The 144,179-nt window shown below is 47.0% G+C and overlaps 1 protein-coding gene across 3 annotated transcripts; it reads right to left on the reverse strand.

Moving 5' to 3' along the window:
• Positions 1-16,056: 16,056 nt before the first annotated feature.
• Positions 16,057-103,472, reverse strand: LOC126530563 (probable D-lactate dehydrogenase, mitochondrial). 3 transcript variants are annotated; one of them, XM_050177827.3, is made up of 7 exons: positions 103,363-103,472; positions 68,574-68,836; positions 65,659-66,000; positions 64,256-64,414; positions 43,886-44,101; positions 39,986-40,332; positions 16,057-16,433 (listed from the first exon to the last, which is right to left on the reverse strand). In XM_050177827.3, exons 2-7 carry the CDS (start codon positions 68,829-68,831, stop codon positions 16,268-16,270), a joined length of 1,488 nt encoding a protein of 495 aa, XP_050033784.1. In that variant the 5' UTR covers positions 68,832-68,836; positions 103,363-103,472; the 3' UTR covers positions 16,057-16,267. The 3 variants fall into 3 exon arrangements, with proteins under 3 accessions (XP_050033784.1, XP_072144102.1, XP_050033783.1); XM_072288001.1 differs by lacking the exon at positions 103,363-103,472 and adding an exon at positions 103,033-103,054; XM_050177826.3 differs by lacking the exon at positions 103,363-103,472 and adding an exon at positions 72,430-72,758.
• Between the last annotated feature and the right edge of the window lie 40,707 nt (positions 103,473-144,179).

Raw genomic sequence — 144,179 nt, forward strand, 5'->3', positions numbered from 1 at the left:
ACCTAAAGCACCGAGCCAGCCGAGCTGAGAAAAATGGCGCGAACGAAAAAGTAAAACACAGGCAAAACGCAAGATGCCGCGTTTCCAAGGGCAACGGCAGGGAGACCAATCGTCACGCAGAAAAACGGGGGCAAAACTGGTTGCCGCGGGGGGGACGCGAAAGGGGCGAGGAGGAGGCGACGAGGTCACGCGGCGGCGGCAGAGTTCAGAGTGGCGGTACTTTAAAATTATCGAATGATTTTATTGCTGAGCAGGCGTTAGCTCCCCCACGCGGGGCTGGATTTACGGAGTCTCCATCTGTGAGAAGTGCCTCCCTTGCGTAGTATGAGGTATAACGCGGCGCAGGCCTCATAGGCATGTCCAGGAATTCTGGACATTCTCCTTCTGAACTTCACAGCAATGTACAAATGTAACTCAATGGGAATTTTTTTTTCAATGTTATATTTCAGAATATCGGCCGAGGGTCAAAAAGTTTCATCTACAAGCGGGTAGTCCCTTCTAACAACATATGCATTTTGGCACTTAGTCGGAACATTGGTGGTGCGTTAAAGCAGTTAAAGCAGGTCAGATAGGGGCGGTGAAGTCCCACGACAGGAGGAAATCGTTTTGCACCCTCCCGGCAGAGGGCACATTGACTTGAAGAAGCGCCAAATGTAAACCACTTATTGCAGTTGGCATTGAGACCGTAGTGGTAGAGGGAGTGTTATAAAGTCTGTTAGCACGCGCAGGTTTCTCAGAGGCAGCCGAGATGGCATTAGCTGCGAGAATTTGGAGTGGCGCCCTCTCGCGAGTGACGTCACGGCCAGGACGCCGCTCGCTCCGGCTCGCTCGGCTGCCGCGCGCGCTCGTTTTCTTGGTGCATGCTTGGGGTCTTGGCGGCTTGAGCCGCACTTATAGAAGGTTATTTCGGATTATTTCTGTTGCCATGCGTGGACCGCAGTTTCTTCTTTGAAGCAGCGTGAGTAATGAAAATTTGCGACTTCGATATCGCAAGCTATGTAGCGCTGAAGGGGTCTACTCGTCTTGCAATGCCTATATGCACCCTGTCTGTTCATAAACTTTGATTAAAAAGAACGTCTGCAAGTTCAACACGCGAAGTTATTTATGATGCTCTTCTAAACACTTAACATTCCCTTATTACTTAAGTATCAGAGACATAGAATTCTACATGGAAGAAATACCTTTATATTTGGTGTCAACATTATAAATCCTTGTTGGACACTACCCAGCGAAGCTTTCATCATAATTCTTATCACTCTGGTGAGTTGTTTTAGTCAAATGTGGCAACTGTATTAATGCCTAAATGGAAGAGATAGGCGCGCATTTTGTGTGAGAAGGTTTTGTACTACTTTCACCGTTCTCTGACATAGGCACCCAGAAACGCATTGGCTGTTACGACGGCGCATCGTGTATAGTATATATATACTTCACGAACACCATAACAGCAATCACATGAAAGAAAATTTCGTGGTTAAGATCGAGAACCATGCAATCACCTGCAAGCGATGAAATGTGTCATAGTGGCCCTCACTAGCTTTTATCGACGATAGGGCACACCCCTCCCGCAACGGAAGCAACCGACTGTCGTTATGGCGAGGCGCGTTTTGTTCGCGAAACCCAGCATTTCACTAAAATTCGAATTGAAACCATGAAGTAGCTCTTTACAGCTCCAATTACAATGCCTATAGCATACTCTACAGTACACGGGCACTACAGCGCCACTTAGGCTGCGTTGAAATGGAAAATGCAAACACATCCTGCCTCAACATCTCTCGATCCTGCGTTGTTTAATTACACAGACTGAAAACTTCGTCAGTGCATAAAAAAAAACCTCGCCTCTTAAAGAAGACACCACAAGTCTCACATGAACACTTGACCTCCACTGGGGAACAATGATATCTTGAATATGTACAACACTACTTATGAATGGGCCTTAGGCTTCTTGCTGGCTGCAGCGAACCGGTTCAAAAGCATATTTCACTCAAATATTTGACCGCAGCAGCCTGTGTCAATTCTCCAAACAGATGAATCATGTCTGTCTCTCATGCAAGACGCACCAGTAAATTGCTCAAGTGAGTTGAACGTGTCGCATGGAAAGGGAACAAATATTGGTACATTCCTTTCTGTGTGCTGCAAACAGCTGTAAACTTCCATCAGCTTTGCTTCAAGTTACCGCCACTTAAATTTAACCAGTGAAGAACGGCCTAATTTTGAGAACCAGTTAAAAACGCAAGTGGTGCTGGCCGAATCTAAACTGCAGTGGTAGTTAAGTCCTCGTGTTACTACCGAGGGCTTCTGTGAAGAAATATAAAAATTCGATATTATACCGTGAACTTTTCGTCGTGAGCAAACATGTTTTAGCGGGTTGTAGAAGTCATATGGCAAACAACACTACCTTCGTTCTGTCCAGCTACGTTGCATTTACATATTTTTAATGTTTGGGTCAAGTTACGTGGGCCACCCTGTATATTCGCATAGGTATTTACGTTGTTTGACTATGGGTATGACTTGCTGTTGAATTGACACCATGTAATTGTTTGTCTTTTCATTAAAAATCATAATTTCAGATTTCTCTCTGCAAAACTGAGGCCTAGGTTTGTCGCTGCGTTTACACAAATATACAGAGTCCACATGAGAGAGAGGGTTATTACGGAGATGAAGAGCAAGTAAAGCAAGTAAAGGAATTAATTATTTAATCAGTTAATAATTAATTAATTATAATAATGGAAATGGCGTACCGATCACCGGCAGAAGCACGTCTTAGCACATTGCGAAAGGGGCGAGGGACATCCAGAGGAAAAAAAGAGAAGAGTCCTGGTGGCAGGCGAAGTCCCATTTAAGGGTCTAGAGAATACAAGAGGGCGTTGGGGAAACCAGTTGAATTCCAGTGTAGATGCGTCATGCGGCAAGCAAACGATTGCAGTCGCCACCCAACATCAGTCCTTTGCAGTGGTATAGGCGCCCGCAGTTCATGGTAATAAACGCCTCCTGAATACCATTCTTGGCAATCATTTCATCATCGGCCATACCTCGTTGCGTATTACTTAGAGGAAGGCGCTCTGAATTACAACTCCGTTGTCGTGACAACTCTCACCTTAGAGAACAAGTCACACTTTTGACTCTTGCGATTGTGGGAATACTAACAATATGGGTTCAGCGAAACGCTATTCTAAACAGACAGTTTGGAATAGCTTATCTCGACTTAGATACGTAGGATGGATACGTTAGATATGTTAAACGTATGCAACACTGCCGCATGTTACTATGCGCGTCGATTCAGAGCTGAGTTTACTGTACGGGAACTCCAGCAGAATAACACGTCAGAAGACAGGATGCTGTCCTGGGTCTCCTGACAAACTTATCCAAGTAATCAAAATGCATTAGCAAGTATCCTGTCGTTTCCAGGCCGACGCGTCTCGTTATATCTACGGAGGCTGGACGCTCGACGCCTGACGCTCCACGCTCGGCTCTAGGAGATCAGTATTAGCCGCTTGGCTGGTAAACTCCACTCAGAGGAAAGGATTTTCTACCTGGGCACGGGCGGATGCAGATCGCGTCGCAGCTGGCTCTGCTAATCCACCCTCAACCACCCGGAATTTTTCACGATCGACACAAAATCGTACAATCATCGTCACCGGCAAGTCACCAGATTTTACTTACACCAATATTTCCGGGCTGGACTCTTTTCTTAGCCCGAGACGGCCGTTTGAAATCCCTAAGCGGCGGTCGCCCCGTTAAGCCTAAATGTGCCCCCGCGACAGCGGCACGGCGGACGCGGACGCCGCGTTGGCATCCGACGCACCCTGCAACGCGGCTCCCAGGGTAGGTAAGGGCTCGAGCCGCGGAGATGTCCGCAAGCAATTCCGACCCGGCAGGCCAACTGGACTGCACGGATGCAGACGACTTGGAGTCCGAGCGCGACATCGAGTTCTGCGACTACCGCCCTGTCCGGAGCCGAGCAGGCGACATGTCCAATGATACACATCCTCATCCACCCGTACCTCACACTCCATGGTACCGGGTGGTCGACGCTCGCCGACGGAGCGTTGCCGCCGAGGAGTCCTTCAAGACTCCACCCGCCCCATTTGACTCACGTGAACGTCGACACGGACCCGGCTGGCCTCGACTGCCGCGCCTCCCCGCAGGGGACCACAAGGTGGTTCTCCGAATAAGAGGAGGTATATCACTACAACAAGAAGCGGTCTTACCGCTGCGAGACGCGATACAAACCACACTCCGAGCCCCGCTGCCTCCGGCGGCGCGCATACGAGTACGCAAGGAACAGAACATCGCACTGTTCAGCATCCCGGACCCTGACCTGGCGGAATAGCTTTGCCACATTCAGACGCTCCTGCTCGGCAACAAATCGTATCAAGACTCTGCGTATGTGGCTTCCCCGGACAACTCCTGCAAAGGGATAATCACAGGCGCCCTACCTATACCTACCGAGGAAGCCCTCATGAACGATACGGTCACCTACCCCCATGATATCAACATAATCCAAGCCAGACCCTTCGGAACGAACGGAGCATGCCTCTACACCTTCGAGGGCAGGCGAGTTCCCAGCTACGTGTACCTTCAAGGCGTAGAATTTCGATGCAGACCTTTCCGCCCAGTCACCCAAGTGTGCCACTGCTGCCTCCGAACCGGACATCGACATGATATCTGCCCTTACCCACAAGAACGGCGGTGCGGGAACTGTGGCTTGCTTAACCCAGATGAACACCACGAAGGTTGCCTTCCACGCTGTGTTACTTGTGGATCCGATGACCATCCCACCATCGACCTGAGTTGCCCGGCTCGTCAGAGGAGACTCGGGCCCCGAGCGGTGAAAGAGCCGATACGACTCCACCGAGGCGGAGTACCGAGGTATCAACGACAAACCAACAACCTGACGACATTCCTAAGAATGCCTGCAGCCAAGCACCTCACAGCACCGCGTGACCCAAGGAACCGAAAATATCATACCACGAAAAGAAAACCAAACAAGCACATGTTCAACCCCGAGTACCTCCTGCCATACGGACATTTGCGGCACCACTCACGAACCACCCGCCACGCCCTCCTGTGCAGTGCGGCATGAGAAGCGATGCCACGTGGCCGGCACTCCCGCTACGATTGCTCACCCATGCGCCTGGCTCGGCGGCAAGAGGGGGTCTGAAGATTTCATCTGGTTTGGCAACCGGGGGGCGCCTGGATCCAGACCCACAGCTGCAGCAACGGCAGAACCCCCTGGACGACACTGGTAAGTCACCCGTTGAGGAGGCCTCCCCAATACCTCCCCACCCAGCGCCGCCCCATGCACCCGTCCTCTCACAACAGACCTGTGCACAATATGTCCAAACTCCAGAATTCACACAAGGCCTCACGCAATTAGTTCTAAAATTTGTAAGCGACAGCCTCGAGGCTGTCAAAACACAAATGGTTAAGGAACAAGAGCAAGCCCTACAAACAGTGGAGACCGCATTTAATCAAGACATCGACAAAATAGAATCTGCAATTAATCACCTCTTCGATTTGCATGCCCAATCACCACCCACCCGTAAGCATAAAGAGCCCAAACCTGCCACCGCCGCTCACTCCCCTCAGCCCACGGAGGAGGTGACCAGCCCACAGTTGGGGGTCTCAACCCCCGTAACGACTCCACATGGCCAACTGCAATAAGCGACAGAATTCGGGTAGAGCGGGCTTAACTCGTCCACCCGAAAACCGAACTTTATCTGACCTAATCATATGGCAATGGAATTGTAGAAGCATCAAAAAGAAACTCGCGCAATTGACCGCATACAATCAACACTTCCCGAAGCCGCCAGATATACTGGCCCTGCAGGAAGCAGGGTCCGCGTCTCTATCCTTGCAGGGATATCACGTGGCATCTGTAACATCGCGTACCGCTATTCTTATTAAAAAAACCCTCCCCTTCATAGACCAAACCCCTACCGGGGGTCCTTCACATGGAGGAACTGAGTACACCGCTGTCGAGATTATCCCGTGCAACCCCCCATCGGAAAAAGGACAGTTGGTTGTCAACATATACAGTCCCCCTAAAGATAAGGGCACAAGGATACCGGAAATTCTTGCTAAACACGCTATACACATCGAATCATAGTGGGCGACTTTAACGCCCGCCATACGGCATGGGGTTATATAAATAACACGCCGAAGGGCAACCTTATACATAACACTATGATGCACCACGCACTTACTTTAATCACAGATCCTACTATACCTACGAGAGTGGGCACCAGTACGGCAAGAGACACCACGCCAGACCTCCCGATGACAAGCACACATGTGATAGTGAGAGCACATGAGGTCCTGCCGGATACATTAGGCAGCGACAACCAGGTGATACAAACAATCCTAACACAAAACTCCAAAATTTCTCGGCCCAAAATTCCGACCCTCGTTGACTGGGATTAACTACGCTCGTACGTCGCCGTGGACGATACCACACCGCAGACCTTGGAGTTTTGAACTCAAAAGATACAACATGCCCTCGACAGAGCTAGAAGAAAGATTAAGAATACCAAGAATGCCCCCCAAGTAGACCTCCACCTCCTCCATCTGTGGGAGGCTCTTCGAAGCCTCTCCAAACGATAGAAGCGCCAGAGATTAAACCGCAAACTTCGCCTTCGTATCGCTGCAGTCACGGAGGAGGCTGCACAATATGCTACCCAGCTTGCTCAAACAAACTGGGCCAACTTTTGCGGCACACTGAAAGGAACGCTGGACACAAAACGCACTTGGAACCTCCTGAGGGCTCTTCTTGATCCAACTTCCACCAAAACCCACGCGGACACTATTACTCAAAAGCTGATTTACTTAGAGGAGAAAAAGGGCACGAATATTATGGCACACATCAAAAATTTATATATTCCACATCCCATACCTACACATCCGAATGCAGCCCCTTTAACGCCCCCTGATCCAGACGAAAACCTGTATGCAGATGTCACAATGCCGGAGGTGAAACAGGCCCTTGGCTATATTACCAGGGACACTGCACCAGGGCCCGACCGGATAACGTACAAAGTCCTCCAAAATTTAGATGACATATCTTTGCAGGAGCTCACGGATCTCTTTAACGAACACTGGCGAAAGGGCACACTGCCTGGCGATTGGAAACACGCCCAGATTAATCTTATTTTGAAACAGAGCAAATCCTTACTGCTTCAGAATTTACAACCTGTCTCGCTCACGAGTTGTGTAGGCAAACTTTTTGAGCACGTGATTGTCCGGCGACTACAACCGCACTTAGAAGCTAAGCATTTCTTCGCCAACATCTCAGTTTGGCTTCCGCCCCAACCTATCGGCGCAGGATGTCCCCTTGGATATTAAAGAGACCTTATTAAATCCCAAACGACGTACAGCCCGCACCAGAGCCATCCTAGCATTAGACATACAAAAGGCCTTTGACAACGTAGGACACGAACATATCCTCAGGACCCTTGCCACCACAGGTTGCGGCCGTAGGATCTGGCATTATGTCAAAGCTTTCTTGGAAAATCGTACCGCCGAGATTAGATTAGGTCCACTCACATCGGCCGCTTTTGCCCTCCCAAACAGGGGCACACCCCAGGGAGCAGTCCTATCACCACTCTTATTTAACGTAGTCATGGCCCCACTCGCCAGAGAGCTCGCAGGTATCACTAAATTGCACCACGCTTTCTATGCTGATGATATGACTCTATGGGTGTCACAAGGCTCCATTGGGGAGGCCCAAGATGTCCTACAAACAGCTATCAACATTATCGAACGGCATGTTCGCATAATGGGGCTCTTCTGCTCGCCAGAAAAGTCCGAATTGCTCACTATTAAACCCCACAAAGGCGACGCAGGCATACACTTGTTCATACACGGTCAAAAAGTGCCTAAGGTACATAGAATCAGGATACTGGGTCTGCACATCCAATCTAACCTAGATGCGAGTTTTACACTGAACCTCCTACATAAGCAAATAAAACAAATCTCAGGACTGGTTCGCCGGATTGCGCCACGAAATCACGGCTTGTCTGAAAAGGACACCATGCAAATGATTGAAGCTATAGTGGTCAGTCGCCTTGCCTACCACCTCCCGTATCACCACCTCACTCAATAACAAATGGATCAGGCTAATCGTCTAATCAGGCGGGCGGTTAAAACCGCACTGAGGCTGCCGATGTGCGCTAGCACTACCCGCCTCCTACAGACTGGTCTCTATAATACCGTCCAGAAAATCATAGAGGCACAGAGGCGTAATCAGCTTCTGCGCCTCACCCGAACACCCACTGGGCGAAACCTACTCTGAACTCTGGGGTGTGAGCCAAGCGGCACGATCCCGATATAACAGCCGTGGTTCCCTATTCCTGTGAGACTCGCAGCTAACATGCGACTCAAACCGTTGCCACGAAACATGAATTCGCACCGCTATCCGGGTCGACGTAAGGCGCGGGCTGATTACTACGCCCGACGTTACCAAAATCGCGAAGACGTCCTTTATGTCGACGCCGTGGTCGGTCCGCTAAAAGGAACGGTCACGGCCGCTGCCATGACGGAGGACGGACGCATTAACATCTCTGCCTCGATTAAAACAGCGCGCACCGATGTGGCTGAGGGGGTCGCATTAGCCCTAGCAGTGGCGCATGCGGCTGCAGATTCTACCATTACAGAAATCTGCACCGATTGCCAAAGTGCATACCGTTACTTCCTTCAAGGCGTAGCACCTAAGAAGGTCACACACATTTTGAAAAACATTCCTTCGCTTCCCCACCAGGTGACTATCACGTGGGTACCTGGGCATGAATGTGTCCCCGGGAACGGGCGAGTTAATGCGCATGTCCGAGGTCTTTCCCTCCGGACCCTGGACGACCACTCACTCAACCCCATGGAAAAACCAGGAGAGGGGATCCGCGCCTACCACCAGATTACCACGTATTACAGGGATCGTAGGCGAGATTTACCTCCCCCTTACCATTCCCTTACCGCCCATCAGAGTTCAATCTGGCGCCAGATCGAGACCAAAGCATTTATTTCTCCCTGTCTGCCACATTTATATTACCCTGGTCTCCATAATCCACAATGTACCACCTGCCGAGCGCCCCGGCCAGATCTTTTCCACTGTTTGTGAAGCTGCCCCACGATGGCGGTAGAGCCTATTCCCAACCCTTCCTTTTCCTCGTGGGAGGCCGCTCTTCGGGTCACTTGCTCGGATGACCAGCTCTGGCTGGTGGACCGTGCTTGCCTAGAGATGTCGGCCAGGGGGCTCCCGGACCTCTAGGGGCCCAACCACATTTAAATAGATCCAATAAAGTTTTATCCATCCATCCATCCGGAGGAAAATGTCTCGCGAACTTGTCGTAAATACTAATAGATTCTGAAGGCCACAAAGACCAACTGTGCTTCTCGAAAACGACTGCAGACTGCATACGAACTCTTGCGACTGTTAGCGTTCATTGGTCTTGAAGCTTATCCACTCTGGCTATCCCTTCACTATTCTGGTTATCCTTTTTTTTTCTTATCTTTCCCATTCATGTTCATGCAGTTTACAAGCAGGATTAAAAAAAAAGAAAGCGGCGCCGCTTACATAAACATCTGTTTTGGGATGCACGAGGCTAATAGTGCTTTAGTTGGCTACACGCAAAGCCGTTCCGTCGCGCATGTGTAGAAAAAGCACCATTTCTGGTGCACTGCAAGGCGCGCAGAATGGCCGAAGTAATGGAAACGGGCTTGCTGGAGGGCTTCTGAACCCAGGGAAATAGGCATCAGGTGACTCGGCACATGCGGTCGAAACAAAACTGGTTTCGGCGGTGCACGCAACTATAATTTCTACGCACGTACACGTGGTCCGGGGTAGCTTGCAAAAGCACTGCGACTTCTTCGAGCAGTCGGCCATCGCCATCCCACTGTTCCACGCGACCTAACAGTGCCGGTGACAACCTTTATCGAGGAAGTCACTACACAAATGAACTCTTTTTTTTCTTTTTACCTAGGTCATCATCATCATCATCATCAGCCTAGTTACGCCCACTGCAGGGCAAAGGCCTCTCCCATACTTCTCCAACTGCCCCGGTCATGTACTAATTGTGGCCATGTTGTCCCTGCAAACGTCTTAATGTCATCTGCCCACCTAACTTTCTGCCGCCCCCTGCTACGCTTCCCTTCTCTTGGAATCCAGTCCGTAGCTCTTAGTGACCATCGGTTATCTTCCCTCCTCATTACATGTCCGGCCCATGCCCATTTCTTTTTCTTGATTTCAACTAAGATGTCGTTTACCCGCGTTTGTTGCCTCACCCAATCTGCTCTTTTCTTATCCCTTAACGTTACACCCATCATTCTTCTTTCCATAGCTCGTTGCGTCGTTCTCAATTTCAGCAGAACCCTTTTCGTAAGCCTCCAGGTTTCTGCCCCATATGTGAGTACTGGTAACACACAGCTGTTGTACACTTTCCTTTTGAGGGATAGTGGCAACCTACTGTTCATGATTTGAGAATGCCTGCCAAACGCACCCCAACCCATTCTTATTCTTCTGGTTATTTCAGTCTCATGATCCGGATCCGTGGTCACTACCTGCCCTAAGTAGATGTATTCCCTTACCACTTCCAGTGTTTCGCTACCTATCGTAAACTGCTGTTCTCTTCCGAGACTGTTAAACAGTACTTTAGTTTTCTGCAGATTAATTTTCAGACCCACCCTTCTGCTTTGTCTCTCCAGGTCAGTGAGCATGCATTGCAATTGGTCTCCTGAGTTACTAAGCAAGGCAATATCATCAGCGAATCGCAAGTTGCTAAGGTATTCTCCATCAACTTTTATCCCCAATTCTTCCCACTCCAGGCCTCTGAATACCTCCTGTAAACATGCTGTGAATAGCATTGGAGATATCGTATCTCCCTGTCTGACGCCTTTCTTTATAGGGATTTTGTTGCTTTCTTTGTGGAGGACTACGGTGGCTGTGGAGCCGCTATAGATATCTTCCAGTATTTTTACATATGGCTCATCTACACCCTGATTCCGTAATGCCTCCATGACTGCTGAGGTTTCGACTGAATCAAACGCTTTCTCGTAATCAATGAAAGCTATATATAAGGGTTGGTTATATTCTGCACATTTCTCTATCACTTGATTGATAGTGTGAATATGGTCTATTGTTGAGTAGCCTTTACGGAATCCTGCCTGGTCCTTTGGTTGACAGAAGTCTAAGGTGTTCCTGATTCTATTTGCGATTACCTTAGTAAATACTTTGTAGGCAACGGACAGTAAGCTGATCGGTCTATAATTTTTCAAGTCTTTGGCGTCCCCTTTCTTATGGATTAGGATTATGTTAGCGTTCTTCCAAGATTCCGGTACGCTCGAGGTTATGAGGCATTGCGTATACAGGGTGGCCAGTTTCTCTAGAACAATCTGACCACCATCCTTCAACAAATCTGCTGTTACCTGATCCTCCCCAGCTGCCTTCCCCCTTTGCATAGCTCCTAAGGCTTTCTTTACTTCTTCTGGCGTTACCTGTGGGATTTCGAATTCCTCTAGGCTATTCTCTCTTCCACTATCGTCGTGGGTGCCACTGGTACTGTATAAATCTCTATAGAACTCCTCAGCCACTTGAACTATCTCGTCCATATTAGTAACGATATTGCCGGCTTTGTCTCTTAACGCACACATCTGATTCTTGCCTATTCCTAGTTTCTTCTTCACTGTTTTTAGGCTTCCTCCTTTCCTGAGAGCCTGTTCAATTCTATCCATATTATAGTTCCTGATGTCCGCTGTCTTACGCTTGTTGATTAACTTAGAAAGTTCTGCCAGTTCTATTCTAGCTGTAGGATTAGAGGCTTTCATACATTGGCGTTTCTTGATCAGATCTTTCGTCTCCTGCGATAGCTTACTGGTTTCCTGCCTAACGGCGTTACCACCGACTTCTATTGCGCACTCCTTGATGATGCCCATGAGATTGTCGTTCATTGCTTCAACACTAAGGTCCTCTTCCTGAGTTAAAGCCGAATACCTGTTCTGTAGTTTGATCCGGAATTCCTCTAGTTTCCCTCTTACCGCTAACTCATTGATTGGCTTCTTGTGTACCAGTTTCTTGCGTTCCCTCCTCAAGTCTAGGCTAATTCGAGTTCTTACCATCCTGTGGTCACTGCAGCGTACCTTGCCGAGCACGTCTACATCTTGAATGATGCCAGGGTTCGCGCAGAGTATGAAGTCGATTTCATTTCTAGTCTCACCATTCGGGCTCCTCCACGTCCACTTTCGGCTAACCCGCTTGCGGAAAAAGGTATTCATTATACGCATATTATTCTGTTCTGCAAACTCTACTAATAATTCTCCTCTGCTATTCCTAGAGCCTATGCCATATTCCCCCACTGACTTGTCTCCAGCCTGCTTCTTGCCTACCCTGGCATTGAAGTCGCCCATCAGTATAGTGTATTTTGTTTTGACTTTACCCATCGCCGATTCTACGTCTTCATAAAAGCTTTCGACTTCCTGGTCATCATGACTAGATGTAGGAGCGTAGACCTGTACAACCTTCATTTTGCACCTCTTATTAAGTTTCACAACAAGACATGCCACCCTCTCGTTAATGCTATAGAATTCCTGTATGTTACCAGCTATTTCCTTATTAATCAGGAATCCGACTCCTAGTTCTCGTCTCTCCGCTAAGCCCCGGTAACACAGTACATGCCCGCTTTTTAGCACTGTATATGCTTCTTTTGTCCTCCTAACCTCACTGAGTCCTATTATATCCCATTTACTACCCTCTAATTCCTCCAATAACACTGCTAGACTCGCCTCACTAGATAGCGTTCTAACGTTAAACGTTGCCAGGTTCAGATTCCAATGGCGGCCTGTCCGGAGCCAGGTATTCTTAGCACCCTCTGCAGCGTCACAGATCTGACCGCCGCCGTGGTCAGTTGCTTCGCGGCTGCTGGGGACTGAGGGCCGGGGTTCGATTGTTGTATTCATATAGGAGGTTGTGGCCAAGTACTGCACCAGGGTGGCCAATCCTGCTCTGGTGAGAGAGTGCTTTACCGGTTCTGGTCACCGGGATCAGGCCGCACTCCAGGCCTGTTTGTGCAATTTTCTCAACACACGGTTTTTTTTTTTTGTATTTTCCGGTGGAGAATAGCGCGGCACCGGGATTTGAATCACGGTCCTCTTGCACTGGAGACGGATACTCTACCGTCCCCGTAGGAGTTAAATTAAAAATTAATTTATGGGGTTTTACGTGACAAAACCACTTTCTGATTATGCACGCCGTAGTGGAGGACTCCGAAAATTTCGACCACCTGGGGTTCTTTAACGTGCACTTAATTCTAAGTACACGGGTGTTTTCGCATTTCGCCCCCATCGAAATGCGGCCGCCGTGGTCGGGGTCCGATCCCGCGACCTCGTGCTCAGCAGTCTACTTACTTACTACTAACTTTACGCCCTCTCGTTTATCGCCACCCATCTTCCACTGCTGACTGTTGTTCATGTGTCAGCAGGCTGCGCAAGGCAGTTATTGCAGTCAGAACCAATTTCGTTCCCTTTCTCTCGCTGTGTGTGTAGGTACAGAGCTACATTTACCATTTCGAGCCTAGAACATCGCTATAGCAGGCCCGTACTTTCCAGAATGCTAAGAAAAGAAAAAGAAAGGTAGAAACTAGGAATAAAAAAATGAAACTAGTTCACGATCAACGTCAATAAAGGTTAATCCGTTCATTTCATTCGTCTGTCTTTATTATTACAAGTGTTGTGTTCCGCCGAGGTGGTGAGCACTGCAGTCTGCAAGCCACCTACGAAGACGGTTTTCAACGGAGCCGCCGGCATTCATGTGACAGCCACGTCGAAATGGACACTGGCCAACCACTACCACGCCTATAGTCACCATCAGTAGCACTGAGCATTTTACATAGAGAAAGGCTCGACTGAGCCATTGTTGAAAGTATCGGCGGGCAGAAGGCTACCACGCGCAGCGGCGAAACAATGGGGCCAGGCACAACTCGTCCTGAAAAGAAAGGGGGAGGAGAAATTTTCTTCAACTTGTTGTAATCGCACCGCTGGCACGAGTTGTTGTAACCTCAGCGCTGACGCCCGTTGTTGCAAATGGGTCGCAAGCCCCAAGGGTAGCGTTGGCCTGGCGGCCTGGGGCACAACTGGAAGCATCCGAAGGTCCCGGCAAAGCATGAGTCGACTGGTAACAGAACAACTTGTTTATTCTAACATCGCAAAAGAGCGGGCGGTCAGGTCGACCGAAGTGGAGAGACGGGAGAGCACGTAACTCGACAGAAGAAATCGGAGCCTCTCGGCGTCCGGGAGCAGCTGCTCTTATACTCTCGGAGTTGAGGGCAAGAAGGAACGTCTCGTCAGATGCGCACGTGACTGGGCACGGACACGCTGAGAGACAGGTTGAGACGAGTGTAGCGACGCATCCGCCAAGCCGGCGCCTGTCAGACCTCCTCGCTTCACACTTGGGGAGCTCCTCTCCCCGGCTGCCGCGCTTTGACAAGCGTGGGCACACACACACACACGCACACACGAAGACACGTGGCACTGAAACACGCCTGGACGCGCTTGGCGGGGAGGCTTTGCGGCAGCTTCGAACGGGCCAAAATGTCCGCCGCTTTGAACGAAGCCCCGGCGTCCGTTGCATCCGCGCCGGCTATACCGCGCGTGGTAGGCGAAACGTAACAAACTACAGCAGATCACCTGTCGCAGCGTCGCAACAGGAACAGACCGGAGCATGCTGAGACGGCGAAGAAGAATCTTTTTCCCTTTTTCCTGGATGGATGGATGGATGTTACGAGCGTCCCCTTTGGAACGGGGCGGTGGGTTGCGCCACCAAGCTCTTGCTATTGTACTGCCTAATGTCCTACTTAGGTTAAACAATAAAAAAAGAAAAAAAAACACAATGAACTCCCACAACCAAATTTCTGATCCCCTAGTGCGAACTGTGCTTTTGTACGTCTCCGTTTTTTGTCGTTTCCCTACTTTTATTCCACCAATCCTCCAATCGCCTCTTACTCTGACTCACACATGACACGACTCACATGACTGAGTGGCGTCGCCTGGTGGGAGAATCTGAACTACACGCATGATGGCGACAGTGACACCTTCAACTTAAGCTTAACGGCGGTCGGGATGTGTTTTGAAGAACGAATGCAGTGCTTGCGTGCGACTACTATGAGATAAAGCAGCTAGTGTCACGTACCGGTTGTGCGCCCCTCTAGCTGATACGTTGGGAGAGTATGTCTTATATAAAAGGCATTCTGGTATTATCTTCCAACACAGAAGGTATTGCCAATAGCTTGACTAATGTGCATAGGCAATCACCCAATATTTATATTTCTACTTTCTCATTTTGACTGTGACATTTTGGAAGAGAATACGTTGACGCCTTCTGATCAGTGCAGGATGAAGTCGTCTGCCTTGTTTCTTCTGATGTGTGCAAATGACGTAGAAGTTTCGTATTGCGATGGATAACTTCAACTTTGCGCTTATCTATACACACCTGGGACGCCGCTGCTAAGGCTGTTGTAGCATTCCTTGCTGCGTTTATGACAGCGAAGTGGCAGAGAACATCCATAGGATATCCACAAATACTTTCACTACCCCTGCCTTGAAGAGACGGACTACTGCCCTCACCTGACCTTATACGTCATGTGTTGCAGTAAACAAGTTACGCGCAGTCATGGTACAGGACGCTAAGGAATTTTGACTGGCCAACGTCCAGCGCCAGGGAAATAAAGATACTCAAGAAGCACCAATGATTGCTGTTTCAGAAACAAATAGTGAACTTCAAGAAACTGCGCAAGAATGTTTATTTTCACTATCCCTAGTTTAACTCTATAGATTCATTAATAATATACAGTTGGAAATGACAGCTGTCTAAGAGGTGGTAGAGCCTTTCTCGTTAGCAGGTCAACAGGGGTAATGAAGTTTTCTTTCTTTTACACGGCACGGAGGGCCACTACCATCGTTAAAACGCTGAAAAAAGGAGCGCTGGCATAAGAGAGGTACGATATAAATAAAATTCAATGCACGGTTTCTGTCGTGATACTTTTCCAGAAATTCTGAAAACACGAGATGCGTGACCACAGATCACCATAGCAACAATATTTTTTTGGCCAGATACACGTGTTGATTTGCTTGGACTGTCCCAGATCACAGGCTGTAGAGCCAGTCACGCAGATCGTCCAGTTTACAGATCACCGTTGTCAGGAGCAATGAACGCCGATGCTCCGTAGCGCTTATCGGCACCAACGAACATTAGCTCGAAACGAAAAACACGAAGTGGCCCGCGAACACATCGCTAGAGAAACAGCTTCCCAGGGTTCATGATGCCCTTAGGGTCAATGGCCTTCTTCAAACTGTGCATCAACTTGATGCCGTTCTCGCCGAGCTCCCGGACCAGCAGGCTGCGTTTACCGATCCCGATACCGTGTTCACCTGTCGACGTGCCATTCAGGTCCAGAGCCCTACACAGGCAGAGAAAATCTCAAAGCATAAGTATGGCACAAGATCAAACGACACACTGTAAGACGCAAATGAACAGGCATTTAGCAGGAATATAGACAGGGGTACGTGTCCGGGCCTGAGCGTTGTTCGTTCAGTGAAAAGCTTAAGCGCTTTCTAGCCTACTCTTCCAACAAATGCCGATTAAGTCAGATACAAACAAGACAGCAGCTCAACGAAGCTTGAGACACTAGTAATGCTACAATCTGTGGCAGGCGATCACGAGAACTACCATAGTGGACGACAAGTTTTTTGTTAAGGCATTACAAGCGGTATTGGACATCCATAAGTTCGACAAAGATTGACGCACAAATAGGATTTTATCAACTTTGTTACTCACCATTTTAATTGTTTTAGTACATTTTCTGCAGCTGAGCCATTGAACCTGAGTCTGCTCGACATACTTCAGCTTGATGGGAATCGCGTAACATCACTTTTGAGGCATTCGCACCGAAACTAACACAAAATAAAGGTGCGTTCCATATTGCGTTGTTCCACTATTCTATCTTCTCTTTCTCTTTTTTTTTTTTGCTGCGAAAGTGGCGTTTTTGAAAACGAATATGTGCGACGCTAACACTGTTGTCTCCAACTATTAGATTCTTGCAATGTGGGCAAGGCCTGAGCAGTGCCTGGCTACAGTTCAGTAACTGCAGATGTTAAATTCAAATATAAATTATGGGGTTTTACGTGCCAAAACCACTTTCTGATTATGATGCACGCCGTAGTGGAGGACTACGGAAATTTCGACCACCTGGGGGATCTTTAACGTGCACCTAAATCTAAGTGCACGGGTGTTTTCGCATTTCGCCCCCATCGAAATGCGGCCATCTTGGCCGGGATTTGATCCCGCGACCTCATGCAACTGGAGATGTATTATAAACGTTAAAAATAAATATTAAATATAGCTCCCTAGCGAGTGTCGCACATTCAGTAACCTTCGCAGCCACTAATTCTACGTTCTATAATAAGATCACATCGCCTATTGGCTGGTCAAATTTAAAAAAAAGTTGCTTCCGACGTTCTGGCTAATATCTGCAAATATGTATCGCAGGCATATCCGATAAACTTTTTTTTTTAAAGTGCGCGTTCCACACGTCTGGCTGGTTCGATGAATTATAAGTGAGATATAGGGACACATGCATTGAAAGTACTCCGCATAGTCAAGCTACGCTACGTTCTACGTGGGTAAAGCCGTCAGCGTAACAACTGACTTGAAACAAGTTCAAACCCACCTCGTAACGACTCAGATAACAAATCTGCTTAACAAAACATTCGCTAGCGGAAGCTTAGATATTTGTTTTGTTGCTATGTTCCATGATAACTGAAAGTGACAGTCATCCAGCAAGCATTCACGATGAAGTCAAAGAAACAGGAACTGTATTGCTGCCGTGGGCGCTCTAAATTAAATTCATTCCATTGTAACTTTACTACAATATCCTGACGTCAAATTTACGTAACGGCAGATGCAAGCAACGCCCGGTGACCAGAAGCATTCTTTGAACAGCCCAATAAAAAGCTCTTCCCATTTATAGAACGCTACTTTTGCTTGCTTTCAACGCAAATAGGACTGCTTGCCTCTACAGGCCTCTATAATTTAATTGGCCGATCTGAGGCGAGGAATGTGCAGAAGAGGCGGCGTTGCCCGAGTCAACAAAGTGAAGTAGATAATCGGATGAGGAAAGCGTCTCCGATTGCTCTGCTTCCCCTCGCTTAGCTTGCAGTAGCTCATCGACGATCGTGGCGGCGTGCAGAGGTGAGTTACAAACGCCACCAAAACGGATACCCTGTTGAGAATATTTGGCAAAGCGATGTCGTCTACTCGCCGAAAGGGCTCGAAAACGTTATGCTGCCATGAAAAACTTGTATTATAAGCAACAAAATCACGTCCCGCAGGCAGGCTCTAGTAGACAACGCCGAAGCGATCAGTCGACACTCATCTTCAATTCCTTTGAGAATGGGGCAGTCACGGGCTATTTCCGCCCCAAAAAAAGTTCAGTTTTGTTTTGCTCATCGATGGACTTGTATTGCGTATACAGGTCACATCGACGTGGCGAGTTTCCGCGGTTTTTTGACGTCACTTGTAATACAGGCGAAGTAGGCATGGACCCTAACATTTTTCACCAATCGTGGAGATCGAAGGATATGGAATAGAAACATATCTTTGCGTGACAGCGCCCTAGCAACCGCTTCTTCATTGTGCGCATCAGCTAGAGCAAACGTGTGAATGCGGCTACGACGAACTGACAACAGATCGATGCATTGCAATTTCAAGGAAAAATTATTTTTGTCGCCGGAAGATAACTAGCCCACAACTCCATTCAGTCATGAGAAAGCTCTAGCGCGGGGCGAACTCCTATTTCTCCATTCAAAAGCATGTAAAACACAGAAATGCTGCAGTAAGACAACTAGTGAACTGAGTTGACTGAAGTTGCTTGTATTTGAAAGAGAAAGGCAAGTTTAAGAACTACAGCAGCGGTACGAGTTGTTGCTTCACACTTTTTACAAAAACTCAGCGAATTCACAAAAATGAAAGCGCTATTTTTACAGATCCGTAACTCTGTGCGAAAAATAGAGATCGTTTGAGCATCGAAAGGAGGCAAAGGTGACATACGAGCTTACAATTTATGTGGAATTGTTACAGTGATTACGGTTGTTTTGCAAGTTACTCACAAATCGGTGACATATTTCGCAGCGGTGTGTAATCCATGAATTTTATGCGACTTATGTGTATAAATACGTTTTTCTGGCAGAGCTTTAGTATCGTCTTTTTTCTTGCTAAGTTACGGTTTTGTAAACTTCATAACTTTCTCTGTTTCCTTTTCCTTCTCGTTGTGCGTTCCTAAAAAAACGCTGGTGTGGACTTCTGTCCAGCCTTACGCAGTCATAGCTCCGGAAGTGTGTCCGGCCTGCAATAAGGATTGCCCAGATGAGGAGGGTTTTGCGTGTGTGGGTTGTACATACGTATATCACTTCGGAAAGTGTTCGGGAATTGCAGAATCGACGTTCAGGTCAAAAGGCGAAACATGGCGTAAAGCATGGCGCTGTCCAACATGTCGGACCGCAAGCACAAAGAGCCGCCAGAGTGGCAGGTCGAACACTGAAGAGGGCACTGATTATGCCAGCTTGATATTGAGAATAAATGACAAGCTAGCACAGCTGATGACATTACAAAGCACGGTGGAGATTGAACAGTCGGTGTAGACAATGTCTGATCAGTACGACACAATTCTTCGGCACATTACCCGGCAAGATATCACATAGCCGAGCTAAGGAAACGAGTGGACGTCGTAGAGAATAGGAAACGTTCACTTGACTGTGAGCAGATAAAGAAGGATATTGACCTGGAGTGGCAAAGCAGGCAATTAAACCTTGGATTCCATGGCATTCCGGAAAGTAAGGATGAGGACCTGCTATCGAAGCCTAATGCCGTTACGAGCACAGTGAACCTTCCCGTGCTAACTATGAACGATGTGGCCGCAGTGCATCGGCTGCCAGCGGCTAAACATAGGGTCTCAGCGATTATTGTCAGGTTTGCAGGACAGTCACAGAAAGATCTGTTCTTGAGCAAGGGAGAACTGAATCAACTGAAAACAAACCGTTTTGTGCTGGAGAATTTGACAAAGAGGAAGAAGGAGTAGCTTAAAGACGCAAAGAAGTGGGCGAAGAACAACTTTAAGTATGTGTGACACAGAAATGGGAGAATTTTTGTGAGACAGCGAGACGGAACAAACGCAGTTCACATTGCTTGCACAGCAGATTTGAATAATATAGTATAGTTTCCTTCCTTGTTCCTTGTTTGTTAGTTTTTCAAAAGTTACAACGCAAAGCGCACTTTCGTCGTTGCACATGGCGGTAAATGCTTCTTGTTGTGTAATGCCACAGGATTTTTTCGATGTTTCTGGATCCCAGACATTAGCCGCGTTTACATGAATGCGACAGTGTCGCATCGCATCGCATTTCTAGCGCATCACATTCATGTAAACAGCGGTAATGCGCTAGGAAGGCGCATCGCATTAATGCGCCAGGCGGGGGTAGATTTACGGGCGCGAGTCGACTCTCGCGGAGCATGTAAACGCAGGATCGTCGCATTAGCAATTATGGGAAGGAATTAGCCACCAACATGGCGGCGGTCCCGGCTGCCCGCTTCGAATTGAATTTGGCGTTTCTTTTGTAAAATGCGCTTCGTTCGCAGCAAATGATTGTGCAAACGGCTTTCGCTTAGTCTCAGGCCGCTTCGACGACAGAGTATTATGGATAACCTTGTCGTGTTTTCGAGATCGCTTTTCGTTTCGAACGAGTTGAAGCCTAACGAAAGAAACGTTTGAGATGTCAGCGCTACCTATCGTTAGAGTTGAGAAATAGCCCCAAAGACGGGATATGGCCTCTGAGATCCGAAGATCTCGCTGGCCAACTAAAACTAGAAAACGTGCGCTGCTTAGCGTACGTTATACTATAGTGTATAGCGCACGGTATAAGTTGCGGACGCTCAACTAAAGCTGTCTATTTCTCGGCACTCAGCCACCAACGTGCACTCGGCCCACCACCGGAAAGCAGTTACACCGGAAGTCGACTGCACTTCCCTTAAACGACACCACGTGGCGCTACGTTCTCGCGAGAGTTAATGCTCTACATGTAAACGGCGTCGCATCGCCTTTCCCAAATGCGCTTGGAAATGCGATGCGCCACTGTCGCATTCATGTAAACGGGGCTATTGTAATCTTTCAGTGTGTTTCATTTAAATGCTAGGTCTGTGGTATCTAAGACAGCCCATCCGGAGGTGCTTTTTACGCAACTGGGTTCTGCTTTTGATGTGGTAATGTTGACTGAAACTGGTATGGTGAACATAGTAGTATACTCAAGCTTCCTTTGTATGACAGATTTGTTTTAAATCGCACGAATAGTCGCGGTGGTGGCATACTATTGATGGTAAAAAAGCACTTTCATTGCGATGTGTTACCTGAATTTTCTAGCATTAACCATGATTATGAAATTCTATACCATGTTATCGAAAACAAGGTTGTGGCGGTCATTGATCGCCCCCCTTCCCCCCCCCCCCCAAACGGAAATTTGAAATCGTTCTTCGCTTTTCTTGATCTATTCTTGTCCTTCATAAGTGAAAACAAATATGTCCTTTTAAGTGGTGATTTTAATATTAACCTCCTCGCAGATAACCCCACAAAGAACAATAAGAAAATCTATCAACTCTTTCGCCCTTTTAAATGTGTTATGTGATCCTACACATCTTACATTACAGACTGAATTACTACTTTATCTACTTGCAACCAATATGCACATGCCTATTCAGAAAGCAGGCTTAATAGATACTGATATCAGTGACCACCGCGGCGTTTTCATGTGCGTTCCGAAAAGCAAATTGCGTACTACAGAAAAGATACCAAAGTTATTTCTAGATATGTCGACTAAAAACCTGAACAATTTTAAAGGGAAAGTTCGTAATCGTGACTGGAGCGATGTTTTTAAGGAAACAAGTGGCGAAAGGGCTTATGTTTTGTTTCTAACGGCTTTTTTGTGCATATACAACGAGTGCTTCCATTATAAACATGCACAGGAACGAAGGAACATTAGGAAGCCATGGATCACACCTGAATTGCTGACGGAAATTTATCAAAAGGATAGGCTATATAAGATGTTTGAAAAAACTCGAGACCCTGAGATGCTTAAAGTTTTTAAAATATTTATAAATAAACTAACGGCGGAAATACGCAGTGCACGTGATCAATATTTCTCTAACCAGTTTTTCTGCTCGATGAATATGTCGGATGAATAATGGAGGAAACTGAATGGACTTCTAAACAGATCTACAGGCCCAAGCCCAGAAAAAACAATTCAGACTCAAGATAAGGAACTCACAGGCACTGATTTAGCTAACGCGTTCAACAGCTACTTCACAGAAATAACTAGTAATTAAATTGATTCTAATACTCTTCATATAAGAAACGAGAAGTCAATGTTCTCAACGCCAATATCATAATCAGAGTTCATGTCGGCATTCATGGGGCTAAATAATAGCAAATGTGGTCACGCAGACGTCCATTGTAATAAATTCAGTGAAGTTTGTGATAGGAGACATAGCAGAGTGCTTAGCTCACATATATAACCTTGCTTATCTCAAGGAACATTCCCAGGGCGAATTCAACTCACCATAGTCAGTGTATTGCGCAAAAAAGGAAGTAAGAATGACGTTACAAATTTTAGACCAATGTCCATACCACCCGTTCTCTCAAAAGGATTTGAAAAAATGGTTCTTACTAGAATAATAAATTTTAGAGAACAATGAAATATCATTCACGGCGCGAAGTATGGCTTCCGGAAATATCAACAGCAATGGAACTGCCAGAACAAAAAGAATTTATCCTGCAATCGCTCGAAAATAAAGAAGTAGCCCTTGGAATATACGTGGATTTTACAAAAGCTTTCGATTATTTAAATCACTTCATCCTGCTAAAAAAACTGGAAATGTACGGATTCCGCGGAACGTTCTATCGCTTGTGACGTCCTACCTTAGTGACCATAAGCAGTACGTGTATTTAAATGGCTGCTCTTCTAATATATTACCACTTTTTGCCGGCGTACTTCAAGGGAGTATTCTGGGCCCACCTATGTTTAACTTATATTTGAATGACATTGTTAACGTCGATCCGATGGTGAAATTTGTCATTTACGCTGATGATGTGACATTGTTATTCTCTGCAGGAAGTACGCATGAGCTGATTCTGATAGCGAACGTTCAGGACGCTTGTGGAATTAGATACATGGGCGCAACTTCACAAATTGAAAATAAACGTTAGTAAAACGAAAGCTGTCATGTACCGTGCGAAAAACAAGACCTCAGACATTACCTCAGACATGAAGCTCCACAAGTCAAATATAGAAATGGTAATTGTATTTAAAATACTTGGAGGCTATTTCAGTGAAAATATGACCTGGGACATTCATATCGACCAAGTTGTGTCAAAACGGTCTCACATCGTCGGACTGACGTACGCCAACAGATATATTCTAGCGCCAAAGGTTAAGCTTCTATTATACAATGCACTATTCTACTCACATATGAAATATTGCCAATTAATTGGGGGGAACACAACAAAAGGTAATTTGCCAAGAACCATGGATATAGATATGACTACTAATATGGATGAGATAGTTCAAGTGGCCGAGGAGTTCTATAGAGATTTATGCAGTACCAGTGGCACCAACGGCGATAATGGAAGAGAGAATAGTCTAGAGGAATTTGAAATCCCACAAGTAACGCCGGAAGAAGTAAAGAAAGCCTTGCGAGCTATGCAAAGGGGGAAGACAGCTAGGGAGGATCAGGTAACAGCACATTTTTTGAAGGATGGTGGGCAGATTATTTTAGAAAGACTGGCCACCCTGTATACGCAATGCCTCATGACTTCGAGCGTACCGGAATCTTGGAAGAATGCTAACATAATCCTAATTCATAAGAAAGGGGACGCCAGAGACTTGAAAAATTATAGAGTAATCAGCTTACTGTCCGTTACCTACAAAGTAATTACTATGGTAATCGCAAATAGAATCAGGAACACCTTAGACTTCTGTCAACCAAAGGACCAGGCAGGATTCCGTAAAGGCTACTCAACAATAGACCATATTCACACTATCAATCAGGTGATAGAGAAATGTGCGGAATATAACCAACCTTTATATATAGCTTTCATTGATTACGAGAAAGCGTTTGATTCAGTCGAAACCTCAGCAGTCATGGAGGCATTATGGAATCAGAGTGTAGACTAACCGTATGTAAAAATACTAAAAGATATCTACAGCGGCTCCACAGCCACCGTAGTCCTCCATAAAGAAAGCAACAAATTCCCAATAAAGAAAGGCGTCAGGCAGGCAGATATGATCTCTCCAATGCTATTCACAGCGTGTGTACAGGAGGTATTCGGAGACCTGGATTGGGAAGAATTGGGGATAAGGGTTAATGGAGAATACCTTAGTAACTTGCGATTCGCTGATGATATTGCCTTGCTTAGTAACACAGGGGACCCACTGCAATGCATGCTAACTGACCTGGAGAGGCAAAGCAGAAGGGTGCGTCTAAAAATTAAAAAAAAATTAAATTATGGGGTTTAACGTGCCAAAACAACTTTCTGGTTATGAGGCACGCCGTAGTGGAGGACTCTGGAAATTTTGACCACCTGGGGTTCTTTAACGTGCACCTAAATCTAAGTACACGGGTGTTTTCGCATTTCGCCCCCATCGAAATGCGGCCGCCGTGGCCGGGATTCGATCCTGCGACCTCGTGCTCAGCAGCCCAACACCATAGCCACTGAGCAACCACGGCGGGTGGGGTCTAAAAATTAATCTGCAGAAAACTAAAGTAATGTTTAACAGTCTCGGAAGAGAACAGCAGTTTACGATAGGTAGGGAGGCACTGGAAGTGGTAAGGGAGAACATCTACTTAGGGCAGGTAGTGACCGCAGATCCCGATCATGAGACTGAAATAATCAGAAGAATAAGAATGGGCTGGGGTGCGTTTGGCAGGCATTCTCAGATCATGAACAGCAGATTGCCATTATCCCTCAAGAGAAAAGTGTTTAACAGCTGTGTCTTACCAGTACTCACGTAGGGGGCAGAAACCTGGAGGCTCACGAAAAGGGTTCTACTTAAATTGAGGACGACGCAGCGAGCTATGGGACGAAGAATGGTAGGTGTAACGTTAAGGGATAAGAAAAGAACAGATTGGGTGAGGGAACAAACGCGAGGTAATGACATCTTAGTTGAAATCAAGAAAAAGAAATGGGCATGGGCAGGACATGTAATTAGGAGGGAAGATAACCGATGGTCATTAAGGTTTACGGGCTGGATTCCAAGGAAAGGGAAGCGTAGCAGGGGGCGGCAGAAAGTTAGGTGGGCGGATGAGATTAAGAAGTTTGCAGGGACGACATGGCCACAATTAGTACATGACCGCCGTTGTTGAAGTATGGGAGAGGCCTTTGCCCTGCAGTGGGCGTAACCAGGCTGATGATGATGATGATATGGCAGAAAAAAATGTTAGAAAATATTGAAAACGTCCCCATGACTCACCCTTCCTACTATCTGTTCTTGAAGTACTGTGTAATGAAAATATACGAGCTATATCCGCATTCCTTGGGGGCACGTTACAAACTTGAAGTATAACAGCTATTTCCTATTACGGTTAGCATCGCTTTCTAAAAGGACCACACTTTATGAGAGTCGAAGCACACAGCCATGGCTAATCAAAATGCGCAGAACCGGATACGGACAAAAAATGGTATACAGAACGCTACTGCATTTGTTAAATTTCTGCGATAACATCGGATTGACTCCCGAAACAGCATCAAACCACAAACTGAAATAGTTTTCTGTGGCAAAACTCCTTTCTCATGACAGAATTTCATATGGTTTTTCATTTCTGCGCATGTACGCTACACGCACCGCAAAGGACCAATGTGCTGTTTCATACTACACAAATGTATACAATTATTTTCGCCTTTTCCTTCATTGTGTAGCGCTTTTTACTTGCACTTTTTTGTGTTTGTAATGTTTCCTTTAACATTGGTCTATCACGCAGTTAAAGAACTTTTTATTTCTAGAGTTACTTATTCTGACTGTTGTGGACAAGTTATTGCTGCATTACTATTACTTTTTGTTTGTGGTTTTTATGTTGCCATGCCAAAAGTGTTCTGTGTCTTGTATTCTGCACTCCAGGGAGCTGTGGACTAGTCAAGCTGACTTGTCAAGTTTTTTTTTTTTTGCCACACTCCCTCACTTCATGAATGAAATAAACGATTATTATTATATCTAAAGAGTTAGAAATTTTGCCATTTCGAAGAATTTATCTAGAACATGGCTAGAGCACTTTCTTCTTAATCGATCCCAGTTTGTTGCATTTAATAACCACTTCTCTACATCTAGCCCTGTTGAATCTGGCGTTCCTCAAGATTCAGTGTTAGGCCCTCTCCTTTTTTTGATTTATATTAACGACTTACGCAATGAAATTTCTTCTAACATTTATCTCTTTGCCGACGATTGCGTTATTCTTCGTGAAACTTCTGACGCCGATGATGCTAACATACTGCAAAACGACATTAACGCTGTCTGTAACTGGTGCGACTTGTGGTTAATGAAACTAAACCCATCTAAGTGCAAAATCATGCGGGTAACCCGCCGTGAACTTCCTCTTCCGACCTATCACCTTAGTAATACTGCCATGGAAGTAGCGACATCCTACAAATACCTAGGTGTCCATTTAACCTCTACTCTTTCCTGGTCTTTACACATCGACAGCGTAATCAATAAAAGTAATCGCATGTGAGGTTATATCCACCGAAACTTCTCTTCCGCTCCGCCATCATTAAAGTTAATTTTATACAAGACGCTAATTAGGAGTAAAATGGAATACGCTTCGTCAATTTGGGACCCATATGCTGAGACACTAATCCAGTCTCTCGAACGTGTTCAAAATAATGCCTCGCGTTTCATCCTAAGCAATTATAACCGCACGGCTAGCGTAACTTCTATGAAAAACATCCTCCAACTTCCATCACTTTCTGCTCGTCTCAAATGCTCTCGCCTGGCTTTGTTTCATAAAATATACTTCCATAATTCATATCTGCGCGATAATCTTATTTCATCCCCAACCTACATTTCTCCTCGCATTGATCATCATCACAAAGTTGGAGTTTTGCAGTGTCACACTAGAGCTTGTCACGAGTCTTTTCTTCCTAGGACGTGTCAAGAATGGAACCACCTTCCCGCCGAGTTGATTGCAATTGAAGACCAAGCACAATTTTGTACGGCCATAATCAACACCATCGCTTCGGACTTCACATGTGTATGACTACATCACTTGCTGCCTTCTTTGCTTTCTTTGTTATGTAACCTCTTTTTTTTTTTACCCCACTCCCCTCTGTAATACCTTGTGGTCTTGAGGGTATAATAAATGAAATGAAATGAATGAAATGAAAACAATGGCTTATCAAAATAAAAAAAGATGCTTCCAATATGCAGTAGTTGGCAACTTTCAAGTTCTTTCAAGACCTCATCAAATTCTGTACGATGGATGACGAATGAAAGGATTTCTTAGTTTCTATGTATTTAGATAGGAGCTCCCGAGGCGAAAGCTCCTCTGAACAGCACATGCACAGGTTGCGCAATGCTGCGCCTTCTGCTAATGCTTCCCACATCGGAAATTACACATACACCTGACACGATGACAATGCGAACAGAGAGCCAAGGCAAGTGCAGACTCATTCAAAATATTGACCTGCCTTTACAAATACACACATAACTCTAATGTGCATGAAAGCTCACCCCTTGTCTGCATTTACGTGCAGGTACAATGGGTCGAGACCCGCAAGGATTGCGCGGAATCTTAAGAGCACACGAGCTCACCCGGGCAGTGAATTCGGGACTTCCCACCCTTTGATCTGCCGTAAACACTTACAATCCCAGAAAAGTGTTGAAGATGCAGTCAAACAAAAGGCTACATTTCTTTTAAATCTCGCAGAACCGCAATAACGCAACATCCTACACGCATTCGATAGAGGGCACCTCATTCACACCAAAAGCACGAACACACATATTACAGGCATTGCATTAGCAGGGGACCCAGGCTTTCCCACTTGTAAAGCCTGCAATATAAACACACCTCGAGGGAATGCTTCGTCCAACTCCACCTTCAGAAAAACAATACTTTTTAAACTACCACAAAACCAGCTGCCCGGCAGCTTGGAAGAGTGGGCCGCCCAGCCACGAAAGTATGAAAAAAATTGGTGGCCTCTTCTTGTGTGGCAAGTCAAGAATGCGATATGCTAGGAGCCTCGGACTGGGGCCTTAGTTTCCTTGGAAAACTAGAATATGTTATGTCTCTCTCTTTCTGTACTCGTTGGAATGCACATGTTGCCGTGTGTCTGATTGTGCGACATTGCACATCCAGAAAAATTTGCACAATTTGGTGCTTATCTGAGCCCGCATCACTATTCGTCATAAATGTTGCGCTCTTGCCCTTTCTTGAAAGCAGCATCCTTGATGCTACTTTCAAGTCACGAACATCGTACATTTATAGGCCTCACCGGAAAGCAGCGAGCGCAGAGTGTTAAAGAAATGCACATAAGCGCCGATTATTGGGATGACGATTACTGTGTGATAGCATACTAAGCTCTAAAGTATAAAACTTCAGACAGAAGTCAATAACTATGACTATCCAAGTATGGGAGAAGCCCTGTTTAACGATGAAAGTAAAAATATAATTAAGTTTCGTTTATGTCGCTGAGGAGCGCCATGAGCGCCGTTAAGCCAACCATTTGACCGAACTACCTTCGGTATCTGGCCCCATTTTTTAGGCTGCACGATCTTCGCAATTGGCCCTAGAAAACGGTTAGATACACTCTAAAAACTAGCGAGGGTATCGCAGGAGTGAAGCGGCCGATTTACTCTTGAAAGCCTTGTTTTACTCTAGCAAAATGTCGAGTGGAGTGAAATGCATTGTTCACTCCGTCACCAAGGATGAAATGTGCTTTTCACTCTGTCCTTCAGAGAGAGAGCAGAATGCCAGTTATACTCTTGCGGCAATAGAGAACAAAACGCAGCGTAGTCTTCTGCTTCAACTGTAGGAGGCTGGTCCCGAAAATGGCGATGTATCGCTCGTGCACGCTGAGCAAAGATCACACCGTTTTGATACTAAGAGAACAGGCAGCCAAAGTTCAAAGGAACGCGCTCGCTTAGTAGCGAGCGCTCTACTTTTTCATTAGGAGTTGCCCCACCGCGCGCGCGCTCAACATCGCGGAACAGCACAGCGCCGGAGAAAGGCGATCCGTCCAGTGAGCTGCAACGAAAGCCATCCAAGGGAGATCGTGTGTCAGCCATCTCGCGTCGCCGCGAAAACACCAGAGTCGTTCGCCATTGGTTGGATATAACAACAAATTCTCCACGGTAAGTGAATTCTAACTTAGTTGCACACTCTGCGTATATGACATGCTATCGCCAGGAAGTCGTCGCGGGGCTTAGCCAACGCGATTGACAACGGACTAGGCAAGCGCGCTGTGTATCTCGATGTCAATCGAAAAAGCCAGTCATCGCGATAACTGCATGTGATTTTATCACTTGCCGCTATCCGTAAGAGCTTTGAAAACCGCAAATGCTGCCAGAACCATGGTATGTTCAATAATACGTGAGGCGAGAGGAGGCAACATCCTACACGCAAATGGTTTGTTCACCAGCCCATGATTCCGAGCCTATGGAGAGCGTGCTTAGCGTGCGTTTCGTGTGTTTGATTTTATTCAGTTTGGCAGTCTACTGTGTACGGAACGCTGTTGAAATAAGGAGTCGCATAAGAGTAGGTGTCATTTTGCTGTGCGGCCCGCTTTCGTTATAAATAAGCCGCGCGCTTGACAGTGTCTCGCCCATGGGTAATCTGCGACGACTGAAGTTACGTGCAGCACCAGTCCTAGTTATAAACTTTGCCGCAGGTATTCAGCTGCATGCTGCAAGAGGTCAATTCGACGCGTTATCTTGAACTTATTCAAAACGCATGAGGAAGCTATGTTTTATGCTGAATAAAGTATAAACCCCATATAAGCGATCTTGCGCGCGACAGCTACTAGCGATGCGATGAAGATGGCTGTCGCGTTCGCTCGTCGCCTACAAGTCGTACGCCGTGCGAGCGACGATATTGAGCGACGCCTCCCCGGTGTTGCGGTATAAGGGCTGCAAATACGCGTCGAAACTAGCGTGACGCGTGCTTTAGTAATTTAAGTTGATGTATTTTTACAGCAAAAAAGTAGCAAAAAATATTTCTGAGGGCCTTGCAGTAGGTTTTTATCCTTGCACGTATAAAAATTCAATCGTTTGCTCGTTCCGCGCGACAATCGGTAGTATTTGAGCGATGTACATACATCCAGTTCCGGTTTCGCGCTATTGGCTAGTCGCTAAAAGCACTTCCGGAACACGAGCGATGATTTCTATATTTCCAGAACCGAGTGATCTGTTTTGTCGCTCGAAGCCATCGCTCGTCGCCGTCTCGCACTAAACGCGCTTTCATTGGTTAAAGACCTAAGACTGAACTGTTTTTGCTCATGTATTGAAATGGTGTGATTATAGGTCTAATTTTATCTCTCCTGTTGCGATTTTCGAGCCCGGCGCGAATCTGAAAGGGTGCTTATGTCTAGGAACTGGGTGAATTGTCAAGCAGTGAGTTATGCATCGGCATCGAATATAACGGCTGCTGTGTGTAATTAAACTTGCAGGGGGCGCTTTGCATACGCTTGTTGTTTTGGACATGACTGTGCATTTGCTAATATGAGTTGGCGTTTCAGAGTTATGTCATATGAACAGCTAAAGCACCCTTCCTCTTGGGGGTCACAAGCGTGATGTGTGCATCTTGCTACTGCATAGCACTTAAAACTGTTTATCGCTTTAATATTTTTTAGTAGAGAAATAAAGTATCGAAATAAAATGTTGCTTTAATTCCATGTTACCAGTCGTCTGTCGTACACATAACAGAGAGTTGGTCTAATAAACTAATAACTGCGATCTAACTGCAGCTTTTACATGCCTTCAAGAATGTAAAATGCTAGATTTCAAACTGCAGCAGTAGCCGAGTCTATCAAAAAATGAACTCCACGGCGCACCTCATAAATGAAAATAAGTTCATGCCTTTTACAAGCTTAGATGCAGGCCAGAGTGAACTTTCTTGTTATTATTGAAATGTGGGTAAGATTACCATAACAAGCCTTGTTACTCTTCCTTATAGGCACATCAGGGGCGTAGCCAGGGGGGGGGGGCTTATGGGGCTCCAGCCCCCCCCCCCCCCCCCCCCCCCGAAATTTTTTCGAGCTGTGATGCACCGCCAACCAAAACAACCCACGGCGCCGGAAATCATTCTGGATTTTCTCTAGAATGTATTTTTCACGCCCGAAAAAACATTTCGGCGCGAAGATTGTGAACTCGGGCTGGAGTTCGTGGCGACGCCCATGCACCTGGAGTCACATAACGCAAAGATCCCCATCCGAGCACAAAGCTTCAAGGGTGCTTTGATGGCGAGCGGGCCTGCCGCGGCATCTCGCAGAGGCCGCAGAAACTACGGAGCGCATGGTTTTCAGTTAAGAAACTTTAGAGGTATAAAGGTCACATAATGTTTTGATACGAAAGGTGCATTGACATTTCCAAGGTCGTGCTTTACATTTTCAATTCCGGATCTTTTTGGTGTAATGTTCTTAGTAACATTTGATACCAAAGCTGCATTTACTTTCTAAAGTCGTACATCGGACCATACAATGAAACAAGCCAAATCAATACACTATCAGACAAGTTGACAAAGCACGCAGCGAGACCCGATGACACGAAGCGTTGTGATGGTTCATATTGGCCATCATGTTACAGAAAACAATATGAACATCTTTTTCACCTGCGCCAAAGCATCCATGTCAAGACACTGAATCCATCAAAGGTAACTGCGTTCTTATTTATTTTTTCTACTTTGAATTTTATTCGAGAGGACTCATTGAGCCTCTCCAATTTTTTGTTCTCGCTACCCGCGGGCTACCAGAGCCAGCCAGAGGTCATGCGTTTTTCATGTGTTGCCCTGACAACCGCGCGGCGCACTGCGGTGCGCGTTCGTTTTTCTCTGGCCGAACGGATTTTTGCATCGGAGAGTTTTGGACGCTTTCTGGCTAGCAGACGAGAAAAAGAAGCAATGGTCGCTCGTCGTCACCATTGTGGGGACTCGACAGATTGCAACGCGTTCGCTTGAGGACATCACCATTGTTTCGATGTTATAGCAACGTCTACGGAAAGTCTTATCTCGCCAGTGTAGGATAACGAGCAGCATGCATATGGTTCTCTGTGGACCAAGCGTCTCACGTTTTCTTGGATATTCCTTAGGTAGCTACATTAGGTGCCCCAAGGAGGCATTCGATTGCGGCCAAGATGCTTTCCTTTGCGTTTCTTCATATCGGTGCATCCCCCCCCCACACACACACACAAAAAGACGTTGTTGCCGCGCAGCGACTTGCCGCATGCTGAAAGTTCGATTTTGTTACTACTTTTGCGAAAAGTAATGGGCCATGGGACTTTTCACTTGCCGGATACTCTACCTATATTGTTGCGATAGCAATTAGGTGGGCACTCAAGCCGCATTCCTGTCGTCGCAGTCATGTTCGGTATGAAGTCCAAGGGCGATAACATCGTCAGCGCGCGCCGCATGCTGTATGTGCGAGTGAAAGCGTATAGAGGGGGGATGGAGAGGGGAACCGACGATGGTGGGTCAGTCTTGTGTGCGCAACGGAGAAAAGCGGGAAGGAAGCGCGCCGCCTTCCGTCGCGCGCGATGCATCGGGGGAGTGGAGGAAGGGGGAGTGCGGGCCTTAGGATTCTGTGATCTGTGAATCTGTGATTGCGCAACATGTTTATTTGCCTTGTTTGACGCATTATACAGGGTGTTTGAGCTAACTTTAGCGAGAGTTTAAAAATATGCCGGTGCACTCTAAGACGACGCGACCAAATGCATGTTGCTGACTTTTGTATGCATTGCGTGCTATTTTTGTATTTTGTTTAATTAAATAATTAGTCAAGATTGATTAACTAACTTCTGAAGCAACGAAGCTAGAAAAAAAAGTCCAATTAGAAAGTTTAAGAGTGCTTTGCAAAGCGTCCGAATAAACAGTTTCTGTCTTTCTGTCTTTCTAAGTATTAGTGTTTTTCATCTCATTGCGGATTCCCGCGAAATACCAAAAAACACAACGTGACATGCCCGCTTGCTTGTCGTGATTGCACTGCTCCTAAGCTTTCCGCGCACAAACACTTAAAAAAACACTTAACAAGCGACAGAGCAACGACGAAAGCGTTGGCTGTTTGATTTAAGCTAGCAACCGTTATCTCCTGTGCTGTGTAAAGCGACTGATGGACGTGGTTGTAGTGGTAGGTGGTAATTCCAGACAGCGATAAACAGACTATCGTGCATCGGCCGCTAAAGCGCGAGCAATTTCATGATGTCTTTTTCAAACAAGGAAAAAGCAAACATGATCCTTGCCCTAGTAGCTGCAAGCAGACAGAGACGGCAGGCTGCAAGAATACTTCGAAGCTGGCACCCGGGTACGCGAGTGAGCCCGGTGACAATATTCAACGCCTACGAGTCGCTGAAGCAAACCGGCAGCTTCACAAGAAAGTGGCAAAGAGCTTGAGTCATAAATAATGAGGTTCGCTCCAACGTTTTGTCTTTCATGGCAGCTAATCCACACGCTAGCACGCGCACAGCTCGCTGTGTCCAACTGAACTGCCTGGATGATTCTGAAAACAGCCGGACTGCACCCTTATCACCTGCAGTTGCATCAATGCCTGGAGTCAAGGGATCTCCAAAAGAGACTCAACTTTGCGAATTGGATTTTGATTCAGGAGGAGCAGGATTCTGACTTTCTCACCAAGGTATCCGGACTGACGAGATGAACTTTTCCTGAAATTGCCAAGTAAATATCCACAACGCCCACTATACAAGTGAGCAAAATCCCCACTGGCTAGGAATATCCCGCCACCAATATCAGGGGTCTTTTAACGTTTGGTGCGGAATATATGACAGCACAGTCATTGGCCCAATGTTTTTAACAACACTCTGACCGGCAAGAGGCATGTCAGTTCCTTAAAGGGCAGGTTGAAGTCTTCTGCTGCAACATGCCACTAGCCCAGCTTGACGCCATGTGGTGTCAGCACGACAGAGCCAGTCAAGCACGACAGTCAAGCACGAGCAAGCCTTGATGTTACTTTCCCAGGGCAATGGATAGGGAGAAACGGGCCTGTGCTGTGGCCGGCAATGTCATCCGAACTCAGCCCTCTTGACTTTTTTTTCTGGGGCTATATTAAGGATCACGTATATATGACGGAAACGACGACTCCGGAAGCCTTACACGCGAAGATAATTGAAGTCTGCCACAGCATTTCACCGACGGTGCTCAAGGCAGCGACAGCAAACGTTCTCAGAAGGTCCCAGTGTTGTATCGCTGCAGAAGGTGACCTCTTCGAGCGAGCGCATGAAAAATAAACGTAAATTCAATGAAAGACTGCGTCTGGTCCTTAATGATACTCTTATTCCACTATTTTCAGCCTTCTGAAAACAGTTTTTATTTAGGGATGTTCAATTTGCTTACAGCTATCGCGAAATGACGGACCTGTTGCTTCCGGCAGCACAAGCGATAACCGCTGCGTCTGCTTATCGCTATAACGAACTTTTGCGAGGGAAGCACATTTCTGGCGTAGACGGCACAGCCGATGCCTACGTGGTTGCCTTGTCACGTTTAAGTGGTAGCGCGCCTATGGCTGTTTGTGCGCGGAACGTTGGGGAGCAGTGCAATCACCACGCGCAAGCGGGCATGTCACTAGTTTTGTAGTACGCGGGCATCATCAGTAAGCTGAAATACACTAATACCTAATATATATATATATATATATATATATATATATATATATATATATATATATATAGAAAGACAGAAACTGTTTATTCGGACGCTTTTCAAACCCCTCTGCAATTTTCTAAATGGAATTTTTTTCCTAACTTCGGTACTTCAGAAGTTGGTTTATTAATCTTGACTAAAAATCTAATTAAGCAAAATACAAGATATAGCGTAACACACTACGTACAAAAGTGAGCAACATCCACTTGGTCGAGTCGTCTTAGAGTGCATCGGCATATTTTTAAACTGTGGCTAAAATTAGCTGAAACGCCCTGTATAAAGTGACTTTTGCTTAGATAAGTAGATTTATTGGTTACTTGTACGTATATTTAAATATCTTGTTGCTAGGTTTTGTGGATACATGAAGTGAACTTCGTTTCCAAAGACACTTTTTTTGCTTTTTATCAATTCTTATCTTGGCATTTGTGTATTCCATTGTACTTCGCATTTCTAATGTATATTTTGAAGAACTGCGGCTTTTTATATGTGATCTATGTTGCGACTACGATTTCGGTGCAATTACAATACGCAACCGGTGACAGCTGCTCCTGCGCAGTACATTGGAATGAAGGACAGCGTCACTGAGATTCTTCCCTGGCCGTCGCATATGTACAAAAATGCAAACAAGGCTTTCGAATGACAAAGTATCATTAACATATTTGTGCTCAACTTGTTCATTTCACGGCCTTTACATTTATCATATCAAGGCATGTACTGCTTTGCTGGTTTCGCACTGATATAGTTCTAAAGTTCGTGTGATATTCTCTTTCTTATTAAATAGACAAACAATATGGAAGCATTGATATCAGTTACCTTTAGTAGAATTTTTAGGACATACGAATATATTCTTTTATGAAAAAATACATATTTTACTTGTCTTGACAGTGCGTGGCGTTCAAGAATTTGTTTGTAGCATCTTTGGCAATTGCAATGCAGTTATTATTCATGTATTTGATCCCTCGACAAATTATGTGAGGAGGCTAAGTTCCACCGTGAGCTCCCCTCCCCCTGCCCCCCGAACGATATTTCTGGCTACGCCACTGATGCACATCCAGTCATAGCCACTGAACTGGAGCACCATATTTTCATGCCTACTGAGCATCATGTTTGCAGATATGATCTTCAAATTATGGCCTGAGCAGTGGCACAACCAGAGATGGTGCGGGGGGTACACTGGGCACGTGCTTAGGATGCGTCACAAGTGGTGTTTACGACCCACCAGACTAATGACAGATCTATGGCCTGTGACAATGACCAATATTCTATTTATTAGCAGGAGTATTTTAACATTGTGCCGAACGAGGATGAACGGTCGGTTATTTCGTTTTTGTTTAAATCTAATATTGAACTTAGTTTAGCAGTTGACTGTTGCAGTCATTTAGATGTTTCGCATGCATTTCATTAGGAAGACTAAGAGCTAAGACTTTCTTTTAGTGCCATGACCTTGACTGTCTTGATGTTGTTCTACACGATGTCCTCGTGTTGACTCTTGCACACGATATTTATCAGGCACTTGCTTTATATAACGCAAGAAGGCAGCTGCAAGGACACAAAGATGTCAAAGAGCCAGCCCAGCGCGACTTCACGTAGTGCAGAGGAGCGCGCTCCAAAGAATCGAAAGACATTGCCATGCAATTTGGACAAGAAAACTAGAATGTGGGTATATTGGGTGTACCATTTGACTAAATGTCAACAAAATCAAAATACAGTATGTCACACCAAGTTGAAAATTCTCACGTGCTCTAGGCAGTCATCTTAACATGGTATATATATGTAATGTCTCTGATGGGAAAGTCAAAATGAAGTATGCTCTCTGGAGACAAACACAAAGGAGCAAGTGTCATTGAAAAGTTAGAAATGTGTTTAAAAAAAACTGATTAGTTTTGTGAGAAGTGAATGCTTTTTGTCTTGCCTCTCAACAGATATACCCATGTGATCAAAAAATAGTGGTGCAATGAAATTGCATATTTGCTTAGTGACATGATACATACTTGCCATGAGCACGGTGCCTGTGTTCACTATAAGAAGCAGAAGCTCATGCTTGGGTAGGTGCTTACATACATTTAACACCTTTAATAGCTTACATTTAACACCACGTAAATGCAAGGGTGCAATTACAAACCACTGTGATTCTGCATTTTAAATGCTGACATGAAGCGGGCAGATTTTCATGGTTTCCTTATTATCTATCTTTTTACACCTAACTTTAGAATTATGGCTTCCTTTTAGGTTCCAGAAAGGGGAAGCATTGGGAAAAGAGAATGCAATGTTTAAGAAGTCATTATCATTTACGTGCATGCTCACGAAACCATTAGAATCGCTCGTGCCTCCCGAAGCGAAAGCAAGGATCAATCAGGGCCTTTAACTGTGTACACCGTGGTGCAAACCTTACATCTTAGAAGCTGGAGAGCCATTTGGAATTGAAAGTTATCTTAAAAATGTAAAATTGTGGTTTCTCCATCACACACCCCCTACACCTAATCTAGCTCTGGAATTCAGACCCACTACCGGGGTAGCCGAGTACCTAAGGCGCTAGAATACTAGGCTCGAAATTGCGGGCTAATCCCCGGCTCCGGAGATTGCAGTTTGAATGGAGGCACTCTGCGAAGACGCCCGTGTGCATCGTAGCGCACGTTAAAGATCCCCAGTTGGGCAAAATTCTCCGTAGACCACAGACAGTCTGTCTGTCTGTCTGTGGTTTCTCCAATCCACTTGCCAACCATGTATGCTAGTGGAGGTAGAGATGCATTCAATGAGAAGTACTAAGAGCATGTGAGTAGAACACTTGTTCATCAATCGGTGGATGTGAACATATAGCGTTAAGCAAAAACCCCTTAGTTCCATGGCTTCTGTAGACATAATTCTTCTGGACTTAAAGATAGAGTACACAGTGAGGCGATGTATTAATCTTCCTAGACACATACGTACTTGTTTTTGAGACAAATATTCTGCGAAGTGCAATAGTTTTTTTTTTTTTACTTTGGCGCATCTTAACCACTTCACCAGGAAAAACGCTTTGGTTTCAGGTAGTTGGTTCATTGGGCAAGTATATGGATAGTCGCGTGCAAGATCCACGTGCATGGAAGGGATATGTGAAACAGGATGGTGCCATTCTAAATTTTGGGTTTGCTGCTTTGTTTGTCTTTTTCGTGCGCTTCCTTGCCTGTACTTATGCTTATGTCGCCTTTGACGCGTCATATTCATCACATCTGATTTTTGGTTCACATCTGAAGCCATACTATACTTTAGTTAGATTGCATATTCAACGAGTCACAATAATTGATTATGTAATTATGCTAGCTGCTCGGAAGTATAGCATTCTTACCCTAATGGGAATGAAAAGCTACCATATATGACAAGAAATTTGACGTGCAAGATTTTAATACCAATGCTCCTTGCCGTTTTATGCTCATTTGCCACACACTACATAATATTGTAGATTAAATTTTATTTATTTGTGAGAAAGCGTAACGGATGAATCCCAACAGCACCAGGAAACTACTTTCGGGAGGAGGCTAACCGAATAGGAAATATAATACGCCTCTGTACCGGTTTGAGACCGGGCAGGATATTGCTGCAGAACCACAACAAGACACACTTAGAAACAATGGGGTGCAGCCCATACATGAATAACTTCATGTGAAATATACAAGCAAAGCTAGGTAGACCTGCGGTCTCCCATAAGACTATACAACACATTTCTAAATCCACTGTATTCTAAGTCAGGAACATCCATACGCTGTACAGGACGTTATCAAATGAGCTGCTCTCTTAGAATATACCACACAAAAAAAGTTTCTTGGACAATTTATCTACATTACCAACGCCATGCTTAGCAGCTCTACTGGTAACCTCTGCCGTATAAGTGCACGCATTTTGTGCCAGAAATTAATTTGCTGGCCAGTAATGTAGCGCATATTTCTCTTCGATCATAGTGTCAATACCTTGTGAGTTTGCACACGGTTGTTCAAGGTTTAACGTTGCATTGTACACTTTATTTTTAAGAAGGTGGAGCCAATTAAAAATAAAGGATATTTTTACACCGTAATACTGATGAAACTTGGAGAATATACTTATGTTTTATTACAAGATGTGTTTTACAGTTTATGGTCATCATTGTAATCTGATTTTATGTGTTTCTTAGTATGTGTCTCAAAGTATTATTCAGTTTGTCTTGTGACTGATCAATAAAGATTTTGACCTTTTAAGAGAGAAAATGTTTCATTTGAGTAACTCGGCGACTACAGGATACATCCCATTCACCAAGCATAAGTGCAGGAGCTGCTTATGAAGGAATCAAATATTCCCAACATGTAAGTATTGCGAATCCCTTCAAACGTGACCATGGATATACATCGCGCTTTCACTATTGGGAAGAGTACTAGCACTCTGTTCTGAAGTAGTACAAGCACTCAGTTCGGGAGAGTATAAACACTCGGCTTGGAGGAGTAGAAGTACTCGGTGTGGAGGCGTAGAAACACTCGGTCTGGGGGAGTACTATTACCCCTGTGGGGAGAGTATTAGCACTCTGCGGAAGTGTACTAGCACTCCCTTGCGGTGGAGTAACAAAACTCTGTCGGGAGTAGTCGGCCTATTTTCTCTCAAAGAGGGTCGAACTACTCTGGAAAAGAGAGTGAAATATGGGACAAGCAGATACTCCCTCCAAGAGAGTGCCCGGAACTCTCCTTGTTTTTAGTGTGTATATAGCCGGAACTGGTCTGACAATCCCAAGAATGCTATTCACATTAAAACACTCTTTGGAGTGTACTGTGGGATTGTGTTCACGCGGGCTAGCTGGTACATGACCTAAAGGAAGAAAAACGAGATCATAAAACACGCAGGACCGAAAGAAAACGCAACGGAGTGCTTATACAAACGAAGCCATCTTTTGTTGCTAAAACTTGGTATGTCTGATTGACTTCTGTGCCAAGTCTTGCGGATGTTTTTACCGAATAGGGAAGTCTTCCGTGCATGTTTCCCCTAGAGCGCGGGTAACGGTAACGAAAGAATCGAAAGAACTGATTGAGAAAGACAGTGCAGCCGTCGGCCGGATACGATACGCACCTGCTGGCCAGCTTGTGGGCCACCTCGAAGATGGTGGCCGTCTCCTGGGGGTCTTTAGGATCGAACAGCATCATGGTGTGGAAGTTGCCGTCGCCTACGTGACCCACCACGGTGGCCAAGATGCCGTGCTGCTGGATGTCCTCCATGGCGGCCGCCACCAGCGCCGGCAGCCGTGAAATGGGTACGCACACGTCGGTGACGTAGCAGCGCGTGTTTGGGCGCAGTGCGCATGTGGCGTAGAAGATGGCGTGCCGAGCCTTCCACAGCTTGCTGCGCTCCTCGGGCTCACGCGCAAACTGGAACTCTGAAGCGCCGTTTCCCTGTGCAATCTCGGTCACCATGTCCACCTGTCCAAGGCAAGGGCAGCCTCAGCACTTAGCCAATAAGGATGCACTTCACCCAGGCACTTCCTAAATCTACTATATATCACAGTTTTTTCGCTGTAAGGCTGAAGGAATGAATGCGATAGCAGCATGTTAGAATAAAACACGAAGTGTAAGACTCGTGGCTGTAGTAGTGGTATGAATTGAAGCAAACGTAAGCCCGCTAAATAAAAACGAGCTGTTGTGCTAGGAGTCCTGCGTTTGAATCCTGCCTTGGTGCCACTTCATTTACGCTTATTAATTATTGCCAACGTCTTTCTTAGCGATCTTACTACCAATTTTCTGTATCGGGTATGTTTCAAACCACTTTCCTGGGCCGATCCGGGAGTTAGTAAACAGCCGCGCCAATAAAATTAAGATATTTGAAGGTTTGGGCTCCGCTATTGTTTCGTAGTTTTAATATTTAGGTGTGAGAAGATTTAAGATAAAAGGCATGCACTGTCGGTGTCTTGTTTCATGACATTTGTTTCTGGGCTGATATTTTCAAAATTTCTAGGAATAATTTCGTCAAGAATGTAAGGCGAATTATAAGTAACATTATTGATAGAATGATGCGACCTTGTAACCCGCACATACGGCATGCCATATAATGTACACACACCTACACATACACGGAAGCGAACGGCTACGCCGACGGCAGACATTCGCTTGGAGTGTCCATGCAATTGCTATGGCAATAAAACCAGTTGTGGTCTACCGAAACAGACGAGGAAAAATTGCCGCAGAAACCATCCCACTATGAAAGCGGACGTTAACTGCACTAGCACTCAAGCAGCGCTTTGCACTGCCACCACCGAAAGGAGTCATGTGCGAGGCGTGTACTGCAGCCTATTTCGCGCTTCCCTCTGGACATGCTGCGCCCTCTAGAAGCCCCGCCGCGAAGTTCGCCGGTGGCGCATGTGCGAATGTATACTTAGACAAGATTGCCCATATATGTATGACGTGCATTCAATTCCGGCACCGGAGATATTCTAAAGGATTTCTTTGTCATTGAAAAGTGGTACATAACCAGTGACCCATGTTACTTGGACGGCTCGTTTTGAAGTCGGTTCTTTCCGCACAACACCGCAATGGTCTCTCATTAGACCACGGACTGCCCAGTAACGAAGTGTGCCATTTAAGAAGTTAGGTGCGGACAGACAGACAGTGAGACAGACAGAGACAGAGAGAGAGAAGATGAAGTTTCCAAAGAATGCTAATCGCACTTAAAAATGAACTAATCAAGGTAAACAGTTTGTTTATTTAACGAACTATTAAATAACTAATTAAATAAGCAAGCACGATGTCTAGCACGTACCGGCAAACGTGAACAGTTCTCACTGCACGAGCGCGGGCACTCGCTCTCGCAACGTGGGCGTCATGACGAGCGGCAGCAGCGGGGAGCGAATTCCCCTCAGTGTTGCCCCTCGCTTCAGCGCGAACGTGGTGCACGAGAACACAGCGCATACGAAGCCATCAGCACGAAGTCGCCTAGTCTTTGCACTTACCGTAGGGCCCGCATAGGGGTCGCGCACGGCTGTGTTCAGCCACGCCATGGGCAGAGTGGATGCGCACTTTAACGAGAATGATGATTAACCAGAAGGATAGGCAGAACCAAGGGGCTCGACTTTCGTTGGTCACAATCGTACGAAATGACAGACAACGAAGCCAGAGAAAACATCGGGGAAGTGCTATATTTATTGGGGAAATGCATAAATAATAAGATAAGGGAAATTGGAAGTGGACGAAGAGATAACTTGCTGCAGGTAGCGATCGAGTAGACATCTTCGCATCACGCGTGCGGTGTTCTGCCTGGTCAGCTTCTGCGACGCCATCCCTCCGGTCTTTTTTTTTTTGTGGCTCTTTGGGTAGAATATTAGGCCCGAAAGGGTTAGCCCGTGCCGCTCATGGCAAATGCTGCGGACCCAGAGTGCCCTTTTAACTGCAGGTGTCATGTGAGCACTGGAGCAGATCAGCTGGCTAATAAACCATCGTAAACTCTCTCAGGGCGTCGAGACTGCCAAATTCAAGGCCTTCGCTATGCAACGAGCGAGAAGAATTGAGGGAACGGGGTGGGGGGTCAGCTATTAGCTATTAGCTAGTCACGATGACACGAAATGACTGGCTATGAAGCCAGTCAGCGCTGCTTTATTGTGTGATTTCGTATGATTGGATTACAATTAGACTACCAGCGAGACCAGAACCAAAGTCGCGCTTCCTGTGCAGCTAAACTGATTCAGAACTGCACGCGCGATCACCGTAGATTATTAGTCAACGCGTCCACGACGCCAAACCGTCAAGCTCGAATTACATGTTTCACAGTAAACCCCGCGCGTCCCACTGTAAGCGGGCAAAGTTTGAGCGTTTTAGGCCTAGTAGAAAATTGGTGTATAACTTTGTTTATAACATTGTAACAGCGGTGGCCATGTCGTCGAACATTTGACTATAACTTAGTGCATATCGCAGTTGAACCATACTACAAACTAGCAATGCTGGCGGGTGAAGTGAAGAAACGAAGTGGATTCTGCGTTCTCAGAGTGCGTGGTGTACGCGTGGCTCTTGTTTTCGCATGTGCATGTCGGGCGGTCAGCCCCAGAGTTTCTGCAGAACTTCTTCATGGCTTGTGTTTTTGATCGCGCGAGCGAAATAAATGCGGGCACAGTGCGACGCCCTTGACGTGCCCTTCAGAACCAGGTAGTTTACAGTGAGGATAGTTCGATATTATTCCTCCGAGAGACCTCACGAAAAGTACGGAGTAGAACGTGGGATAAAAGGACCAGCAGGCTTCGGACTCTTCACTGTTCTGCTGCGAACACCTAGCGCCACACAGCTACACACGCCCAGTCCACGCCTTCTCGCCGAGTCTGGTTTCGACAGGAGCACTGGCTCAGCGGTGGCCATGCACTGTTTGACGCCACGCAAGACAAAATGGCAAGCACTTTCCATAGGTGACGCTTAGATGCAGCGATCTCCAATGCAAGCATCAGAACGGCAAGTTGGGCCAGTTGGTTGGCACTCATGGTAAGGTTTGCAACAGCGCACCCAAGACAAGGACAACAGAAGGAATAAAACGACTTGTCGTCGAAGCGCCGTGTCGTCGTTTTGTTCCTTCTGTTGTCCTTGTCTTGGGTGCGCTGTTACAAACCTTACCTTGAACTCCAATGCAAGTTTTGGGTTAAAGCGCGCGCCGAGGGCCTAGTCTTCTTTATATTCATATTGGACGTTTATACCTGAGGTATATGATGAACTGAGTATACTTGGACGAATGTCAGCCTGCCACAGACAACGTCGGATTTCGTTGAATGCATATTGGATTTCTTTGTACGTTTATTGGCTGGCTTTTTATGGTTGATTGTTTATGAGAACAATAAACTGATGTCTAAGTGCTAACTTTCCTCATCGGAATTGCCATTTTCTCGCAGGCTGACGTGTAAGTTTTCAGTACGGCACACAAGTATGTTGTGCGAGGGTGGAGAAGGGCGCAATATTTTCACGTTTCCTGGACCAGCAAAGTGGCTCGAAAGGTTCGTGCACCAACCTGTTCGCGAACGGCCTCGTCAGAGGAGCCGTGAAACTCTAGGAAGAGGGTGGGGGCCTCCTTGTACTCGGTCTTGCTGTACTTGTTGCAAGCCTTGATGGTGACCTCGTCGAGGAACTCGATGCGCGCCACGGGCACGTTGCACTGCAGGGTCTGCACCACGGCCTCGACGGCCGCAGTCGCCGTCGGGAAGGGACACGTGGCCGCCACGGTCACCTGCGGACCAACAGCGCGACACACTTGAAGTGGCACCAGGCGTGGTCCCGTAGCTGTTCCTAACCCCCCATGTGTGGGGGCACCGAGCGTTTGACTTCGCTATCTCGTTCTTCTGTTGATTGTTAAGCGAAAGGGGAAGAACCGGTATAGAAAAATTAATAAAAATTTGTGGGGTCTTGCGTGCAAAAAGGACGATTACGACGTAGGGGTCGGGGAGCTCAGTATACATTTCGGTCACCTGGGGATCTTTAACGTGCACACAAATCAAGTACGCGGGAATTTTCGCCCAAATCAAAATGCGGCCGCCATGCTCGGGATCGAACCAGCGACCTCGAATTCAGCAGCGCCACGCCGTGGCCACAAAGCTACCACAACGGGCAATCTTTGAAACAAGCTTGAAGGCAAATGAATTGTGCAATCTATTTTGCGCTGACACAACGTTACCACGCTGCCGTTACAAACAGCACGTGTGCCAATATATAAGATATAAAAAATGCATTCACCAGCTCTCACTCGAGGGAAGCCCAACCAATGTCTGAGGACGAGACGAATTGTAACCTTTATGGAACTACCTTCTACGCTTTCAGAGTGCATATACACAGCTTTCACTTTATGAAAAGTCCTTCGCAATATTTATTGGCCAAAGCGACGCAGCGCAATACGTCTCCATATGAGCAACACAGTAATGCCGACGCCTGCAGCAGTATACATTTCGTATATGGAAGCCGTTAACGCGAATACTGGCGTAATATTTATAGACGTATAATTTTTCTACTAGCAGGCCTGTTTACTTACTTGCCTACAATATGATTAAAATATTCTAATTGTGAAAAGATATTTATTTATTTATTTACTTATTTATTTACTTATTTATCCTATAACCAGTAAATGAAGAACGACGAGCTGAAGTAAAAAGTTAAAACATCCACAACGCACAAAGGAAGTGCGGAGATGGGTTTGCACAAGGCTCACCCTACGAGCGACGGTAAGGGAAGGGCCCGACGCCCCTCCACTCACCAACGCACAAAGGTGCTACGGCAGGGTTCGTCGACTCTCCGACTCGGCGTAGAGAAGGCTCCATAGTCAGACCGCCAAACAAACGTGGGTTTGTCTCACTGCGCTCACGGGCAAAGGCTCACCGCAAGACCGATCGAGTACGCGCGCCCGCTGCGCTAGGGCTAACCGGGAAGTGGTTCACCAAGCGCGAGAACGAGAAGCCGGGGCAGCAATGGTCCCATATAACCACCTCCTTGCGGGCCTGTGAGAATCTGCTGGCCAGGGTTGCCAAGTCTTCGAGAGAAAAAGTAGCCAGAAAATTCCGAAAAGTAGCCAAAAAGTAGCGAGGTGCGGCAAAATACGTAATTGGTTGCTAACAAAGTAGCCACGGTGCGACAAACCAACAATCTTCAATTTTTGACGCGAGAATAACGAAGAAAAAAAGCAAGAAAGAACTAGTTTCCTGCTTCATGATGGTAAACAAAATTACCAGAAGAAAACAAATGTTATCACATATTATTCTGTGATAATTTACCAAAATTACAATTACCAGCCGACGTTCCTTGATAACCTTAGCCGCCCATTTTCGTGCTTTCTTATAGCTGAAGCGGTGTCGCCAGCTTTGGTACAATAAACTGGCTGCAAGCCGTTCTTGCACTACGACAACTTCAAACGTTCCCGTGCAAGCAGTACGAGGTCGCACACTACTCTCCCTCGTAAGCAGTCGCCTAGTCACATAGACAGTGACACCGGTAATGTCATGGCTGCCATGACGCGTGTTGGGTTGTTGCAGTCGTTTCTGGCGCTAAGAACCATGGTTGTTGAAGTTCTCTATAGAGAACCATCGCTAGGGGTGATATTGGGACACCACATATTCCTTCCGTCGTACGAAGGACGCAAAAGCATTTATTTTAGGATTTGGTTAATTTCTGTTACTCAGAGGGAGCTCCTTGGGTCGGTTGAATTATCTGTTTTTGACAGTCCTTGACTGCCCGAAACGTTTTTTTTTTTCAGCCAACGAGCATTGCATATGAAGCATCTCGGGCAGTCCTGGACATCCCAGGACAAGTCGAATAGGCCCGCAGACCATATGGCGGCTAAATATATTCTCAGCTAATGAATTCTTCCGGAGCTCGCAAGACAAAAAAGCATGGCTTACAATATCTGACCTTTGGGGCTGTGGCTTCGAGGAGGCCGTCGTGGGGAGGGTGATTTTAACAGTACCTACGCCAATTACTACTGCCAAAAGTAGCCAGAAAGTAGGGAAGTCGCCAAGCGCGATTTTCGGTCGCCAGGAGCCTCTAAAAGTAGTCAATTTGGCGAGAAATCGCCAAACCTGGCAGCTCTACCACGGCGATGAAGCGCTCAGCGAAGAAAGCTCGGGTAGAGAGCGCGCCCGGGGGCCGCCTCTCAGGAGGCCAATCAGAGCGCGGCCCGGTGACACTTGCTCCCGCGGTGATACGACTCCGGGAGGGAGAAGCACGGTTTGCGCGGGAAATTAGCTCCGGTGCGCTGGCCGTGCCTGCCATGTTGCCGATATGGCGGCGGTTCCCGGAGTTTGAGTTAAGCACCACGCGCGAGCCGGGGAACGAGGCACGGGAAGGCACCTCCATCTCCACAAAAGAAAGCATGCGCAGGAACATCGCGGCAGTTGCTTATGCAGAGGGTAAAAGTGGCATGTCACCTTGTGGGGCGGCGCATTTGTAACGCTAAATATTGTTTTATGAGTAACGATCCTAGTTTGAAGCAGGAAATAAGCCTCTTGGAACAAATAGTCATCTTATCGCTGCGAAAACATTCTGGATTTCAAGCTTTGCTATCACGCTTCCAAAAATTTGCATTTAAGAAAAAGAAAAGCCCATTACAGCTAGATATGGTGCAACGTTACAAAATGAACACGCACACAGCAGAGTGTGAATGTGGGAGCACCGTTACCATATCACTGCCCTCAATGGGATATAAAGTTGGCGGAATTGTCGGGGTATGCAGAAATTCAAAAATTCGGATATATATAGAATAGCCCTTGCTATGCGATTCATATTCCATTCAAGAATTCGCTATTCGAAATTGTCGAATATTCGTTTTTGTTCGAATATTCAACGCACCGAACAACACTTGGAAATCACGAGGGAGGAAGCCAATGCAAGTGATACTGTTCCGAGTGACTTTGCTGCCGCAGAGCGGCGGTTGCTGCGCAGAGCCATCCGTTTCCGGCCGAAAGCACGATGCAAATAACTTCTGCAAGGAGTGCTTTGCTTTTTGAATGTCTCATACATGTGGATTTGTTGGCTCCATTTAAGCAAAGAAATTTATTATTTGGGCCAGTCTCACCCCGACCGAATTTCTTTTGACACATTGTGAAGTGCTGCAGCATCACCCTGTAAGCTAATTCACCGAAGGCAATTTATATATGCGTGCGCAGACCTACCGTTCCCTTGCCTGATTACAGTCATTGTCACGTTGAGTCAGGTAACCCCCATTTATGTTATTTCCTACCAGCTCCGAGCGTAAGATAGCTGCAGGTAGGGTTTGCTTAAATCTGTCTTCTGCAACACATGCTCCAGAAAATGGCTTAACATGGAACATTCTCAATTAATGTCGCGTTTGTGAAACAATGTCACATGTGGGTTAATGAGGGCGTGCAATTTCATCATTTCCTTGGCGTGCACTTTTTTTTTGGGCGATAAAACATTAAAGTGTTACTTATGTTACACTTATGTTGCGTTTATATATTTGAACCCGCACTAGCCTATAAGGCTATCAATCAAGAGTAATATTGGTAAATTTTACAAGAGTGTCAATAAATTTAAACTTCAATGCAGTTTTTTATTACCAAGCTTCTCACTTCACCGGATGTCCAACTGTGAATAGTATTACATGCAAATATCAATTTACTAAAGGAATATATTTTGAAATAAAAAAAATGATTCATTATGCGGAGGTCATTTTTCTCGAATGCTTTTATTTGATTAGACTCGGAAACTTCGATTTTCCGGAACCCTTACAGAATTGGACGGTACCAAATGTGATACCACGGGAGTTACAAAACGTAAGGTAAAAATATGCTGTGGATATCGAACAGACTGCTGTCCTTGTGTATTGGGTCTTTCTAAATCTTTATTACCAATGTAGCGTGTATTCTTTATAACGTTCAATATATGAATGAATGTGTGTTGTTTAGTGGCGCAAGGACCAGGTATCGCCAAAGAGCGCCATGACTGATAATGCTGTGTTAAGCGCTGATTGGTGAGTTGCGATGGTGAGATGTAACATGGCTGTAAAGTGGCCTAAAATCAATCACTATCGCAGAAGCGTAAAACAATATAGATTATAAAATTATGACAGTGATACGTGTAGCGATCTATGGGTATAGTACAAATGATAAGTGATCATGGGGCTAAAATGCAAGACTATGGGAATAGCACGTATGCCTCCTGAAGGCCTTTGAGCCCAAAGGCTGGGAGGCAGATGCTTTCTTTTAATGCAGCAACCGCAGCAGAAACCTCTGTTAAGATGCCGTGCTACGAATTTCCTGGGGCTATAACATGAAAACTGTGTACATCTTCTAAAAATTGGAACAAAGATTGATTTTAGATAGGTTCGATACCTAAGATCATTAGAGGATGGAGTGGAATTTGCTGCCGGTGTGGTAATGGAAAATGCTTTTTCCTATTAGGGTCTAATTCAGTGCATTGCAGCAGGATGTGAGGCACAGTGAGTGGCTCACCACATTTATCACACGTGGGTGGATCACCACCGGACAAGAGGTATGCGTGTGTACTGTATGTGTGTCCTATCCTAAGTCTGCAAAGTGTTACTTCCGTGCGGCGGTTCTTTGATACCGGCGGCCAGTTGCCAAGATACGGCTTGATAAGGTGTAGTTTATTTTCTGTTTCTTTATCGTTCGCGTGGTCGGATGTGGCTAGCTGGTCAGCCAACACGTTGCCTTCAATCTCTTGGTGTCCTGGCACCTAGCATACCATGATATGCTGCTTGGACGCATAGGTGGTGCATAATACTGAGTAAAGAAATAGAATTACAGGGTTTTGATATTTTTTTAACAGGTTCAACGCCTTTACGACGCTCGATGAGTCTGTGTATATAACTGTCTTGGGGATATTAAATTCATCAATGTGTTTAACGGCGGTCAATATCGCGTAGACCTCTGCTGTGAAAATACTTGTGTTAGGGTGCAGAACACCGGCATCCGAAAAGGATGGACCGACCGCTGCGTAAAACACACCAGAATAACACTTCGATGCGTCTGTAAAAAATTCAGCAGAGGAGTATTTGTGCTGTAATTCGAGGTAGTACATTCGGATATGTGCGACCGGCGCGCGATTTGTAACAGCTACAAAAGATGTACCACAGTGTATAGGTTGCCACTGCCACGGCGGGGGCCGTATAGCAGGGGGCATTAGGTGGTATTTAAGCAGTGGAACCCTTCTTTCTTCAGCTATGTCTGGCTGTACCAATCTGGGCCGGCTGCGAAAAAGTTGAGAACTGAACAAATCGTTTATAGTCGAATACGCGGGGTGCTCACTGTTTCGATCCACTCTCAGAAAATACATGAAAGACGAATATGTTCTCTGCAGACCATTCATCCGATTCAACGTAAAGGCTTTCCACTGGGCTTGTTCTAAAGGCGCCTGTTGATAGGCGAATTCCTAAGTGGTGGACAGGGTCTAGCATCTTCAGTGCAGTTGGAGTGGCCGACTGGTAAACTATGGCTCCATAGTCTAGTCGAGTGCGTATGAGGCTTTTATACAAGTTCATGAGACATTTTCTATCACTGCCCCAGGTTTTCCTTGACAGCACCTTTAATATATACATTGTTCTCATACATTTGTTTTTAAGTACTTTATGTGCTGTACAAAAGTTAATTTCGCGTCTATAATGATGCCTAAAAATTTATGTTCCCTGTTTACAGGCAGACGCTCACGATGCAACACAATTTCCGGACCTGGGTGCAGGCCACATTTTCTAGAGAAAACGACACAGGTGTTTTTTGTAGTTTTAGCGTGAACCTGTTGTCATCAGCCCATTTGGAGACCTTGTTAAGACCAAGCTGCACCTGTCGCTCACAGATTGCGAGAGGACTTCATTGAAATCCTATCTGCACATCGCCAACATATGTTGAATAGAAGATGTTTAGTAGTATGTGTAGACGAAGCGAATCCATTTTTACTATAAAGAGCGTGCAGCTGAGTACTGCGGCACTCCAGTGTCCAGTATGCGCCAATATCCGCCGCAACATCGCTCTTCTGTGCTTATTCCACAAAGATATCTACACTAATAAACGAACCCGGTTACAACTACAAATACCCCACACTTTTTCACGCAGATTACATAATCAGTTCAGTTTCATGCGCATATACGGTAAAACAAATGCATTTAATTCATCTGCACTACCACGTGCCATTCGTCTCTGGAATAACCTCCCTGATAACATAGCCGCCATATCTTATCCCGACACGTTCCACTCTCAGTTACTCATGCTTTTCCCAATTAATACCGTTCACGAGTGGCCAATCTAATGTATGTTATCGTGAATTTTTGCCATGTTGTATATCATTTTCATAAACGGTATTCCTTTGCTCTGTTAACAGTAACAATGTTCGTGTGCCTTCAGATATTGCTTTGTATTCCTTGTGCCTTCAATATTGTGTAACACGGTAATACTTTTATAGCACTGTTCCTGTTGGAAATTGGTACTTTTTATACCTTTACTGTTTAATATGCCCCCCCCCCCCTTACTTTATTCCCTGCCATAGTGCCTGTAAGGTTATTTTGAATAAATAAATAAATTTCCGTGGCAGAACATTGCCCACTCGAACACGGAATGCGCGATTAGACAGACATTGAACATATTACTGCGTATACTTAAGTGTGAGAGGTCTCTCAATATCCCAAACCGCCACGTAGTATCATAGGCTGTCTCCATATCAAGGAATACTGATAAGAAAAACTGCTTATGAACAAGAGCTTCACGGATACGTGCCTCGATACGTATGAGATGGTCTCTGGTGGATCGACCCTCCCGAAACCCGCACTGGTATGGGTCGAGCATTTTGTTTGATTCGAGGAAGTGGAGTAGGCGACAGTTATTCATTTTATCGATTACTTTGCAGAGGCAACTTGTTAATGCTATAGGTCTGTAACTTGATACAGAGGAAGGATCCTTTCCGTGCTTCAGAATTGAAATTATAATAGCCTCCTTCCAACAGAGGGGATCTCGCCAGAAAACCATATAACGTTGTAAAGGGAAAGGAGTTTTTTTTTGTGTTTCGGAGGGTAGTTGTTTCAAGATCTCATATTACGCGGTCTGAACCTCAGGCGGCTGTAGTATAACAGTTCAGTGCTGCCCGCAATTCTGCTATGCAGAATGGTTCTTGCATATTTTCTTTCTAACTTTTGCTGTTCTATTCGCGTTTTGTACTTTAGGAAGGTTTCGCAGTAGTGTGAGGAGCTCAATATGTGTTCAATATGTGAAGCAAGAAAGTTGACTTGATCCTCCAGGCTTTCTCTGAGGCTATTTACTAAAGGCAGGGAATACGTTTGTTGCCCATTAACTTTCTTCACTCTATTCCAGACTTTTCTCTCATCTGTGTACGAGTTAATGCTTGATATAAACTTTTCCCAACTCTCTCGTCTTTCTTGTCGGCGCGTACTCCTTGCCTGGGATTTGACGTGCTTAAAGCTTTCCAGGTTTTCTGCTGTTCGCGAATCGCGAAGCAGGGCCACGCTTTGTTCTGGTTCCTCCGTGCTTGCCTACATGCATCGTTCCACCAGGGAACACGCCGCTTGGAACCAGTGCCGCTCGCTTGAGTAATATACTTAGAGGCGGCACCAAGTATAAAAGCTATAAAATATGTAACAGCATCATCTATGGCTATACCGGACATCTCAGTCGACGTCATGTGAGTAAGATTTCGGTACCGTTCCCAATCGGCTGAGTCAATCTTCCACCGAGGGACCTGCGGGTGAAGTTGATCTTGTTTCGGCGTACTTAGGATTATTGGGACGTGGCCACTCCCACACGGGTTATTAAGCACACTCCATTTAAAATAGGGTAAAATCGTCGGCGATAAAATACTAAGATCTATGGCAGAGTATGACTTGTTGGCTAGGTTAAAATATGTGGGGTCCTTCGTATTCAAGAGACATGTTCCGGAGGAAAAAAGCACCTGTTCAATGACGCGACCTCGCGCATCACAGCGTGAATCGCCCCACAAACTACTGTGTGCATTAAAATCACCAAGAATCGGATACGGCTCTGGGAGCTCATCTATTAATGATTCTAAGACGCGTCTGTGAAGCTGATAATGTGGTGGTATATAAAAGGAGCAGATGATAATCAGTTTATTTAAAACTACGGCTAGAACGGCCACTGCCTCAAGGGCCGTTCGGGGCTTCAAATGCTGACACGCCCCACTTCTAACAGCAATGATGGCTGCACCGCCAGATGATGCGACAGCGTCCTCGCGGTCTTTCTGGAAAGTTATGTATTGTCGGAGCAAGTTGGTGTGCTTGGAAGGTAGATGGGCTTTTTGCACACACAGCACTTTAGATTTAAACTTGGACGTCATCTAGGTTTCTTAATAGTCCTCTAACATTCCACTGTATGACTTCATCCATGTTTAAAAAAGAAAGTGTGCTGTGTGTCTCAAAAGTGACATTACTTTACAGAACCTTTGTTAGGCCTTGTAATTGGTGTTTTGTCTTTTTTGGAGCGGTCGAGAGGACCTCGCCGCTCGTTCGACACTACCTGCGCCGTTTGGCTTGGACTGGTGTCCATAGCCTCTTGCAAGGCACTGGACACCCGTTCCAGAGAGCGATGTGTGCGTCGCGCAGACTTAATCTCAAGCGAAGAAGTCTTCGCCCCCACCGGGCCGGAGGTCGACAGGACCCCTGTGGCCTCTGCGGTGCCCTAGCTGCTGCCGGAGCTTGAAGAGGCCACTGGTGTGGACACTTTGAGAGATGGCAGGGCAGCGTTGGCTGCTCCCAACGTAGGGACGGGTGGCGTTAGCCGCGGCACGCTAGGCGTGGTCCGGGCTGCCGCCAGAGGCCGTTGTGGTGCCGCCCCCTGTTGTACCACTTCAGCGAAAGATGTTTTCAATATGAATAGCGAGGATACCCGCTGTCGTGCTTCACGGAATGCTACGTTGCTCAATTTTGCATTAATTATTTCCTTTTCTTTCTTCCAGGCTGGACAAGGTCTGGAGTAGGCAGGATGACTGCCGTCGCAGTTCGCACAATTAACCTCATCATTATTCCGGTCGTCAGCAGAGTGACCGGTTGTGCCGCACTTTGCGTACATAAGCTGCCCTCGGCAGCTCTGGGATGCGTGACCAGAAATCTCTGACATTTGAAGCAACGTCGCGGGTTCGGAATGTAAGGTCCAACATGAAGTTTTACATAGCCGATTTCAGAATTTCGGGTAAAGTAGTTGAGCTGAAAGTGGGTATCAAAGGCTTTGTTGGGATTTCTTTGTCATTCCGTCTGATTTTCATGCGCTGCACATGGATTACGCCTTGGTCCTTCCATCCATCCAGGAGTTCTTCATTCAATGTCGTTAGGTCTTCATCTGATACTACGCCTTTTACAATGTTCATGGTTCGATGTGCGCTCACAGAAACAGGGATGTTGCCAAAGGCTACGAGGTGTGCGAGTCTATTGTACTGTTCCTTGTCTTTTAGTTCGAGGAGTCAATCCCCACTTGCCATCTTTGTTACCTTATAACCAGTTCCGACGGTATCTTTTAGGCACTTGGCTACAAGAAATGGTGAAATTGCTCTAGCTATTGTAGATAACTGTTCACAGTGAAGGATGTGGAATTTTGGGAAGTTTCTTTGCTTTTGGATAAGAATAGCGAGGTTACGTCGGTGCGCGCGTACCCTTTTCGAGGCACGATCGGGCGAAAACAGGTTCGAGGATCCCACAGAAAAAAGTGATTTGTTCGGCAATGGCGTCTGCCACCCACCAAGGAGCTCAACAAGGGGACGTGGCAGAACATGTAAACAACTCTGGACAACGCCAGCAGTATGCCGTTAATATAACCCATTATGTTATACCCAAGGTAGGACAGCCACAGCAGGTAAACCCTTGCCGCCAGGAAAAGTCGAAGTGAATGGAAAAGATGAGAGGACAGGAAAGATTAAAAGTAGAAGCGAAAGACGACGATGAGGGTAGAGAGAGAAAGGAAAAGGCAATTGCCGGTTTCCTCCAGGTGGGTCACTCTGGAAGCGTCGTCTATGTGAAGTAGAGGCCAAAGAGGTGTGTTGCCTCTGCCGGAGGCCTTAAAGGTCCAAACACCCAGCATCGGCTCAACCCCGAGGATCCCCCTTTCCCCACACACGGCTACGCCGCGCATGGCTAGACGCGGGAGGGTCCAACCCTCGTGTGCTCGGGTACGTGGTGTCGCAACACATCAAACTCCTGCTGACGCAGACGTCCCTGCGGGGGACTTTCTATATACAGTGATATCCGTTCATGAAACGCCACACTCGCAATGACGAAATCTGGCGGCTGGTCAGCAACCTTAGGCGCTTACGGCGTACGATAAGCATGTCAAATAATTTGCAGGGATGATTTTAGACCGGAATTATGGCGTTTTACGTGCCAAGACCACACTCTGATTATGAGGCACGCTGTAGTAAGGGAATCCTGAAATTTGGAGCACCTCGTATTCATTAGCGGGGACCAAAAACTAAGTACACGGGTGTTTTCGCATTTCGTCCCCATCTAAATGCGGCCGCCGTGGCCGGGATTAGTAACCGCGACCTCATGCTCTGCAGCCTAACGCCATAGCCACTCAACAACCATGGCGGGTAGGAATGGTTTTGTTTGCTTCAATATTCCCGCGACGCCATCTGTGTCCAACCACGCTCACGACGAAGACGACGACCTGGTGCGTGCAAACGAGGTGCTAGAGAAGAAAAAGCCTGAACTTAGCGCTTGTCCTAATTGCCTCGATTCAATAGCGCTCTCCGCTCTTGTCTAAGTGAGCCGTGACACTGGTGGAGGCGCTGGGTATCGGATCATCGCCTAATGATACGGAGGACTTCTGCTAGTAGCCCTGCATCCAGCCCTTCAAGACATCATCCACGCGTCAAGACACCTGTGCACCGCGCCAGCCGCCACCTGCAAGGTCTGTGCCCGGAATTCGGCCTCTTGCAAGGAACTTTGTCAGCGACGTCACCGACTCAGGAAATGGCGCTTGCAAGTCCAACACAGGTGACTGTTCAAAATAATCTAGTCCCCACAAATTTCCGCGGTAACACGTATGAAGACGCCGAAGACTGGCTGAACCAGTACGAACGCGTAGCTAAGGTCAATCAGTGGCGTCAGGACCAGAAGCTTTCCAATGTGTACTTCGCATTGAAGGTAGCGCAAGGACGTGGTTCCCAAATCACGAGCCACATTTGACAACGTGGGACGAATTTTGCCGTCGGCTACTTGATACCTTCGGAAACACTGATCGCCGAGATAATGCACAACGCCTTCTCGAGTTGCGCATCCAGAGGCCAAACGAAAGTGTTTCGATATTTGCCGAGCACATGTCTCGCTTGTTTCACCGCGCGGATACCAACGTGCCCGATTCGAAGAAGCTGAGCCATCTCATGCGCGGCGTCAAAGAACAGCTATTCGGTGGTCTCGTGCGTAACCCACCTACAACAGTGCAAGAATTCATTAAGGAAGCCCCAGCAATCGAGCGGGCGCTGCAGCAGCGTTTCCGGCAATAGGAACGCTTGACTAACGATGCGCCTGCAGGAGCCGCAGTACCGACAGTGACAGACGAGACTTCGCTGCGTCAACTAATAAGAGACATTGTGAGCGAGGAGATTGCGAAGCAACCTGTGACGCCGAAGGTGTTTACTGTTGCTTCAGTCGCTGAAGTTGTCCGCCAAAAAATCCAGCAAGCATTTGCATCACCCGAGCCACTCCCTGAACCGTGTCCCGAGCCGCGCTTCGAGCCACGCGCATATAGCTACGCAGACGCTGTCTGTCGCCCGCTTTCTACCGTGCCAGTACAGCAGTACCACCGGCGGCCACCTATTGGTGCCTGGATACAGAGGAAGCATTTCAGGTGGCCCCAACTTCGCAGGACCGATGTATGGCGCACTGCTGATCGCCGACCATTGTTTTTCACTGTGGCGAACCAAGGCATATTTATCGTTTTTGCCCTTCTCGCCAGGGTGGCATTCAGGAAATGTCACCTGCCATTCCGCGACAGTTTCCAGAGAGACATCCACGCTTTGACAACAATGTCACTCGGGAGCAAGGCAGCTCAGCTAATCTCCGGTCGCGCTCGCCGTCTCCGTTACGTTATTCTTCGCCGAACCATCGCAGTTTCGCCGACGTGGTAAGAGGCCACTCTTTAAGCCCACAGCGGGAAAACTGAAATTAGCGACCTCCAGGGGGCAGGTTGCAAGCCGTCGAACCACCGAAAATCCCTCATTATTACTGAGAAACCAGCAGAGCAAGCCGGAGAAACGGAACGCTGACGAATTTGTGAGTGCCGACCTACTCTTAACGATTGATGGGCACGACGTGGCAGCTTTAGTTGATACTGGCGCAGACTTTTCCATAATGAGTGAGCAGTTGGCTTACCGGCTTAAGAAAGTCAAAATGCAATGGACGGGTCCTTACATTAGAAATACCGGGGGCCAGATAATGACACCTACAGTGAAATGTACTGCACGACTCCAGATAAGAAATACAGCTTTTCTTGCCGCTTTTACGATTTTAAATGAGTGCTGCAGATCACTCATTCTTGGGTTGGACTTCTTGCGGGAGTACGGCGCCGTGGTTAACATACGGGACGGCGAGATAACCTTGTCAACTAGTACAGACACGAGCCACGACGAAGAGTGCCAACGTACATCGTTACGTGTCGCCGCCGACGACGTCTGCATACCACCACTATCATGCAGTCTTGTCTCCGTTAGTTGTGGAGAACAGTTGAACAAGGACGGTGTAGCCGAACAATTAACTGCACTTCTGTTCCATCAGGGTGTTGCCATCGCTCGGGGTATCGTGAGCCTAATCGGTTGTCTCACAGGGGTACTACTGACAAATTTCACCAATGAACACCGGCACATCAGCAAAGGCACCCCTGTGGCATACTTTGACGAAATTGACTACGTTCAACACTGCTTTGCTGTAAAACAGAGTCGACCACCGATACGATGCTACGTGCACCCATCGTCGACGTTGACCCCGGTTTAGTGCCGCAACAGAAAAAGTCTCAGGGAACCACTTGAGAATTTTAAGGACTGCTTCTCTACAACGTCCCGAGTGCGCCAAACACCACTGACGAAACACCGCATCATTACGGAGGAAACAGCAACACCCATCCGACAGCACTCGTATCGCGTGGCTTAGAAAGACCGTGAAGCAATACAGCAGCAAGTCAAGAAAATGCTAGAGGATGATGCCATCCAGCCGTCAAAAAGCCCTTGGGCATCGCCCGTGGTACTCGTTAAGAAGAAGGATGGTAGCCTGCGGTTTCGTATCGATTATCGCAAGCTCAATCGGGTTACGAGAAAAGATGTGTATCCCTTACCACGCATCGACGATTCCCTCGACAGGCTACGACATGCACGTTAATTCTCGTCGATGGACTTAAAAAGTGGATACTGGCAAATAGAGGTCGATGAAGGGGATCGCGAAAAGACTGCATTTGTGACGCCTGATGGGCTTTATGAATTCACAGTTCTCCATTTTGGTTTGTGCTCCGCCCCAGCCACGCTCCAAAGGCTAATGCATACTGTTCTCTCAGAATTTAAGTGGAGGACTTGCTTAGTATACCTAGGCGATGTCACTGTTTATTCTATCACATTTGATGAACATCTCAGACGGCTACGGTCAGCTCTTCAAGCCATACGGTCCGCTGGGCTTACCTTAAAACCTGAAAAGTGCCACTTTGGCTTTGAAGAACTACAGTTTTTGGGTCACGTTGTAAGCCACACAGGTGTCAGACCTGATCCTGAGAAAATCGCTGCCGTCGCAAAGTTTTCCAGGTCTACAGACAAGAAGGCAGTCGCAGACTTCCTGGGCCTATGCGCATATTACCGGCAATTTATTGCGGGTTTTGCACGCATCGCCTCACCGCTCACCTGCCTAACCAGAGATGATGTCACGTTTGTGTGGAGCGAGGAGCAGAAGACCGCATTTCACGAGTTGCAGCACCGTCTGCAAACTCCGCCTGTTGTTGCCTACTTTGACGTGGATGCGCCGAAAAGGATCCACACCGACGCCAGCAACGTGGGTCTAGGCGCTGTCATTGTTCAGCGGCAAGACGGCGCTGAGCGAGTCATCGCTTACGCGAGTAGAACACTGTCACGTACCGAGTCCAACTAGTCCACTACAGAGAAAGAACACTCCACTTGGCTGTAGTATGGGCAGTTACCAAGTTCCGCCCGTACATATACGGCCGCCCATTTCAAGTCATAAGTGACCACCATTCTCTCTGTTGGTTGACCAACATGAAAGATCCATCTCCACGTTTGGCATGCTGGAGCCTACGGTTTCAAGAGTACGACATTACAGTGGTCTATAAATCGGGAAGGCAGCACTTAGACGCCGACTGCCTTTCCAGATCGCCGATCGAGTCGTCAGGCGGAGATGATAACAAATCCGCAGGCTTTTTAGGTGTTGTTGATGCGGCCACCATCTCTCAACAACAGCAAGAGGACCAGGAGCTGGCTTCACTAATTTTCTTAGAAGGTCGCACCGCAAACAAGCCCGGATTGTTCTCCATGCACCTATCATCATTCTGCATACGCAACAGTGTTCTTTTCAGGAGGAACTGCTATCTACTAGTTGTTCTTAAAACTTTCCGCAATGAAATCTTGCAGGCCTGTCACGATGAAGCTACCTCAGGTCACCTAGGCTACACAAGAACATTAGCACGGATCAGAGAAGTACTACTGGACACGGCTTGCAGCACAGGTGAAGCACTACGTTGGAACGTGCCTTCGCTGTCAGAGACGAAAAGTGCACCTACCTGCCGGACTATTACATCCCGCTCCAGTGCCAGAAACGCCGTCTGCAGAAATCGGGATGGACCTTTTGGGCCCATTCCCAATATCTGCTGCCGGAAATAAGTGGATCATAGTTGCGACAGATTACCTCACGCGATATGCTGAAACCAAGGCACTTCCGAGCAGCACAGCAGCCGAGGCTGCACAGCTCTTCATCGAAAACGTCGTCCTGCGGCACGGTGCTTCAGCGGTCATCGTAACCGACTGGGGAACTGCGTTCACGGCTGAACTTTTGCGAACTGTACTCACCCTCAGTGGCACGGCACACAGGTGGACGACAGCCTATCACCCGCAAAGCAATAGACTTACGGACCGTCTCAACAACACTCTCGCAGACATGCTGTGCATGTATGTCGATGTGGAACACTAGAACTGGGACCAAATATTACCCTAAGTAACGCTTGCTTATATATAATACGGCTCGGCAAGAAACAACAAGAATGACGCCATTCAGTCTCCTCCACGGTCGCGAAGTGACTACAATGCTGGATGCTATGCTTCTTCATGATTGCAGCGACTCCGAGACTCACGCCGCAGACTTTACAGAGCGCGCCGAAGAAGCAAAACAGTTCGTGCGCGTTCGCATGACTAGCCAGCAAAACCATGATGCCCGACGTTACAATGAACACCATCGATTCGTCGTCTACCAGACAGGCCAAAGAGTCTGGGTTTGGGGCTCCAGTACGCCGCCGAGGCCTCGCGTAGAAACTACTACGCCGATACTACGGACCATACAAATTTATACGACGCCTTAGCGACGCCAACTATGAAGTCGTTCTTGACAGCCCATCTTGCTCGAGGTGCCGTCAGGACCTGCCTAAGACTGTGCACGTAGTGCGCATGAAACCTTATTTTTCTGAATGACATGGACAGTCTCTGGTTCGCTGGACATCGGGTGCTACCCGCCGAACATCGGGACAATGCTCCTTTTGGAGGGGGGCAAATGCCGCGACCCTATCTGTGCTCAACCACGCTGACGACGAAGAAGAAGACCTCGTGCGTGTAAGCGAGGTGCTAGAGAAGAAGAAGAAGCCTGAACTGAGCGCATGTCTTAATTGCATCAATTAAATACCGCTCTCCGCTCTTGTCTCAAGTGAGCCGTGACAATATAGTTTGGGGGGGGGGGAGAGGCGGCGATGAATGATTATGCACGGTAAGGGGAAACCATTTACGCATTGGCTGACAACTACTAATTTGTAGAAAAGTAGCATTCTGGTCTTCGGTTCCGGTTCCATCATGCTAGATTACTTAGAGCGAAAGTGGAAGCTTGTGTTTTCGCCTTTACTTACTGAGGTGCACCTGGACAGGTACAGAGCGCAGTAACGCGCCATGTTACGCAGCCGATAGTGGCACCACCTTCGTGACACCAATTGCGCCAAGTGTGCCTCAGCTTTATTACTGCGGTAGAAGTTCTACGGACACTCGAGGTGAATTTTCGCCGTCGCCGTGGCGTTTCGTGCACAGTCCACGTACGACAACATCCCGACCGCACGCCGTGTGCTGTAGGTGCGAGAGAAAGCGTACGGGAGTGAATCGAGAAGGATGGTGGCTTGAAGCGGCGGCGTCTTCTCGCTAGTTCAAGGTCAGTGGTGAGGAGATGTACACGAGTTGGACGGGAAGGGGGTGGGCAGGGGCATAGGTTAGCGTGCATCTGCTCTTCTACTCCAGCCGCGGCTGCACATGGCATGGCTCAGCGCGGCAACGAGCGTCTTATCTTAAAGGTAATCTGCGGTAGCTTCAAAGTCTAGGCGCCCCGAGATGGCCGATGGCTTCGCGTGCGCTGCATTATTGTGCGCCTAGTTTGTATGAAAGCGAGAGGCTGCACGAAGGTGAAATGTCTGACGGCTACTCCCGCTCTTCCTCACGCCAGCGTTCCGACAGCCTGTGTCCGCGGTCATCCAGTGACATGTGTTCCTGTTTGCCTGTGCACACTTCACACCGTGCACGTTAATTTAGCAAGCAAGCCAATCTTCACGGCAGTTTATATGGCAAATAAAGATACTAACCTTACTTCATAATGCTGCGAAAAATTTGCAATTGCAATCGAAGCTTCAATTTCGGCAGAAAGTGCTTTTCTGTTCTGCCAAAGATTCTGCTAAAAGTGTATTGGAGATTCGCTTGGACGAGTAACTGTTTAAAGGAATAAAAAATGCTGGAGCAAATTTATAACCATAAGTGAAATATGGAGTAAGAAAATTTTCTAGAGGCAGCTAATGTGTCAGCTGCTATACAACAGGGACGCCGTCAACAATGCAGAACGACACCTGTGCTGTCTGAGAACGAGATAGAAGAGTTTGATGATAACAAAGGGAGATTGGTCGGCCTGAGGCAGATTTCTCTATAGCCGGTTATTCTGCGCGGGAGGAAAGGAAAGAGAAAAAGAGAGAGGAGAGATGATGGTTGACGAAGACGGCGGAAGAAGGAATATGCAAAATAAATACCGGAAATGTCTGCCTTAGGCTTCAAATGCAGACCTGCAGTCTTAAAAATGTCAAGAAAGGCCTGCATTGCCAGAAAAAAATATAGTCATGCCAAGGACACAATATATGGCATGAGCACTTTTTATGACGTATTATAGTGTAATAAAGACATCTAAATCTAAGCTAAATTTCCAAAGAACCAATACACAAGGAAAGCAGACTGTTCGACGTCCACAGCATTTTTTTACATTACACTTGGTAACTACCGTTCTACAGGGTTTGGTGCGCTCCACCTGAGGTTCAGGAACGTGCACTGAATACTCGCTGCGCCTAGTATATTTAGTTATTTACTTACTTATTTATTTATTTGTACTTCTATAGAAATGTGGCATCTGCGGCCGTTCGGATCCAGCTGGTGAGTTTTGTGCTCAGAGGCAGAACGTTATAACCATTTGAGTCACAGCGACGGCCGAGTGAAAATGTTGATGGCTTTCATGTGCTGCTATCGTTTTGCGAAGAGGCTACTGCATTTCTCTTGTTTAATCCTTATCTGGTAGCCTGCGGGGGCACCTTTCTTTTTGGGTGATAACCTACGTTGGCTTTCTCGCTACTACCAGAAAAGCATTGAAGGACCCTGGTACTATGGACTTCATTTCCGAGTAGTTTACTTCCAAAAATATCCTACTTGTCTTTGGGATCAGCTGTAGCCTCCAACATTTACATACGCTGTAGGGTTTCGAAGAAATGTGCCCCCATGGAAACTGCTGGTACAGCCAGTAACTCCGTATAGTTCAGTCGGTAAACCGGAGTTGGTCGTTAAGGAAGGGGAGCGTTTATGGACACGATTTTCTATTTCACAATCGGCGCGAAATTTTCTTCGCTCTGCTTGTAATTCTTTGGCGAAAAAATTGGAGGACGCTTAAGCTTCGCCTTCAAGAGTGGAACGCGATAGCGTTATCGCACCCCGTTCGCACCGCCTACTCAAACGATCTACGCCACCCAAACGTCGCGATCGGCACAGATAACCGGGCCGCGGCGCGCCATGAAGGCGGACGCGATCATGGTACGAGTGGCGCGCCGCGTGTCGGGGCAGCGCCGTACATTGCGAGGAGGGGGTCTTCTGTGTTTGCCGCAAGATGGCTCTGCGTCTGCGCAGAGCGCAGATGAAATGTAGCAGAAACGTATTTCGCTACTCGTGAAACTGCGACTTCTGTAAGCTACATGGTCATAATTATCGATATACAGCACAACATAACTTTCTACGGCGCGTTTCTAAGGCAACACCGCATTCACTAGAGGCGATTTTGTCGCGCTTTGAACGAACGAACTCGTGGCTGAGTGGTAGCGTCTCCGTCTCACACTCCGGAGACCCTGGTTCGATTCCCATCAGCCCATCTTACGAGGTGTTTTTATTTATGAAGTAACTTCTGGGATTTATCGCTCACGGCCAACGCCGCTGACGACACCGGCTTTTCTGCGACACGAGCTCCTTAACGCTGTCGCGTTAATATCGAGAAGAGTAGCACCGGGCAAGACTTTACGATGTCGGCAACATAGCCGAGAGTCTGTAGGATCGGATGCGGCTGTAGTACACGCTCAAAGAGGGCGACTCTGGGTCGCATGTTAGGGATTCTTGAACATATTTCATCGCTTAAGTACTTTAGGTATGCCCACAAATGGTATAATTAAGCACGTGGAACACCTTCTCGAGCGAAATTCATTGTAAACTAAGGAAGATTCCTTAATTATATTTGGAGAGGGAAAAAGGGGCGTAATACTCGTTTTATATCCTACAAACTTCCAACTTAAAATATGATGCTGGTGTTTTCAACTCCGTAACCAAGAACACCCGTCAAAGCTGCTAGAGCACAAGGGCGAAAAAACGCGAAAATTTATGTTTGGAGGTTTCTTAGGGTCTAACGCCTAATCTCATTCGCTGCAGCTTACGATGTGTGTAGTCTCGTATTATTAGCGAAGTTTCAAATTCTCGGGAAACATCCATAAGGACCACCACATCTGTAGTATAGAGGCTCATGCACGTGGCTTACCTGAACAAGAGTGAATGCACCAATACGTTCTACGAGCTCGAGAGAGCATACCCATGACTACCAAAGTGTTCCATTAGGTATCGACAGGAAGGCGCACAAGACAGACAAGACGAACGTGAAGACCGAAAGCGCCGACTATCAATTGAAACAGCACACGCAGATGGGAAAAACGAAGATACAAATCTTATCCATGACATCAGCGCAACTCAGAGTTCTTTTTTCTTTAGTCATTCTAACTGGCCCTGATTTCAAGGATACGTTATGGAACACCAACTTGCCCAAGCCATCACGCTTTTGAACACAAAACGTGTACGTGCATGCTCAAGGGTAAGGCAGCGCCAACCTATTAATCATGGACACTCGTGGGCACTCGCGAGCGATAACGGTTCAGGCACAACACTTCGATGTTCAGCATAGTGGAATGCTGATTTACGCACGTGCTACCGCTATTGTGTATACGCCACACCTCAACCGCCTCTGTCAGGAATGCGCAGGTAGAATTTGTGTCTTCTTATTTTGCTCCACTATGCGGCCTGTCAGTTGATGCATGTCTAGGAAGTTGCCCAGTTTTCTGCCGTTCTAATGACTGATGAGCGCACATGTCACGTGGCGTCCGCGCTACCTGCAGTGAATACTGCTCACCTGGGGCGCCGAGTGTAGCCGAAGGGTGGCCTGCGTGATGATGCCCAGCGTGCCTTCGGAGCCGACGAACAGGTTGGTCATGTTGTAGCCCGCAGACGTCTTGCGCGTGCGCCGCCCCTTACCCGCCGTGTTGATGACAGTGCCGTCGGGGAGCACAACCTGTAGGAGGAGCAAAAGCACGCCTCTAAACCGAGAAGAAGAGCTAACGCGAGACAAAGCATAGGATTACTTTATCACAGAAGTCCGCTGTGTTAAAGCGGGTGACGACGCCGGCTAAATGGCAGCGAGAAAGTTGCCATAATTGATCACTTCACGTAGGCCTTTCATCGTTGGCGTTGGCCGAGCACTGAGCTCACGTATTAATTGAATACACCACCTACGCTATACAATCTTCAGAAGAGAACCACGAAACTGTTGAGTAAGGTTGGTAACCTGCTGTCAAACGTACTGCAGTTCATAGTAGCAGGAATTCGTAATGGAAATGTTACTGAAAATATCGAGGTCAGCAATCCTTTTGTGTAAAGAAGGTCCCATTTCGCTACAGCTCGTACCATATGGTGTCATACAGCTTCCCGGCACACGTTGTGCCTTTTTCGCGCGTCTAGCCCCCCCCCCCCCCCCCCCTTTTTTTTTTCTTTCTCTTGCCACACCCTCTGATTTCCTAACGCATATTTTTATAGTGAATGCGAAATAATTTAAGATGACAACACTATTTCTCCCTGTCATTCGGAATTTATTGCCCTAGAAATAACAGAAAGAAAACATGGTGGCAGTTTGATATGTCATGTTTTCTGAGCGTTCTATAAATTGTGGCACTAGATATCGCTAACTCTGAGTCCACATCCGATTCGCTTCAACGGCCCATTCTGCTGCCCCATTGTGCAGACGCTTACGCTGGAGAAAACAAGGCTCGACTAGTGGCCGCAGTACACCCGCCGCTAAGCGGGCTGCGACGGAAGCGGTCTGCATTTCGTATTGAAACAGTGTCCACCACTTTACGAAAGCCCATTTTCAAGATGTAGTCTGCAAACCGCGTGCTTTACTCATGTCTTACACGGAATTCAGCCCTGGCACGTCTGAATCCAATGTTGAGAACGTGTTGAAGCAAAGCTGCGTAACACTTGGCGGTTTGCCTTCGCCGGATGCGAGGACTAACAGAGTTAATTGTGCCACGAAAAGGCACGAGAAAGTGAGCGTGCCCACTTGCAACGGTATTCAACTGGCCAGTAAAAATACGAAACAGGGAATGCGAATGCGCGATACAGACATTTACACGGCCTAGGGACACCAGGGCTAGAGGATGCTCAGACAAAAACGTTTCCTCTGAAATCAGTGGCGCCACTACAGCGCATCACACAAATTCTCAGCATATGCAACGAAGCCACCCCAAAGCTTCCGCGCACCTCCAAGTTGAGCACGTTCTCGCGCATAGTTCCGTATCGCACGGCATTCGTGCCGGAAGCGCTGGTGGAGCACATGCCGCCGAGCGAGGCGTCGGCGCCCGGGTCGATGGGGAACCAGAGGCCCGTGTCGCGGATCTGCTGGTTCAGGTTGCGCCACGTGAGGCCGGGCTCGACGACCACGTCGAAGTCGCTGGCGTTCAGCTCGACCATCTTATCCATCTGCGAGACGTCGATGCAGACGCCGCCCTCCATCGCCTGCACGCCGCCCTCGAGTCCGGAGCCGCTGCCGAACGGCGTCATGGGAATGCCCTTCTGGTAGCACAGCTTGGCCACCCGGCTGACCTGCGCGAGAAGGCGATATTGGATGTGGGGTGAGGCACGAACACGAAGCAAAGAGCACACTTGGACGCTTCTTACAAGACTGCATCAGTTGCAGTTTCTTTTTGGAGGAATGTTTTGCACCGCGGAAAGGCTTCCAGGTGGTGCTAGCATCGCAGCAGACTTCCTTACCAAGTTCACGGTCGCGCGGGTGTTAACGTGTTTTATCCTGCTACGTGCTATCCGGAGTTCTGTGGCGTGAGACAGTGGTGAAGTGCGGTGTATTTCTGTATCGCAACCATGCCAAGAAAATCCCCAGGCACAAAAGTGCCGGAGAAGCCAGCTCATTCTTGATTCCGGAGGTCTGGACGAACATGTGCGGAAAATTGATGCACTTGAGCAGTGAAATTGCAGAATACGAACAAGAGGCAAGCGATAACCGTGCGAAGTAGACCCGGCTGGTTCGCACAAGACTCAGAAACGAAAGGCATGTCTCGCTGTTGTGAGCACTGCCGCGCTAGTATACAGTTCACGTCCGGCGACATTTCTTGCTCGCTGTAACAACCGTGGTGCACCCTGTAAGGCCATTCAAAACACGATTATTTAAAATTTATTGAATGTTTGGACACGAATAAATTTTGCAAATGTAAAAATGTAAATGCAAAGGGCAGCTTAGTATTTCTCCAAAACCAAGAGAAGATTACCTAAAAGCGGAGAGATTTGCCGGCGTAGAAGTATTCGTCTACACAATACTCTGCAAGATAGAAGGAGAGGGGAGAGAGAAACCCTATAGGAGAGCTAAGCTCTTGCTCTCATCGTTTGTGCAAAGTAGAAAACGGGGACGTGGTGAAAATAAAAACTAAATTCTGGGGTTTTGGATGCCAACACCTGATCATGAGGCACGCAGTAGGGGGGAAATCAGTATTAATTTTGGCCAACTGGGGTTCGTAAACATGCACCCACTACACGGTGCAAAGGCGTTTTTGCATATCTCCCCCAGGAAATTCGGCCGCCGCAGCCGGTATTTAATCCCGCGAGCCCGTGCTTATCAGCGCAAGGCGAAAACCATGCGGTGGACCTGAACGCCCCTGTTATCATTGCAAAAAGATTGTCGCGTACCATTTTCCCTGTATGCGCGCGATTCTCAAAAACGCATTTTGCAGGTTTCCTTGCTGACATGTTGTCAATTTCTCTCGTGGACGGCTTTTGTTGACGCTCTTGGCACACAGTCGAAGAATAGGTTCATCGAAGCGCATGACTGATGTACACTAGTAGTGACCGCTACTGTCTACCAGCCCGCACTGGCACCACCGACATCATGGATTTTTGAACAAATGGCGCCACGATGGTCAATACAGATGATCTACACATAGTGCAACTCTCCACTAGCCGTATTTTTCAAGGAAGGAGTGATAAAGTCTAAATAGCAGTGTACCTGGAGGCAGCGAAGATGACAGTGTTCAACAACAGTTACGTTGAAAACAACGATACTTCTTGATTCATCCTCTTACATACTATAAAAAAGCTTCATTAGCACTTTACGCGGTAGCTACCAGAATAAAAAAATCACAATCAGTAAATGGTAACAGAATTTGTTAGCTTTTTAGCTTTCATATGTGGCTGTAACAGTCAGATGCATGGTCCATTTCAAACATCTAGATGTCGATCAGTATTTTTTCGAACACAGGTGCTTCGCGCAAGCTTTCCGACTTTGACGGAAAATTCAGCTGTGAAAGCTTGAAAAGCAGCAATGACCATGGCTACTCTATTATGCAGCTGGCGATTCCGAAATAAAATTTTGACGACACAAATTTCACGCCATAGCACCGCGCTACCGTACATTCTTCAGGTGATCGAAGCTCAAGAGGTGCGTCTGCGGGTGCTCGGATGAGACGACAGTTGATAACTGATTAGCTTTTATGATGCAAAGGCGTCGGAGGCCAAATAACGCGAAAAATCAGCGTTATCTCTAAAGGCTGAGTTCAGAAAAAGCGCTTGTAATCTTCTGCGACCTCCTCAAACACAATTCGAAGCAAGTCCTGCTGGCAGTAGAGTGTATGAAAGCATTGCGCATTTGCTGGCCCCACGCACCATCAAACGACTTCGCGTTCAACTAAATGTGCTGCACTTTTTGCATAACGGCACAATGCGCAAGACGTGTTAGTGATATTTGAGGAATAGCCACGCACAGAAGTTTTTGGGTTGACCAGTTGATTTTGCGAAGAACCTGTTTAGGCATCCATCGAAGCCGCCGTGAACGTGCAACATTTCCTTCTACCATGTTAAGTGCGGGCAGAAGAGCTTCCTGCATAGACTGACAACTTCCAAAAGAGATACCTGTAAGTACTCGCCAAATTATAAACGATACAAGAAGAATTGAACCTGTGAACTTCCATGAGTACTTCGTTAACTATGTCAAGAAGAGACCAACAAAGGCGCCAGTAGGCCAAGTACTATATCAAACATCTGTACCATATCAGATCGCAAGCACTTTATCGTGCCAGATTAAGCATCTGCTGGAGTTGTATCCCCATTGTCATGAAGAATTTCATCGCGCATTTCACTATGGCGCTCTATCGAGGCTGGCTGTAGCCCACCTGGCTGCTGTCCTGGGCGAAGACGACAACGTCTGGCGCGGCGGGCACGTGCGGCCCTTCGTCGCGGCTGTGCTGCTCGCGGGCGGCCTCAGTGGTGGTGACGTTCTTTGGGCCGAAGATCGTCTCGAGCTCCTTGACCACGTCCTGAGAGAGCCACCGCCGGCCAGTCTCTGCCGGGCCACTCGCAGCTCCAGCGGCGGCAGCACGCTGCAGCACACCCCGGCACAACGAGCACCACGGCACCCGCGACACCAGCATGGCGGCTGCGTGACGGGTGACACTGTGGCTTACAAGTTGTGCGCCGCGCGCGTCTTGCACTACAGTTTCACCACATTGCGAGTCTCGCTGGACATTTACAGCTGGCGAAGAGGACACCAGAGGGCATAGCACACAAAGTAGAACACCGCACACAGGACTTGGCAGAAGAAGGGTGTAGCACAATAACCAAGGCCAGTAAATTCCTCCCGCCTAAGGGAAGGCACAAAGACGAAAAGGTGACGCGCGGCTGACAACCACAGCTCATCATTTGGATGCGAGAAGGGGGGGGCAAAAAAAAAAGACGTTTTTCGCCCCCTGGATAGACAGAAGCGACGAGAGACCAGGGCACAAGTTTGTGGAAAACACAGACTCTAGGATATGTCGCCTTGAAGAAGTAAAGTCCACTTGTCGAAATGTTAGCTCCTACTTTCACCTTGTTCTCGTTTTGTGCACAGACTCTAGGATAGCGTGTCTTGCGCTCCAACTCGGAGCAAGACCGTCAGCCGGGGGCCAAGGGCATTGTGGACTGCAAGATCATGCAGTCGAGACATGTTGTAGAACATCTTGTTTATACAGTTTGTTCTTCAGAAGTTGATAACGTGCTTTCTTTCGTGTTGAGTAAAAGGGGCACTAAACGCAAATACTAAGCCGACGTGGACTCTTAATATACCATTCTAGAAACCTCAGAGCGCTAGTTTCGTGCCCAGAAAAGTCTTAGTTTACGAGAAAGATGCGTCAGAAGGGTCCCCATACCTTTAGCGAAATTCAAATCGCCCACCCCAGAGTGGGGAGTGGTGATGTTGCATACGCGATCGCCGCCCTTTACGGCCGTCGGCGAGTAAAACGGCGTCCGAGAGACGGCGTTACGGTTTTTTGTGCCAAACCAAAACGCGCGGCTATGGAGAAACCTAGCCAAGACAGAGTGTTGGGTTCACAGCCGCAGCTGCTCTTGATCAAGTGGCGTTGACCATTCGCGAATCGCGCGACTTCACATGGATGTGACATTCTCTGCTACTTGCAGTTTGCGTGAATTTCGCGAGCCTACAAAGCCAGCGCAGCACTTTGCGAAGCGAAACTACCGAAACATGAAAGGCTGAGAGGTGCAGAGTGGAGAAAACGAAACTTGGTAACGTAGCAATGGGCAAGTAGCATTTTCTTCCATGTCCGTGCCCCTTTTATCCTAACAATCGCCTGTCTGCGCTAGGCAATCACTTTCACGTGATAGGAGAAAGTGATACAAGACTCTTGAAACACATTCTGTGAACTCAGTTCCCACAGTGTGCGCCGGGAGTTGTGCATCAAGCTGCCTGCCACATCTGATATAGTTCAATGCAGTCGATGGTTAAACGAGGCTAGTAACAACGTCGCGAACCGCTCCGCCTCACGTTATTTTTCTACGTCTGGGTTTAGACGTGATAACCATTTAGGAGCTATACAGCGCCAGCTACGACGAGCTGCGGTACAAAGACAAATGCCTTGACAAATGCAAGCGCGCCTACAAGGAAACTCCTCACAACCCCAAATATTTTCGGAGCACGCTATGCAAGAGAACACGAAATCTTCGCAGCACGTGCGTGCAACCTTAAAAATTAAATACTTGAATTTTCCTTCCCAAAACGATGATCTCATTACAATGCACGCCACAGTGAGGGGGCTCGGGAATAGTTTCGACCGCAGGCATGGGGGTTGTTCGAAGGCGCACCTAAATCTAAGTAAGCGATGATTTTTGCATTACGCTTCCCTCCAACTACGGTCGCTGCGGCCAGGATCGAACCCGTGACATTGACGCCTGAAGTTTAATTTATTTTCAACTCGTATGAGGGAGCAGGGAAACAGGCTGCAAATCGAGCTGAACGGCGCAAAGCCATAGCCACTTTCCTGCCGCAGCCGGTAGGCATCCACCTACGTATCAAAAAGTGCAATGTGTACTTCTCCGTGCAACTCCCTCAACTGTTCCCCTTTTCTGCTTTGTGGTGAAGCCGCTTGGATATTTAGCTTGTTTGCGAATTCATTCTCGAAAAACATCTGCGCTCAGCCGTAAATACATTATATATAGAATGTTAAGTCAGCGCTTGTCCTTGTCATTACGATGCTACGAGAAGAGCATAATGCACACATGGAAACGCTGTGATAACAAAATAAGGTACTCGCAAATGCAAGCACCCTCCGAAATATGCAGAAACGCTTTCTACAAGAAAATAACATTAGTGAATGTCAACATAACTTGAGTTTAAGCACTCTCCTTTAGTTCGAAGGCTCCATATTTGCAGAATACGAAGAGAATAATATTGTGTGTGGTGAAACAAGCGGTGGGAAGCGTTAAACTGCCGAAGCGAATTCCGAATGTGCCACTGTATTTCGTGTATTGTTGCAGTATTCAAATATGTTTAAGTATTTTTCCCCATTTATCCAGAGATAAAGGGAGAGGGCAAACAAGTTGCAATGGGACACCCGTGATTCTAAAAAGAGCAGTGGTGCGACGCATTCAGAAATTTCAGGACGTTTTCGCCTCAGTATGGACTCCGCGCTTGATGGGGTGGGACATTCATTGCCGCAGTGTCCGCGAAGAATGCCCACACTGAGAGGAAGACTCTTCTGCGCGGCGCCGACACGAATACGCCTCGAACGCAATCAGGGTTGAGAGAACCCAGCTTGTATGCGGAGAAACACAGCTCTATCTCCAAGGCTACCATGGGCTGACACGTGAATTCATCGTCACTTACATCCCTGTTGCAATAACGTCGATCGCAATAGATTCACGCCACTGCACGTTGGCTGAGCTGTACGTTCGAAATTAGATAAAGGAGGCGACGAATCAGCTGGAAACGACGTGAGGACGCTTTCCAGAAAGGAGACCAATTTATCTGCACAGCGATAGACAACAGCCGCATGATAATGCCTCTGAAACACGCGGCATCTCGGGTTACCTTGCCGGGTGACGTGTGATAGCGCAAGTCCCGCGCATATTCTCATACCGTCGGTGACAAGAACGGGTAATTGTTCGCGGGCGTCTGCTATGTCACCCCGGTGGCAGCTGCGGTCTATAGCTTCAAGTCGCGGAAACAGACTACAACACCGGTGATTCAAACATTAAGGGAGCAGTTAGTGAGCAAGGCATCAAAGAACAATGTGAGTGATGTTATGGTGGCTTTCTGCCGACAACTGCTTTTGTTAAAAACACGTGATACAAGCAGTGAAAAATTAGTTGACTTCACAGAAATGTTTGTAGTAAAAACGTGAAATTTTACGGTCAGATGCCTCGCTTTACAGTATTGGATTAAAATACGTACGGTAGTAGTAAAAATACTTCTTAAATAAAAAAAGCAAGAAACTTACAAAAGAATTAACTGAAATCAGTATTACCAGCTAGGACACACAAGAGGAGAGCTTCGCTAGAATTAACTCGCACCACGCGCGGTTCGGCTACAGTAACAGAAAAAACCTAAACAAGAAATTGAAAACAACGCAACATCAAATGGAATATAGGCATATATTGCCATTCGAGGAAACCGATATATGTCAAAATCATTTTCCGCGTCCGTAATGCTACCTTTCCTTTCTCTTAAGAGATCAAAGTGCCCGTCAAGGCGAAGCTTACCGTTATGTCGCTTCCCCTGACGCAAATGAGAGCGCAAGACGAAACAGGCGGCCGTTCGTCGGGGGTATTCCCTCGCACAGAGTCAGCGATGCCTATCCGACAGACAGGTGCCCGTGAGCAAAGCCAAGACGACGTTTTTTTTTCTTTTTTTCTCTCAGACGAGAGAATGTTTGGATACGTTCCAGCTCTATAGTGACGTCATCTTTCCTGCAGGCACGAGCCACGCGGTGTCCGCCGGTTTCGCAGTCGACGTACAGAATCAGCAAAGAGCGTTCGCGTCACGCTCTTGCGGCGTCGCTCGTGTCAGGTGTAATCATGCGAGCGTCAGCATTCCGCAGCGAAAGCGGCACCGCGTTCCCGCCTGAAGCTGCACGCTGGGGACACGGAAGGACGCGGCATGCAGCCTTAACCCATTCGCCGAAGATAACAGCCACTACCTCCATCAGGCGTAGGGGCGCGCGAATAGTGATTTTTCAGACCTAATCGAATGCGAATGGAATAGTGCCAGAAGCGAATCGAATCCAATACAACTAATATAAAACGATACTCACATTCCAGTATTCTTAATGATAGCAAGTTTCTGTCATTATATGGTACGTTAAGTGATGTTTATGGAAATCACAAATAGAGCATTAAGAGCATGCGAGTTTCTTCCCATGCACAGGGCTTCTCAGAGAGTGCGAATTATCACTGTGCAGCCTGTGAAGTATGCCCAGCTAAGCGACTTAGCGTACGCCACTGCGCGTGTTCTGATGTTTTATGTACATACTAGGCCCGCTGGAGTGAAACGTTGCCGTACTTATGCTTGGATTATATATTCACTTGGGCGCAGTTCACGTTTTGAAATATTCGAAACATAATAGAAAAACATTTCCATTTACGAATAGCGACTATTAGATAGTTTCGGATATTCGCACACCCCTGTTCAGTTGCCGCCCTTTAGAGAAAAGCAGGCCGCTCGCGCGCTCTGCTAAGCGGTGGACGACACCCTACATGTGCATGTAAAGCAGCTCGCCCGGTCGGGAGTGTCAGAAGGCCGCAATGTCCTGCTCCTACGTGGCCACATACTGCTTAATGACCTCAAATTCCAGTAGAATAGAAACCCAAACTGACTGCACAAAAACTGTTACATTAAAATATTTAGGGTGCTGTCAGGCTTGACGGTATTTCTTCCGGGGCTTATAGGTACCGCACCTTCAATTAAAGCAAAATAAGAAGACTCGGAAATATCGTGTCAGTAACCCTCTAAGGCACTGACACGATTGTTGCACTTGGTGCAGGTGACGTCGCGGCAACTGGGGAAACGTGAAAGAATGCCACGAGCGCAGGACTCGCGCGAAAGTGTTTGGCAGCTCGCTAGTCGGACGGAAGGCACAATGTGCAGAGGTTTTCACCCTGGCGCGTGTTTATTTGCGCTTTGCGGCACGAGGTAACACGCTGAGCTGATACGATAAGCAGAGGTGTTGCCGTGCCTTCCATGTAGGGGAGGCTTCCTATGCCATAGCGATAATGAAATAGTTCCATCTAACAATGCGCGAACAAAAAAATCATAATTCATTCTAACAAATAATGAAACAGGAAGGACATCTTAAGTGACAACAAACAGAACGTCGACAATCTGACACCGCGAAAGTTAAACCGGATGAACTGCGTTCAGCCAGTTTAATGACAAACAATTTGTTTGAATAAAGAACTGCCCACGGAAAACAATGGACGTGAAATATTGCACAAGCACTAAGTCTGCATTTAGCAGAAAGGAATGTTGCACTATTTGCCGCGAAAGATAAGAAAATGTAGTGGCGCCATCGTGCAAGACTACCGCTGCTGCGTTAAAGATTACAGGTCGAGATTACAACGCCGTATTCCTCCATTATTTATATTCAGTTTGGCTTGTTAAAAATTATGGGGTTTTACGTGCCAAAACCACTTTGATCATGACGCACGCCGTAGTGGAGGACTCCGGAAATTTCGACCACCTGGGATTCTTTAACGTGCACCTACGCGGGTGTTTTCGCATTTTGCCCCAATCGAAATGCGGCCGCCGTGGCCGGGATTCGATCCCGCGACCTCGTGCTCAGCAGCGCAACACCATAGCCACTGAGCAACCGCGGCGGGTTTGGCTTGTTCATTACACTCAAAAGTTGAAACCTTCTTTCGAATAAAATTGCGGTTGAAGTGGTTCAGAACTCTGCAGCAAATAACTGACTTATAGCCAATCTTCCTTACACGTCTTTAATTCGTCGTAGCGCAATCATAAGGACACGAACACAACGTAGGTAGGGAATAGCACGCCAGCGCTAGCTCCGACAACCAATTTATTTTCACACGTGTACTGGTGTCCCATCTACAGCACCTAAATACGTCTAAGGATACGTGCACAATGTGTGGTAAGCACGACACAAAATTAACAAGCGCCTACCTCGAGACCACAAGTGATTGCTGGTGTTTCTTTTTCTTCTTTTTCTCATTTGAAGGGCGCTTAGATATCCCAGCCCTTTATTTGGCAACACCTACCTAGCATGTATATGGTGTCAAAAGTAGCCATGCGTCTAGGTATGATTAGCATACTAATAGTTTCACAAAATATAATAACCTTACTTACTCTTTTATTTATTTTGGTTGACAGCCGCATCAGTGACAGTGAAGGGGAAGGAAGCCATCAGACGCCACGTTGTTTATTTTATTATTTTCTTCCCGTAACTTTCCCACGTGTCGATGTGATTCCTTATTTAAGGCAGAAAGTTTGGCTAGTTGGAATATGGAGAAATACATGATTCAGCGCGAAAGGAAAAATGGAATGAGGTGCAGAAACAAAAGAATTCCTTCAGGCTTTGTCTTCTGGCGCAGGAAAGGAAAACATACGATGAACATCGTGGTTATCATGGCGCGAGCAGACGACGTGCCACTTGAGCACGCCGCCAGGCTAATTATAGTTCGAAGCTGCACAATCTGTAACCGGCGCTTTAGGTCCATGTGCTTTCCTGGCAAACAAAGTACGGTACGTATTAGTTGATTGAGGCTATATGATAAACGCCGTGCATATATATATATATATATATATATATATATATATATATCAACTAATACGTACCGTACTTTGTCTGCCAGGAAATAACATGGACCTAAAGCGCCGGTTACAGATTGTGCAGCTTCGAACTATTATTAGGCTGGCGGCGTGCTCTGCAGAACAGCACTATAGCGACTGAGCTATCGCTGCTGGTCCGTTACATAATGCATTTCAATGAGCGGAATGCAGAATACGTGCTACATTAAAAAGATACACACTAGGCGAGTAGAAGTGATTTAGTTTACTGAGAATCCCTGTAAGTGAGTAAGTCTGGCCTGTATTTTCAGCACAAACTGAAATGTGAATACAAACTGAAACAATCTTCTAAAAAGGATAGGAAACTGCGAACGGAGAAACCCTCCTAGTATCAGAAATTATTGTTTGGTTGATTGAGACCGAATTAGGTGGCCAAAACGAAAATGAACAAAATTAGTTAAGTTACTGCAGTAATTACACGCCGCGTAATCATTCAAAAGGCACTGATAGGTTGCCTGTAAAGTAACAAATGTATCTGCCCTGCGAAGCTACAAAGAGGAGGTTACGACGAACACGAGATCCAACATTTATCTGCAGCCTCAAAAACTATGATTGCGCATCGGGAAAGCTAACGGAATTCGACTGCAAGAAACATAATCAAGCGATACTTGCTTATATACGTAAAGCGCGTGCGAGCAGACGTCATTCCAGGAAACTTTGTGTCCTAAGACCAAAAAAATCCCGACATGCTCACTTGTCTCTGCTTCCGACGTCAGTAAACGGCTGTAGCAGAATCAAGAGCGTGTTGCTGAACCCTGTCGAGAAATTCCTGGTCATGCCTAAACTGACGCACCTACATGCGACCATGCAATCAAGCCCCGCTGGCAGGACGTTGTTTTGTTCATACACAATTCGAAAAAGTATGAGCACGTTTCAGCAGATGTGCCGTCTCGCGTCCTCGCACTGACTTCCATTAGGCACTTGCCTAACAAAAAGAAAAAAAAAGATGAGAAAGAAAAAAGAAGGAAGAGGAGCACGCAGACGCATATCCGCTTCAGATAATACAGTCAGGAATTCTGTGTCGTGTCAATTCAAGTAAGAATTTTAACTCTTACGTTGCAACCAGTGATGTTTTTTTTTTCTTGTAGAAGGCTCTGTGTTCTTTCTAGGGCACACAAATACCTCCTTAGTGTTTTATTTGCCTTTTCCATAATTTGATATTTTTTCAATAACTATTCGGTGCAAACGTGTTCCTAAATATACTGAAACAAATATTCCTGCTGTAAATATGTGCGTCTGCGTTTGTCTATTCCGTATTCGATACTTACTATTCGTATTTAATTCGTATTTGAAGAAGTTGATATTTGATCGTCTACCTCTAATATTTACATACTAGATTATGACAGCTTAAAATTTTCATTATCTTTAGATTGGAAGCTTACAAATACAGCATGATTCAAAAGAACACAAGCAACGTAGTTTTCATAGTATGAAAACGCATTTAGTCTGCATATTATCTCTAAATTTAATGCGCTTGTCGACATTCGTGGTAGCAGAACTAAATTATGTGGAACGCGCTTGGCCACATGTTGTTAACACGGCAATGACAATTACCCGAGGTTTGTACAGGTTAAATACCATATTTTCGCCTTTGATCTAGCTGAAAGCCTCCGTGAAGTACTGATTGATCCGGAAGGCGTGAGAAACGAAAGTGATTTGTTCAGTCGCACGTGAACGAGCTAAGCCGTTCCGATATTGACGCTTTTACGCAGTCGATATGTCTTATTCGTCCGCTGTACAGATCTGAACAGAAAATTAATTCCACTTGGCTTTGGTAAATTAGTTCTTTGACACGCTTGCCAAGCGTCTACCAATCGAATGGATGTAATGACACCGCTGAACCAGCTACGTTGGAACGCTGCGGGTTCACATAGGTTTTGTAATTGTCAATCATATGCATATTCAAGAGGTTTTGTAAATAATAAATAAACTTCAATTTTGTGACCACAATGTCAAGGCTGTGGTGACCACTGTACTGTGAAGCTCTATCAAAATGTGAAGTGAAGGCAACTGTTAGTTCATCATGAACACGAAGCCTATGCGTCGTAAAGCGAGTTTCGGCCACTTGTATGTCAGCTTTTGAATATCAAAGCGCGTTCTTGAAGGGCACATTCCAAGCAATCTTTCTAACTTATAAGTCATTACAATATCATCAACTGTTCATTCAAGATACTAAAAAAGTTACTGATTACTATATAACAAACTGTGCCCTAAGCAGACAAAAGTTCCAAAATCTAGCGTCGAAATCGCTGAAATCGCCACACTGATAAAATGCCGGTAGATTAAAAAAGCAAATTTGATCTTGCGTTTTCAAAGACGGTTAGGTTAGACGGCTCCAACAAACAGGGGATGATGCCGGTGATGGTAGATTAAACTTGTTTTGGACAGCCTAGCGATAGCTTTCTCAGCAATGCAGGCTTGCAAGGCACGTACTGCAGGCATCTCGCACCGCGAGGTAGGGAGTAACGCGTCATCTGCTACAGCACGTGGAGGCGAGTCCCGAGAGCAGGGTATACGTAATAAATAAATCGTACCGATGTGAGCCCGATTCTGAGCGAAAACTTGGCCTCAGCTGTTGTATTTGTGCAGTGTGCAGCCGACAGTGCCCACTTTCAAAAGTGTGTGTGCGTAGGGGGGCGGACAAATGGCCTACATTTCTTTTTCAGTTTTGACTGCGGGGGGAGGGGTACGCTTCCCCCAGAACCGGTAGATACACCTATGACAAGCATGGTGTCACGCACGTACAGGCAAATATAAACAGATCTCACTCGATGACCACGAGCACTCGCTGTCACAACGCTGGCGTGATGAAGACTGCCGGCAGCGAGAAGCGAACGCTTCGTGCTGCCTAAGTTTCACAGCGAGAACACCTTTTACGACCAAATAAGCAAAAGCAGTTTTGAAAGTTCTGGGGACCTCAATTGCGCTATCGAGGTTCAATTGCGCTATTGACGGACCAAGTAGCCCGAATCAATCTCTAGATCAAGACTTGAAAGAGTACTGCAGACTTGCAGTAGGGGAAATTAACGAACTGTTAGCGAGTAGATTCTGTGCGCTATATAAATACCTGTGATGAGTGCGCTGAAGAACCAATGTGGCCGAGACTCCACGTGTAGCTTGTGGAGAGGCCAGACCCCCATTATCAGTGCGTCAAGCTGCTTTCTGCAGACACGATTGCTGTTGGTTGAGACTCTAGCGCATATATTCCCGTATTTCAAAAGTGGGGAGGGGGACAAATGACCTCCCACCTCGTTCTCGTGTTCTTATCTTCTTCTTCTTCTGCGTGAGCTGTGCACTCCCATGTGATGTGGTAGAGTGTTAGTGTGCTCCCACATCACGGGCATATGTCCTTGTATACTGTTGGGTAGTATATGTGCAATTTATATAGGTTTATGTATGTGTCCGTTTGGAGCCTGCGTAACGTCGCTGAGTCCACGGCTGAAAGGTTCCTATGCGGGCCTGGGTAGAGCCTTCTGAATTCCCTGTAATGTTGCAAGATCGCTTTATAACTTGGATCGATGTGTGTCGGGTCCTCCACCATGTTGCCATGGGCAGCTCGGCAATTAGTGAAACCTCGAGCCGCCTTATCTGCATGGAGGTTCCCAGTAACACCTTCGTGTCCCGGGGTCCATGTTATCGTTTGGGTATACCTGACGTCAAGGTCTCGGTTGATTTCGGTAAGTATCCGGCGTGCCCTCGCGCCGATTCGTCCCCTCTGGTAGTTCCTACATGCGGCCTGAGAATCTGTGACTATTGTTAGCGGAGCATTGCGCTCTACGCCTTCTCTTATCGCTAAGGCGATGGCTATCTCTTCGGCTTCTAAAATGGTTGCTCGGGAAACCGAAGCACAGGCCGTGCTTTTCCCTTTACGGTTTGCGACAACTGCCCCCATGTTCTTTGCGTTGGCCCGATATGGTGAAGCATCCGTGAATCGTGCAGTGTCCAAGTATTTTGTTGTTTTGTCTATGTATTCTGCTCTAGCTTTTCTCCTTCTTGCGTGTAATGTCGGATCCATGTTTTGTGGTATTGGTGATACCCCATACAAAGCTCTGATCTGGCAGGGTAGACCTTTGGCGTTTTGGTATATTTGTATGCATTCTCCAAGGCCGACTCTTTGAAGAAGATGTCGTTTGCGCCAATCGACTCCTCTGCGCTATGAGTAGGGCCTCAGCCAGCTCACGAAATGTATTGTGGAGGCCGAGGGCTAGAAGCTTCCCATTTGAAGTGTTGCGTGGCAACCTCAGGGCTGTCTTATATGCCATCCTTATTATTGTATCAGCCTTTTCTTCTTCCTCCCTGTTCATAGTATGGTAAGGTAGGGAGTACATTAGTCTGCTAATGACCAGGCTTTTCACCAGTCTGAGGGTGTCTTGTTCCCCCATTCCTGTTCTATTATGAGCCACACGGGCTATCATCCGGTTAATTTGTTGCGTTGTTTTTCTGATCGTGTTTAAAGTGTGTAAACATCTGACATCGGAAATCGTAGTGATCTGTTTTAGCCACTCAGGCAAATCTACCCATGACTTTGGAAACGGTTCTACTATATCCTGTGGAATTATTTCGCTATACCCGAGACTTTTCTTATGCTTCATTAGATCAGACCTTTGTAGAGAAACTTGCATTGTTCCTTCAAGGTGACACACAGAAAGGAAATAGACCGCACGAACCCCCTTCCACCCCTCAGCTAAAGGTAACTTTGGTAAAAAGTTCCATACTCGGTAGCCCAAAAATGTTTGTCGATTTGTGCCCCTCCTAGCTGACATCGAATGTGGAGCTAGTGAAACATGATGTGCGAGCCAAAGGTTGCAGATTGCGGCCTTAGGATAGCCCGCTGAAAGTTGTCGCCTATTCGAGCGAGAAAATACGCACAGTAACTTTATTTGATGCCTGTTTATATTTACGTTTCGAAGAACATTCGGGACTCCGACAGAGGCTTATTTGGATGTTCTCTGATTGACAATCCATGCCGACCACACCGGAGCACGCTTCCTTCACCGCCACCGCACAATATCGTTGCGGAACTAGCCTTAAATGCTCGCCATAAATGTGCACTTCTTACATAACAGCTTCTATGAAAGGTCAAACGCATCATTAAAAAAATGACACAGTGGAATGCGCATACGTGAACACATATGAAGATTAGCTACAATGTTTGGAACAGCGCGATGAGCGGATCCAGCTTTCCGGGTAGTGCACGCAATTGCTCAAACAAAGCCGCTTGGATATGCGTGCCGCTCGCATTGCCCAATTTATCACAGAATCTGGCGGGGAGTTTGATGCTGCGAAATAAGACAGTAAGACGCCTGTCCCATGACGAAAGCGTGCCTTGCCGCCGGCCGGCTACTTGGCCATTTTCCAGCGCGCTCTGCACCGCATCGCCGAACCCAGTTGCTCAAGTTCAGCGACGGTAACCTTCACCGACTTCGCAAACCCTTCCCTGCCACGCCAAGCGCGGGCAACGAAAGGTTAGTCGGCGAGATCTGCCTGGATAAGGAAAACGCGACGATGTTGGCCTCCTTCGACGACAGTTTACAAACATTGAAAAGATGAGACAAAATTTATGGTGAGGTTACCGGAAACGTTTCCTCAAAATGGCATTCTGCCAAAAGCGATGCTAGTTGTGGGAGATGCAAAGCAGTCGCTGGGGGAAGGAAAAAGAAAGATGCGAGGGCAGCTAAACACTTCTAATAACTTGTGAATGAGAAAGTCTTAATGCCCAATTGAACGCCGCTGAGTGGTCCTTCGACTATAGGGACTCCTCGCGGGCAAGCGGGCGCGTTGAGACACTTCGCCAACACTTCCTAGATAGTACAAAGGCGGTGCAGTTTAATCCATCACGTCATCCTAGCTTGCCCGATTGCTATAGAATCTAAAGGGAACGCTCCCGAAGAAGCCGCGGTGATTTTCAGTAACACGGAAAGAAAATCTGAAACCAAGAATATAAAAATCAGTACCTTCAAGTAGGATGTCAGGTATACATTTTTTTTTATATTTAGGGGAGGGTGCTTTCCTTTGCGAGTTCGAGAATATATGGGTAGAGATTTAGTATCTGAGGAATCTTAAATGTACGCTTTGTGATGCCACAATTTGTCCTGGGTCTGCCAGGTACATAGTAGGCGTACCTAAGTAAGCGGTGTGTGTAACTAAATAATTACGCACTAATTACATTTTGTCTTTCTTAAAAAGTGATATATGACAAGCTATTACTTTTTTGTATGCTTGGTACACATCCAACCACCAATAACTTACGATTCCAAAGCTGGAACTATTACTGATAGGCAATTTTTCTATTGGCAGGACAATGCATTTTTGTCGGTTGAGAATGGTAGAATGGTTAGCAGTAAATGTGGCCCCCGTAGTAAGAACCAGAAGTGTATACGAAAGTAAAATACGGAATAATAAAGCTGCATTTTAACTATTAATGACATTGAAGTTCTGAAACAGTTTATTAAACCACCAGAGCCAGCTATCTTTTTCTGTATGCATCGTATATGCCCTGACCACACTAGATATTCGTCAAATACCATACTTAAAATTTTATGCACTGTTCTCGAAATATGACAGTGCTCTGAAATGTAAGATTTAGGCCTTGTCGGATAGTACTGCGCTTGGCACGGAATATCCTATATTTTGTCTCCACGACATTCAGCTGAAACCTACTCGATTTTATTCAAGAGCAAGCTCATTTAGGCCATCATTAGCTGTATTTTGTATTGCGAGCAAGCTGGATCCTGTAACAAAAACTTCAGTATCGTCCGTGTGAATGATGATGTCACTTGTGCGTGGTATATTAACTATATAATTATTGTAAATACAGGAGAGGACCCAAGATGGCTCCCTGGGGGACCTGTACGCGTTTGCAATCACAGAAAAAGAACACTGAAAACAGTGTTCTGACACATATTGTTAAGGCGACTGCTCATTAAATCGTGTGCTATCCCTATGATTGCATAATGTTGCATCTTTCGTAAATGAATGGTATGATTGAAAGAATTGGAAGCTTTGCGTGAATCTGAAAAGAAATAACATCTTTTTCTCTATATGGTCTAAGATTTTCCTGTGCTTGCAGTAGTCCAAACTCAGTATTTTGGTTTCTCTTAAATCAAAATTAGTTGTCTGAGGGTATATTATGAGTGTTGAGCAATCTGATTAGGCGACAGGTAATGATTTTTCCCGAAATTTCAGCAAATACAGAAAGGACCGACATAGGCGTACAGTCGTTTATGTTAGTACCTGCCCCCCCCCCCCCCTCCCACTATATATGGCACGAACGCGTGCTACAGTCGTCTAATCAGGTCCAGTGCTAAGCATATGGTAGCATCTATGAGTGAGAGGGTTAGTGATGCTGTACGCAGCTTCTTAATGACCTTAACTTAAATATTGTTAGCACCGGGGGCACTGTCATTGCCGAGCCAAGAAATCAAGCTGATTACTTCACTCTCACCACAAGGCGATAGAAAAGCAGAATTGCAGGATCTTAGATATGTTACCGGGTCCGAGCTAGGTATGCTCGGTGTAAATGTTGCGCCCGCGTTGGAAAAGTGGTTATTGAATTTATCGGCCAACTATATTCCTACACACTATGCACTATACTGTATATATGTAGTGGCGTCGTTGCTGGTCTATTTCTTGTACCGACTAGGTTGAATCGCCTTCCAAATTTTTGCCATCACTTATCATCATCATAGCCGTTATAATGACTGCCATATTCATTTTAATTATGATCGCCATCACAGGCATTCCATACCCAGTGGTCCCAGTTGCACATACCCAATGTCTGTAGTGGCACTTATATTGAAACAGCACTGTTTATGGGGTCGGTACAAGAAAGATGCTAAAAAAATGGACGTCAGAAACAACATAATCGATACAAAAATGTGGCCGCAACGTTCCAGGTAAGACATTATCTTTAATAACTGTAGTGAAGTGGCAGCTTACTTTAGTACATTAAGCACGTCAGATAATCCTGGCATACATGCGCTTCCCTGGGCATAAATATATGCACATACATATACATGCTACGTGCACATTCATATACGGGAACTTGCGCGAAGGCTTTGCGTAGGTGGCCCCACTGCAAGAGCAGCGAAGGAGAATGGCCGGTGCCTAAGGAGCATGAGCTCTCGTCGTTACTGTACTTGGCTGAGCATCTCCGAGTGCTATCCGTTCGCTCGCGTCCCGTTCCAATAAACCTCATCTCAAGTGGTGCATGTGCGGGGCCTCGTTCATTCTAGAACCCCGAAGTCGCCCGCTACCCCCACCATGACCGACGACGCAAGTTCCGCTCCTCCGACTGCCTCATCCACCCCGGTATCTGCAGGTGCCTTCCATCAGCGAGATCCCTTCACCGGCACCGACGACAAAGACGTGAAAGAGTGTATCTCTTCCTACGAGCGAGTGAGTGTCAATAATAAATGGAATGACAATACCAAGATGAGCAACGCAATTTTTTACCTATCGGACTTTGCTAAGCTATGGTTTGTTAACCCTGAAGCCGACCCTACTACATGGGCCGTCTTTAAATCCAGCTTCATCCAAGCAACACAGACACCGGCACATTGATAGGCTGTAAGAGAACCTATGACAGCGTGTAGGTTGAATTGAATCCCCGGGTTGGTTGAATCCCCGGGTGAATTGACTCACACAGCTGAGCATCCGACCACTGCGATGGCAGCACCATACAGCGCCCCCTATAGCACCTCGGAACGCCTGTTCGCCTAGCCTATACTTACCTTTACCCCATCGAAATGACAAACGCTACCGATTTAATAAATCACGGCTTGGCTTCAACATTAGTCACGTGGGCAACGACGCAGGCGCCTCGTTGAAAGAAATCGCATACGCGTACAGAATAAAGCTTAACAATAAAAAATAAAAAAGGTGCTCATAGACGACTTATTAGGGCTTGCATCTACATGTAAAAATATTCTTCAGAGGTATACAAACAGAAAAAAATTATCAGTGCGAAACAGGCAAGTAAAACTCTTCACACAAGGAAACGTCACCCGTTGCCAGCGTGTGATATTAATGTACCCTTATTCGTGCATATTTCAATGTGCTTTAACTACACGGGGCCGTTGTGGCTCAGGGCCTCTGTGAAATAATTTGTTCGATGGTGCTTTCTCATCCATTCTTTTTCGATCCTAGAGTTACAAGTGTGCTCGGGCGTTCTACAAGGCCGGATATGTTCCTTAAGAATTTCATGGCTTTTTCATACACAAAATCTTACGTGTGAACACCTTTTATGTTGATTATATTGTTTTCTTCGCTTAGCGGTTTTGTCGCATGTGAATAGCGAACATTATTTAAACAATGAATAGCTTTTCTTTTCTACGTATCATTATCACCAAGAAGGACGGTCCCTAGGGTAACAAGGGGATGGCTGCAGAAAGCTTGCAGTGCAACTACTACTCACTACAGGAAACAGCGTGGGCGCTTTGTTTAAAACAAGCCAAATGCCAAGCGATGGCGACAGCAGCTGCCGCTGATGCACTGCGCCTGCATGACCGCGGATACGCTTGTGCAGCTCTCTCCGTCGGCCCATATAGCCGGCACCGCGCAATGCACACAACGCACCTGTCCTGCTTTGTTAGCGAAAGGTCGACGTGCAGCGTGAAATAAAACAGTTTCGAACCACAAAATAAAGTCCGCCGCAGGGCTTGCGAGGGCGTAAGAGGTTGTGCATGCCAGTGAGCTCAACGGAGCTTTGAAATAAATTTTAAGGAGAGGGGGGCAGCGCAGAGCCACTTTTATCAGGGGAGAGTGGGGAAGTATTCTTTCAAGAATCGTGTTCCGTTCAATTGGCGAAGAAAATAAAATTGGTTCTACTTGTGAAAATTACGCTCACAGTTTATCGTGTTGGCCTTCGCGGTGGCCCGCGAGCATCAGTATGACGCCAAGGAGTTAAAAAATTAGCTCACCGTTTGCATCGTTTTCGTGTCTACAGACAACATATGCGCGGATGACCACAGACGGATTCTCGAATTATGGATATAAATATATATGTGCTACTTGTTAAAATTTGTCCAGAAGTATGCAAAAACAAAGAGAACGAAATATAACAAAATAAATAGGCTCGACAAATACTTCCTTAAGTTTACCGTACAGGTTTTACATGTACAAAAGGAAAAGTTAATAAGAAGACAAAGCGGTATACGCGTAGATGACTACAGAGATTCAAACAATAGAGAGTAAACGCTACCAGAAACTTTACAAATTAGCATTAAAATAAATCCTCAAGGCAAGAAGTGTCGCCACAGAAAAATTCAGTTTAGGATGTCGCAAACACTTTGACATACTGCAGATGAACAAAGTAACACAAAAGGGGAAAGTTGGCACTGATTACTGTTACAGGACTACACACAATGAATGCATTATGTAATTTTATGCGCGAAAAAGCTACATATACCATTTATTCTAATATTTATGGACAATATTTAAAGATAAAGAAGGCCACGTTTTTGAAGAGTAGCCCTTAGCCATGGTCCCAAGAGTTTCGGCAGACTCATTGGTCCATAATCAAGATTCACGAATTGTGTTACTTGAAATGTATTTCTACATTTCTCCCATGAAAAGCAGTAGCCTTAATCAATTGTTTTTGCCAACGTTTTCTTATCTTTCATGGCAATGAAAGAAGAGTTCACAGGAAGGTGGGTAGTTGAGGTGATCTACAGTGGGTGAACAAGGAGGGCGTCTAATGCGCTGCCATTTTTAATTTCTTTGAAATTTTCAGGTTTCCTACTATTCTTTTCATGAAACTTCCCTGTCAACCTATGACATTAGATTTGCCGGCGCAAGGAGGAAAAGGCGTTTATAGATTGCCAAGTCACTATGCTAGCACGTAGGGCTGAACAACTACTATCAGGAAGCAGTAGGTACTGTGATGCACCATCGTATTTAACCGAATCATTTAAATTTAGACCCATTCCAATGTAAAGTTATTCCAAACGCCCGGCCAGGCTCACATTCACAATACCAACAAAAAAAAACGTTATTTGTGCATTGCGGATGTTCAGTTGAAAACGTCTCTTCCTTCTGGTATACTACGAGGGCGCATCCGAAACCTTCGCGTTTACTTTTTTTTAGCCAAATTACGGCTGTAAATGCGAATTCAACATATTCAGTCCCAGCGGTGGACCTCTCACGGACCGGTCCGGACTCATCTGCCGGTAGCTCCGCGGCTCGGCGCTGCTGTTATTTTTGAATATGGCGGTTGTGCTTCACACATCTACGGCCTACGAGCATTGAAATGTGGTTCGTTTTCTATGGCGAACAAGCAGAACGCCCATCGAAATCCACAGGGAAATGCCGCCTACGTATGGGGTGTCTCGCTTTGAGAAGTGTGACGCGGTGGAGTTGTGAGTTCGCAAAAGGCCGTGAAGACTTACAGGCCAATGAGCGTTCGCGGAGGCCGCGTGCGTCGCTGACCGACTAGAGGGGCATCTCAAATTTAGTGCTGCGATGGGACAAATGCCTGAATCGGTGTGGAGAATATGTGGAAAATAGTGTAAGGTACGTAGGTTAGTACGTTATATTTGTAATTACCTGTATGTACCTTACATTGGCTAAGCAAAAAATTGTGTCAAAGGTTTTCTGATTTGACCTCGTACTAAGCTTCGCCATAACCACTGCAGGTACCATTTTCCCTGGTACAAATGAACTGGGGAATTTCGGCAGTGCAATTTCTCTTCGTCAGGTTCAAATAGAAATCTTGTGGTCCTGGCAAGTCTCGTCGAAACGATGACTCTACGTTGAGGTGCCCCTTGTTTGGCCACCCTTGATTACGTCTATAGGGAGCGTCATTTAGGTTCCGGGAGGTGTTTATGCATCGCCCTTTGTTTTCACTGAACCTTTGGCACAATCACAGCCCTGATGTGCACAAAGCTCCACAATTCAGAAAGCAGCCGGCAACAACCAGACAGTATCAAACACTTCATATTGTTACGTAGGAAGACGCAGACGAAAAGCTATGTACAAATATATTTACAAGGAAAATACGCTGCGCTTGGCCAAGAGGCAACAGCCCGCGCTAGCTTCTAATCGTCGTCGTCGTCTTCACACTGCTGGCCTTTCGTGATCGCGCATATTGTGCCGTAGCACTACCCCCGGCTGCAAAAGCGCCGTCCCGGAGCGACTAAAGATCGGACTCGGAAGCAGTGTAGTAGGCCTTGAGCCTACTGACGTGTACGACATCACTAGATGCCACAGGAGAGGACGAGGTTGAGGCCACAGGAGCAATTTCGTAAGTCACAGGCGTCACCTGGCGCAGCACGCGGTAGGGCCCTGTGTATCGCGAAAGGAGCTTCTCTGAAAGTCCGACGTGACGAGAGGGCGACCACAGGAGCACGAGCGCACCAGGTGAAAACTGTACGTCACGATGGCGGGCGTTGTACTGACACTGCTGAGTGGTCTGTGAGGCCGTCAGTCGAGCACGGGCAAGCTGGCGTGCATGGTCAGCGAGGGCGATGGCGTCGCGCGCATACTCGCTTGTTGAGACCGCAGCAGGAGGAAGTGCCGTGTCTAGGGGCAAGGTAGGTTCGCGACCGTACAGTAGATAAAAGGGAGAAAATCCGGCGGTGTCGTGCCGGGAAGAATTGTACGCAAATGTTACGTAAGGAAGGGCAATGTCCCAGTCGTGGTGGTCCTTGGAAACGTACTTGGCCAGCATATCGGTAAGAGTACGGTTTAACCGCTCTGTCAGGCCATTGGTTTGAGGATGGTATGAAGTAGTCAGTTTGTGTTGAATGGAGCAGGAACGCACAATGTCAGCGATAACTTTCGAGAGGAAGTTTCGACCACGGTCAGTCAGCAGCTGTCGCGGGGCGCCATGAAGCAAGATAATGTCACGCAAGAGAAAGTCCGCGACGTCAGTGGCGCAGCTGGTAGGGAGAGCCCGAGTGATAGCGTATCGGGTGGCGTAATCAGTCGCGACGGCTACCCATTTGTTTCCAGAAGATGACGTGGGAAAGGGACCGAGCAGGTCTAATCCAACACGAAAGAACGGTTCCACAGGGACGGTGATCGGCTGGAGATGACCGGCAGGTAGCACCTGAGGTGTCTTCCGACGCTGGCAGGGATCACAGGCAGCAACATAGCGTCGAACGGAGCGAGCGAGACCAGGCCAATAGAAGCGGCGGCGGACGCGGTCGTACGTGCGGGTTACCCCAAGATGTCCTGAAGTGGGTGCGTCATGCATCTCAAAGAGCACAGTCTGTCGTAGCTGTTTTGGCACGACAAGAAGAAGGTCAGAGCCGTCAGGGAGGAAGTTCCTTCGATACAGAATGCCACCCTGGAGGACATATCGGCGAACGGATGCGTCGGTAGGTGTAGAGCGCAGACGCTCGATAAGTGCTCGCAGCGATAGGTCTCGGTACTGCTCATCGGCGATGTTACCGAAGGCAGAGACAGAGAAAATGCCGTTGGCGCTACTACTGTCGGCGTCGTCAGGCTCGTCGACCGGGTAGCGAGACAGGCAGTCAGCGTCCTTGTGTAGTCGGCCAGATTTATAGGTGACAGTATACGAATATTCTTGGAGGCGTAAGGCCCAGCGACCAAGTCTTCCTGTAGGATCTTTCAGTGAGCATAACCAGCAAAGCGCGTGATGGTCTGTGACAACGGAAAAGGATCGGCCATATAAGTATGGGCGGAATTTCGCAACCGCCCAAACTAGGGCCAGACACTCACGCTCAGTGATGGAATAGTTGCGCTCCGCGGGTGAGAGGAGCCTGCTGGCGTAAGCGATAACACGGTCGTGGCCACGCTGGCGTTGTGCCAGTACTGCTCCAATTCCGTGACCGCTGGCATCAGTACGGACTTCGGTAGGCGCAGAAGGATCGAAATGGGCCAAAACGGGAGGCGTTGTGAGAATGTCGATTAGATGAGAGAATGCAGAGGCCTCGTTATCGCCCCACTGGAAAGGAGCGTCTTTTTTCAAAAGGTCGGTTAGTGGTCGTGCTATGGCGGCGAAATTTCTCACGAAACGGCGGAAGTACGAACAAAGGCCGATGAAGCTGCGCACATCCTTGACACACTTCGGAACAGGGAAGTGCGTAACAGCATGGATCTTGCCTGGGTCCGATTGCACTCCGTTCGCGTCAACGAGATGTCCAAGGACGGTAATCTGGCGACGGCCGAATTGGCACTTCGATGCGTTGAGTTGCAGACCGGCTCGCCGAAAAACGTCCAGGACTGCTGAGAGGCGCTCGAGGTGCGTAGCGAACGTTGGGGAGAATACGATAACGTCGTCCAAGTAGCACAGGCACGTGGACCATTTGAAACCGTGAAGAAGGGAGTCCATCATGCGTTCAAAAGTGGCAGGGGCGTTACATAGACCGAACGGCATCACTTTGAATTGATAAAGACCGTCGGGTGTGACAAAAGCAGTCTTCTCGCGGTCGAGATCGTCCACGGCAATCTGCCAGTAGCCGGAGCGAAGGTCAATAGAAGAGAAATAGCGAGCACCGTGGAGGCAGTCAAGGGCGTCATCAATCCGAGGTAGGGGATACACGTCCTTTTTGGTAACCCTGTTAAGGTGCCGATAATCCACGCAAAAGCGCCATGAGCCATCCTTCTTTTTGACCAGTACTACAGGTGACGCCCATGGACTATATGATGGTTCAATAATGTTCTTGGCAAGCATTTTGCGAACTTCTGCGTGAATAACTTGACGCTCAGCTGGTGACACTCGATACGGGCGGCGATGAATAGGAGGGGCATCGCCGGTATTAATGCGATGTTTGACAGCTGTAGTTTGGGCTAAAGGACGATCGTTAAAGTCAAAAATATCGTGGTAGGAAAACAGAACGCGGTAGAGTTCACGAGCGTGCTCGGAGGGCAAGTCGGGGGCAATCATTTTCCGTAAGTCAGCGATGGTACAATTTGCCGACTGCGATGGTAGAGGAGTATCGGATGAAGTGTCGTCTACTGCAATGGATGCTACTGAGTGATCCTCGAATGAACAAAGCTGGGCCAAAGACATCCCACGTGGCAGCACTTGTGTCGTCAAGCCAAAGTTGACCACTGGCAGGCAGACGCAATTCGCCGTAATAGATAAAACTGTATGGGGTACTGTGATCCCATGTGTAAGGAGGACGTCTTGCATAGGAGCCGCGATGTAGTGACCGTCGGGGACTGGTGGGGATGACACTAGGTCAACGTAGGTCAGTGCCGAAGGTGGCAAGCGAACGAAGTCGGCGGAACTGAGGCGACTGGGGTGTGGTTCAGCAGGATCCAGAACAGGCAGGTCAAGGCGGAGAGTACTGGCGGAACAATCGATGAGAGCAGAATGTGCGGAGAGGAAGTCTAAGCCGAGGATGATGTCGTGGGGACAGTGGGCGATGACTGTGAATAGCACGATTGTTGAGCGATCGGCGAAGGAGACGCGGGCGGTACACATACCAATTACGGGGGCTGTTGCGCCATCGGCGACACGGACAACAGGCGTCGTGGCGGGCGTGATAATTTTCTTGAGCCGGTTACGAAGGTCAGCGCTCATTACGGACAAATGCGCCCCAGTGTCTATGAGAGCAGACACAGAAACACCGTCGACTTGCACGTCAAGAAGGTTCAGATGAGTGGGCAAAGTCAGTAGAGGATTTGGCGGCGTAGGGAGCAATGCAGCGTCACCTCGAGGCGCTGCATCGTCTAGTTTTCCGGCTGGGAGCGGCGTCCGAAGGGAGTCGGCGAATAGGAGCGACGGGGCTGGGGAGAGCGAGATTGTCGTCGTTGGGGCGAAGGCGAACGAGAATAGGGGCGGTTCGTTGCAGGAGAATCAGTGGCGGCATTATCGGAGCGTGCGGCATAGGGACGAGAAGGGCCACCTGAGGGGCGAGAGTAGGCAGTATAAGTAGGCCGGCTCGGGGAACTCCAGCGACTACGACAGTGCCGAGAAATGTGCCCGATTCGATGGCAGTGGAAACAAATAGGCTTGTCGTCAGCAGTGCGCCATTCAGATGGTTACGTATGGTAACCATCTGAATGGTAACCAGATATGTTACGTAGGAAGACGCAGACGAAAAGCTATGTACAAATATATTTACAAGGAAAATACGCTGCGCTTGGCCAAGAGGCAACAGCCCGCGCTAGCTTCTAATCGTCGTCGTCGTCTTCACACTGCTGGCCTTTCGTGATCGCGCATATTGTGCCGTAGCAATATGATTGCAGCTAGCCGCCCAAAACACACGATTTCATGAGCTTTCATACGACCCAGTCGACAATGTGCTCAGTGACAAGGCAAGCTTAGCAAAGCATTGTTAATTTCTCCTTGTGCCAAGACGGCCGGTCGGAAAGCTCTGTTAGGCGGCTGTATTAGAATACTCGTGAGACCTGTGTTTGGGGATAAGCGCGGATCTGATTATTAGTGCTGTACGAATAGCAAAATTTTCGTATTGAACACGAACACGAACGTTGGATAAACGCGACGTTTCAATATCGAACTGAACATCGGATATTACCAATTTTTAAACAAATATACATATCATAAAGGTTGTATGAAGCCCATCGGGCAAAAAAAGGGCTCCTTTGTGATAACTTGGCATTTGCCAATGCAGTCGTGCCTGATTTTTAACATGAAGACTAACTGGTGTGAATTTCTTTTTTTTTTTTTTGTAGCGATCAATATTGTGAACGGCGCAAGACCGAACGATTGTGTTAGTTGCCTGGTAGTAGTGAGTATTTAGAGAATCTCATGTCCATAGTTCGACTTCTTTCTTTTGCGCCAAAGATGTTTCATAAATCTTGTGCCCATTTCTGCTGTCATTGTAGGGATTTCTGGCCGGTCGAGCTGCTTATAACAGCTTCTTTTTGTGGCCAGCTCTGTCCTCACATATAGGGAAAGGAATTAAAGGGTGACTAATTGATAGACATATTGGATTTTAGGCAATTTGAGAAGCTTTCAAAGAAAAATCTGTACTTTGAACAAAGGCGTGTGTGATGCAGCAGTGACACTGACAATAATAAATCGAAGGAGCAGCGCGTCACTCGAGGTATGTAACGGAGCAATGTTTAAGGAGCTAAGTGTAATATTACCGCAGCGTACGTCATTTTAAAGAATCCAAAGATGGTGAAATTGGCCAAATAATAATTCCTTTGCTTGAATCGATACAAGGAGCTCGCCTTTGGCAACAAGCTGCCAAAGGCCGGGCATGCTTATTCGGCGAATGGAAATTACTGTGCAGAGGTGATATCGTCCATGCACTTGATCTGGAATGGGTGTGTCTGCAGAGCAATCGCGGTTCTTCTGCATTAGTGTCATTGGGAACAGTGTATAATTGAATCGGTCCTTCTCCCTGTTCACTGGAACAAATGTTTATTACCGCTTACAGCACACGAGCAAATTTCACCATTGAACAATCTTCTAATGTACGTTATCAAATCGAACACTAATCGAATAGCAAGAACTACTCGATTCGTATTTAAATTTTCGGATATTTCAGTAATAATTCATGAACGATCAGAAGAGTTCTGGATTGTGTCCTTTGGTCTGGCACTGTACTTTGGAACCAGTTGACACGACAAAATTATTTCTAATGTGAACATGTGTTACAGCTGGCAGCAGGCTCGCATTGCCTGCGGCTTCCGCATAAAAAGGGAGTTTATGCGCGTAGTGACACCGCCGCGCAGGGCAATTTTCGCTTTGAGCCGAACCCGCGTCGCTGCTACAAGTTCACCGATCATGCGGGACCTAACTTCTGAACAATTCTACTTCGCGATAGCCTTGGCGCGCAACTACAAGGCAAAGTAAACGGAGCACACCATCCGCCTCCGGGCCATAAGGAAAGTAGTGGCACCGCGACTCCCTCACGACGTGTGTGCTTGGTAATGGCGGACGCATGACCAGAAGACGCGAAGTAACATCATTGCAATATAAACCAATGAATTGTACGTGGACAAGAGTTTGATGAAAACTGATTTGGCAGAGATTATACATTGTCTAGGGTTGAAAGGAGGAGGCCTATTTAAAGAAATGAAGACATGGCACGTTACGCGTGGTATTGTTTTTATTTTTCGTTTGTCATCTGTAGTTGGCGTCTTCCTTATTACCTTTGACAATAAAGTATGCACTTCACGATGTGTCCGCGTCAGTGGCGTGTCACTTCTTTGTCGGCCGCTTTCGAAGGCTCTTACGCTGTTGCAATCAGAGACGTGGAGCTAGCAAATAGCACGTCAGACCACTCTTTAGACGCTCCTTATAACTGCGCGAAAAAACGAGGACACAAGAAAGGAACACACATCACACCACGAGCGCACTGCGCTCGTAGTGTGGTGTGCGTTTCTTTCTTGTGTCCTCTATTTTCGCGCAGTTATAAGAAGCGTCTAAAGCTATGAACAAACTAGCCCGCCACAACGTCCTACTAAAGACCACTCTTGTCCGCGAAAGTTCCAGCGCGTACACAGAACTCTACGAACAACCCGGCGCTGCGCTCTTCGGCGGAGGTCGTCCGCATCTTTACGACAATGATAAGGAGCCACGCGGGGTGAAATTCCATAAAAAAGGAACTCAAGCTTCGCGCTGTAGGCGTCGGTGCTATCCTCTATCGCAGCGACGAAAAAATAAAGATAGGCGTCGTATACGCCTATGGTCGAATGAGGGCACGTGATCTAAATAACGCAGCAGTTGCACAATAAAGTTGCACCAAAGTTACACAATATTATTGTAGCCGCCTCGGACGAGCTGATTTGCGGCCCTCTTCCGCAGAATCGTCATCGAGGGCAAGGCTCTCAACGGAACACTAAATACAAACACTAAATTAATTTACAGTGATAAATCATTATTCAGAAACACGAGTTTCGTAAATGTCACCGTGATGTATGCTTATTATTACAACAGAAAACAAAGGTCAAAGTTTCAACGTTTTAACTGGCGCCGAAACTACAGTGCCGGCGCGTCAGTGTGACGTAAGGGATTTCAACATTTTTTTTTTTAAATTTGTGCTGTTGAGACGCCGTAGAAATTCTTGAAACTTCCTATATTCAGTGTTTGGTTATTTGGGAATAAAATGTGGTCCAGTTTGCCAATAAGAAATGAACTAGGAACGAGGAAACGCTGTCATAATTCATGACGCCATGAGCAGCTGTTGGGGGAACCTCAAGGCGGCGTCGGCCCCCGTCTTTCTCTATTGCGATTTTTCTCACTTTCGAAGTCGCTCCTCACTGTAACAATGCATTTTTTCAGTATTAGAGAGGGGCAATTTATGGCCTGCTACAACACACACGCTGCCGCGCAGCGTTGAACTAGTACAAAGATGCGTTATTTATGCAATCAGGAAGCCCGCTTCTAAGCTAAAATAGTACTTTGCAAATGTTAGCACTGGCGGGAAACATTGCTCTCAGACTGCAGCCCACTGTTTTATTCCTGGTTCGTTTCCTTTTTAATTCGTTTTCTTTCAGACACATTTGTGCCATATACAATACAAAGCCGCGTGGAAAAAAACAGAAAGAAAAAAAAAAACTCCCGCAACGCAATGTTGTGTTTTCTTCAGCTGCGTGATACGTGAGAAGACGGGGAATAGAAAGGATGAAACGAAGACGATGCCGTTGGACTGTGTTTAAAGCGCGCGCTGACGCGTCCGGAGAACACCGACCGCCCACTGTGGCGGTCGCAGAGAGTCCACATGGCGTTCTGCGTGCTAGACACGAGGTCTCTGGTTCGCTCTACCGCCGCCGCGGCTACATGTGATTTCGACTGCACGGTATATGCAAGAAGGCTCGTCCGCGGAGCTTTGTGTGCACGCTCGACCATCCCAGGTTGCCCATGTAACTCCGCAACGCTGGAACGCTGTGCTTCGACTTCTGCGAAGGCCGCTGCATCGTTTCGATGCGTTACAATCAATCAATCAATCAATCAATCAATCAATCAATCAATCAATCAATCAATCAATCAATCAATCAATCAATCAATCAATCAATCAATCAATCAATCAATCAATCAATCAATCAATCAGCCAGCTTCATTACACATTATGTGTACATTCGCAATATATGTAAGCAACCACATATTCCAGGAAAAGCGCGTCCTTTCGCCGCCACGTTCCTTTCTCCGCATTTCCTTCCGCATTTCCTGCCGCCTGCGACCTTGGCCGCCAAGTCTCGCAGCTCCAGACGCCATTTCGCGTGCCCCCCTTTCTCTCAGCCGCACCTCACGAAGGGCAGCGCAAGGATTCCGCCTAATCGATCGCTCTCACCGGGGATGCGCAGGAGTTGCCACGTCAGGGAAGCCAGCAGTGCAGACGCCGCTGAGAAACTACGCAACTTCCGCCGTCTGCTAAATCTGGGTGAAATGCGCTCGACATTAAAAATCAATAAAGCTCAAACGCGACTGCAAAAAAAAAAAAGAAAAAAAGGCAGACCACACTACGCCATGCCTAGCGTAACCGATGAATTGGATAATCGCTGGTATTGCGCGAACACTTGACACGGTATGCGACGTAAACAACAGCAAAACAACGCAAAAAAAAAAGTCCATACCCCACCCCCCCCTGCCCCCGACCGCCGGCCCCCGCTACGCTTGTACCGATATATTCGCCAACTATCGGTAACGTCATGCTTTTTTCTCCTCTTCCCGTTTGTATTTCATTCATTGCATGTAAGAGTACTTAAATAAAGTCAGCTCTAATTGTCGATCGCCTTCTTTTTTGAACACAACCATATTGGAAAGCGGAGGAAAGGAGGCGTCAGTGGCTCATATTTTGAAAGGTCACTGCAACATTGATTGCGATTGAGCAAAATAGAAAATTTGGTCACTTGTTATAGCGGGATCATTTTGAAAAGTGCAAAAGAAAAGGAAAGGAAAAAAAGCGAAAAACAAAGAAAGAAAGAAACAAAAACAACGCAGCACAAGAGAAAAGGAGGTTGTGTGTGTGCTTCGTCTTCCCTTGTCATCAGTTTCTTTTTCTTTTTGCTACAGTTCAAAATGGTAAACAGTGATAGTAACGCATATTGATCGCCACAACTCTCGCTTTATGCAGCGTTACGAAATATAATTGACTCAGACAACGCGCGCATTCGAGGCACTAACGATGTGTGACACAGCGAAGCAGATCTGCCCAGTGTTATCGCATGATAATCGAAGCCCCTAAAACGAGACAGCGGCGCCAGCCATGCGTTACCTGTGTAGTCTTTCCCTTAAGCAGGGATCAGCTTTGTTTTTATTTCCAGAATACTCTATAGCGCTGATTTCTTGCGAATTCCTTGATAGGAAGAATTTACGAGACGTATGGTGAACCGCAGGAAACACGGCAGCCCTGCTTATCGCCTTTACTCACTGCGCGTTCACTTGTGACATAAAAATTGTTACAGCGCAAACACATGCAACCACAACGTATCAAGGACGGGACACAAGCGCTAACTGTCAACTAAATTTTATTGACGGAAGACGGATACCTTACATAAGGGGAAAGGCAGAAATGAAGGGGGAAGGGAGTGATACAATCGTGGAAAATGACATTGCGCGTCGATGAACGAACGTGCCAGCAGTCAACGGAATCAGGCGCAGAGAAAACAAGAAAACGAGAAAGAAACTAGAAAAACACTAGAAAAAGGCGAGGGATACTAACATACAATCAAATCAGTAAGCAGTCGCTTCCAAAAAATGAAGCTCTGCAGCAAAGAGCGATACAAATGGGGTGCTTACGTACTTGCTGCCATATTTTATGTGGAACGCTTCGAAACTGACGCGCGCCGTCGCGTCGGCACTCATGCCGAGAATCTTCGTCTCTCCCAATCGAGACTCGCAACCTGTGCATAACAGAGGTAGTAGCCTAAACGCATTTTTTTATAGCCAAGACCCACAAACCAGATATTCCATTCCGGACTATCGTTAGTGAAGAAGGTTCGTGGCAAAAAAACGTTAGTCGGTTTCTGCAAAAGCATCTCAAAACGCTTGCTTCGGATGATCCGTTCCTAACAAAGAAACCTACGGATGTCGCGCTGTTTCTTGAGAGCACAGATAACATTGGCTTTGGTTTTTCCGTAGATGTACAAGACTTGTTTTATTCTCTGCCTAAAGATCAGCTTTTGTTGGCTGTTAGAGAATGCGTAGAAGCAAACGGCGAAGTGTCATTCCGGAATTCAACAGGCTTGTCAGTAGATAATTTTGTATCGTTATTGCAGTTTTACCTGAAATCTACTTTTATTGTTTATGACAACCTGCCTTTTTTGCAGCGCAACGGTATCTGCATTGGGTCCTGCATGGCTCCAATTCTTTGTGATATTTTACTAGCAAAAGTAGATAAACTTTTGGATAGGTCTTTTTTGGGGGGGTTCGTTTTAAAGGTATTTAGGTACGTAGATGACATTTTAGTGCTTTTAAAAAAGCGGACGGCCTTCACCTACCTCTATACAGTAGGTGAAGTTTTAAACGCATTTCACAAGCATGCACTTGGGCTAAATTTTACCGACGAACTACCTGACGCAGATGCCTTACAGTTTTTAGACCTGAGACTAACCTTTCATCAAAAGCACGTTTGCTGGGGCTACTTAAAAAGGATTTGTTACCATATGATTCAGCGCATTCCAAAACTGTAAAAAGAGCTATAGCGTCGCACTGTTTGGAATCCTCTCTTCAGAAGTCGTGGCCGCACCTTATGCAGAAAAGTTTTGAGAATCAGGCCAGCCGACTTTTGGCGGCGGGGATCCCCCATTCGGTCTTGATTGCGGTGTCTGAGACCCTCCTTCAGAAACCAAAACTGGAAACACGAGGGAAAGATGACCATCGGAAGACCGACAAGCCTTTGGTTGTGCCGTACCTGCACAAGACTTCGCACAGTCTCAAGAAGGTAGCCAACAGGCATGGGGTGTCCGTTGTTTTTTCGGCACCCAGCAAGCTGGCACAGTTATGCCCACGCATCTGCAACTCTAAAAAAAAAAGAGATTGTCAGCTAAAACATGCGAAGCCGTTGATCAAGTGTTCCACAGGAGTGGTCTACACGATTCCCTTGAAGTGTGGAAAGGCTTATGTCGGCCAAACCGGCCGCTGCATTAATGAACGCTTGGGGGAACATGCCCGAAATTTAGGTAACTTAAAGGGCAAGTACGCACATTTGGTTGCGCACGTAATTGCATGCACAGGTTGCGAGGCTCGACTGGGAGAGACGAAGATTCTCCGCAAGAGTGCCGACGCGACGGCGCGCGTCAGTTTGGAAGCGTTCCACATACACAAATATGGCAGCAAGTGCGTAAGCACCCCTCCTGTATCGCTCTTTGCTGCAGAGCTTCATTTTTTGGAAGCGACTGCTTACCGATTCGATTGTATGTTAGTATCCCTCGCCTTTTTCTAGTGTTTTTCAAGTTTTTTTTTCTCGTTTTCTTGTTTTTTCTGCGCCTGATTCCGTTGACTGCTGGCACGTTCGTTCATCGATGCGCAATGTCATTTTCCCCGATTGTATCACTCCCTTCCCCCTTCACTTCTGCCTTTCCCCTTATATAAGGTACCCGTCTTCCGTCAATAAAATTTAGTTGACAGTCAGCGCTTGGTGTCCCGTCCTTGATACTTTGTGGTTGCATGTGTTTGCGCTGTAACAATTTTTATGTCAAGTATGCACCAACTCGCCCAGAAAGAAGTTTTAATGATGTAGCGTTCACTTGTACTCGCAAAGTAAGTCGGTACCTTTCGCCGACTAACGCAGCGAAGGTGAAGAAGCACCCGCGTCAAGCGATAGGAGATAGTTTTTACGCATTAGCGTAGATGGCCCGCCTGTGAAGTCGACGAGGTTATGCGTGTGCATAACCCGGAGGTGGAGAAGAGCGCCGGAGCGAAGAGAATCGCCGCGTTCGCGCCCTAAGCGTTGGTGCTTCGACGCCGCGGTGCTCACACTGTGCATGGTGGCGGCCTCCCTTCTTTGCGTGTGTAGCAATGTGCGCTTCCCCTGTGGGCACCGCGATATAGACGCTCCTACTGGCTTGTTTGTTGTGAATCATGTAAATATTGTAACCATACGGGGTGATCACTTTTAAGCGTTACAGATTTCTTTAAAGATCGCCTGTAACAAAGAACGTAGTTCTATTCCATGCGCTCGAGTATTCAGAGGGGCGTACGTTAGTGGCACGAAAAATCGAAACACACATTCCATTCATTAAGAAACATTCACTAATTAACTTTCTAGTTATTTACTTTACGGCACATGTGGCCATTTACGAATTGTAGCCGGTGAGCTTGTGAGACGAATTCATTTCAAATGAATTTGCAGAATGACGCCTGTTGAAATATGTGCCTCATAGAATTCCTCGTAAAAAAGTACTGTTTTTACTAACTTATTTTTAACAAAACGCTCTCTCACGCATTGAAGCACAAAAGTAACTGGAACGCACGTGTATTTCATCCCACACTTTGGGAAATAATATCTCGAAACTGATCTCATCCTGTGCATCCATTTCAAGCGGATAAGTCTCTCACACTCACCGGCTGCAACTCGTAAATTGCAATATGTGACGTAATGTAATTGATTCGAAGTTCAAATAAGTTAATCCGTTAATCTTAAATAAGTAGTTGAATGTGTGTTTCATGTTCACATGCTAATAATAACCGCCTCTATGAATAATCCTACTCAAGGACAAGAATTGCGCTATCTGCCACAGGTGATTTTTAAAACTTTCTTGAAGCTTAATAATGATAACCCTGTATGTTGTGCATGGTCATGCAACGATCTTGTATTCACCGATCTTCTTCACAAGTTAATCAGGATGCTTAAAAAGCCGTACACACGCTTGAACTCTACTTAATGTGCGTGTTTACTTACTGTGTATGTGTGTCAAAATGTGTTTATATGTGCAATGCCTTTTTAAGAAAAAAAATTACCAAAAGTGTAGATGTGTATTTTGGGCAAACGAGATATATTTGGTGCAAAAATGGCTCATGCCTCACATTGTCGCAAATGAGCATGGAGTGAAAGCGGCTATCGATGAACATCCTTTTAGAGTGAAACGACACAACGTGCCTAGAGACGTACCGTTGACACGAGTGTTACTATCAAGTGGAGACAGGCCGGCACGCATAAATACAGAGACTGGCAGGCAAAAATAGCTGAGAACGAATGAAGTCGATGACAGTAAAACAAACAAGCAAACAAAATAAAATAAAGAGAGCATCGAAACAGTCGGCCCCCCTGCATATGTCGTCACCATGCAGGACTTCCAGAAACCAGTCGCTAAATATACGCCCAGCTTACGCAACTACGCCCCTCAGGTAACCAAAGCGCCGTCGCTAAAAGTTTAAGCTACGGTCTGCATACCCAAACTTGGTACGCTGCGCTGTCAATATATCAGATACGATACGGTAGCTTTCTTTACTAACGCACTAAGTCTTGTGTTATGCTCGGCCATTTGCACTGAGACCGTGGAAAAGCACAGCAACGCTCCCATTCCTCAATTTGGTGTAGTAATGGCCTCCTGTTGAACGCGATTACAATGTCCACGTGTACCTACGTCTTGAGGCAGATATAGGGTTGCCATCTGGCCCGTTTTTCACCAACCCAATCGGTATTCCGTTCACAGTGCCGGCTGCTGGATCGACCCCCACACCGGCACGCCATTTGCTGGATTTCGAGATCTCCCTGTACCGGCGCCATATGCTCCATGGCAAGCGCTCCTCCGGGCATATATGTATACTTGCCAACGTAATTGTCGCGTGCGAATTTACTCCTAATTCCTTAAAGCATGAATGTATCTTGTTGTCATCTAGATTTCCAGCATATTGCTGTGTTCGTCGTAGCTAGGTTACTAACGTGCCTTACGAATAATTATTTGCGCCAACACCATGAAGATATTAAAGTCGTACCAAATTTTATATAAATTCTTTCAATAAATTTCGATCACGCAATGTTTGTACTCGACGCCCCGCCATCTTACCTTGTTCTGTTTGTAATGTTAAACACGTATGGTTTACAAAAACAAAACGCTTTCTGCCCATACGTGGCCGTCGTGCCATTAAACTGCATACATCAATAATGCTTTATAGCTGATATCCGCTGAGTGCCTATGACACTTGTGTTTTCTTTGTCTGTATGGCACTTCAAAGCTGTGCGCTGTGTGCGTGTCACTCTCTCGTGTCCTTGCCTTTATTTAGCGCTGTGTCCTTTTTCTGAAATACTCCAAAGCATTCTCTTTTTGCTTTCTGAAGTGATGCATGCTCGCGAGATGCTCTAATTAACACTACGTACCCCTTGTCACCGAGAGGAGAGTCCAATACATGCATAGGCGGCTCGTGGTATGTATGTATGTATGTATGTATGTATGTATGTATGTATGTATGTATGTATGTATGTATGTATGTATGTATGTATGTATGTATGTATGTATGTATGTATGTATGTATGTATGTATGTATGTATGTATGTATGTATGTATGTATGTATGTATGTACGTACGTACGTACGTATGCATGCATGTATGTATGTATGTATGTATGTATGTATGTATGTATGTATGTATGTATGTATGTATGCATGCATGCATATATGCATGCATGTATGCATGTATGTATGGATTTCTGTAGTTAACAGTATAGGCCATTATTTTTGCACCCTTGTTGCATAGCCGATTGTTCTAAGCATATAGGTTTATTTCGCTCTCAACGTCTAATTGTTACAGTCGAGGGAATGCCGTGCTACGCCCACCCTCTTCGCCAAGCCCTTTCACAATTTAAGCTCGACTGCGCCAGTATATTTTCACTCTGCCGTGTTTTGCCACATACATTTTGTCGATGCACGCAGTAAAGATAAAAGCAAAACAATTTGGTAAAGTGTTGCACTTATTTCCTTCATTCATTGCCCACACATAACTACCGAGATATTATGCGAATTATGTGTGAAAAAACGTCGGGCCAGTATGGCCAGAGTAGTTTGTTTGGGAGCACTTAAATCGGTCAGATCATGTCTTGAAATGTAATCAGTGCCAGGAAGTATGAAATATTTTATGCTGTGGTTCGCACAGTGCGTGCTGAGAGTAGAAACGGCAGAAATTCGCGTTCTGTAAAATGCTCTCGAACATCATATTGAGGAGAATGCTGGAGATTTGCACACATACATTAGGAATTTCTAATTATGCATTGCTCATGTGATTCCAGCACACTTCGGTGGTTGTCTGTCTAAATAAAAAAATTAATTATGGGCTTTTACGTGCGAAAGCCACGATACGATTATGAGGCACGCCGTAGTGGGGGACTTAGGAAATTTGGTCCATCTGGGATTCGTTAACGTGCACCTAAATCTAAGTACACAGGTGTTTTCGCATTTCGCCGGTTGTCTGTCTACAAAAACCGAGGTCAAAATCACCTCGCGACGAAGTTGAAAGAACCTTAAAGTGTCGTAGGACATCCCACACCACAAGCACCTAAAACTATAGCTGAAGATAGCTACCATTGCCATAAATTCTAGAGAAGAAATGAACGAAAATAATTACTTATTGGATATTTGCAGATATTTACAGCGGCTTATCGGTGTCAACAGCGTCTCAGGTGAAAGACCCGGACACCTACCAATTAGTAAAAGAAAAGTTGTTGTGGCACTTACTTTAGAATTATATCCAGGTCCGTTAGGAAGATCTCGAGGTACACTGCCGTTACGATTTATAAATGCCACAGTCACCGCTGTTATCACTGTAGGGTCTTTGCCGGCTGTGTCACAAATGGCAATTTCAGAGCCCAAAGAACGCGCGCTGTTAGCAAGCAGCCCTGTGTCCACTCGATACCCGACTGCCCGTACAGCGAGCTTCGCCGTACGTCCTGGAATCGGCGACGACAGCGATCTCCGGTTGCCCGTCGCCGCGCGAATCGCGACGCTCGAGCGACCGACGTGCGATTCGCCGCGAAAGCCCAGCGGCGAAGCCCGACGGCGACGTACCTGTTATACTGCGGTGGCGTTGGCGTCGTGGGTCTCCGCGGGCCCCCGCTGCAGCCGAAAGCCGGGAGGCGGTTCTGTGCACGGCTCTGCAACGGCAGCTGTGGCGTAACACCAAGTGGGCACGTGCGGCATCGCGGCGACAAGGCGAGCTAACGCTGCTGCAAGCCGCCGCTGCTAGTGTGGCGGGGCATTCGGTTACGATTTTGAATAGTAACGGTAGTAATGTCTGTTGTCAGAGTGGCACATGCCCACCCTGGGAGATTGACCAGGGATCGGATCGCTCAAGTATGTGTAGAAATTTTAGAATTGATTTGCGGGAAACAAAAACGCAACAAAAGTTCTGTGTTGTTCTCTAATATTCTCAGTTTTGATTTGGTTGTGTTAGTAATGATTACAAGAGGACAACACCTAAACACACTTGTAACGCCAGCAGCTTCTACGCCGTTTCCCTGCAGTGGGAAGAGCCATCGTTTGGAGACGAACCAAACCAACAAAAACGAAATTACGTCAGCAACAAAAAGGGGTAACATGTAGTGTGTAGATTAAGAAATTGCAAGGATTAGGTGTGAACAGAAAATAAAATAAATGAATAAAGAAAGGAAATCAGGAAGTTCAGCTACAAAACTCCGTGGAATGTTAATGAAATTCCCAAACTTTGCTGGAAGCGTTCCAGCCACTGTGCTCATTATTAGAGGTACGAAAGGTTGGCGAAACGGGAACGGTTAAGTGGTTAAGGCGGGTCTGCAGAGAGGACGAAGGTGTTATTTCGAGAGTTAATTTCATGTACGCTTGAAAATCGTGGACGAGCATGTAAAAAATCGTCTGTGGTGTCACTTGCCCAGGCAAAAAAGAACGAAACGGCATGGCATCACACCATCGCTAGTAAGTGACACGTCAGAGATGGTGTGCTACAGTACAGTCTTGAGGAGGGCTTCGTGTGCGGCATAATTTGCTTTTTTAAGGACGGAACAGTTGTTTAAAATCTGGAGAATGGGATACAGATGTCTGATATAAATCGCGAATCATCATTAGTCTCGGAAATCTAGGCGCTAAGATGAAAGCTGAAGGGGAAAACTTGATTAGCCGAATCAAGGTAGCGACGCCTTCACCAATCAATCTGTCGTTTTGTTAAATAACGAAACGAATATGAGTTAAGTAATAAGTGACTAATCATCTGCGAGTTTGCAAAATCGGCAAGTAACCAGAAGTGCTGCAGAAATGCAGAGAATCAGTGGCGTCCAAACACTGCCGCGTCTACTGATGGGTTGAATTTATGGAAGGCTACCGAAAATCACGCTACAAAAAATTCACTGACGATTACAGTACTCCCCCTAATGCGAAATTTGAGAGAATCTCTATGCGGGCTTTCATTTCGCGATATATTGGCCGGCACGGACAATCTGTCTCGTACGGCACGTTGCAAACGAAGCAATGTGTAGCGCGACTGCCTCGCTTATCGGGAGATACCGAGAAACAGCGCGTGGGGGACGTGTGGGCACGATTTACAGCAGCCGCGGCAGACAGACCTCCGCTCATGCAGCGATTTGTTTCCATATATGGCATCGGTGGAATCATCGGTGAAAAGACGACGCGCACTACTCTGGCGCCATACGGCTGCCATCGTCTCCGCAGAGCCCTCCTTGCGCGGCACTGCGCTTTTCTTCTCACTCTTTCGCCATACCCTGCTCCGCAGCTTTCCTCTTCGCGCTCTCCTTGCTATCGCCGTCTTTCATCCCCCGCTGTGTTCCGCCTTCCCCCTTTCATGCTTCACAGTGCTCGTTTGCTCGGCTACGAGGGACCTCGCCGCCCGCCGCAGGAACGGGCGCTGTGCTCCAAAATGAGTGAAATCTGGGAAACATAAATTAAAGGACAAATCCACAGTGGAAAAGAATATTCTGATGCGACACTTTGCAAAGCATTAGTCTTAATAACATTTGTCGGCATGTTTAAAAACAAATATTGTGGATTAAAAAGCCTGTCCAACAATCGCTTTCTTTTGATTCATGACTTCGGCCATCGAGGGGCATGGTAGTATAATCGTTGGCACAAGCATTGGCAGGGCTGCACGTTCGCTAAATATCTTTTGGTTCCTTTATTGATTTTCCTTAGTCGCCACGGCATTATTGACTTATTCCTTACGCACGATTCGGAACTATCTATTTGCGTACGAATGCGTTTGGTGGCCTTCGTCGCTAAGGAAAAAAACAAAACAACCTGCAGTAACTTCTGCCCGGCTTGCAATTTATTTGTTTTGTTTATATAATGTAGCAATATAATGCTACTGATCGTCGAGGGTCTTGTTTTCTTTTCTTCATTTTTCCAATATGAACAAGTACATCTCGCAAACTTGACTGGTGTTGTCTGACGTCTGTAACGTAGCTATCGTCAGCAGGTCTCCTTATTCGAATCGACAGGCTTGTGGCACCGCGGTGAAAGAGGTTGCCGTGTTCGTACAGAGGTATCGCGAAAATGCATATTCGATCTCAAGAGATTCTGGACCGCAAGAATAGAGAATACGGAAATATATCGGCAGCCTATGAACGCTGCCGGATATGGCGATCTCAAGCCTGTGCTGTTTTGTACGGTTTTGCTTGCTGCGGTCGAATACTATCCGAAAAGTCAGTCGACATTCGCGGTCGAGCGCATATGCATCTGAACGCGATGAACATATTCGTTAAGCCAATTCATTTTAAAAGAAATATTTAGTTTCCCGACAATCCAAGGCGCAGCGTATCCACAAGGTTGACACATCCCTCCTCGCGAAAGGAAAACAAAGTAATTGCTTTACAACGCCACGGTACACGTGGTATGCACGGTGGTGCAGCGACACCCTATTTCTCCTTACGGAAGATGTCGATCTTTCGTAGGCACTGAAAACACTTAGCATAACGTGAACGAATCAAAATATACATTGTAACCGCTGTGTGTTTTAGCTCAGCAGGCTCACTGGTTAAATTCAGAATAATGTTTGCGTGTGCTCGCTGTTTGCACACAGCACAAATGGTTTGCAGCAGAACGTGCCTTTTGTTTTAAATTATGGGGTTTTACGTGCCAAAACCACGATCTCATGATGAGGCATGCCGTAGTGGGGGATTCCGAAAATTTGGACCAACTAGGGTTCTTCAACCTGCACCTAAATCTAAGTACACGGTGTTTTCACAATTGGCCCCTATCTAAATGCCGCCGCCGTGGCCGGGATTGGATCCCGCGACCTCGTGCTCAGCAGGCCAACACTATAGCCTCTAAGAAACCATGGTGGATAGCAGAACGTACTGACACGGACAAAAAGGGACAACGACACACGCTGAACTACCTCTTGCATGCTTGTTATTCGTTCGTCACACTCCTCACACATTTTTTTGTAGGACGAAACAGCCAATGCTTGTTTTTTTCCATGTCGATTATCCGTCTCTTAGGGTGAAAGATTATTATTATTTTTTGGGGCAAGTAGCCTTATTTTTCTGATAGTAGTATCGATGCATGATAGTGGTGCATTATTGCCTGCTTCTGTCAATGGCCATGGCTTCTAAAATTTTGCGCGTCAGCTTGTCCTTACTTTTTTTCCCTAAAACTTTGATGTCGTGAAATTATACGCTGCAATGTCAAGGGAGGTGATGAAAAGCGAGATGCCCAGAGGAGATCCCTTCCAAGGATACTGCATGTTCTCTTGTCCTGTCGTTCAAAACACCTCCCTGTTTGTCCTATATATCGTCGGGCACATGATAAAGGTAAATAATATTGTTACGGGGATGTTGGGAGTATAGGAGATTGTATTTACAATATATATATAAAAGATGAGTCAGAGAAGTGAAGATGGCTGACCGCCAACAACATGCAGCAGCCAACGTCCCGCGATCTTATTTTTCCTCTCTTCCTTCCTCCTTCCGTAACAGGACTCCCGGGTGGTGAAGCACCGTCTCGGCGCATGGTAGGCGAAGAATTGCGAGCGACGTATGGCTTCAGCTGCGAAACGTGGACAACGTCAACAGACGTCGGACTTGAGGATGCATGAAACTGTAGCGACGTAATCTCGTAATTTACGTCGTTGATTTCACGTAGGACTTCATAAGGCCCTGTGTAGCCAGAGAGAAGTTTCTGGGAGAGGCCAACCCGATGACATGGTGACCAAAAGAGCACCCAAGCACCTGGCACGAACTTAAGATCGCGATGGCACCGGTCATAACGCTCTTTTTGTATATGCTGGGAGGCTAATAAACGATATCGGGCGACTTGACGTGCCATGTGAGCGTCATCAATGACTTCACGAGCGTACTCAGTTGCAACACGTGGCACAGAAGGGAGCATGGTGTCAAACAGCAATGTGGGGTCGCGACCATACATAAGGTAAAAGCGCATATACCCTGTGGTGTCATGTCGGGACGAGTTATACGCGAACGTCACATAGGCCAGCATGGCGTCCCAGTCGCGGTGATTGTTGGAGACGTACATCGGCAGCATCTCTGATTGTTCAGTTGAGACGTTCCGTAAGACCGTTCGTTTGTGGGTGGTAGGCGGTGAACAGCATGTGCTCAGTGACACAAGAGCGGAGGAGATCGTCGACAACTCGAGACAAGAACGAGCGGCCGCGGTCTTTAAGTTGTAACTATTGAGGTGCACCGTGGTGGAGAATGACGTCGTGGAGGAGAAAATCAGCGACGTCTGATGTGCAACAAGTCGGCTACGCCTTTGTTATCGCGTGGCGTGTCGCGTAATCAGCAGCGACGGCGACCCACTTATTCCCTCTAGTCGTCGTCGGAAAAGGGCCAAGCAAGTCAAGGCCTACGCGAAAGAATGGTTCAGAGGGAACTTCAATTGGATATGGAGCCGTCCAACAGGTGGCCGGGGAGGTTTCTTCCGGCGCTGACATAATTCGCAAGTGGCGACATAACGACGGACGGTGCGGTGGAGACCCGGCCAGAAGAACCGGCGTCGTACGCGGTCGTAAGTACGCAAAACGCCAACATGCCCCACCGTCGGAGCATCGTGAAGTTGTTCGAGAGCGACGGATCGCAGATGACGAGGAAGGACAAGGAGCAACTCAGGGCGTCAGGGTTGAAATTGCGGCGGTAGAGGATGCCGTCGTGCAGAACGAACATGCGGCACGTGGCGTCAGTGCTGCCACATTGCACTCCGGCGATGATGAACTGTAAGGATTCGTCGCGTCGTTGTTCAGCGCGCATGTCATTCATGTGAGTAAAAGCCATCACGCAGGTCACTGGATCATGTGCAGCAGGATCAGAGGGATCCACGGGGTGACGAGAGAGTTAGTCAGCGTCCTTGTGCAGACGTCCAGCCTTATAGTTGACAGCAAACTAAAATTCCTGGAGCCGCAAAGCCCAGCGATCAAGCCGTCCTGTAGTGTCTCGGAGGGAAAACAGTCAGCACAGTGCGTGGTGGTCTGCAATGACCAGAAACGTGCGGCCGTACAAATATGGCCGGAAGTTGGCGAAAGCCCAAACTAAAGTCAAGCACTCCCGCTCGGTGATGGAGTAATTTCTCTTGGCAGAGGGCAGCAGGCGCGCGGCGTAAGCTATCACGCACTCGGCACCATTCTGCTGTTGGGCGAGAACAGCGCCGATGCCATGGCCACTTGCGTCAGTGTGTACTTCGGTCGGTGGAGACGGATCAAAGTGGGCAAGTAGGGAGGGGTGGTCAGAAATCCGATGAGAGCAGCGAACGCGTGAGCCTGCTCCGGGCCCCATGAGAATGGCGTGTTCTTAAGATCTGTCAAGGGCCGAGCAATGTCGGCGAAATTTTCGACGAAACGGCGAAAGAAAAAACACAGGTCGACGAAGCAGCGCACGTCAGAAGCAGAACGTGTCACAGGGAAACTGCGTACGGCATGAACTTTTTCCGGATATGGTTGGGCACCGAATGCGTCAACGAGGTGTCCCAACACGGTATTCTGACGGTGCCCGAATCGACACTTCGAGCAGTTCAGTTGGAGGCCGGCTTTTCGGAAGACCGCAAGATTGGCAGTGAGTCGGGTAAGGTCTGCCGAACGTGGGAGAAGAAACAATAACGTCGTCAAGGTAACAGAGACAGGTAGTGCATTTGTAGCCTCGCAAAAGAGAGTCTATCATACGTTGAAATGTCGCAGGAACATTCCATAGGCCAAAGGGCATGACTTTGAACTGATATAAACCATCCGGCATGATGAAGGCCGTTTTCTCGCGGTCGATTTCATCAACTGAAATCTGCCAGTAGCCGGATCGAAGATCGATGGATGAGAAGTATTTAGTTCCGTGCAAGTAGTACAAGTCGTCATCGATGCGTGGTAGTGGGCAGACGTCTTTTCGCGTGATCTTGTTTAAGTGGCGATCATCGACGCAAAAACGCCAGGTAGCATCTTTCTTTTCTACAAGGACGACAGGCGAAGCCCAAGGACTGGCTAATGGCTCGATGACCCCATTGTGGAGCATTTTGAACACTTCTGAATGAATGACTCGACATTCAGCATGCGATACACGATAGGGACGCCGACGAATTGGATTCGTGTCTCCGGCGTTTATACGGTGCTGAACAAGAGATGTTTGGCCTAAAGGTCTGCCCGTACAAAAATGACTGTTGATTAACCATTGATATATTGTTGGGCAATTGTTGAAACAAAGGACTTCAACAAATTTTCAAGAGCGATTGAGTTCACTCAACCCTTGCACAATATTACCGTTGAATGTTCTCAATAAGCAATTTATTGGGTAATTTGTGTTGATTTTTCTAGTTGTTTTTTTTGTTGTGTAGCAGTAGAGTCCAGTATACAATAATCAGGACTCGCATATGAAGACATTCCAAAAATTTATTGCGAAGCGTTCCAACCTCATTCCTGTCACTTTGTGGCAGGTAGGTTCTTCTTTCGCCTCGCTTTCATTAAAAGAAAATAATGTGTGACCGATGGGGTGGAATCGAACATCGGCCGTGGAGCCCGGTACTCTAACCAATAGGCCACGAGCGCGCGCATACTCCTCTCATTCGAAAGCCAGTAAACTCTGAAATGCTTGGCGCGTGCGCCGCGTGCCACTTCCTCGTGCTGTCGCTACAGCTGGCGCTTTAAAGCGCCTATCTCCGGGACCGCCCCACTTTCGTAGCCGTTTTCGCTACGTAAAAACTGTAACGTTAGACTCGATTCATGATCGCCCAAGTTCATAACAATTTATGTCTTCACCGGTGTACAAATGCCATCATCGTTTTAACATACACTAGATGACATAGCCATCGGCAAGATATAAAATGAGCATGTTTCGGGGAGCAGAAGAATGCGAAATTCACTTGCAAACACGGTGACTACGCGCATGTGGAGTTCCCCAAAAGTAGACACGGTGGCAGCGCGGTCGGCAATAAGACAGGCGCCGACACGCGATGATGTTACCTTCGAGCATCGGACGCGCTGTGGGAACCGTAGGATGCAAGCCCACACACGCTACAAACATACACGTGTGAGGTCTTCGAATTTCCTGCCACGCACCCTCTGTCCTTAAAGCAAATATAGTATTTTTATCCAATATCCATGGTACTAGAGATGAAAGAACGAACGCGCTTTGAGATCGCAGCGCGCAGCTGCTATAACCATTGACTTCAAGGAGCTTCAGATTCAGCAACAGCCGCAACAGTATCACAGCTAATCGCTGTATCTGTGGCTGCTCCCGACTCTCGCCTTGCAAGAAGCACGCGATTTATTTGAGCCTCGCCGAACTGTCGTCCTCTCATCTCCCCTATAGAATAAAGAAGAAAGAAGAAAAAAGAATAAAGAAGAAAGAGAAGGGAAACTGTACCTTCCACAGTGGTTCGAAAATAAGAAGCGGCAGCGTGTGGAACTTAGCAGGGGACCTGACAGATAGCGCTACTAAAACAGGAAGCGGAACTGCTTTTTTTTAGTGCAATATCCAATATGGCCGCTTTATACCAGTTGCGTACGCTGGGTACGCGCCGTGCTCGCCTCGCTGGTCTTGCGGCATGCCTCAGCTGCCGCGTTTTAGTCGCCAGGAGACTAAAGAGCCTCTACTGACGCCCATACAAACAAGCCACAAGTGAGTGAACAGGACGTGCGACTTTATTGGCAGAAGAAAAGCAGTGCACCTTCTCGTACAAGAGCAGAAATAAAATTTGCATGTTGAGATGCGCTGAAACCATTAACGCGAGCTCGTAAACTGCTCACTTTCGTCGTCGCACATGGCGATCTGGTAACGAGCGACAATCAGTAGCGCAAGCAAATTGGGCAGTGCACCACCTGTTTGCATCGACAGTCGCCGTAACTTGCATTGCGAAGCAATCGGGTGACGCAAGGCATCTGCTGCCGCAACCAACACAGTGACATGGACTAGTCAGCATTTTAGCGTGACCTCCTTTCCAACCTGCACGTTTCTTTTTGTTCTTTCGGTGGCCGCTAATGTGTTGCTCACACTTGGTGCCCCACCTGCTCTCAATATGGTCATGGTCTGTTTTGTGGGAATCACCGTTTTGCAGGCCTTTCCGCCCATGTGGATATCATACACTTCAAACCATGCAATCATGTATGGTAGTCTCCGTTCTCGCCAAATCACAGCCAAAGAAGGCCACAAGCACACTTTACCCACGGCTGCAGCAGGAAAGGACAAACAGAGAGCACCAATCGCAGCACATGTAAACAGGGAGTTTATGTCGCTGAGCGGACTGCAGGAGCAGGCGCTTACCTCGAGAAGCCGTTGGCCAATGCAACAGACCAGGCCGCCTCATCCGACAAATGTAACACGGCAACCATGACTAAGTGGGACAACATTGAAACAAGACTCTCAAATCAAATCACTTCAGCATACTCTAGCATAACACTCAATCTACACATTGACACTATACATTGGCTACGATCCACATGACAACAGTGAGCATACACGCACACGGGTCGCTTGCGGCACATTGAACCGTCCGACTGTAGGTATAGTGCTTGCCTTCGTCGCACATGGTTGTCTGGTAATAAGCAACAACCAGCAGCGCAAGCAGATTGGACAGTGTGTCCCACGTATTTGCACCGACAGTCGCCGTTGAAGATGAGCAACTTGCATTGCGAAGCAATCGGCTGACGCAAGCATCTGCTGCCGCAGCCAACGCAATGACATGGAGTGCCTGGCATTCTAGCGTTACCGCCTTTACAACCTGCATGTTTCTTTTTGTTCTGTCGTATGCCACTAATGTGTAACTCACACTTGGTGCCCCACATACTATAAATATGGGCATGGTCAGTTTTGTGGACATCACCATTTTGCAGCCACTTTTTCAGGCCTTTCCACACGTGGATATCAACTTCATACACTTAGAACCATGTAATCATGTATGAGAGTCTCCGTTGACGCCAAATCATGGCCGAGGAAGGCCACAAGCAAAATTTCCACACGGCAGCAGCAGGAAAGAACGGCACCGGGAGCACCAACCACGGTGCATGTAAATTCGAAGTCTATCTCACTGTGCAGATTGCAGAAGCAGGTGATTGCCTCGAGAAACTGTTTCCCAATGGAACTGATCCGGCTCCCACATATGAGAAACCTAACACGGTGACAAGTACCAAGTCGGATAGCAGCGAAACCAGATTCTGCAATCAATCACTTCAATGTAGCTTGCACAAAAACACAGGCTGTCGAGCAAGAATAGCAATCCTGAATGAGACTAGGCATTCAATATGGGAATGAGAAAGCTTGCGTTCAAGAAAGAAGCCTACCTTGCAAGCACTGAAAGCGAAAAACATTAACAAAAGTTAAATGCTACATAGCACACAGTGTAAAGGTTAATGCAAGACACACGCCAACTTTGCATCAGCTATCTCAGGATAGGAATTGCACATGGCAACATACACTAGAAAATACTGCTACAGATATGTTATGCTTCTACACAGTGACTGGCATCAAGTATGAGCAAAGAATCGGTTGACCTTTAATGTTTGGATGAGGAATAGGAATGATCTCTAACAAAAATGTGGAATGAAGAAGCTTGCATTCATGAAAATAAAATTATGCTTGGCACGAATTGGCAAGGCCAGGAAGCTCACTAAGGAAGGGCAAGCTGACGGAACACTCTTGGCCAGCGTCGTCTGTGCTTGTTCAGAGGTTGCAGGTACATCGAAGACACAGAATTTTCGTTGTTGAGGTACCTGGGTGACTCGGCTAATATCCGTGCTGGTGGAATGATGGCGGAGGCTCTTTTCACTCTTGAAACAGTCGTCCGTAGACTTGATATCTCATCCAAATAATTCTGGAATGGCTTCTTTGTTCGTGGTCTTGCGAATCCGGCTCCAGCCCCTTCCTGTTGGTGTAGATAGGGGCTTTCCTGATGACGAAGGTGTACTTGGCACAGGTTCTGTTGGGGCAGAACAATGACACATGAGATACAGCAGAGATTATCCAAACTCATGGAGTGTTTTCTTTTATGTTCGAACCAATTATGCTGAACTGTAATAATGAACAAATTTTCATATCATCTGCTACAAACAAATGGCATAGAAAAGACGGGGAATGCGGGAGATGGAAATTCAAGACGATGAGCAAAACGTGAACAAGGTGAATGCGGGAGCCAACGTTTGGACAAGTGGACTTGTCTTCTTCAAGGCGACATATGCTTTCCTCGCCACAGTATATATAGGTGGGGCCCCTCCAAAGGGGAGAGGGCGTGAGGCGGGAGGACGCGGAAATGAGGGAAAATGTGTTAGCGTGTCGAATTGAGAGTAAAGAAACGCTCTGTACAAGGTCAAAGCCAGGGCCCCCCCACCCCCCACCCCGGTCTGTCAACACACGCGCGTTAGCCGGCGTGTCAAGGGCGTCTGACACGACGGCTGACAAAAAAAAAGGAAAGGAAAGGGGAGAAAAAAAAGGAAAAAAAAGGGGGGGATACGCCAAGAAATCAAACTAAGAGTTGTTGCCTATAGCTTGCAGTTTAGCATAGCGAATAGATTCTAAAGCTCCCTTTGAAACGTTTATGCCTATTGGTTGCAATGTCTTTAACTTATGGATAAGGTATGATTCTCTGGCATGTATCTCAAGACTATCTCAAGAAATGGCATGTATCTCAAGACTAGAAAGCCAATACAGCATATATCAAGCATATTTATTTCTGAACCAAGTGTTGTTTACATTTTAGTAGCAGCTAAAGTCCACACAATGACTTTGTTGTAGCAGACAGCAGCTTCGGTTTAGTGCATGGAGTGTGTTGCTTTATACTGGTATAGTCCTGATTACTGCATGTCTGGAACAGAAATTTTGATTGCATCAGAAATTGAATAAGCACAATTTTGCAATATAAAATGCGAGAAGGTGCGACATATATATTGTAATGGTTTGACTACAGAACACATGCAAATGTACACTGTTTGTTCTAGGGTGCTTAAGCAACATGGTAAATAAATATTGTTACTCTCCGTAAAATTGACGTCTGCGTAACTACAATGCATGTCAACAGCTTAAGTATTATTAAGTTCACGAATGAGAGCATATGTGCTCTCGTTTATACACTAGAAGAGATCACACTGCTGGTTTCACAAGCAAATAGATGAAATACATGAAGCTATTCGAAATTATGCATTCTTTTTGTGCATGAACGTGATGCACCGCTTCACTACTGCAAAAATAAATGTCCTGAGGTAACCCAAACTGAACAGCAAGAACATTTGGAACCAACAGGTACGAAATATGAGTGAATTATCATGCGTGCAACTGTTTAATACATTCAATTCAGTGCGTTAGCTTCAGTTTATCAAAGGGTTATTCAGTTCTGTGAACGAAAGAAGTTGCCTGCAGACTCGAAAAAAAATATATTGATAAGGCTTCTCAGTCACCCATGGCTACGCCTACAACGAGATGAAAAATGTGACCCGCCTTCCGATATCGCTTTCTCTTTCGTGAATGTGTGTATATGATGGCCTCGCAACTGAAAGTTTATTTCGGGAACAACAACGCAGGGTCCTGACTGCCCATATGTAATGTAGCATCTGGTTCGTTAACTTACCCGCCGTGGTTGCCGTGGTTGCTCAGTGGCTATGGTGTCGGGTTGCTGAGCACGAAATCGCGGGATCGAATCCCGGCCACGGCGGCCGCATTTCGATGGGGGCGAAATGCGAAAACACCCGTGTACTTAGATTTAGGTTCACGTTAAAGAACCCCAGGAGGTCGAAATTTCCGGAGTCCTCCACTACGGCGCGCCTCATAATCAGAAAGTGGTTTTGGCACGTAAAACCCCATAATTTAATTTAATTTAGTTCGTTAACTTGCCTTCGCCTGTAAGTTAACGAGACGAATAAATTGCATAGCGATTGAAGCAGCGATGTTAAACGACTCACCGGTATTGCTGTCCCCAGTCGCAGCTGGACCCGGCTCCCATTTCGATGCAGACGTGTTCCACATGGCTCACGACTGAAACCTAGCCTTCTGGCTTACACCCCAAGTTAAAAAACGCGAGATATCGAAGCGCCATAAACTGGTTTTAGCACAATATAGCCAACCGATGTACGAACCAAAGAGTCCGTACCTGCCGTGCACGCGAACATACCGGTAAAAATTTGAAATCCAGGCCAGAGGTCACGTGGGAGGTCGATGATGCTGAACGCTATTTTGCGTTTAAAATGGCAAAAAACAAGAAAGCTCGTAATAAAGAGTACAATGCAAAATTAGGAATGATAATGTGTACTCTTTGTAATGTATTAAAAACGCTTCGTTTATTGTTAAAGAAAGTTTGTAGGTTAAAATTGCGCTTACTACGGCGCCTCTACCGGGAGATAATGTGCTCAAGGGGGAACCTTTTTAATTGGTGTACTATGCCTGCTTCTTAAGCAGCGCCGCGCGGTCGATTTTTTCGCCCTCTGTGGCCATTTGTTGAACTTGAGAGTGTTCGGGGCCTGTCTCCCCCCAAGCCTGCTGGTCTCGTATGTTCAGTGAAAGAGAAGAACACCAAAGGGAAATGAAAGAAATACAGGTAACGGACTCTTACCATACCTTACTTGTCACCTCGTCATCTGCAAAGGCGCTACAAACTATTTTAAAAGCTTTACTTTTGTAAAAATAACAAAAATGAGCAGTAATCTTTAACTTTATTTGGCGCTACAAACGTCAAGGTAGCGTTCGGGTGTGTGTGTATGTGCGCGCACGCGGTTGCAACCGTTGTAGCTTCGTTTTGCGCACTCTTTTGCAGCAGTACACATGGTTACCGCTAGTTTCGTGGTCGCATTTTTTGGTCGTAGTATTTATTGTTTACGCTACAAATGAGGTTGTTCTTAAACATTTATGAAGGTTAGTGGATGAAAAATTATTGCTAAATAATTAGCGGTGTTTTAGTGCCGTTATATTGTGTTTGAAAGGTTTTTATAACTCAATACGATAGTGAAGCTGTGAACGGCTTTCGGACTCAGTTACTTGGCTGCAGTTGTGCGGTGGTTCACGCCTCGTGCTTTTTGATGTAAGTATTTTTTTCTTTTCGGATATCATGAAGCACATTTTAGTGAAATGCTTTAACGACGATAAATGGGACGTTTATCCGGTGAAGTCGTTGGCTCACCCAGCTACTAGTCTTCGACTTATGTGCGAGCCTGGTTGTTTTGATGAGTTGCCCGGCACAGGTCATGATGCCTGTTGGAGAGAAGGCACCCCGAAAGTGGCAGCCGAACTTCTGCAGATAGGTAAGTAATCTCGTTTTCTTGAGCGCGTAGCCTTTTTTCTATTTTGACATTGACAAGCGTGAGATGTTAAGCACACCGTTCGCTTTCTTCAAGCAAACCGCATGCCCCGGAGCAAATGCGCGCGATACTAACTCTCGCTGCCGCCGTCACTTCGTTTGAAACAATCGTAGGCGAAGTGGCAGCCGGGCCCCACGTGCGTAAAATTGCATTGCTTCATTTGTTCCTGTCTAATAACTTTTTCTTAATTTGTATGAGAGAACAGGATTGGAACATAAGGATAGGCTTCTTTGTGCAGTGATAATTTTGTACAGTGGCCACGTCATCTTTCATAGGGGCTCACGTGGGCCGTCTAAGCACTTGTTATCGCGTTCCCATACGTGAGAGGCGCGCTGCCTTTCAAGGTATTTAGGCAGGCACTACGAGTTTAGGAGAACCGCGACAAATAATCGTGCAGCAGGTGTGCAGCTGTGCTACGCTTGTGCCACACTCGTACCGGAAGGCAGTGTTGCACTTCACGCTTACGCATTTCGTAACTATGGCGGCCGCCGTAGCAATTTGGGGCTCGAGGTCGTGGATACGATCCCTGCAGCGGCCGCATTCCAAAGGAGCGGAATGCAAAAACGCTCGTGCATTGTGCATTGTATGCGCGTAAAAATTTCCAGGAAGTCAAAATTATTACGGAGTCCCCAACTACGACCTGCCTCATATCAGATCGTTGGTTTGGCACGTAGGACATTAGAATTATTTTTTTTTTAATCCGTAGTGGCTCATCGTATACCATACGGTTAGTGTGATCACCTTTTGTGCCGTAGCTGTTAAGCGCGCCTCGATTTAGGTTGCGCCTAATGATGCGGCGCACCGCAAAATATATCTTGCCTCTTTGGGATTTGCGGAGAACGGCCAACCGATCAGTCGCAGCGCAAATGAACAGAGGTGTGGTGACGACGTCGGCAAAGAACACAGCCGCCGAGGGGCTCGCCTTATCGCCTATCATCGCCAAAACTACCGCAGTAAGCATCTTTATCTAGCGCGGCGGGTTGCCGTTGAAGGCGTACTGTACAATTTTAATAGGCGATAACCGAAACATGCCACCGTTCTCTGCTGCCGCTTTGAGTTGGACCGATCCGAATGTGCGTTGCTTGCAGAAACGAGAGGAGCGCCAATCGGCGCGTTGTCGCCTCGAGCTAAGCGTCGCACTCGAGCACCGTTTGCACGGCGAATGACGCGTGCATGAAGCTAGCTCACTGCGCAGACGCCACCGCACAAAACGCGCAAGGGCGTGTACGCGACGTTCTGCACACAAATCGCGTTGGATGGTCGGAGCCACGCCGGAGCGGCTACTAAGCTTCAAAGAAGCGGTACATGTTCTCACTCGTACAGGCACGCTAACGCTCGCATCGTTCTCAGCGTATTTTTAGGTCATTCCTTCTGCTGGACTTCTAGCAAAGATTCCATATCTGCTTGGTATCGGCTATGCACTGTCGCGTGGTCTTCGGTTCTGCGAGAGAGCCGGGAATATGTTTCCCGGCTGTTAAACATCGCTGTAGGTTTCTTAGCTAACATTTACCGTAGCAACCCATTTCTTCCTTTTCTCGACGGCACTCGTAAAATGACGGAAATTTTTACTTGCCAGTATAGTGTGTACTTCTATTTCGTGCGTAGTTATGTGCAGTGTATGATAGATTCTTACTCCGCGTAATCTAATTTTCTGTCCGCATTCCCTTCTCACAGGTTACGCATGCAGCAAATTCCCAGGTGCTAAAGTGTTCTACGTCAAGAGCACCTTGGCGTCGTGCAAGAGACACCCGTTGATATGTGGCTGATTCACTATCAAACTCGCATCTCTGTTGCCACTCTCCATCAAGTGGGATTTTCAACTATTTTTGTGCTGCTCTGTGGTGTGCTAGCTGCCGCATGGACGCTGTGAAGGCTTTCTTTCGATTTGCTTGCGTTTAGTAGTAAAGGATGGGATACCTTGAGGGTAGGCATTTAATTTTGTTTGTGAGAATGTTTACTAGCCTAACCAAGTGATACGTGCGTACTGTAAACAGCAGCACGAACAGAGGCAGACGATGGATGACGAAATGGGTAGGAGCACACACGAGCGCAAGCTCATCTAAAAGTTTACTTTTGATGACAGAGGTATTAAAGACACTGGTCAACTTGACAAAGGTAAAAAGCCGTGCATGCGTGGCAGAAACAGCCACGTGCGACACGAAAAAATGTGAAAAAGCCAAGTCATGTAGAATAAACGTGCCTGAAAAACGAGAACTATCAGACAAATCTTTCGAAAAAGCGAAAAATTTGTCCGATAAGTGATACTACCCAACCAGAAATACTCATTTGAGAACTGCAACTTTTTCCCACTAAGGGCAACAGATAACTTGGTTATGCATTTGTTTCGTTTGTGATCAATAAATATTGCTTCTGGAACTCCTCTGGTGTTGCGGTACAGAGCAAAAAGAACAATTGTTTCATCACGAAAGACCAGAAAACAAGAGGACTTATGGAAGCATTATTTATTAATCACGAAGAAAAATTCACAAGCAAGATTTCTGTGACCCTTAGTGAAATAGTTGCTGCACTACTTCTCGTTAATATCACTTACATGACAAACCTTTCAGTTTTCATGTGTTTCTAAGTTTTTGACGCATATGTGTATGCTACAGGACGTCTTCCGGCCCTTTTTTGTTGTGCCGGGCTGTTTCTGCTGCGCATTCATGGCTTTTTCTTTGTGAAGTTGGCCAGTGTGTTTAAAATCTTCGTCTTCACGAATAAACTTCTAGTTGACTTATCGTTCATGTGCGTTCCTACCTTAATTCATACTTCTCGTCTCTGTTTCGGTGGTTGTCAAATATAAATGTACAGGGAATTGGCGAAGTGTCCATAGAAATGATACATTAAGTTATTTGCGCTGTTTGTTTCAGGAAGAACGCTATAGGGTCTTCCCTTTGTTTTTAACACTGGTGTACATTTTTCTAGTTCAACTTCAAGGAGCCCCCTGAGGAAGCCAATAAGAGTGGTGGTAACTTCCTTTGTATGGAAGATTTATGAATTTCATTCATTCAAGGCATGACATGTCACATGCCTGTTTGTAGGTATGCAAGCATTCGTAGTTCTTAAACAGACTAAGCTCCACTTTTCGGTTCTCATGACGCTGCTTTGTACTATGCTGCATTCTCCAGGTGCAGGAACCTTTCTTATGCGGTAAGTGCATGTGTTCTTTTTGTATATATTGGAGAAAAAATTGTCGTGAGCTTACATATACATGTATACCACTTGTAATTTTTTTTTCAACACGGGTGCTGTATCTCCCTCCGGTTTCGTTACTGCTTTGTCCCAATTTCTATGCAACTTTTATGTATTTTATGCAATAAAATTCTGGTAGCATTTTAATAACATTTTACCTGTGCCATTGAGGTCATTGGTGTTTCGTATACGCATTTATTTGCGTTTTTCACTGTCACCAATCTGGCTGTCCAGTCATGGGAACAATTTCTCATCCTTTATGACTATTTCTGGGGTACCTGATACTGCAAGTGCAGGTGACCATTTTTTTGGCTGTTTGGAATTGTGATAGCCGTGTGTTACTACCAATTTCCTGTGCTAAATAATTATTTTTTCTCTTATCGTTCAAGGTATTAGCCTTGCCTTATCTCTTTATTGACTGAGGTGCCACTTAGTTGCTGGGTATAGGGAAAAAGGCGCCAAAAGTGCTCTAATTAGCTTTGTGCAAGTCCAGAAAAATTACCTGAAAATCAGCTCACTAAATTGAGCAAATGCCACCAACAAACTCTTCTGTACCCCAAATCAACATAATCAAATGGTGTACTGTTTGTTCTTGACTTGTGCCAGGGAGATAAGCTGCATTCATTACACAAAAGATTTACAAGTTTGTTTCTAAAGAAAGCAAACCTGGCTCGTCAGAAACACATGATTCAGGAGTTCACAATGCCCGACAACTTTCTAAATGATGTGTCGTCAATTAATAGCTAAGTTGAGTGATGTTATTTTATAAAGTAATTGAGCAACATGAAAATATATACATCTCGAAGACAAAAAGCTCACGCAAGTCTACTTTGGTACTTCAATAAATTTTAATCGCGGTGAAAGACGTATGTAGTTTGTTTCAAGTCTGTTATTTTGCCTTCTCACAGTCAGCCGTAGCTCTTCCTGTGATGTGTTAATGTGCGAAACATTTTAATGTAACATATTCAGATGTCTTGTGTATTCACACGCAAGCAGCTTCAAGTGTTCATGTGTTCAAAGTGGGTTGTTACAAGGCTATGCTTAAGCCCTGCCTTTTGAGTCGCTTTGCTTTCTAAAGTCGAAAGTGGAGACCACAATCATTTTGATTGAGTTCATATGCATACCTTTTTTCAGATGTATTTGCACTGCTAAGAGTGCTGTAGGTACTAGCCTATGTCTCCAGGTTCGATGTAGTGGTGCCTTATGTACTGTAATAATGTTTCATGTGCATGCATCTTTAATGTCAATAAAGGTACTTCAAATTTATCAGTCTTTCCTTTGTTTTCGTTTGTGTTTGGGAAAGTTATGAGCCGGCACCGGGGCATGCAAGTGCGAACAGCAAAGCGATTCCAATATACGAATAAAAATCCACTAGCCCAACGAAACGTCAATCATATTTCAATGGCGACTTCTGAAATCTTAATGCCATCTCAACTGGGCCACAATGTACTTTTCGGTGCTGTGGCAATAATAACTCAACAGGTCAACAGAACTACCACAACGTCAGCTCAACGCAGAATCAATGGCAACCCAACAACCATTCAACAAAACTAACACAACGGGCCGTCTAAGCACAATGGACTTTCAATGGTAATTTAACAATTATTCAACATTGGGATACCCAATGGTGTTTCAATTAAATTTCAGTGGCCAATAATCAAAAGCTCTCAACACGCAACCCAACAATTCTCCAACCAACCCTCAATAAATCCTCAATAAAAAACTCAACATTGACCAACGATATTTCAATGCCTTCTCAAGAATTTTTGTTGTACAGGTGTCGCCGAAATGAAAGATGTCACTGTACGATTCAAGCAGGAGACATATGTCATTGGCCTTTGCAGAGGTGAGGTCAGGTGCAATCATTTTCGCGAAGTCATCCGTTAAGGAACCACAGCTGTGAGTTGCGATTGGTGCAAATAAACCACTCGCGGCATTCAAACTCAATATCAAATTCGGGACCACTAGGAACACTGTCCATGAATATGCCGGCCGGAATCACTTGAGCGCAGAAGCTTAAATTCAGAAGCAGTCGAACCACATCGTTATTAGTAACCGTGACCAGCGTATGTGGAACAGCAACGTTCCGATTCAAAAGCACGTCGATGATGGGGCGAAACACATATTCAACGTCAGGAACCTGTGGCTGGGCAGTCAAAGTGACGTAACTGCCTCCGGTGACAGACGCACATCGTGAAGCGAACACAAATTGGGAGGGGTGGTGCTCGGAGCATCAGCAAGTTGAGGCAGTTCTAAATGAAGAATGCCGGTCGTGCTGTCGATGAAAGCAAAATGAATGGATAAAAAGTTCAATCCAAAGATAACATCGTGAGGGCAGCAGTTGTCAATAACAGCAAAGAACAGAAGTAGGCCGGCCGGCTATACTTAAACGCACAGTACACATTCAAAGAGCAACCAGCACGCAGCCGTCAGCCACACGAAGCAATCGGGCAGCTGCTGGGATGAGGACCTTTTTAACGCGACAGCGTTAAGGAGTTCGTGTCGCAGAAAAGCCGGTGTAGTCGGCGTCGGCGGCGTTGGCCGGGAGCGAAAGAATCCCGGAAGGCAATTCATAAATAAAAACAACTTGCAAGATGGGCTGGGTGGGAATCGAACCAAGGTCTGCGGAGTGTGGGACCGAGACGCTACCACTCAGCCATGAGTTCGATATTTTTTTCTTTATTTCCACACAAGAAACACATCAATACACACTGCTACCACCATCTGACAATATTCACTTTCCCACCGCTGCGCTTGGAGCTTGCGGTTGAGATTACAAAACTATCATTTTGGCAACAGCATCCATCAATAACAACAGTTCATCGTCATATGCTAACTTCTGAAACACTTCCCGTAGTTTACTGATATTTTGAGTAAAATATGAGTTTACTGTTCTCACATTTATATCACAATTCCTTACAGCCATGCGGTTTCTCCAGGTACTGTGAAGGCGGAGAAGAAAGAACATGTCATAAGGTATACTGCCTTGCACTGTGGATAGGTAACGGATACCATGCGCTGTTAACGGCAATTCTTTCTTAGTAGTTCTTTGCATAATATCCCAAAAGAAGACCGTACTCCAACAGTTTATAAAAACGTGTTCTATAGTCTCTGGTTTCTTGCAAATCAAGCAGTTAGCCCCCCATAGTAAATCGTCCCCTCTTTCTTGTAGCCACGTTTTCACAGGCAAGGTATTAGTATGTAGTTTAAAAAAGAATGTTTTCACTCCCCCAGGTACCATCATTCGTTTCACACGTTTTAGCACATCTTTCCCTTGGCCTTCGCGGTTCATTAATCGATATAATGGTTCTGGGAACATAATATTTATTAAATTCGAGCTTATTCGCCTACGACTCACTGTAGCCAAATATTCTATGGAAAAGTGGTGGTTTAAAAATCTAAATGCTACGACCGCCTCACGTAAAAATTTACTCGTTGCGTAACACCCACCCTCCCTCATCGAGACAACAAAGTTAGGTAAGACATTGCTCAATCGGACTTGAATAACTTTTCGCAAGAAAGAATTTTTCGTGTCTCGTAAGAACAAAAATCTAGAAATAAGTTGCTTGAAGTATAAATTTGGTAATGACAAGCCCCCCTGACCCAACTTCCGAAACAAGTTGTTCCTGCTCGTTCTTTCCTATTCAGACTGCCACACAAAAACAGCAAATACTCTATGGAATATTTTGAAGTTGAATCAGGAACAGCTCAGGACTTGCATGAGATACCACAGTTTGCTCACCAAGAAGATTCTGCAGATAGCCGCACGCGCGAATATAGAGAGGTCACGTCCGGCCCACTTATTAGTTCGAGCTCTTAATTCCTGCACTTTGCCATTCTATAAGTCTTCGGTGTCTCGATGTGTGCCTAACGGTACACCAAGATAAATCCCAGGCGTGAGCTTCCACTGCATACCTTTAAAAACACGTGGCGTTGTTTGCCACCGGCCGTGTCACAAGCCGACACACTTATTCAGGTTTATATTGCTGTCCGTTATGTCACAAAACTCACGCATAATTGTCATGGTAGCTCGAACACTCTCTTTATCATCACAGAAAACAACAACATCATGAGCGTAAGCTAATAAACGCACCTCACACCCTTCTTGGCTGAATCCTCGCACATCCGGACTATCAATAATTCTTTTACAAAGAGCCTCTAGATATATTGCGAACAAAAGAGGTGACAGGGGGCACCCCTGACGAACAGAGGAACGCACTTCGATCCTTTCAGTTAGCTTATGGTTGACAATGAGGTTAGCTGTACAATTATTGTATGCCATTTTAACTCCCTCTGTTATCCGTGATCCAACACCGACATAACCAAGAATTGTAAACAGGAGATTGTGACATACTCTATCAAATGCCTTTTCTAGATCAATTTGTAACATAGCGACTTTCCTAAAACCTTCATCACAAGTTTCAAGAATGTTGCGAGCCACATGGATATTAGTAAATATAGACCTCCCTCTTATCCCGCAGGTCTGATGCGGTCCTACTAAAGCACCAATAGCCCCTTGTAGTCTCCGCGCAAATATCTTCATTAAAACTTTATAATCTACGTTTGTCAGCATAATTGGCCTGTAGCCTGTTACTTTGTTAAGTTTATTTGCGTCATCGCTTTTTGGTATCAAGATTGTATACGCCCTTTTAAAGAACGGCGGCAAACGACCTTTTTGATACGCCTCCATAAGAACACGTTCTAAGGTGGCTATCTTCGAGGAAAAGGCTTTGTAAAAAACTGCTGTTAAGCCATCAGGTCCTGGCGATTTTCCAGGGTTAAGGTCTTCAATGGCAATTTCGATCTCTTTTGCTGTGATATCTTCTGATAATCTTTCTGTTTCTTCGGCGTCTAACCTAGGTAGAGTGGTTAGAAAATAGTTTTCATACCCAGTCTTGCTCGGTATTCTACACTTGAAGAGCTCCCTGTAATATTTCGTAAACGCATAATTGATTTCTTCGGCATCTCTAGATATTTTCCCTTTGTATTCAATCTCAACTGTTTCGTTTCGCCTCGCATGCTTTTTCTCAGTTCCCAAAGCACTCTTTGTTGGCATTTCATCAGCCAACATCTTTCCCATTCGTGCGCGAATAAGTGCGCCACGGTATTTTTCCGTGTCGATAGCCTCAATTTTATTCTTTGTTTCCCTTATTTCTTCCATCAAGGTGCCTGGCGTTGCAGTTTCAGCATCCATCAATTCCTGAAGCATTTTTTAAGGTTATTTTCCCCTTGGCGCTCTTCGAAAACGTATTTGTACTGCTCGCTCGGAGGCATTCATTTTTACGGCTTCTTTAAATCGCTCCCATCGCTCACCCCACCCCTTTTCAAAGTCATTATTTGCCTTAGCAATTTCTGTGCGCACACTTTCTAGAAATTAGTCATCCTTTAAGAGTTTCGCGTTGAATTTCCATGTTTCCCATTTCATTCTAGGTTTTGCGGTGATCTTTTTCCCTATCGTAAAGGCTACTAAACAATGGTCGCTAAATGCTATGTTCAGCACCTTGTAATCATCACACATTGTGGCGATTTGTTGCGAAAGATAAGCTCTGTCTAACCTTGCATGGCTATTGCCTTGAAAATGAGTATAATGGCGATTGTTGCCTCCTTTCGCGTAATGTGCAATGTCTTCCAACAGAGCTCTTCCAATGGCCCCCCTCAGAAAGATAACGCTCTTATCAGCCCAGTATCCATCACTCGAACGATCGTCCGAGGTGAAAACGCAATTGAAATCTCCTAACACTATCAAACATCTGTCTGTTTTCAGATACTGCAATATTTCTTGAAAGAAACTTAGCTGGTCATTCACTTTCGTTGGTGCGTACACACATAATATTCGGTATCTTATGTTGCAATATACCAAATTGCACAGCACGAATCGTTCACTCTGAGTTGGTGGTGGTGGTGATAACTTTATTGTACACAGGGGAGTTGCGGACACGCAGGTCCTTGGGCCCCCGCACGGCCCCACTGCACTCAAACGTTCATGTCCCGGAGGCTCATGACGCTGGCAGCCCGGCCTGTGGCGATGGCTTGCTTGGCTGAGTCCTCGGAGCGCAGTAGGGTCTCCCAAGCCTCCCAAGTAGTAAGGTGCTCCAGGCCCCGCGCGGGAGGATCCGCCGGGCAGAGGAAAAGGATGTGATCGAGAGTGGCTTTGGGATGGTGGCAGAGGGTACAGGAGGGGTCGGTGTGGACGTGGTGATAGCGCGAGCGTATTTAAGGGGAGGGTAAGGTGCGTGTTTGGAGCCGCCTCCAAAGTGTCTGGTGATAATTGTCGAGGGAGGGGTGGGGTGGGGGGTAGAGTCGACGCTCGGCTTTGCAGGCTCGCGTCAGTTCACTGAATGAATGCATGCGCTCCCGTGAGAACCCTGGATCGGAGGCCGCCGGTGCCCGGCTGAGAGAACCTCGGGCTAAAGCGTTCGCAGCCTCGTTTCCAGGATTCCCAGAGTGGGCAGGCACCCATATGAGCTCCATGTGGCGGGGCGGGTGTGCAGCGAGGGAGTTCAGTATGCGAAATGCAGGGACGTGAACTCTCCCACGAGCAAAATTTAGTATCGCAGTTTTAGAGTCCGATAATATATACCGCGCCTCCGTGCGCGTAATAGCTCGGGCAATGGCGGCCTCTTCAGCCTCCTCCGAAGTGGCACTTGGGGATATGTGAAGGGTGGTAATCGGTTGTAGGGAGGCGTTCGTGATGGCAACAACCGCGCCCTCACCTGTGCATGCGGCATCCACCCACACAGCATCCGGTTCCGTGCCATAGTGTTTGTGGAGCGCCCGTGCGCGAGCTCTGCGGCGGGGTTCGTGGTAGGTGGGGTGGATGTTTTTAGGGAGAGGTTTAATAAGAAGTTCGCGGTGAATGTGGTGGGGGACCTGGAGCTGTGTGGGATCCGTGGCTGGTATCCTGATACCGAGGGTGTGTAGGATGTGTCTGCCGGTGGTGGTTCTCGCGAGACGTATGTATTGTGTCTGTCGGTGGGCCTCAATAAGCTCACCTATCGTGTTATGTAGGCCTAGCTGGAGGAGTTTTTCGGTGGAGGTATTTAAGGGTAGGTGTAGTGCTGTCTTAAATGCTGTTCGGATCATGGCATCCAGGGTGGAGATTTCTCTGCCCTGGAGTTTAAGGTAGGGGAGCGTGAAGAGAAAGCGGCTGAGGACGAAGGCATGAATGAGACGATATAGGTCATGCTTCTTCATACCCCGGTGGTGTGCAGAAACTCGGCGGATTGGGTGGGATATCGACACCGCTGTCCGTTTGAGTTTGTGGATGGTGAGAGTGTTTTTCTCGTTATTTTGGATGTGGAGGCCCAGTACCCGGAGAGCATGTACCTCAGGGATGTACCGGTTTTTCAGTGTCACGGTTATAGGGGTGGTGGGGCAGTTTCGGGTTGTGGGGCAGAGTATGAGGAGCTCCGACTTGTCCGGAGAGCATGAGAGTCCGATACTCCGCGCATGTGTTTGGGTGAGGGTAGCTGCAGACTGCAGAGTATTCTCTATGTCTCCATCACTGCCATGGGTGGTCCATAGAGTGATATCATCAGCATAGAGTGTGTGCCGAAGGTGAGGGATGGTTTGTGGTTTGCGGGCAAGGGGAATGAGAGTGACATTGAAGAGAAAAGGGGAGACGACAGATCCTTGGGGGGTGCCAATCCCACTAAGGGTGTATGGGCGGGACGTGTGGGGACCGAAGTGAATTTCGGCTGTGCGGTTCGTAAGGAATGCTTGAATATAGGTGTACATACGTTCACCTATGTTCAAGGGGGAGAGCGCCGCCATTATCGCTCGATGGTCTAGGCGATCAAAGTCCTTGGAGAGATTCAAGGCGAAGACGGCTTTTGTGTGGCCCGGTATGAGGGGGTCGAAATATCCACTGTGAGCTGGAGCATGGCGTCCTGTGCCGACAGGTGGGGACGGAAGCCCACCATGCTGCGCGGGTAGAGGTCTTGCTCCGCCATGTGTTGGGTGAGTCGGGCGAGTGCGACATGCTCCAAAAGCTTGCCCAGGCATGAGGTTAGGGAGATGAGGCGAAGATTTGCAGGTGTAAGGGGTTTGTGGGGCTTGGGTATGAATAAGATTTTGGCGTGACTCCAGGATTGCGGAAGGGTGCCCTCCTGCCAGCATGTGTTGAAGTACCCCGTGAGCTGGGCAATCGACTGATCGTCCAAATTGCGGAGCATGCTATTGGAGATACGGTCAACTCCTGGAGTGGAGTTAGAGCGGAGAGTTAAGAGGGCCGCTCTGACTTCTGCTTCCGTAATCTCCGTGTCGAGATTGGCATTCGGGGTGCCTGCATAGGGGGGCAGGGGGTTTGAGGTACCTTGAGTTGTATGTGTGTTCCCTAAGTATGTCGATGAGTGCGTCGGGAGAAAGGTCGGTCTTGTGTACAAGGCGTGTGACGTGTTGCTGTGTGGTTGTTTTAGATTGCGTGGGGTCAATTAAGTGACGGAGGAGTTGCCAACTGCGCTTGGAGGACAGATTGCCAGCCATACTATCGCAAATCTGTCCCCAGATGGATCGGCAGAGCTCCTCAGAGTGCTCACTAATTTTTGTTTGCTTGCGGCTAGCCGCTTTTTAAGGGTCCGGTTGAGCTTTTGCCCTTTCCAGCGCTCTAGGATGCTATGGTGGGCCTCCCATAGGTCCGCAAGGTGAGTGTCGAGGGTGGGCGTATCTGGTGTGGTGTCAATGGTTCGAGTGTGTGCGGAGACATCGTTCATGAGTGATGCCACCCACTGGTCGATGTCTGTAATGGGAGCGTCAGGAAAGGCCACCCGTGCGGCGCGGACTGCATCCCAGTTGGTGAGTTTGTGTGTTAGGTGAAGGGTCGTTCTTTGTTTGAAAATACTGTAACGTAGAGGATGTAATGATCGCTCCCTAATGTGTGATGTGTTTCACGTAATACCCGCAAGGTTGCGGCTCAGTGTCAAGTCCGGGCTGGTGTCCGCGCTGACACTGTTGCGAATTCTCGTGGGGGTGTTAAAGTTGTGTATTGTGAGGCGGAGCTCTTGTACTAAGGACCAGAGTCGTCGTCCTCGTCCCGTGGTGGTGCCGTAGCCCCCGTCAGTATGCGGACTGTCGAAGTCCCCTCCGATTATCAATGGATGCTTGCCTGCAATACGATGGAGATCTCGCAGTAGCGTTTCCAATGAAGCCATTGAATGAGACGGTGGGTGGTATATGTTTGCAATATAAATAGATGGTGTGGAGTGTGTGTGTTGTATGATTTCTGTGATCACGCAGGGCGTCTCGGAAGTGATCTGATGCGTTTGGTGTGTAATGGAGCGATGTATGAGTGTGGAAGCCCTGGGTGTATTCGTTGCGTCCGAGTGAGCGGATGTGCAGCTGGGAAGTGTGGCAGGGGCATGTGTGTCCTGAAGGAGGAGGATGTGGGGCGTGGGAAGTGTGGGGAGGAGGAGTTGGAGGGGTGCGCGCCTGCCCCGGAAGCGGCGCTAGTTCCATTGCAGAATTGATAAGGAATTAGGTGGTAGCCCCGCCATACTGTAGCTTGGGTGGGGTGAGTATAGGTGGGTTGGGTAGGCAGTTCTGTGGGGTAGGTGGACGGGATTGACAGGGGCGATTGGGGAGCTGTAGCGATGGAAGGGCCTGCTCGGTTGTTTGGAGGCGGGTGTCGTACCGCGCAAGGCTCATCTCAAGGGTGTGCACCGTGCGCGTAAATGCCGCTTCAATTTGTTGTTCAAAGCGTTGAGACAGGTGGTCGATAATCTGATTGAATTTTGCCTCTAGACGCGCGTCCATTTCGGTGAGCTTAGCGTCCATGCGGGCCTCTAGAGATTGAAGGTCGGTCTGGGTGACGGGTGGGGGCTCTGTTGTGCGTTTTTTCTTGGGTGGGGGTGAGGTGGGTGTTTGGGAGTCGGATTGTTCCATGTTTTCAGTGGGTGTTTGAGTTAGCGGCGTTGGTTGGGTGGGAGGGACGATTGGCAGAAGCGGCAGAGGGGTAAAGGTGGGAGTTTTGATGAGAGAGGTAAGACGACTCACCTCCTCTCGCAGGGCCTGGAGCTCCCGGTCACGGGGGTCCACCTGTGTGGGCGGGGGAATTGAGGGTTTGCTGGGAGCGTTCAGTGTTTTGCCTGCTACTCTGTCCGCCCAGGAAAGCTGTGAAGACTGTTGGTCTTGGTGGCGACGAGACGATGAGCGAGACGTGCTGGAGCGACGGACGCTGGAGCGGTCAGCGTCTCGTTCCGGTGTGCGGGAAATGTGCTGTTGTCGTGACGTGGGCGGTGAGCGGCGTCCCCTCGCTTTGCAGCCTTTAGTACCGGTCATGTGGGCGCCTCCACAGAGTATGCAGGCTGGGGTGCATGTCGGGGTGTCCTCTCGGGGGTGCGGGATACCGCATCTTGAACAGTTGTGCGTACGCTGAAAGGTACACACATCTGCGCGATGCCCTGGTTTTCTACAGTTTGTGCAAGCGTCCAGGTGTCCTCTGTATAAACTGCAGCTGTGGAGTCCGCCTCCGTAGGAGATGGTTCGGGGAACCGGACCCGTCCGGAAGGTGATAAGGATCGAACGAGTCCGTCCCATGCGGCGTGCATCAATGATGGGGACGCTAGGGTTGCCCGTGATGAGGTCGTCCAGAATCTGTGCTGGGGTTTCTTCCCAGTAGGCGTTAGTGATCACTCCTCTTACTGCACCATCCGGGGGGGCGATGTAGGCGGTGACGGCGTAGACTTGGGTTCGAATGGAGAGTTGTTGGGTGGCGACCAGGCGTAGCGCGTCGGCTTTATGCGGGGTACTCATCGTGCAGGTATTGTTGAGGGGGTGGATAATCAAGCTGGTGGCGTCTGGTGCTTGGAGGTCCTTGGATGCAGTTAGCAGGGCCAGGCGAAGCTGGCGCGGTTGAAGGTCGGTCAAGGTAAGTCACTCGGTTGAACGAAACACTATCTTGTAGGCATCCCCAGGCAAACGTGGCTGGCGTTGCGACCTCTGCGCCGCGAGACGCGTCGCGCGCAGCTGGGACGCTTGGTGTACGGAATCTGCAGGTCGCGAGCCGGTGGTGGCGTTCGCCTGGTCCTGGATTTGCGGTGCTCCTTTCTGACGGGTGGGTAAGCTCAGGATATGATTCCAGTCCCTGGGATCATAGTCCTTTGGGTCGATGGTCTCTCCGATCACTTGGGCTTCCATACTGTCGACGTAGGGGACGTCGAAGCGGCTTAGGCTTAGCGCACGGTGGCGCGAGGCCTAGTGCGGCAGCTGATTGGCAAACGGTGGTTTTCGGCCCGTGGGCCCGCTTAGGGGGGACCGACAGCCACCAAATTTGAACAGATGGTAGCGCTCACCTTTACGAACGGTGTAGTGAAGAGATGGGCACTGCGTGGGTGGAAATTCAAACGAAATCGCCGTGTTTGTACAGAGCCGATGCGAAGCGCGTTCGCACTCCTTCACGTGGCACGGCTGCCTCGGCGGTGTTTTTCCACTCTGAGTTCATTCTGGACGTTCTCTGGTATAGTTGAGCGTCCTCAACTATACCGAAACCTTAATAAACATACAGCAACCGGCCGTTGTGCCAACAGCATGACTAACGCATACAGTATAGCGGTCACTAAACTGTGCAAGCATACCATCAGTCTGACTCTCACTCTCAATTTCAGTCTCTTCAATCGTCAATATATCTAAATCTTCCAACATTACGCGTCGGAGCTGACGCTGCCGCCGTCTGGCCCTGAGACCTCTAACGTTGAGGGTTCCCACGCGCAATGGAGCTAACGATACAGCCATTTCAAAGGGCAAGAGTAAAACAACAGTAAGGCCCCCAGCAAATAGCAACCCTCACAAACCGAGCGTCCCTGTCGGCACGACAGCTTCAACGGGCACCCGCGACGCCAGTCGCGTTGGTCACTTCGTCGCCTGCCCTTCTCGGGTGAGCGACGCTGACCGTTGCGCGGGGGCGGACTTCCCTTTCTTGGCCCGGGTCGACCGGACCACCATCCACTGCGGCTCCAGGCGTTGAACATTGTCAGCCGGCGTCTCCTCATCTGGAGCATCGCTTCGGTGCCGCTTGGAAGGTACGGCTGGCTCCTCAGTGACCGTCTCATCCGGCGTCTCATATGGCGTCTCTGGCTCCGCGTCCATCTCCACGTTAAACGCGTCACAACCGTGGTCCGTTTCTTCGGGTGCAGGCGGTGTCCTCTCTTATTCGTTCATTCTTCTTTCTCTCTGCTTTCTTCCTGCTGAGGCGTCCTGTGTTGACGCGGATGGCGTTGCCACCTTTTTCGCGACACTTGCCACCTGTTCAACCGGCGTTTCCAAGGACGCTGTCACTTTCTCCGTTACCTCCTCTTCCATCAACTCGAGACCTTCGTCGTCAGGTTGCGTGCTGCCAGTAACTCTTGCATACGTACGTACGCAATCATGTGCTTCATGGCCGAATTCCCGGCACTCACAATACCTTGGCACTCTGCAGTCTCTTCTAATATGTCCTTTGCGTCTACACAGCAGGCAAATCGGAGCTCTCCCGGGAACGACAACCAGCACAGAGCCACCAAAGATCTTGAACAAATGGGGCAGAGCGCCCGGTGTTAAGTACTCTCGGAGCGTCATCCGCACAATACGCGTGGTAGACTCAGCTTGCTCGAAGCCATAGAATTTCCTACAAGAATTACTAGAGGGAACTCTGGCGCTAGTGTCTACGGGAGCTGCAACGGGAGCGGTTGTCCCAGCATGGGAATTATGGGAAGTACATGAATTTGCCTAAACTTATTCCTACAAGAATTACTAGAGGGAACTCTGGCGCTAGTGTCTACGGGAGCTGCAACGGGAGCGGTTGTCCCAGCATGGGAATTATGGGAAGTACATGAATTTGCCTAAACTTCGTCATTTCGGCTTCAAACGGTTTTGTGACATTGTAAACTCGTCATTTTCAATAGTATATTGCGCAATAAATATTTAAATAAACATCATTAAAACTGCCCGACGGCAGGATTCGAACACAGGGACTCTAAGCACAGAAGCCTGATATTGAAACCATTAAGCCACGGACGCATGTATCGACAAGCGACTGAAACGCCCTTATGAATTTATCGCGGGCATGCCAGTGCCTTGAGGCGCTTGGCGCGTTTCGATTTCGCTACCTGGACAAGCTCAATCGTTGCAATTAATAGCAATTGTACGCGTTCCCGGCGTCTTCTGCACTTCGAAGAATAGAGATCGCGCCGATATATACGACAATAAGATTTATATAGCGTAATATACAAAGCCACAAGAACGTCTGAGTCCACAAGCGCGAAGATCAGACAAATCCATGTACTTCCCATCATTCCCATGGTAGGACAACGAATGCAGCGCCAGAGTTCCCTCTAGTAATTTCTGTAGGAAACTCTATACTCGAAGTCCCCCACCTTACAATCCTCTTGTCGTAGTTCTTTCACTTCGTCATAGTGGTCGAAAGCCTTCTTCAATGCTTCCCCGGTGACGTGGAATGGAACCCAGTGCACTTTGAGTGTGATGTCTTGTTGCACTGGGTTAATGACGGCGCAAAAGCGCCCTTTTACCTCCAGGCCACCCGCTTTAACCAACACTTCCTTCACCTCTGGAGTTCGTAGCTTGATGAGGCACACATGCGTCATTTGGAAGGGCCCAATACCGGTCACGTCTTTCAGTTCTTGCACCGAATTCTTGCAGCGGGTCACGGATATCTTCGAGGCGGTATGGTCTCCCAGCAACGTCACAGTGTAAGAACAAACACTCCTTCATAGTTTCGCCTGATGGCAAAGTCGGTAGTACATACCGATAGCCCGGTGGGGCGACAGAAGACCTGTTACCACGGCCAGACGCGGCCGCTGAAACCGCTCTTGCAGAGCTCGACATCTTGCGTTCGAACGCGTCCGTGTCCAGAGGCAGAGTGAGCCATGAGTTCGATAGGTCGAAGCGGGACAAAAGCGCCTCTGGTGAATGCGGTGTTGCCTTAGAAACGTGCCGTAGAAAGTTATACTGCTGTGATATCGGTAATTATGAACATGTAAATGACAAAAGTCGCAGTTAAGCGAGTAGCGAAGTACGTTTGCGCTACATTTCTTCTGCGCTTAGCGCACACGCAGAGCCATCTTGCGGCAAACACAGAAGACCCCCCCTTGTAATGTACGGCGCTGCCCCGACAGTTGGCGCGCCACTCGCCCACTTCTCCCCTTCGTCTCGTTTGAGAGCATTGGGTCCATGCGGGGACCGGTGCGAGGATGCCCCCAAATTGTGATGTGGACTTAGAAGTGTTGTATATGAAAACTATGTCTTTGTGTGACTCAAGAGTATGCCGAGCGAATGAGTGGGCGGTGCGAACGGGGTGCGATAACGCTATCGCGTTCCACTCTTGAAGGCGAAGCTTAAGTGTCCTCCAATTTTTTTCAACGTCTTCGTAGGCTAGCACTCCTCACAGATAGGTGGGCTCCAGTGTCGAGGAGTGCTTGGAGAGGCACAACGTCTATTTTAACGTCAATTACACTTCTCCTTGTGGGCACAGAGAGAGGATTTGCTGCAGTAGTAGGCAATGCAAGCACCACCTCCGAGGGCTGCATTTCCTAGTTTTCCGAGAGGGTGCGGCCAAAAGCCACAGGGGACGAAAAGCAACGTGGCTGTGGCGAACAGGAAGATGGGCGACGAGTTTGCGGTGAACGAGACTGGCGTTCGCGCCGCGATGGTGAGCGGCTGTATCACGTGTTGCTAGCAGAGTTTTCGGCGCTGTTAGACTCGGTGGTAGGCGAAACATTGCGGCATTTCCATCAAAAGGGCTCAGGTTGAATGGCGTGCGAGGTGTTGAGGACCACGAGTTGCGACAGTATCGGGTGACGTGACCAATGCGGCGACAAATGAAACATATCGGCTTGGTCGTCCGCAGTCCTCCACTCAGTCGGGTTGCGATAACGCGGAGAGAAGCGTCGGGGTGGAGCGAAAATAGTAGAAGGGCCTTTTTTAGCTCTGGGATTGGCAAGAACACACACATACTGTAAACCAATGTTTTTAAATTCCTGGCGAACGATGGCTTGTACTAAGGGAACTGAAAATGTGGTAGCATCAGGGCTACGCGAACAAAAAGCTGCAGGTTCCATCGCATCCAGTTCACGTCTAACGATTCGCACCACGTCCTGTAATGGCGACGCATGCTGCTGTGGGGCTTGATCTTCACACGTCGACGCTGCGGCAGTCTTGGGAAGTCTGGCGAATGGTTGTAAAAGACGCGTCGGCTTTTGGCCTGCTCGAATCGTCGGCACTCTTTGATCAACTGTAGAGCAGTTTTTGCACATGAGCAGATTCAACGCGTCGTCAGAAATGCCCTTAAGCACATGCCCGACCTTCTCAGCTTCTGTCATGTCGTGATCGGCTTTACAACAAAGTGCCAGCACGTCCTGGATGTACGAGACATAGGACTCTGTGGGGGATTGAGCATGGGAGGCCAGTTCCTGATCTGCGGCAATTTTACGGCCGTCTGGTTTACCAAACAACTCTGTCAATTTCTCTTTGCATTGGTCTCAGCTGGTTAGCTCCTCATCGTGGTTTTCGTGCCACACCTTTACCATGCCACTTAGGTAGAACAACAGATTAGCTAGCATAAGCGTAGGGTCCCATCTGTTGATTCCACTCACGCGTTCGTACATGGCCACCCACTCTTCAACGTCGGCACCATCGGTCCCGCAGGATCGGTCCCGCAGGTTGCAGGATCCTTGGGTTGCACAACGACAACTGAAGATTACAGCGACGTAGCATACGACGGTGAGGTAGGAGGCGGCAACGACGTTGATCCCGAGTGCTCGCCGTCATTCATGGTGCGGACGGTGATGCGACGTCCACTGCGGAGCTCCGTTTCCAGCCGAAGTACCCCTCATCTCCACCAATGTGTTACGGGGATGTTGCGAGTATAGAAGATTGTGTTTACAGTATATATATATATATATATATATATATATATATATATATATATATATATATATAATATAATACCGAGACCGATCAAGTTGTCCAGCGCTGTTTATTCCAAAAAAGGCAACGCCCGCCGCTCACGCGCGAAGAAGTCGAAGAAGAGGGAAGATGATGATGGCTATGTACAAATGAAAACGACGAAGTACGTTAATAGTGCTTACAATATATATATACAAAATGAGCCAGAGTAGTTAAGATGGCTGACCACCAACAACACGGAGCAGCCAGCGTCCCGCGATATTCTTCCTCTCTTCTTCCATCATTTCGTAACAATATTACCCCTGTCTAGCAGGCAATGTACTTCTGTTTTTTTTCGTACATTGCTTACTTTTCTGGCCACTCTTGACTCGTGGACACATTGAATACGCCTTGTTTTGCGCTGTATTTACAACCGTGACGACTTCCATTCCAGCTATCTTTAGCATGTGGGTTAGGCCGTGTACATAAAGGCACAGGAGGCACAACCATCTTCCTTTTCTGTTGAATAATTTTTCTTGAACTTTCTTGTTCAGGAGCGTCGTCTTCCTTAGCTGTCCCTCGGCAACCGCTGTAAGCAGGCCTTTAAGGTAGCCAGCGTTGCTGAGCCTGATTATTTGTTGCATGAAGCTTTCTTCCATTACGTGATGACGGGATTTCTTTAAGGGCCTGCTTACAGCGGTCGTACTAACAGGAAATGAACAGAGCTACTTGCGCAAAACCGATGTTTCACCATAAGGAACGGATAATCGGCATGACAAAAATAAGCATTGGCTATCTCGTGCTATGAAGGGTGGGCGAAACGAATAATAAACATTCGGCTGCTAGTCCAGCATCTGTTGTAGTCCCTTTCTGTCCGCGTCAGTACGTTTTGCTGCAAACTATTTGTGCGATTGGTTAACTTTCTTTAGTGGTATTTCATATCGTGGACATATTCGGTCGCATATGCCGAAAGTCTGTGGGTGTGGATAGCTCAGGAAGGATTTGATTGTAATATCATTGCAACCGTCGAGCACAAGTTTTTATGCGCACGGTTTGTGCCGCGTTTTGAAGCCTGCGCTGTGCTGTCTGCCTGCAGTGACAGCGTGAAGCTGATCGTTTGAAGTAACGGCGTGCACTGTATCCCAAAATGTTTACGAAGTCTGTTTAATGAACACGGAGCAGCATGGACCGAGCATGGAAAATATATAGTATGACCAGAGTATTTCAATACTTTTCTTCCGGTCAGGAAACTTTCTCGAAAGTTTCTTATAGGGACAGACCGTGGTACCAGTGACGCTGGCGGGAGCAGAAGGGCATCAATGTGCCACGTTGAAGTGGCCAGGCTGCGCGATCATGGGAATATTTTGTTTGTCAGGAAAGGCTCCTCTGCCACGTTTATTTCAGCATCTTTGTAGACTGAACATGCTGTAACTTTAGGTAGGCGAAATAGCGCTTGTGCTTCTATTGACACGTGTACTTATTTATCTTTCACCGGCGACCGCTCTTCACCGGGTAACAAATCGTAAGCGTTATTGCTCGGCGCAGGACGCTTCTGCATGTATCGGAAGTTCCTCGAATGTTATCGATGGTTATATCCGTTGTCTGTTGCCACCGGGTCTTGCGTAACCTGATGGTATGCGCGACGCGAATGCTGTAGTGCTTTCTGGAAGACACGCGGGTATCAACGATTCTTCCGGAACCTTCGATGACTCATGTATAAAAGCCGACGCGCTTGATCGGTAGATCAGATTTCGACGACCGCCGAATGTGTTCGCCGCTATCGTTGCGCTTTGAGGGTAACTTAATTGCGTTTGTGGGCCCAGGTTCGCCAAATAAACAGATTCGTGATTCACAGTTTTTATACCGTGTACTTCACCGTAACTCCAACGCGAGAATAATACACATAGAAGGGCTGCGTGACAAACGTGCCCCCCTCCCCACCTTGCCGCCAAGTCGCATTCCTCGCACAGAAATATTTCGGTCAGCTGTGTTTCGTTACACTATTCTCTTAGTTTGGTTAGTGTAATAATCAAATTAGTTTAGTTAGTATAGTTATTTAGTTAGGTTCGCTTTTTTTCTAGTTCGCAATGTTGAGTTACGTCAAATAAGCAGTAGAAGAAATGAAAGCAGTTTGAGTTGGTATGTATTCATATTCCTACTTTGGGTTGCGTATACGAAACACACGGACAACGGAAAGGGCTAGACGAAACCAGCGCCAGGGCTCTACTGGTATTTTTAGTCGAGGAACTATTTATACAAAACTTACACAAAACAAGTGCCACCTGGTAGTGAAATTAAAGGGAGATGCTACACGAATAAAAAAATATTATTTGTACTCCAGATTTGAAAATACTGCCATTCACAGACTTCCTTATGTACATTTCAAATATGTCATTAGTCTTTGTGTAGCCGCTACATTTTTTTAGTCATGTGCTACACAACTGCAAAAGATAGTGATCTTTGGAGGCACTTTCTTGTGCGTAAAAGTTTCACAAATACCATCGTGCCATATTTAATGGAACTATGCCAGAAAATATTAGTAAACTGCAACTAATTTTTTTCGCAACCATATGAGAATAACCTTGTGCACTTAAAATTGCCCTATACTAACAAAATTTGGCAGACATACTCTTCAAGATATGCAGAATGCTGAAATCTATTTTATATTGCAACATCTCTCGGCAGTAGCTGCAGGAGTACAAGGTTATATTTTATGGGATTGTGAAAAAAAATTGTTGAAGTTTAGTAATATTTTGTTGCATAGTTCCACTAACTATACATGGAGTTTGGATAGATATCGGCACTTTGCGGTCTACAACAAGCTAAATAAGCTACACCACGATGCTTTTCGTGAAAATTTAATACACAAGAAAGTGCCTCCAAAGGTCAGTATATTTATCAGTTGTGTAGGACATAGCTAAAAAAAAATAAAGCGACTACACAAAAGCTGATGACATATTTCCAATCTACACAAATATCTCTATGAATGACAGTATTTTCAAATCTCTAGTACAAATAATATTCTTTCGAGCAGCATGTCCCCTTAACGTCATGGCAAACAAGGTGTAATCAAATCATTGCAGACAAGCACCCAGCGGTATTTACTAGCAGTGGATCTCGCGACACGTGCCTTCAAGATACGCGAATTTCTGCTAATAAAATAGATGGCAGGCAGACACAACCATCTCCCATCTTTGTCATACGGTACGCCTCTGTAATTTCTTGGTTAATTTGCCGCCGGTCTCTCGACAAAACGAGAGTGCCCGTAGAAACCGGTCTGCAACCACAACTACGTCAGTCATCGGCAAGTGGGAGCACGCCCAGTTGGACAGGGACAAACCACGTTAGATCAGACGATTGTTGATGTGTCTACCACTTTGGCCAACGTGCGACTTGCCGCAGCTGAATGGCACCTAGTACACTACAGGGGCCTTGCGGGAGGTGTAGCACTCCTTGTGCTTTATAAGACAACCGCGCTCTTTGTACGCAACCATGGGCGCGATCGGAGATCGTTGTTCGAAACGCGAGTTCAGCTGGCGTTCTGTTTCGCCTCAGGCGATTGGCCTAAGCCGCGCCGAGTCGTCGCGGCTGAGGACTCGTCGCGGCCTGAGGCGAAACTGAACGCAAGCTGAACGCGCGTTTCGAACAACGATCTCCGATCGCGCCCCAGTGGGTTTCAGTTCTTTTTTTGCGGTACCGGTAGAATGTAACGATTGCACACTTTTCGGTTAAAGTAGGGCTCTCCAAAATTTATGGCGAGATTGCCGGATTAGCGACCAGCGACGGTGTTGGTGGCCTGAAAATAAAGAATTAAACAGATATTGCTGAAAATAAATTCTTACGAGTAACGTTGGTGCTGAGTGTAGGCTACACATTGCATTACAATTATACATTGGATTTTGTAAATAATTTCTCATTTTAATTACAAGCAAAGCACCTATTCGAAACGTGCGAGGCCAAGAACACCGTCGGGGACCTGGAAGACCAACGACAACGCGCCGCCAGGGCCAAGAGGGCCGTCGAAGCCAGAGGGTTCCTGGACGAAGGAGCCTTCCCACCTTAGGGTGATACCGGGCATCGCACGGGACACTGTTTTTTATAATAAACGTTTCTTTCTTTCTCTCTCTTAGTTACATGCGCTGGCCTTCCGCCATAACGTAATGAAAAAGAGCGAAATAATTAGTTTAGGATCAAAGTTGCGCTTTCGCTGTCAACTCTCCATGCATACATCAATTTGAAGTACCAGGCGTTTTTTAGGTGCACGACATTTTTAAAACTTACCTTTGAGGGATAGCACAATCGTAACAATTCAGCTAAATTACACGAGAGGCGTCCATTACTCCTACGAGAAATCGAAAAGCTTCGTTGAATAATTAACACAATTCCATTAAACAACTTTTTAATCCCTGACCTTAAGGCACATATTGCAATTTACGAAATGTAGCCAGTCAGTTCGCAAGGCGCATCCACTAAGAACGAATTCTTAGCATGACACCATTTTCGAGATTAATTTTCAAAGTATCCACTGAAACGCGTTGGCGTTCGAGCTACTGTTCTTCAATGCACAAAACAGCTTTTTATTTAGAAGTCAGCGGAACAACAGTGCATTCTTACCGCAAGTGTAATGGCGGATATCTCGAAATCGGTGCCATCCTCATCATTCGTTGTAGGTGGATATGCCTTGCAGCTTGCAAACTCGCAAGCTGTAATTCTTAGATTGAAATATGTACCATAATATACTTGATTCAAAAGTTGATTAGTGTAATTATGTTAAGTATTTGTATAAGCATTCGCCTCATCGAGTAATTTAGCTCAATGGTTAGAAATGTGCTATTTGACACAGGTTTTTTAAAAATATTTGTGCTGTTATAAAATTGTATATATTAAACACGCATGATGTCAAACAAATCTGTGTACATTTTCCAGCGGCACGCACTTTTCTTGCTCGTTCAAAGTTATTCTGTCTGGACCAAGCAGATATTTACAGGACGTTGAAGTGGTGTGAGACGCGTTACCGTTGTTTTCATTACAAAATGCCTTTTATTCTAAAGTCCTTACCACAACTCCGTTACCTCTACGAATCCCCGTGTATTATTTCTGCATAGGTTTCACGTTTCAATACTATAGAAGCGTAGGACAGTTGGTGTAGCATCGCCAATAATAAATTGGCGCAATACACTGGACAGAAAGCGCTCGTTATTGTTTGGTCTTACTCTCTCTGCTGTGTATTGCGCCATTCTATTTTTTACAATGTCTACGTTTTAGTAGTTGTCAGAAAGGACGACTCTTGTGAGCTCGAGTATAGGCTTACTTAAAAGAAAAGTTCGCCAACGATTACGACACTTCCGAATGCGAAATTTAAGTACAGCTCTACGCGTGTTTTCATTTCGCGACACACTGAGGCAGTGAATTTCTGAGAGACAAGTAGCAAAGTGGAGAATCATCGAAAATGTGATCTGCGGGTCAAGCGCGTCGGCTTTTATACATGACTCGTCCAAGGTTCCAGTGTAATCACTGGTGACGCGTGGCTTCCAGAAAGTACTATACATTTCGCGTTACGTATACAAGCAGATTACAAAACAATCGCAAACCATGAAAATCGAAACAAGCGCCAACAAGACCAAACCAAACAAGCGCGAGCTGACGCGAGCAGACGATAGTACGAAACGAACTGTCCGGCTGAGACCAGATGCGAGACGTATCGAGTGGCGGGGCAGGTCCACATGGCACCTGTTTTCCGCGCGCACGTCACTGAAAGGGCCGCTCTCATTGGTCTGCACCGTACGCAGCGTGTGTCTTTCATCTCACGCTCCACGTTCGCCCTTCCATCTTTCTAGGTGCTCGTTCACTCGGCTACACCGCCGACGCGAACGCTCGTCGCAGGAACAGGCGCCTAAGAGCGGCGCTCTAAAATGAGTCTTCCGTATGGTACGATACCACGCGTCTGAAATGCTGCCTATTTCTTTTTATTTCGGTCCTATGTGATTGCGCTTGAGCAGCCGTAACTGCTATAATTTGCGGCATGCTATTTATGCCCAATAATAACTTCGGTACTTGATAGCCTACGCCTTCAGAAGACGAGTTACTTCAAGATGTATCTTCAAGTATGCACAAGCATTTATGGATGGCACACTAAGCCAATTTTCTTGCTTGGTTAAACCGACTAACTTAGTTGAAAAATTAACCACGACTGCGCCGATAATAAATTACTCGATAGTTTGTCGGCAAAATTGCCATTTCCAAAATGTAAAAGGTATTTAAAACACTTAATCTGAGGAAAGTGATTTATGCAATCCCTCCCTTGTTACATTATTTCTACCTTCTATAGCTGTGGCACAGAATATAGCGAGCGTGATTGAAGGGCCCTGTAGAGCGCGTAGGAACTTGTCAACATTTACAGGTGTCACGGCTTGTCACCTGTCACCTGTTCGCCGTCGACGGGGTATACAAGCCGGTTGGTAGTTCTGTATTCAAGGGAACACAGCGAAGAAGTCAAAGTAGGGAGAAAGGCAGAACAAGAAATATTTATCGACTGACAATGACACAAAGATTAAAAGAAACACACACAAAAACACAACACTAACACACATGCACTTAATCTAGATCAATGATGAATACAAAAGAAATACAACGAACAGTTAACAGTAAATATAGAAGTTAACACTAAATAAAACACACTTAACGTTGGTCAACTAAACAGAGCTCAAAAGAAAACAAATGACGGCATACGCATGGCCGGGCAGCTTGTTAGGGTTGGCGTCTGACACCACGTGTTGAAAGAGATTTCAACCATCCATCTCACTCTGCCTCGTCGAAATGAGGCGTGACTTCGCCTGGTATTGTTGGCGTCCCGATCCACGTGCAGAAATAACTTTCTCTCACCGGACCTTTTTCCACCAGGCCTCGTCAAAATGAAGCGTGACTTTCTAATTCGCTATGACCGTTTCGAGTGTCTGCCGGAAGCCCCGCAGTGTACAGGCCTCTTTTGTGTGTGTATGTGTGTGTGGGTGTGCGAGTTTAGAGAGACCATTTTCTCGAATTGGACCTAAAGGAGAACTTCCATGAACCCACAACGCGCAGAAGAGGCGGACAGGCGTCTACAATTCCAGGAGGCGGGACGACTTCTTCCTTTCAGCAGACTCGGTATAAACAGAGGAGGAGGGGCCCTCTTTCTGTGCCGGTCACGTGACATCGACGGAAGCAAGATCCCGCCCACGATTGTAGAGAGCCTATTTAAGGGGCCCCGAAATGTACTTTTCTCACTTCATCGTCTTCTCATTTTCTTTCATCTACCTTTGAATAAACCGTGCAAGTTTCGCACTAGAAATCGTCTCGCCCTTGCTTGGTCGCCATGGTCTACCGGATGCCTGCAGCCCGCCGACAACGCCACGCTACCCAATAAGTAACGGCGGTCGAGCTTCGATAGGCAGGCGCCGCTATACTTCTCGGCAGCAGTACGATACGGTACCCTGGAGTACGCAACAAGCTGCAGCAAGTCCATAAAGCATGGAGTCGACGGCAGTGCTTTCCCAAAGAACGCTGGCCAGCCGATCTCGTTGCGGTGGATGCGATTGCTGGGCTGAGTTTCCCAGACGCCTAGGTTTGACGTCTTCCCTCGAGCAGGTTGAGCTAGCTTTAGGAGAACTACCGTGAGCTTTGTTGCAGGCGTTGGTTTGTCGTCTCTTGCACCAGCTAGTAACTCGCAGTTCAGACGCGGCTAGGCGGCCCAGGCTACACTGGACGGCATTAGCTCCTTGATGCTTCTCAGCAGATTCTAGGCTCAACCTACAAGCTGCCTAGACTCTAGACTGCCTAGCTCGGTCCAGAACCTGCGCTTAAATAACTTCTCATTTCCCTAGAGCCCTGGGTTGGAGGACGGCAGATATTGGTGACGATGAATCAAGTTCACCCATTTGTGTAATGGCTCCTCCCAAGATCTTGACCGCGCCCCTTTTAATTAGGGGCGAGGAAACAGGTGCTTCCCCCTACTGATGGAGTTCACGCACTCGTATTGCACCACACACGCACACCTTTAAGTCCATGCCGGGCCTCTATTGTCTGTTCACAAACATAG

The sequence above is a fragment of the Dermacentor andersoni genome, chromosome 4 (genome assembly GCF_023375885.2).
Source record: "Dermacentor andersoni chromosome 4, qqDerAnde1_hic_scaffold, whole genome shotgun sequence".
Classification (NCBI taxonomy): Eukaryota; Metazoa; Arthropoda; class Arachnida; order Ixodida; family Ixodidae; genus Dermacentor; species Dermacentor andersoni.

Bases quoted from the DNA above. Each gene is read 5' to 3' on its own strand.
- LOC126530563 (XM_050177827.3), bottom strand. From the start codon at position 68,831: ATGCTGGTGTCGCGGGTGCCGTGGTGCTCGTTGTGCCGGGGTGTGCTG. The intron at 66,001-68,573 runs GTGGGCTACAGC...CTTCTCGCGCAG, and splicing joins TCGCCCAGGACAGCAGCCAG to GTCAGCCGGGTGGCCAAGCT. The intron at 40,333-43,885 runs GTTGGTGCACGA...TGCCTTGGACAG, and splicing joins ACGAGGCCGTTCGCGAACAG to GTGGACATGGTGACCGAGAT.